The sequence below is a fragment of the Gambusia affinis genome, linkage group LG05 (genome assembly GCF_019740435.1).
Source record: "Gambusia affinis linkage group LG05, SWU_Gaff_1.0, whole genome shotgun sequence".
In the NCBI taxonomy this organism is placed as follows: Eukaryota; Metazoa; Chordata; class Actinopteri; order Cyprinodontiformes; family Poeciliidae; genus Gambusia; species Gambusia affinis.
Genome location: NC_057872.1, coordinates 14299983 through 14422066, shown reverse-complemented (window position 1 = coordinate 14422066; position 122084 = coordinate 14299983). Strand labels below are relative to the sequence as shown.

Genomic DNA, 122084 nt, shown 5'->3' with positions numbered 1-122084 from the left:
AGTACAGCATATTATACCGCACATCATGTCTAAACGGTAAAAAAAAAATAAAAAAAAAATTAAATAAATTAAACTTTTGGAATGGCCCAGACAAAGTCTGAAAGTGGATTGAGGTACTACCTTAAGCAGGTTTCATTCCCTCCAATGTCGACTAACAAAAATCTTTTGCAAAGTAAAATAGGCAAAATTCATCCAGAGTGATGTAAACACAAATGGTAGATGGCATCTGTCAGTTTCAAGGGGAATGCTTTTTTGCATCAGACTGTTTTGAATAACTTTCCCCCGTAAAATGAAATCATTTGAAAACTGCAGCTTGTATTTAGCCAGGTTTACTTTGTTTTATTAATACAATTTATCTGATAATCTAAAACATTTAAGTATAGCAAAAAGCAAAAAAATAAAAAAATAAAAAGCCAAAAGGAAAAAAAAATCTGTAAAGAGACGAAGACTTTTTCACAACCCTATAAGATGTTGGGACTTGGGAAAAGTTTTAGAGTTTTCGTTGTATGTTCCGCTCCAGCTTTGCCAACCCCTGATGGTAAAACCAGGAAGAAAAGAGAACACACTCAACAACAGTCCTCTGTTGGAATGCGCCGCTGCTCGCTTTGGAGGGAGAGTGTGAAGTTATGGCTTTAACATGGCCGATACAGGTCCTTTTTTAACTTCGTGCATCATTTTCTACCTCTCGATCGGTGCCGCGATTTTCCAGATTTTCGAGGAGCCAAACTGGAAAGCGGCTAGAGACAAATATATTGAGCAGAAGGAAAACATCTTGAGGAGTAACAACGTCACAAAGGAAACCCTAGATGAGATACTGAAGGTTTGGAGCTCATTTTTTAAAAGTACTTGTAGGAAAAAGTTCGTTATGACTTTTGATATCATGAACGTATATAAATGTTACTAGAAATGTGGTGCATTAAAGTACAAAAAATTTAATAATAAAAACTACAATTTCTCTGCTTTACAGTACATCCAGTTACGTTTGAGTCGGGATTTATTTATTTATTATTGCTCTAAAAAGACACAGTATACTTAACTTAACTGCAAACAATTAGAGGTATAAGTTTCCTTTTATCATTCCCTAATTATACGAGTTAGTAACAGTGAAAGACTGGCTGAAAGAGCAGACGCTCTGACCACACGCCGCTACACGTCTGAAAGTTTCCACAAGGTGTGTTCACCTGTGGGGAATGCTGAAACGTAATGTGTTTACATCGTTCCAAATACGGGTAAAACACTAGCAGGAGCTATGTTTAATACATGTTTATTTGATTTGTTTTTTGGATATTACATTCCTGTGTTTTTCCCTTCAGATAGCGTCTGAGGCCGCCGGCCAAGGTGTGGCTATTACGGGGGACAATCACCGCAACACGTGGGACTGGGGCAATTCTGTTATCTTTGCTGCCACCATCGTAACTACTATAGGTATTACATCCATCCTGTAATCTGTAACTAAACTAGCCGGTTGTTATCCTTCATAATGAATCAATGTCTTTCATTGCTTCTAGTGTTATCCAAAGTACAGGATTTGTTATAAGCAAGCAGCTAACATTTTATTTATTGATATTAGCTTAATCATTTGTGATAACTTTCCCTTTTGGAAAACTCAATCTGGAAATTTTAACTAATAGGACACTAGTCCTAACCTAGCGTCTATCTACTTATCAGTAGTTTTATTGATGATTTGCTAACTTTACAACTGTCTTACCTCTGGTCAACTTTAATTTTTCTTTCATCTGAAGGTTATGGTAATGTTGCTCCCAAGACCAAAGCTGGTCGTGTGTTTTGTATCCTGTACGGCCTGTGTGGGATCCCTCTCTGCCTGGTGTGGATAAGCACACTGGGTTCTTTCTTTGGAGACCGAGCTAAACGACTGTCTGGGATTCTGATAGAAAAGGGTGTTTCAGTGGTAAGAGTTTCAATTGGATTTAAATCTGGACTTTGATTGAACCATTCTCATGCTTTGATCTCAATCATTCCATTGTAGCTCTGGTAGGCAAATCTCAGTCCCAATCTCAAGTTTTTTACAGCCTCAAACGGCACTCTGTGCTTTGTTTGCCAGGACTGCCCATGTTTTGCTCCATTCTTTTTTTCTATTAACTTTATCCAAATTCTTTCCACTTGCTGAAGAAAAGCATGCACACAACATGAGGTTGCCATTGCCCAGGTTTTCCTTCGGGGGTGGTGTGCTCATGTTGATCTGCAATACATGTTCAGTTAGGCCTAAAAGTTGTATTTTGGATTCATCTGTTAGTTTGGAGTTTACCATTTTAAGTCAATGAAAGTTATTTGAAGCACAAGGTGGTTTTGTCATGACTTCAATTCGTACATTTAGCAAAAGAAAAAATAAAAGAAATGAAAATCACTATTTTCTCTGAAATTGATGATTTCCATGTTTTTCTGCTGTACCGATGTCTTTGGCTTTGCGCTTCACTAACAGTCGTCCTTACCTGAACTGTTTCTGTTGCTCCTCCAAATTTATGGACCTCTTGACTTCTCTTATTATTACTCTACTTGTCCAGATAGTCAATTCAGGTGGAAGACCGTGTCTTGGTCGATTCAGGGTTCATACCATTTTCTTTCCATTTTCATATGATGAATTGGATAGTCCTTTATGCGTTGTTTAAAGTTTAAACTGTAGTTTTGTAACATTGCTTTAAACTCCAGAACCTTCTCCCAATCTGTCTGCTGTGTTCCTCAGCATTTCTCTGATATTCTCTGACAAACAGTTAATATAATGTAATATATTTGCACGCACCTAATTGGGACTCTATTTACTTGTTGACTTCTGAAGGCAAGTTCACAGGATTTTAATTTGTGTCACCAGAAATGCACACCACGCCTTTCAAAATTTAATTTCTAATATAATTTGAACACCATGCTTTATTATACATACATTTCTTCCCTTGCCTTTGACAGAAAAAGGTCCAGCTGACATGCACGGCCTTATTCCTCCTATGGGGTTTGCTGGTGCACTTGGTGATCCCTCCGCTTGTTTTCATGTACGTGGAAGGATGGAGCTATCTAGAAGGGATTTACTTCTCCTTCATCACACTTACAACAGTTGGCTTTGGAGATTATGTGGCAGGTGAGACTTTTCACTTGGTAAGGGTGGCGGTAGGAATATGAAATTTGAAATGAACTGCACACACCTGAGAATTATTTCACTCATTGCAGGTGTAAATCCTGATATCGAATACCCACGACTCTACAGGATAATGGCAGAGTTATGGATGTACATGGGACTGGCCTGGCTGTCATTGTTCTTTAGCTGGAACGTCCACATGGTTGTGGAAGCTCACAAAGTGTTGAGGAGGAAACGACAGCATAGGCACAGGAACAGACCCTTGTACATGGAGCCAGACCCTGAGCAACAACAGAAGCAACAAAAAGACGAGAGGCCGACTGTCGTTGACATCTTCAACTTCCTTTCTGAGAAGGACGAAGACTACAGCACGGTCATCAAAGAGATCGGAATTAATGCAAGGAGGAAGAAACCGCAGCCAATCCAGAACATAAACCGCTCAAAGAGCTGCAGTGACATTTTGGCCAACTCCATCCATAAATTGGAGCACTCACCGCGGCACAAGAGACACATCAGTTTAAGTGAGGTGTTTGCAAATGCAATGGTGGACGGAAGCAAACAAGAGGAAGAGGAAAACATCAAGGAATCCACATCAGAAGCGTGTGAAATAACAGACCGTGAGGAAAATAGAAATGATGGTTCCTCTGAATCAGTAAATGATGGGATCACCTTCACAGCACCAGACAGAGATGCTGCAGAAGAAGAGAAAGTGCAGCATCCTGGTGTTGGGGAGACTCGATTTACAATATCTAAGGTGGCAGAAAATAGTGTTTGTACAGATGAAAAGGGATGATACATGCTCCTTGGAGAAACAGAAACAATATTTTCAGTTGTATTTGATGGTGAGCTCAGAAATAATGATGGGACGTTTGACTCTTTTCAGAGAGCTGGCTCGTGTGTCTCCCAAAAGATTTCTTTTTTTTTTTTTTTTTTGTCTGTAGCCTCCTATTTTAGCTTAAACTTGGCAAATCAGAATATTTTATGTTTAAGTCTTTTTGCATTCAATGTTTAGATGGTTAGAAAAACATCTTAAAAACTGGCTTAAATAATCAATGTCGACATTGATTATATGCAAGAATGAATGGATTTCAAGATTGTTTAATACATTTCTTATTTGGTAATGCTATTTTGTGGTTTTTATTTCTGTATTTATTATGTGCTTTAACATCACCTTGTCACCGAGACCAGAAGGAAATTAGTTAGCAACTATTATCTCATGTATTGTAAATGTTCATTACTACGCATTGTGCCATTTTTAAAAATAAACTTGAACTTATGTTGGACTTTTGTTGCCAAATTTCATATAGTTGTTGTTTTGTATACTGAGGTTTACTGAGCAATATTTTAATTAAACTTTTGATTTTTATTTAACACAAAAAATGAACAAAGCAAACAAATTTACTAAAAAGAACCATTATAACAATTTATTGTATTATATCTTTAAAATGAAAAGGAAAAGGTGTTGGGAAGAGCCATGATGGCTAGTAAATGGTAACTGGCCTATACTTTATCCAGCCCAGAGGATTTGATAAAGTGCTATTTAAAATATATTGCTTAAAAGAAGAGACATAACCGGGCCCTGATAAGAGCCTTTTCAGTAAATGTGCTTTCTTTGTTGATTTTGGTAGGTATGAAAACAATAAATGATTATAAAATTGTGAAGTTTTGTTGAAAAGTGATACGCAAAGTTTTATTGATTGATTGATTGAAAGTCTACATTTTCAGACTACATAAAAACCCTGGTGTTTATATAACTGCTGCTATTTATTGTGGGAAAATCCACAATAAATACAATGCTTCCAATTCTTGCTTTTAAAATTCACTGGCATTGCGTTATAGAATGTTTCCATGTTGAGTGTGGGTAAACAAAATAGCAGAACTGTATTTGTCATTGATATCTGCCTATTGTGCAAAACCCTCACACTATTTTAAGTCTAACTAATCCTAGATTTTTGACTGCTGCAATAAAAGTAGGATATTTGCGCCAAATAACACATCGTTTTTACATGCGTAGCAGGTCTATGTGTAAATCCCAGAAGGAAAAGTTGTGATAATGTTATTCTGTTTTCTCATGACCTTCTTCTATGACAAACCAAAATAGTATTATTGTTCAAGGGAGATAAGCAAATTGTGTTTTGGGATAAATAGTTGGCAGTTTATTTCAAAGTGCAGTACAGGGCTTTGTGAAAGATTGTCCCAATGAGCAGCTTTCCCTCGTAGGGTGCAGCAACGGTGGAGCCCATCAGCTCATGACCATCGTCTCCATACTCCAAGGTTACCACTGGCTGATCTGAGACAATGTTCTTGATCTTGATGATCTACAGAAAAGGCTGTCAGTTATTTTATAACCAAAAATCAAGTATGAATTGTAGAAGAAGAAAAGAAACTGTAAAAAAAAAAAGGATAGACCTCTGAGCCAGGAGGATCTTTAGGATCAAAATTGGACAATTTAGTGGCATCTGGATGACAGCCCAGCCAGACGTCACCTGTCATGTGGTCCACCTCAATATTATCACAAAGTGTTCCAACTGGAACGGACTGTTCAAAAAACACACAGTACAAGAGACGTGATCACTATGCCCTGTCAGATCAGAGCATGTGAAACTTTTCAGATGGAAAAGCAAAGAATAAGAAAAGTGACAGAATATAAAATAACATCACATAAAATAATGTCATAGTAATGCACAGTTTTTTTTGGGAGAAATTCATGTACAACATTAAGCTCTTCGGAGCAGAGTCCAATGATCAGGAACAGTTTGAAATACTGACAATGTATCAAAAGGCAGAACCATCTTTGTCACTTCCAAGATTAAGAAACATGAAAACACACACCTTAATGTACACCAACTGTTCTCCATCTAATCGCTCAAAAACATCCACCTCATGGTCCAGGATATCAGAAACATAAATATACCTATTGGAGGAAAAAAACAAAAAAAACGGTATTGTCTAATACTTCCATCACTTTTAAAACCGTAACATTATTTACATTGTTTTCTTAAAGTAAGAACTTCCATCTACTGGGATATTTTAGGGCATTCCTTCAGCTGAAAAGCTTCATGAAGTTGCTAATTTCATTGTGCTGCATGAGTGGCACATGCCTGCAGTTCCTAACATACATTGGTGTTCGCACATTTTTGACAATAGCAGAGTTTTGGACTTAATAAGCCTATGGCTCTGGAAAAGGAGACCTGACCATGTACTGAGTGAATATACTGTACTGTACATGTACACATTTTTCAGAACAATCTTGTGTAAGAAGTGAATTTTCTCAGTCACTGAATTTTGGATTCTCCCTTGATGTAAGCCATGATCTTCAATTTACCAGAGATAAATTCTAGACATATGTTTGGCATCTTATAATATGTGTGTATTAAAAGCACATGCTATTAAAGCTTCACTTTCTATAAAAAATTACTATGACAAATTAACTTTTTTACTATGTAGCATATTGAGATGCACCTCTAAATTGCAAGATTCATCCTGCAAATTGTCATTAACAATAAAATGGGCTGAAAATAACCGTTTGTCTGGAGATATATTTATCCCATTTCCAGACTGAATGCCACCAGCTGCCTCCCTCACTTCCTCAGGGCTGTAGTACACAATGTTACACCAGGGCATACTCAGGATGACAGTTAGCAGATGAAGTGCAGAACTAAAATAACGATCATTTGTCGCATAGAAATGTTCTGGTCCAACGGCGACAATGTCGTTCAAACTGAAACAAATACAAGCAGTAATAAGATGGATATTCAAACATGTAAAGCATTTTTGCTAAAGGTAAACCAGGAGGATTTATTGTACAGTAAATACCTGATCAGTAAAGGATGTGCAACAGTCTTTAAGTGCACAAGTGTGTCCTCCCCAACAAAGCGGAAGATCTCTACCTGGCTTTTTTGCTGAGGATGATTGACAACGAACAGATATATAGAGTCATCTGTAAAATAAATAGTTATCTGTCATTAGACTCATTGTGATTTTTGCTGCTAAACCTATGTATTTGGCATTATGTTTTGCTCTTTGACAATCTGTTAGAAGTTTATTTTCTACTTTAACATAGTTCCAGTCAGTTGTCATGTAAGGTGGTCTGTACAGCAAGGAGCTTGTTAGAGGTGCAATAGGGGTAAGGGATATAATCCAAATATTGGAGTGTGTGTGTGAATACAATTGAATTTGTTTGCTTAATTTTGAGCCCAGAATCCATTCTCTCCTTCACCAGGTCGAACTCAATTTTGTAACAAGTCATTGTGGTTTTGGCCCTCCCTACTTCATCCATTGTCCCATAAAGAGAGCATTTTATACCCATAAACTTAACCATAGCATAGGATGTAAATTTTCTTTGAAGTTAAGTATTTTTCATGTATTATTGGAATAAATTATCACATAAATTCTAAAATTTTACTTGTCACTGTGAGAAAGCTAAGAATATTTTAGAATCCTCTTTGGACTCTTTTTCACGTTGAACTCACTAATCTTAGCCCCAAATTCACTTTGCAGTAAAGAGTTAAAACTTGTTTACCTATACTTAAAATTATTGACTTAGATGTCTAAACTAATGAAAAGCATTATAGATGTGCTGAATTCTATATTCTTCATTAAACCAAGTTTTGTTGAGAAAATAAAAAAAAAAAACATTTTCAAGAAATGCTGATCTATTTATGCGTTTTTAAATTACTGACTGCAATTACTACATTTCTAAAGGCTTTTTTTTATAATACATTAATAAGGTTATAACATTCTACATTGCCAAAATGTCATTATATTATGGACTGAAAAAAACATTTTATTTTCAAAAAGGTTACATGGGTTACATTTAATGTAACCAAATATATTCCATTATTGGCAGGGGATTTTGTTTACAGCCATCACTAATTTATTAGTTGCATTGGTTGACTTCGGAAACAAATGAGAAAACAATTCCATGTTATATTTCGAAACTGGAATGTGTTCTACCTGCTTCATCCGTGTATACACTAATCCCATGCGGGTTGAAAGAGCTGAGGTCCAGTTCTCCTTTGATTTGCAGTTCCACTGGGGTCGGTTTCGGGTGCAACAGATCCAGAACGTACATTTTTCCTGGTTCATTGGAGAACGCAGGCAATCCAAGGTAATCATGCAGCCCCTACATGGATAACAGTGACTGTTAAGAGATTTTTCTTGACAGTCGATGAGTTATTTTTACAGGAAGTTACTACAAGGCTCCTTTTTTTTTTTGGTAACTTTTGATTATTTTTCAAATTTATTGTGTTACATGAAAGTCATCCCCCGCCAGAGAGCATTCTCATTATATTACACACTTGAGCAATAAACATTATTCAAATCACAGATTTTTAAGAAATCAAACTAGATTAACTACTAGATGTTCAGTGATTAAAAAACATACTGTGCTCAAAAAGGCCAGTCCATCTTTAAGGATAGTGATATCCTCTGCTCCATAGTCTGAAAAAAAGGTTTATGGTGAAACTTATTACTTTTCGTTCTTTAAGACTGTTGTCTTGTTGACACTTGACCTACTTTCAAATGCTTGGACTTCAGACTTTCTTGGTGCTCTTATATGTTACAAAAAGAGCTGAATTAAGTTGATGCTTAAAAAAAGTAAATAGAAAAGAGAGAGAGATCTGTGTACTTAAAATAGTAGACACTTCTACGTGAAGAATGCATACCTATATAGGGTAAATAACGACACTTGAGGTGCTTGACAGGCATTTCTCTGGAGGCGAGACTCAGCCTCCTACAGAAAAACAACTAAAGTCAACAAAATCAGCTTGAAACGTTTGTACGTTTTAAGCTTAGATGGCCCTCAATTTTGAATATAGTTTTAAATAATAATAACACTTCAAACGTTAGACTGTTCAGGCATCAACTATCGGCAATTAAAAATATAAATATTGCCAGCCCTGTATCTGCATTTCATCATTGGTCGACAAAAGCTTATATTACTTACTGTATTTTAAGAAACGCGTGGCCGAAAAAAGCCGCCACAGCGGCAACAGCAGCAGCGATTAGTGTTTTCTTCAGAGCAGCCATGTTTGACTGAACTTCCGAAGTGCGTTTACACGCCTCCAACAAAGTCGGCGCCAAGTAGCAACACTTAATAGTAATTGGAATGCTTTGGGGATAGAAAATAATCCAAACACAATATTCTCAACACTTATCTTTAATGCAACTATATTTTTCTGAATTTATATCAGATTTAATTAGGGAGAGTGCCTTATAAAAGATTTAAGTCATTTTAGTAGGACTGTGAAAGGTTTCACATAAATCAAACCCACAAGAAGTGAGTAAAAAAACAATAAAAGGTATTACGTTCAAGAACATGTCTGTTTCTAAGAATATTATATAAAAAAGTAAAATTATTCTTTTATTTTCCTCTCCTGAATAACCCACAAATTTTAAGTGGGGGGCTTGAAAATAAAAAAAAACAAAAAAAAAAAAAACAGTGAAAATACCTGTGTGTTGGCTCTTGAAGAATTGACCCCAGCCTCAGTCCGTCCTTTATGAATCTTACTCTAGATGGGCTTTACTTCAAAATCCTCTGTTTGTCCTTCTTTGTGTATGTTTCTCTTTCACACTTTTCCTTCCTCTTACCTTTCCAATAATATACTATTATACTGCACTCTACGAACAGTCAGCTTCTATACTTTGGGGTCTTCAACCTTTAAAATCAAAAGAGCCACTTTTGCTCCGAGTCCAGCTAAATGTTACATAAACTTTGGAAAGAAATAAAAGACAAATTCTAAATTGTGATAAATATCAAGTATAGGAGATCTGTCACTTTTAAAGAAGCTCAATGTTATTTCTATCTTGATGTTTTAAAATAAAACTTTCTCCAAAAGAGGATGGATATATTTTCTTCTATGGAATATTGATATTTCAAGAAAATTGTGCAAAAAATTCACAACAAACAGGATGAAAAGATAAATGTGAAATATACTACTACTTTTAGTCATTCTGTTTAGCAAAGGATGTTATTTATATACCATGTGGCACAGCAGGCGACACTGTGTTAGCTAAACATTTTCTTTTAAGAGCTTTTTTATTTCAATTACAAAAAGTTACAGTGATTAAACCATATTAAACAATCTATAACCCACATTTTCACTTAAAAGATTATTTTAAATGAACACAAACTAATAACCTGAATCATCTACCCATGTCTTTGAAATGACTAAATTACTGCCCAACACTACAGGAAAATAAAGGACGAAAATTCACTTGTAAATATGATTTTTTTCATTTTTTTTCAGCTGTGTGGCTCAGTAAGCACCGCATTGGAGAGGTTTTCTGTCATCAGATCCTTCCAAGTATATTTTCAGAAGACTTTAGAAGAAGCAAACCCTGCAGCAGATCACCATTAAAATCATCACTGCCCTGTCTAACCACAGAGGTATGTCCTGATTTCCATTTTATTGACTAAACTTCATTATTTAACCTCTTTAATCTGTATGAGGACATCACTGTCCTCATGGAACCATTGACTAAAATGTAAATGCTTTGAGGTGTGACAGTTGAGAGGTTAATCACCTCCACCTGCCTATTTTAAATCACAACACAATGCTTTATGAAACACGGTCCCTATGAGCAGCTTGTCCCCGTAAACAGTTGCCACCGAAGAGCCACTGAGCACATTGCCATCATCTGTATACACCTGGGTCACCACGGGTTCATCTGAGAGAATGTTCTGGATGCGGATGACCTACAAGGGAAAAGAAATAAAAAATGTGCCAAGCACAATCAGGAGTAATGAATAGTTAACACCATCACCTATTTTATATCTTAGTAGACGGTTAATGTTTTTATGTTCTTCTGTTAACACAAACCTCTGAGCCTGGAGGATCTTTGGGATCAAACAGGAAAAGCTTCTTTGTATTGATGTGACAACCCAGCCAAAGGTCGCCGGTTTCAGGATCCACTTCGATGTTGTCACAAAGTGAACCCAAAGGCACAGACTGGTGAGGAAACGGTAATTAGCCTACTATGAATCCAAAGAAAACTGTGAAAAAAAAAACCAAACCACTTGAGAATAAGCATGCACCACACCCATAGTTGGGCAATACTTAAAAAAATATTTGTAATAAAGACAAAAAACATTTTCTTAGAACGCAAGTTGCCTGAATTTGTATTAGACCGCTACAAAAAAGTTTACCGAAATCTTCCATCCAGTTGATCAAATATTGCTGAATATTTATATTTTAAAAATGCCATTATAAAATCTGATGAAAAAGTAATCATAAATTAACTTCAATTTAAAAAGCATAGCAAAGAAGCACAGCAAGTTTGCATGCCTGAGTATTTCTACCTTTATTGGTGTCAGTGTGTTGTCTTTTTTCTTCTCCAATACATTCACACTGTGGTTAAATATGTTTGCCACATATATGTACCTATATGGAAGAGGAATTTTCACAACCATGAAGGAATACACACACACAAAAGGAAACGGCCACCATGTTGCATACCCCTGGTAAGAATACTCACCTTTGGTCTGGAGACATATTGATGCCATTAGCAAAGTGATAGCCATCAGAGACTACTTTCACTTCCTTCGGACTGTAGAACACTACATTGGTCCAAGGCATAAGCAAAAAAATCTCCAGTGTTTTCAGGAGATAGTTAGAGAAGTAGTGATCGTTGGTGGCATAAAAACTCTCTACCCCTACTGCAACAACATCATTCACACTGCAAAGAACAAAAATAGTCTCAAATAAAAAAATACAATCATTTTTAAGACCGATTCCACATTGTAGTAAATTTCAGGTAATAAAAATTGTTCACCTGTGCAGTAGCTCGTGCTTTATGGTTTTAAGATGCACTAGGGAAGAACCATCTGCCACATATTTGAAGATCTCAATTTGGCTTTCAAACTGAGGATGATTAACAACGAACAAATAGATCGTATCATCTGACAAAGAAACAAAAAAGGAAAGCAACACTTTAGGAACTTCACAAACTATGCTTTAGGAATGCAAGTGAGAACATTGATGCACAAATACTTGAAATAAAAAAAAGTGCCCATCAATTTAATGTTATTTTGATTTTCATATGTAGACTCAAACTATTACATAGAAAAGATTCTCATCAGCCGATTTCATACTAGTCTGGTAAAAACCAACCCCTTGTACTACGCTGTGTTTTATACAGAGGGTCTAGACTCTCGACTGTTGAGAGACGATTGCTTCACAAAAACGATTTTACCCAATTGCTAACATTTCCCCGTGGTATAGGCTATGCACCAGTTTGACACCATGGAGATTAGTAGAAATTGCCTGCAATGTAAACAACCATTCTCCACTGCGAAAAGAAAAGGGCTGATCTGAACGAGGTGGCTGTTAATCCAACATCTGGAATCATGGCCAACACGGACTGAACGGCTTTATTCACTTCTTCAACTGCAATTGCTAAAACTACAGGCATACTACAATTCCACAGCAGTAAAGAAAACTTCTTCCATTTGCTGACTGGCCCACTATAAAAAAAAGAAAAAGAAAAAAAAAAAAATACCGGAAACAATCCAAGTCAAAGGGAGAAAATCCAGGGACGACAATCGAGTCACCTGGCTGCGTCATAAAAAAATAATCTTGTAGAATTTTGAGTAGACTGCCCAATAAAAGCAATTAGTTTATGAATGTTGTTTGTCTGGCTTTTCTGACCACAAATAACCAAGCAGACGAATATGCCTTTGTTGTTAAGCAAGTGAAAAGTGGAGGAGCCATCATTCAGTCAGCAGAAAGTGACTCAACAGCATTTCTTTTAGCACTTCATTGCCACTAAGAAACTACAACTAAAAGTTGTTGTCAAAAACAGCAGATGTAGGTCTGAACCAATGTTTTAAAGAACACCTCAATCTGTATATGAACCCAAAACACAAATACAAAAGCACTTATCAGAGGTGATGGGTTATTACAACTTCACCGATATTTTTGCATGTTTCCTAATATTGTTCAGGCCTATACTATAAAAGCACAACCTGGCATATACTTAGCAGAAACAGACAAGAGGAAGCTTAACACTAGCTGCACATCCTCAATTCCATAAACCAAAAGTAGCATTGTACCACTTGGATCTGTGTATACACTGATGCCATGCGGGTTGAATGACTCCAAATCAAAGTTCCTTGGCATACGCAGCTCCACCGGTTTCAGATTAGGATCTTTGAGATCAAGGGTGTAGATTTTTCCAGGCTCATCCGAGGATGGGAGTCCAGGAAATTTGAGGCCCTGTAAATATTTTAAAAGAAATAATTTAATCATAAAATAATCAAGCAATAAATTCTGATTATCGATAATAAATCCGACAATAATGAATGTCAACAGATTTAAAATTAAATATGATCCTATGTTTGAGTTTGGTGAACGTTTGCTTTATTATACATGGATAAAGACTTGGCTGAGTTACAAAATAAACACCCACAGCGCTGATAAAGGCAAGGCCATCTCCAATAAAGGTTATGTCCTCCGAGCCATGTTCTGCAGGAGAAAATAATGAATCACTACTTTAATATTTTTCAAACATTGTTTTGGCTGCATTTTTGGTTGTTTCATCGCTTGCCTATGTTTTTGAGCGCAACGCAGTTGGGCAGATGTTTGTTGCCCACCTCCCTGAAAATGAGGTGCCTTTTGCTGTTGAATTTAAGCACAAAGTTACACTGCATGTAGCAAACAGTTTGAATAAAGACAAAGCAGTGAAGCCAGCTGACTTCCACCTTACCTAATATTGAGAACCCTTTCTCCGAGCAGCACCGAAAGTGCTGCTATAGCAATCGAAATGACTGCAAATTGTCCCATTTTCACAGCGAGACTACAAACTTTTCACACAGTGTTTTAATCTTTATGGGTTCTGTCGCGTGAGACGCATCACAACGGGCGGGGTCAATGCTGCTTTCAATAATATAGGACAAATGACAACTGTTTCTTCTTGGTAAAGACAGAGGTAGCTGCGCTGTTCTCAAATTTTGGGAGGATCCTAACAAAATCCTGGTAAAGATTATTTTATCGCTGAAATCTTCAACAGGAAGGCTGTTTACAAAGAATGCAACATCAATGGAAAGTCCAGTGGAAAGAAAAGGTGCAACCCATTGCAGAATGGGTGCAACAGGGATAATCATAATGTTAAAAGAATTGTGCAGTAAAGCCCATTACAGTGTTTGCAGAAGCTACAAGGCATCCTGTTTTAATAACCATGCTATTGCTGTGCTTTATAAGCCAGAACAGAATCTCAGCCGTATTGTCAGAAACATGAGACACCAGACCTAAAAAAAAACTAAACCAACCTGGGATTCTTAAACACCTCCACAGAACCAACAGCTGACTCCATGCATGCCAATGCCCAGTTAAGTGCATAATCTATACAGAACAAAGACATGCCTGTCAGCAGGCCGTTATTCTGTTTTTGTCTCATTTTTACTGGTCTAATAAAACTCAAGTTCTCTGATCAAATTTAGAATTTTACATAAAAACATTTCTATATACCTTTGTGTGTGCAATGAATCCACGAGTTTCACTTTCGAACTACTGAGACTAGGTGATATTGTATGATTCTATTGAGGCAAAGTCTGTAAAATATGCAAAGCAAAGTTCATTTTAAACTAAAATTAACTTCGTGCCCTACACCAAATCTACTCACAGTTGACGCAAACCATTTATGGAATGGTACAGTCAATAACGTAGTGCCTGTAAAGCCCTGTTTAAATTGTTTATTTTTGAAGTTGTTTTTCCGTAGGTGATGACTCCTCCCAACATAAAACAAAAAAGTTACAAAATTGTCTATGTAATCAAAATCATGTGTAAGAGACTTCATAAAAAACAAACATGGACACTTACATACACATACAGAAGTGAAAGTAACATAAAGTTGGCAAACTATTGACCCTGTGAAACTCAGCATTGGGTGCATGCAACCTGACAGTAACTGTAGAATATCTACAAAAATGTCCAATTAAAGAATGATAAGCATCTAACAACTTCAAAACACTAACAACTCCTGCACATTACATCGTGTGCAACCGGCGAGCACTGATAGGTGGGACACACCAGATTTCCCCGATTCCCCGTTTGTGTGAAGTCACGTAAAGGTTTCACAGTGTAATACAGCAGGATCCCCATCAAACAGTTTCAAGCAAGACTGTATATTTGGAACATACAAAATAAATTTTATTATCCATTCTCTTTATGTCTACATCTTATTAGAATTTCTAGACAATGGCATTGTCAAGTAACACACCCAAATTAATGTCTAACAAACCCGACAGGTGCAACAATGCGGTTCTGTCAAGTCCAGGTGTCAAAATAGAACTGAACATGAAAAGTAATTTAAATCTTCTTTGTTATTGTCAACATAAAAAGAGGGTGGGGGGTTTGGGGAGGGGGGGGTTTCCATGGCCCTGGCTTGCAGAGAGAGCTAGGCAGGGCATGGCCATGAGCACACGTTTAACACAGGTGAGGAAGTGGTTTCAGGGCTGGGTCCCGGTGGCTGCAGGGACTTGTGTGGCCAGAGTGTTTGGGGCAGAGATGACGGGCGATCCAGCAATGTTAGCCAGCGGCTGTGAGGAGGACATGGAGGTGATGCCTGAAAGGAAAAACAGGGTTATTACTCATTTGCGAAAGCTCGTCTCGTTCAGGAGAAAGTGTGGTGCAGCAGCGGGTCCAAAGTGACTCACCAGCCATCATACTCGAGGAGCTGACTGGAGTGGAGCTGGCAGCCATGCCCCCAGGAGTGGCCCCCCTTCCCTGATCTTTGACGATGGGATCTGAGAATATAATACACCAGATGGTTTAGAAAACATCTTGCCAGCATTCCCAAATGTTCATGTAAAAATTCCATCGTATACCTGACCATTTCACCCACATTTATGTATAAGTGCGAATAATCTCTATAAAATTGTCTTCATATCACAACTTCTCATACCAGAGACAGATAGAAAAGAAGGACGCAAGGAAGAAAGTATAGGCAAGATGGTAAGCATGATGTAAGGTCATAAGGAAGGAAAGAGAGCTCAAGAAAGAACAGAAGGAGAGGAAGGACACAAGGTCACAAAAAATGTAAAAGGAGTTGCAAATAAAGAGGGGTGGAGGCACTCCAGTGAAGAAAGGAAGACGTGTGAAAAGTGAAAGATGCACAGAGGTAAACGTGGTAAAGGTCATGTCACCTTAAAGAGGCAATTAAAAACAAGGATGGCAGAACAAAATTAAAAACAGAAGAAATACTGTTAGAGACTAGAAATAAAGGAAGGAAGAACAAAGAATTAAAAGGACAAAAAGAAGGAAGCAGATGGGATGGGTGTTAAGGGCTACATATAAACTCCACAATGTTAACAAAAATTAGGAACAAGGGAAGAAGCAATCATACAGAAGTAGGGATGATCCATGGCCTCTCTGGCTGTGAGGCGAGCTTGATGGTCGTAGCGCAGCAATTTGTCCAAGAAGTCTAGAGCCTCTGTGCTGACTAGGTGTTGGTTCTCACTGTGCACAAACCTCTCCCATCTTTTGCGGGAATGTCTACAGATAAACGAGAAGAAAGGGAGACAAATTAGCTGGTCAAGTCGAGGCCAAACAATCTGTCAAACCGGTAAAAACCAAAACAGTTGACTCAATGACTCACCTTCCCAGGATGTCATTGAACCGTGGATCCAATTCAATGTTGTACTTGTCAATATAGTCATACAAGTCCTCTGTGCCAAGTACTTTTGCAATCCGCACAAGCTGTAAGTTCAAACATTTCTCAATTAAAAAGGTGAGCTTAAGTATTCCAGATTCAAAACAATCATTCAAAAATGAAATGGTACAAGAGCGTTTGAAAAAAAAAACAAAAAAAAAAACGTGTAATAAAACTTAAAAGAGGCCTCCATAAGACTAAATACATAAGCATTCTGAATTACTTTTACTACAAAACCTGAAAACACTAAACTGCTTGCTTATAAGTTGGAAATGGGGTAAAATAATTACAATTTTACTAGAACAAGACCCAGAAACTGACTGGAACTGGTATATTTTCAAACAAAGTGGGTCAATATGAGCTTTGAAATCTCAAAAATCCTCTTGGCTCTGTAATTATTGTGCATCCCTAAACAACAGCGAGAGCGCAGTTGCAGCTACTAATGCTAATTAATAGCCAATTAGATCATTTCAAATGTTAGCTCTGCCATCATTACCCATTTTAAAATGGTACAACTGTTTTACAGCAACCATGTCCTCACTGTGTGATATCACATGAATAATAATTATTCATTGCGGGAACTATTTTGAGCCATCTTAACTACAAATTTTAAGCAGAAATCTGATTAGGAAAACCCTTGGTAGGGTTTGGATTACAAGTTTTACAAAAATTTTTAAATGTGCCACAAAACTGACTGGTGCATCCCTATGTTATTGCTGCTGGTCTTGCAGGGGAAAAGAAATAAGGTGGGGAATAATATGCAGAATATGGTAAGATTACTGGATTTTTTTTCTCTTTAAATTGTAGATAAACTTAACAGTTATTACTGAGGAGAGCATTAACCTGTCACTTATGAGAAATCTTATCTTACATTTAACAAAAAGTCTCAAAGGGCTGTGAGGCCAGGGTGTGGCTCTGCAAGACTAAAAGATGTTGTGCAATATGTGGGGGGAAGAAAAAGGCAAAAAAAACCCAAAAAAAAAACCCACTGAACTTGTTTGGCTACCAGGATAAGAACTGAATTAAGTATTGGTCAGTATGAGATTCTTATGGTATGATAACTAGGAGTAAAAATACCACTGTTACATCCTATCACTGTATTTATACATTTAAAACAGAAAAAAAAGAGAAAAACACATGAAACAACTTTATCCAAAGTCAAATAAGCTACTTTTCCTCCACCTGGTAATATACGAATGGTGTATATCATATTTAGTTGTCATTTGGGACATGCACATGAGAAAAAGAATTGATTAAACACTTCCTCAATCTAGTACAACAGCTGGTGTTAACCAGTAAGACGGTCAGGTCAAGTAAGCAGCCCAAAGCCAAGGGCGTGCTCCAGTGGCGTAGAGGTTAGCGCGCCCCACGTTTGGAGGCCTTCAGTCCTCGACGCGGCCGTCGCGGGTTCGATTCCCGGACCCGACGACCTTGGCCGCATGTCTTCCCCCCTCTCCTTCCCGCTTTCCTGTCAGCCTACTATGAAAAAAAGGGACACTAGAGCCCACAAAAAAGACCCCCTGGTGGGGAAAAGAAAAAAAAAAAATTTCAGAAAAAAAAGTTTAGCTGCCTTCTTTCAGCTAGCAGACCAGCAGTTGCGCCGATTTGTTGCGTTCAGCAACAAATGGGGGATCTGCAGCGTGGCTCTTTACAGGAGGAGGAAAACTCGAAGATAGCACTTTTTCTGGAATCTCACTGAACAGACTTTAAACCGCAGAATTGAATGGCCGACTTTTATTTTTTAAACCCACTTTCGCACCGCTTTCTAGTCTATGCTCAGACAACAAATTAACTCTTGGCAAGACACTACCTGGTCATAATTGTCATGACCGTGAAAGAACGGCTCCTTCCTGAAGATCATGCTGGCAAGCATGCAACCCAGGCTCCACATGTCCAAGCTGTAGTCATACATCTAGAAAAAAAGCACGAATAAGTAAAAATCTTTAACTGGTGTCTTGGCTTTCTTAAAAACTCCTAAGAAAAATAAATCTCCTGTCGTGACACAAGTTCTTGGTGGCCTTTAAACTCACCTGGTAATCTACCAGCAGTTCGGGACCTTTGAAGTACCTGGATGCCACTCTCACGTTGTACTCTTGGTTTGGGTGGTAAAACTCTGCCAGGCCCCAATCGATTAGACGGAGCTATGACAAGTTTAGTACATTTTAATTAGTACAATGAATCAGCATCACAGATGGCGAGAAAGATATGTATATAAACCAACCTAAGTTACCTTTCTGTGTTCATGATCGATCATTACATTATGGGGTTTGACATCCCTATGCATAATACCCATGGAGTGGCAGTAATCCAGAGCCTTCAACGAAAAACATTAGCAATTTTTATATTTAACTAAAGCCGAAATACTGAAACAGTGCTAGATTTAAGGCAACTTCTTACCTTTAAGATTTCATACATGTAGAACCGTATGTCAAAGTCTGACAGAGTCTGATACAATTGCTGAAATAAATAAATAAATAAATAAATTAAGCGGCTGAAAAAGTAAAAGAAGAAAAAAAAAAAAAGAGAGAAAAAATGTTCTTACCTTGAAATCTGTGTTGTTCACATGTTCAAAGACCAGAGCTGGGGTTCGTGACTAAACGGAGAAAAACAAAAAACAAGGAGTCAATGTTTATTAAAAAAAAAAAAAAGTTATATAAATATATTCTATCTAAACATTTTACACAACAACATGGAGACCAAACATACCACAGGATCCTTGACAATATCTAAGAGTGAGATGATATTTGGGCCACCCCTCAGATTCTCCAGGATCTTTATTTCTCTCTTGATTTTCTTTTTCTTAACAGGCTGAAAAACAGAAAGAGAGTCCAGTGAATCTCCTGAAATGTCCGATCACAAAGCAATATGAACCACGTTTGCAAAAATAATCATCAGCATACCTTCAGTATTTTAACCACCACCTTTTCGTTGTTTGTGATGTTTATGGCTTCAAATACTTCACTGTATTTGCCTCTTCCTAGTTTTCTGACGAGCTGATAGTCGTCTTGATTTCTGGAAAAAAAGAGAAAAGTTTGAGCATATATTCAGAAAAGTTGATGAGCACAAAGCTTCAACATTAACAAAGTTAGACTGATGTCTTGCTGTTAATTTTTATATGACCCATCACAGAGTTGACGTGAAGCTGTCTTTTAAGAGAGTTACAAAATCAATATTGTAATACAAACCCATTTTCATCTTCCTAAGTTATTGTAAATACTTCACACAGCAGCTCCGCAACAAAACAGACAGCCTCTCTCCTACCTGCCGTAGCTCACTTGATAATCATGGTTGAGCTTTAAAACTGTGAGCTGCTACATGAAGTTTAAACTTCTGCTAACAAGCCAAGTGAGTCCAAAAAGGAGAATCTGAAACCCTATCTGGGGGACAAGGCGAGTGTTTTTCTGAGGTATTTTTCCAATCAGAAAGACAGGCAGGAAGAGCAGATGAATTCCTGGGAGCTCTGATAACGCTGCAGCTCTGAGAGCAACTTAAAAATGTCAGGAATGCTTCTGCATCTGCAACAGTGAGGAAGCGAACAACTTAACCTGTGTGTTTAAATATTAGTAACTTACAGGTAAACTCATTACAGTGCTGTGTCGGCCTGACTTCACCAAGAAAAAAAGTCTACTGCGGGTATTTATTAAACCAGGAAAATGTTCACCAGAAAACTGTTCAGTGGGCTAAGTAGCATAAAGCCCAACATGCTGTCCTCCATTACTACTCTGTTTAGTAGTAAAGGAATTAGCAGCTAATAATAGAACCAGAAAATGTTAATAAACAGAGGATCCATAATAGTTAGAACTAATGACAACTAAACCTACCTGTTGTAGTTGTTCACTAATGACGTTATGGTGTAAAATTACTACTAAAAAAGGTTACATTGGTCTGGGCCAAATACATGTGCACACTTTAACAAATAATCTATTTTAGACCAATATCTGTGTCCTTCTGTGTCAGCAGCAAAATTAAACCATGCAGATATGCGCATTGAAAATAATACATAAAAATCCAAGGTTAAAACTTTTAAAAATAGTATAAAGACTTTATGGTGTCTACTGTTGCTTTACAGCGTAGGAGCACTTTTAAGTTACATACAGTTTTTCTACATGCAAGATAAATTCCCTCCTACGTTTTGGCTATGTCCTAATCAGGACAATAACATTTTTGTTATGTTGTAATTTATGTTTTTTCTCATTATTAGAACAAACACTTTGCCTTAAAAAAAAGAGAAATGGTACAGAATGTGAAGTTTTAGTATCATCATCCCCTACACTTAATATTGTTGAGAAGAATCAATATTGCCTGCTGTAAAGACTTTATTTTCCTGCTTCTTGCAGCTGGTGCAGCTCTGAGATCAGTCAGTTAGACTGTAAAACACTCACACAGCTTGCTTTTTAAAACTGTTTTTAGGACCTCTGTTTGCAGATGTACCGAAATAAATTATGCAATTTCTACATTTAAATTGTCTCCCTGCGTTGCAATGCTGTACATTAAATGCATATTAAAAAGGACAGAGTCAAACGCTTTCTGAATGAGAAATTCATATTGAATTCTGGTCGTTTTACAGCACAAATTTAAAATTGGCTCTAATTCCAGACCTGATACTTGTCTGGTGAAAAAACCCTATTCAAGTTATTTAAATAGCTATTTTTGCAATACTGATGAAGAACAACAAAGCCTGAATGGCTTCCACTTTCCTTACCCCCACTCAACAACATGGGACTCATAGTCCCAGTACTCCCGAGGTCTCTGTGTGTTTACATCAGGGTAAACTCGAGAGCGGCTTGGAACAGGGCCAGACATATTCTGTACGGGATCTTTTCTAAATGTCCTATAAAAGACAGACACAAGCAAAATACAACAAATTAAACAAATCAAGAATAACAAGGGCATGGATTAATGATACTGGCATAACATATTCAATTTACTGGCAACTAGTTATAATATTTAAATCAGTAAACACCCATGTAAATATAAGTATATAAACATTTATAGAACAATACCTGGGAGGTTTCCTCCAGGATTAATTGTTGACAGGCAAAGTGAATAAGATTTGCTGAGATGCCTTTGTTGTAAGAAAGCTAAACAGACAAGGAAAAATTAAGATCTGCTGTTAGAGTTGCTTGTTATACTGTGCAATCATTAAGCTTTTTAACTTGATCTGTGGTCTGTATCTTGAGATAAGCTTTAAATTGATAAAGAACGACTTTTTTTCCCCTCATTATACAATGGACGTCTACAATAACCTTCAAAAATAAACTGTTTAAAACAAAATGAGCACAAGAAATAATAATTCTCATAAGCTAAGCAATTGGTGCATGGTGTGTTTGCATACGATGGCGTATGAAATGGAGAAACCTGGATGTTAAATGGGGCATCCAACCAGTCTAATCGGGAGGCACAGGACTCAGTATAGTCATCACTGGGGGCTACAACGACTACCTCCTGTTGGAAAACGGGGGTAGAAAGTAGGTTGATTAAAATCAATAAAGTCAATTAGGCAAACATGAGCAAAGTATGTGAACAAGCGCACGCCAACGAATGAAGCTGAAGCTAATATGGTTTGTATCCACACAATAGTGTCACAAAAAATAAATACATCAATTAATTAGTTTAGAAACTTGCATTAAAGCAAATAATTGGCTTGATAATTTTATTTAAAAGATGAAAGCAGTCAAACCCCAATGCGGCCTATTGCCTGGTTGAGTGCTAACAGCTAGCTAGCAGTAGAACCGGGAAGCTGACAGGGATGCTAACTAGTTAGCGTTAGCTCGTCAACTGCAGAGTGAAAAGCCGGTTGGAAAGTCACAGCCAGTTCCCGGTCACATAGCAGTGTAATATCGTGATGGAATCAACATTCAGCTTTCAAATAGCCAACTCAACGCCTGCTAGGTCATTATTTATGCCAGGCTTTACAGCGGGCTTCGAAAATGGGCACATTTTCCTAACCTAAAAAGTGCTAAGCTAGCAGGCTAAGGGAGTGAATAGACTGCTTTCTAGCGAGGCAACTGGCTGACAACGCCTTGATAAAACAGCCCATGAACACCGTAATCGAGAGGCACAACGACCACCACGGATAAGATACCCCTTCCCGGCTTTTCAATCCGTCTAATAAGATCAACGTGGGTTATAAAACAGCAAGGATTTGTGATTAAATAACATGATTACCTCTCAGCGTTGTTGGGACGTCAATATGGCGATGCTCGAGATCAAGAGCTTAATGCGAAAGGTATTTCCAGCAGGGGGCGCTCATTCTTTTCTGTTTTCCACGGAGAGCTTTTCGCTTCTTCTGCCACCAACAGGTCTGTCTGGTTGAAAGACAAACTTTGATCTACACGTGTCTGGGAGTGGACTTAATCTGAGATGTGACGTTTTATCAAGAGAGACATAAGCACCATTTCCTAATCACAACTCATGGTTCAGTCCACAGTCAACGCGATGTCCTCTACAATTATTGCAACCAAAGTTGGAGAACGTGATTATTACATTTAATATTACAATAGGCTATGTATAATGTGGGTAAAGTGGGAGCACACAGAGTGCATTGATTATGTGTTCATATCCTGTTCAGTGTTCCACATTGTGCCACGGATGGTAAAATCAATAGTATTAATTTTATTTTATTAAGATTTTATTGAATAGATACAAAATTTAAATCATGTTTTTCTTTTTTTGCAAAAAGAAATCTGAAAAAAGTATTTATTTTAAAAAGTGAGTCCCTGTAACCAATAATTGTCAATTATGGCTATACAATCTTAGACTAATTTAGGTCTTGACTGATTGGGTCGTTCTAACAGAACAACAGCTTTGCTTTATTTTTTCAGAACCATACTATCGTAGCTCTGGCTTCATAAATAGAGTTGTTGTTTTGTTGAAAGGTGAACATCTGTGCCCATCTCTATTTTTTTGCAGCCTGTAAGACATTTTTGCTTTCAGGAATGCAGGAATCTTTTATCTCCAGATTACCTGTGCTTCCCTGTCTAAAGAACAGGCAGTGTAGCATCTTCACAACATGACGGTGCCACCACCATGTATCACTATGGAATTGTGTGTTCAGGACATTAAGACCTGCTGTCAAAAAATGTTACCTTGAATTCTGTGTCCATGTAGCTTAATAGAGGAAAATTGGAAAACTTAGAAAAAACTTGAATCCAAATTGAAAATAACAGTAAGCATATGAAAACGGTGATATTATGTATCTATTTTTTAGCATGTGAGAGCTCTGTGTAGAGCTGCAAGGCTCTTACATGGTACTACAGCAGCTGGGTGAGTCAGTGCACTTTTGATGCTAGAGCAGAATGGATGTGGGCCTTTCTGTTGCAGTGGGCAAAGCTTCTAAAGAACTGGTTTATGATCTAAGGTATGGTGATACATTACAGATAGAATTACTGATCAGCATTAATTTTTTGTACCTACTTTATCTATGCAGTCCTCCATGAGACTTCTTTTTCATCTATTATTGGTTGAGATATGACAGTTTGGAATTACAATTGAACCTAGCATACATGGTTTAGATTGTGGCAGCTGGAATTCCCAAAGAGAATCCTTTGCAAAAGAGCTTGCAGGCTCCACACTTAAATCTCTGTCCAATATTTAAATCCGGGTTCTTCTTATTAAATATGTACTATTACTGTTTTATGAGGGTACAGTAAGTCAGAATGAAGGAAACAAGTCAGTTGTTTGTTTTCTTTTAAAAGGCCTGGATTTTAAAACATTGTTCTATGAGTAAAATTAAACAAAAAGCAATAACTTGAATTGTTGTTTTCATTACGAGTTTTGATGAAAAAAAGAACATTTACTAAAACATGCATCTAGAGTCAATATTTTGTATGAAGAAATAATCTAGATATTATAGTTACATGTTGCAGTCTCAGCTTTTTTTTTTATTAAAAAATGTTTGTTTTCTTTAAATTGAAAATAAATTTGTACTTTTTAAGCTCTGTTTATTTTTTAAAGTATGTGATGATATATGCTGTCTTCTTTGCTATTTTTCTTCAGTTTTAGGGAAGAAAGCTATACATTTCAAATTATAATATTTAGTTATCATTAAAGACACAGAATTTCATTTTTGAAACTGCTGCTCTCCTAAAGGACCTTTGTTAATTTAAAACAAGACCACTTTTTATCAGTCCACATAAATGGGAAAAAAATCAACAACTCTGGTCTGATGTTTTATTTCAAAGCTGACTTCGGTCAAAGAAAAGGTCAAAGGACAATCTCTAAAGTAACCAGTCACCTGTAATTAGCATATATTAGAGGGTAAGACCCATCTCATCTCGGAATCTGTGTATTATGAACTGTTGTTTTCATGTTGAAAGGGAATGAATAGGCCCTTGTGAACTTATCAGAATGTAATTGTTGCTCTCTTGCACAGAAATGACGCAGTGTTCAACACACAGATGGAGTCTTTGAGTACAAGACTTAATCTGATCCATCTGGTCAGAATGTGTAATTAACTTTAGTACAGCCTTGATGTGGGAGTGCATAAAAAGCCCTACACGCATTCTTATCCAACAGAAGACAGAGTTGGGGAAACCACAAAAAGATGAAGTGGTAAGATGTTTGTAGATTTTTTTTTTCTTTAGTTGAGATACATTTTAATTCACATTTTAATTCTTAATTTCATAGAAATGAAATGAAAGCAAATTTTGCTCTCTTTCAGCTTCCTGTTTTGTTTGCTGCTGTTGGTGCCATTAGCAGTCATGGGAGAACAAGGCCAAAAAAATGGTACACAACATGGACATAATATTTGTTTTTTCAAAACCAATTTGTAGTGAAAAGTGTTTGAAACCACTAAACCAGGTGCAGCTAATTATATATTTTTTTCTTCTTTTTCCCTCCAAGCTCAAAGACGACATGTGTTGATCTTTCTAAATGGTGATGATTGTTATCACTATTTCCTTCTTTCTAACTCCTGATATTTGTGGAATAATGCATGTTTTAAACAACTGTGCAATTTTATATTCTTACAGAGGCATTTGGAGCAACTACTGAAAGAGCCACACCAGCCAAAGTCACAGGTTGGTGCATCACAAACAAAATAAATCCAGGTCTTTATTGGTCATCTCATTAGATCCCTAAACTTACTTTTGGTTCCCTATCAGAACATTGAAAAAGAAACAAACAAATGGGAAGAGAAACTTACACCAGGTCATTTTGGAGATTTTATGTTAATCTTTACCTTTTTCTCATGTCTACAGCAAAGAGAAACCCTGATAAACCATTAAGATACCAAGACTCCAATGGTACGCAAAATTAGTTGAATATTAGGAGAGTGCAAATGTATTTATTAACAATTTAAAATGGATCTTAATTTTAATAGAAACCAACTTTAATTTGCAGATTTGTCTGAGATGCAATCAGTGGAGAGTTTTGTCACCTCTGTATATCCAGGTACATTAAATATGTTTGTTATATGTAGAAGTTATATTTACTTTCACAAAAATAAAGACAATTTCCTCATAATATTTCAGGACCTGATCAAAGTGGAAGTGAAAGCAAAGGTTGAGTTTTAAATTTATTTGAATCACTAAGACTTCAGAGTTATGTGGCCCTGCAAAAGTACTCATATCCTTACAACATTTGTCACAATTTTGTAGTATTGCAAATACAAAAGTATTTTTTTTAATTCTGATTTTATTTGACAGATCAACATTAAGTATTTTTTAATAACAAATTAGATTGGAATAGATAGATTAGTTACATTTGGTTTTACAAACAGAAATCTGAAAAGTTGACTGTGTTTTAGTATTCACGCCACCAGGCTCAATACTTTGTGGAACCAATTTTTGCTGCAGTTACACCTGAAAGTCATTTGGGCAATGTTTAACATTTTTGTCTATTCTGCTTTGTAAAATTATCTTAAAATCAGTCAAATTAGATGGAGGGCATCATTGGATTCTATACCAGATCTGGCCTTTGACTTAGCCATTCCAGCCGGAGCTCGGTTGTAGTTCTGGCTGTATTTCTAGGCTTTACATTCTGCTGTAAGTAACAAGTTTTGCAGCCTCTTAGAGGCTTTCTTTCAGGATTGCCTTGTTTTCTGCTTCATTCATCTTATGATCAAATCTGACCAGCTTTCCATTCTGAGGAACGTATTTACACAGTGTGAGACTGCCACCACCATGTTTTATGGAGGGGATAAAGTATTTCCACTTGTGCAGTGTATCTCTGCAGCCACTGCAGTTTTACCCTGGGCCTCTTGGCTGCTTCTGACTAATGCTGAGGAAGACAGCCATGTATTTTGGTGGATTTGATGTTGTGACATACCCTTTCCAATTCTGAAAGATGGATTTAGCAATGCTCTGTGAGTTATTTAAAGCTTGTGGTATTATTTTATAACTTAATCATGCACTAAATGACCCCACAGCAGACAGGAATTTGTGTTCCTGTCTGCTGTGGGAAAGAAGTGTAAAATTTTCTTTACATAACATTTTACACTGTGGGTGTAAGTGTAAGTGAGGGTGCTGAATAAAACTCATTTCAAACTTCTCAGATTAAAGTTTTGTAGTGAATCCTACTCCTTTCACAGTTATGTAGTTATTTGTGTTGGAATACCTAATAAAACTCTAATAAAAAGCAATGACATTTGTAGTTGTGACATGACAAAATGTTGAAAGGGTATGACTAACTTTGTAAGGGACTTTATATGTTGATTCAATGCCATATGAAGAAAGATATTTTCTTACAGAAACATCTAAAGGCAGCTATGAAGTTGTGGATCCCAAAGCTGGCGCAGACTCGCCATCAAGGAGAAAAACACAAACAGGCACAGACAAGACGCAGCAGCTGCATAAAACCAGCAGGCATGTTCAGGGTAGGAGTCAGGAGCAGATCATCGGTCAAGGCAAGCAACAGGGAAGCGACGGACAGACTGATCCGGACAGTGAAGAGGGAACAATGGTGAGGTCTGGCAGAGCCATGCAAAGCACAAATGTCCAAATCCAGGGGGAGAGGGTGGATGCAGATAAAAGCACGGAGACATCTTGGGAAAGCGCAGAGGTCAACAATGGGAAACTGGCTGTGGTGCACAACAGTAAAGGTAAGAACAGCTGTCGTGTCACGCGTGAGCCACTCAAAGATTCTCAAAAGTAAAAAAAGGGGATCACTTCAAAGATGTTCAAACATTTAATTTTCCGACAGAAACCAGAGAATACATCATGTCTGAAACTTATCCCTTTGGTAAGAACGCATTTTCCTTCCTCAAGTGAGGAATGCAGCTGCTGATTGTGGAAGCATCAGCCATTAAGAAAGGTGTTTTATTGCTTTGTTTTTTACTTTTACTCACAGATCCCAGTAGACTGTCTGCTCCAGTCAAGTCTAGACCAAGGTTTGTTTTTTTTGCATTTTTAAATGATGCTCATCATTTTCTCAACTCTCTCAAGTTTCTTTTTACAATGGACGTGTTTTAGTATCATGTGTGTACATGCAGTTCATCTGTTGTAAGTCAATGCACCTATTTTCCATGTTTTTTTTGTCTAGAGCTACTTTCTCGGACTGAGTCAGGAGCCACCATGTATTGACTCATTCACAGCAGACAGGATGCTTCAAAATACAGCTGTCTGTACACTGGGAATTTTTTATACCTCCAAATAGAAGCATTGTGTCCATTTTTTTATATTCTGATCATGTGAAGACATAGAAGAAAAATAAAAAATATTTTGATTGAACCTTATGTTTGATGTAAAGCAATGATAGGCTGCTTGCAATGAAAGCTGATGTAAGAAAAATATAATCAAATAAACAAAATAATACCAGTTTTATTGAGTCTGACCAGAATTTTTCTGAAGTTAAACAATGATTGCAAAGATGGGCTTTACTGTATTTTATTATATACAAAAGAATTTACAAACACAACATCTACTGAATTCCATGCTCCACTCTACATTCTCAATGAGCACAACATAAATTAACTACAGAAACAACATTCAGATACTCTACACCATTTTTCATTAGATTTATGCTAAATTATGAGTTGCAAAGCAAGATTTATACAGAGGATTTTTTGGCATAGTTCTTTTATATATTTTACAGTAAGTCACATATATGAAGTGAAGAATTTGAACATTTTCCACAACATGTCATTTCCTAAAGTGTCGAAGTTCATTGTAGATATCTGACTGCACTCCATGTAATTCCTTAAAAGTAAAAGAAACTTAAGTTAACTATCCACAATTCACAATAAAACACATTTGAAAATATTTAAATAAATGAAATAAATCATAGAAATATAAAGTCATTTACATAGTAAGAATTATTATATGTATCAGTTTTTATACTTTTATAAAAATAATAAGTATTTTATCATTTCAAAGCTTACTATTTTACCTGGTATGGAGATTCTGTGTCTTCTGGGGTCATCTTCTTCGAGGCAGATAAGGGCAGATTTCTTCTACCTGTTAAAGGAAAATATTTAGCATAGGTAAGACAAACACACAAAATTCACCACAAATATCAACAAATAGCAGAAATGCACAGGGTCACCATCGTGAGACTCCCGTTCCCTTCTTCTCCTGTGATGACTTGCGAAGCAGAACACGGAGATGATGAGGAACACGGTTAAGATAATGTCAGAGGCAATGATGCCAATCACAGAGCCCATGTTTATCAGGTAGCAGGTGCCACAGTCTGTGAGAAAATGTTTAAAAAAATATTTTAAATGAAGCAAAATGTCATGTTATATATTATCTAAAGCAAATGGTTGAAGAGATCTACCTTGCTGTCCTTCCTCTGACCCTGTAACACATTACGGTAGTAAAGCTTTAGAGTCTTCATATGTCTAGACTGTTGTTGTTAGGGAGCGTGAATGTGACTCACCGAACATGGAGCCCACAATACAGAGAGCGTCGGGCATCTTCTCAGTTGAGGGGGAAATGAGAATCCGAACACCAGCTGTTGTTTTGATCTTTGCCAAAAGGCTGCTAAGTGGTGTCCATACATAAGATGCTGGAGAGTCAGAAGGGTTTCAGGGTGGAGATTTGTCGGCAGTGTGCTAGAGCCTGTTAAAGGAGGAGCACAAAGTGGGAGTCCACTGACAAAAGAGGAAGTTGGTCTTTCTGTTTTGCCTTTTTTCTGTTACGTGTCATATCTATGGCACCTGTAGTCGCTTGAATATAAAGTGTCAATTTCATCTCCTGCTTTCAAGCCATGATGCACCTCATATTGCAATTTTAATGGAATGATGCAAACGACACAGCAGTAACCAGCAGCATCAGGTCACTCTCACGCCCAGAGTTTCTGCTGAAATACAAGCGATCACATCTTCAAACGGAGAGTTTCCTGAGACTGTGTGGTTTAGCGCAAGCGGCTGGAGTCTAGTCTGTAGGCCCTCGACCACAGCTTTATCTGTAACAACACTGTCCTGTCAGCAAAATGAAAGTGAACTTTGTGTTCATTGGTTTTATGTTTTGTTTTCCCTAAATCTTAAAAAGTGTTCACAGCTTACAGTTCAACTGGTGATTAACAGTGAGGGTTCCCTGTCACCGTAGTTAATAAAGTGAAGCTGAGTAATTTTGCCTGAATTTCTATTTCTCTGGGTCATATTTGTTACAAACCAGGTCAGTGGTATTACCTACATAATGGTGTACCTCATTGATGTCGAACCCAAGCACCCACCATTTTAGTTTTTTTCTCATAGAGTGGTTTAAGGTGCTACATGTGAAAAACACCTGTTTTTGGTTCATAATTAAATGCTGTATTTGTCACACTGAACCTTCTCAAATGATTCACACACCTGCGCCTGTTCATAACTATTGCTGCATCAAACTGCGGTACAATTAATTAGTAAATCTGTGTTAGGCCAACACAAAGTAGCACATAGTGGTGAAGTACAAAGAAATGCATATAGTTTTCAAAGTTTTTATTTACATTTCATTTGATTTTCTTTGTAAATAATAAATTGCTTTTGTATTTCTGCCCGGTCTTGCCAAAGAAAATTGTTCTACCACACTACATCTTTCACCATAGAGATGACCCGATTTGTGACGTTCACAGCGAGGGGTTTTCCTGAGAGAATGTCCAACCTGAACTATGCAACCCTGTATTGTTGGCCTCTTGGCTGCTTATTGGATTAATGCTGTCCTAGGTCAGTTTATCATTCAGATGAAGTGGTATTTCTTGCTAGGTAGTGCAGATGTCTCGCCTCTATAGTCGAGGGACTGAGCAACACACAACACATCAGTAAATAAAAGCAAATAAATTACATCATGAGTAGTTAAAATCATGTCGTTTTTGACCTAAGCATGCTTTTTTTCCCCACAACTTTATCTCTGTTAATGTGGACGATGGGAAGGGCTATAAACTCTTTGGTTTATAATTAAGTTTATGGATTGATCTCTATTAAGGAAACCACACTCAAAATTGCTGTTAAGTACTTCTGGAGTAAATATATCACCACTTCCAAGAACCCAAATGTGAAGACTTGGAAGTTCACTTGTCCAAGATAAGGTTCCTTTCACAATCTTTTAATTAAAGCTCAACGCCTTTTTACTGTCCCTGTCGAGAAAGAGAGAGAGAGAGAGAGAGAGAGAGAGAGAGAAGTATTCTGCAAACTAAACCTATCAACAAAGAGTTGGACCTGGGGAATGTAACACATTGTGTTGATTTTTTCCAAAGTTAGACAAAGAATCTGAGCGATAAGGTCTGAGTCTCCGGCATATAAATTTTTTTTTTTTTTTCATTTAATTTTACTAAAGAATGAAGCAACTGGGCAGACAATGAAGAAACAGATCAGCCAGATAATACAGAGATATAAAACTGATCTTGGTCAGCATGTTTTCCGGGATGACTCAAGCAGCAGTTTCACTGCAGGGTTAGATCAACAAAGCAGCAAGACATTTGCTCATATCTGATCCAGTCTCCAAAACAGCTCACAGCGCTCAAAGACCATTCTTAACCACAATGATGGATCAGATAAAAAGAGAATAGAAGGTAAAAAGCATTACACTGGACCTGTGCAAACACAAACACAGTGTTATTAACCAAACAGAAATAATAAGACAAACACCAAAAAAATAACCCAGATTAAATGGATGTGTTGTGAAGTGCAAAATAAAACAAACACATATAGCTAAATTTCAATTCTTTAATTTTCCCTCCAGTGAACTTGTTTTTGTCCTTCAGGAAAGAAATATTTCATAAATGGTCAAAAAAAGACACTTCCCATTGATTTATTCAAATAAAATAAGTAAACATTTAACACACATAGGCTTCAGAAATTTATTTAGAAGAAAGTTAAAACAGTACATTAGATGATATATAAATTAGTAAAGAAATCATTTGACAGTGCATAATCAAGAGAAGGTTCAAAGACAATCTTGTTTATAAAATCCCATAAATCATTTCCAGCCTTTTGTCCAGTCTCATCTATACCAAAAGCAAACTGCAGAGGGCGCTGTTAAATTGTTCTAGCCAATATTTAATGTGCACATTAAAATGAATACTATTTATTTTATCTTTAAACAGCAATGGGCCTAAATGATCAATTAAAGTTAAATTGAAAGGTGATTAAAATAGGGATCTGGCAAATTCTACAAGACATCATGAAAGTTTGACTACCTTTTAAAATAGAGTTCTCAATGATTGTGAGGATGCTTGGTTAAATAATTTAAAAAGTACTCCATTAAATCAAAATGAACATTTACTGCAAGAGATTTAGATTTTCAATCATTGCCACAAGTAGATTTACTCAGTCAAGAATACAAAAAACACAATTCTTAAAAAACATTAAAAAATACAATTTTGACACCAAGTATTTTTTTGCAAATTACTGGTGCCCCTTTTTACAGTTTGATCAGATAGTATTTACTGGCTGTTTTCCTGTTGTACTGAAATGATGTGACACTGACAGCAATTTCTCTTACCTACTCTTCAAAATGGGACAGTCAATAGAAAACACCATTCAAATGTTTTTGAAAGCCAGAGTAATTAGTTAAATGGATTCGACAAGATTCAAGAAAATAGCTGCTCACCAGAACTTGCTCATAGAGTAATTATAAAAAAAATATTAACAAGTAGACTGTAACAAACGAGGCTTGATGACCTTTACTTGCCAAACGCACACATGGAGGAAGAAGAAATGAGGGAGGGTGATAAAAAGGTATTTTTAAGCTAGCTGTTAGAAAACAGCAGCAGGATTATGCCGATAGAAAATTATGATCTTGTTTCAAGGCTTTTTCTGCACATATTTACCAGGAATATCAATAATTGTGGAGGATGCTGTAAAAATACCTGTCTGAAAAAAATTGTAAAGCAAGCCACCTCTTTAGGATAGTGATTAATAAAAGATTTTTATTTTATGTTCTTCACGTTGGCCCGAACATTCATATAAACCTTGTCAGCTGTGAAGAAATGAGAGAAGAGAGAAACAACACACCAAATTAAAATAGGGCTTGAAAAACATAAAAAAAGAGCCAGATACATGCAGTTGAAACCAGAGGTTTACATACACCAAATAAAAAGACACATTCACATCTTTTTTCACTGTCTGAAGTTATATCTTACCAAACACCTCTTGCTTTAGGTCAGTTTGAATGACCAAAGTTAATTCTATGTGTTAATTGCTGCAATAATCACAAGAAAAGCATATATATGTCAAAGGTTTATTTTTTAATGTCTTCGAAATCAGAAGTATACATACAGAATTTCAACCATTGTGTCTCGACAATGGGGGAAAGACAAGACGATGTCATGTCTTTGGAATGTTATGATAGGTTAACTGACATAAGTTAGCCAATCATAAGTTAACTTATGTCACTGGGGAAACACTTGTTGATGCATTTTAAGACCACACCATTTTAAGATCTTGCCTGAAGCTGGTAGGATGATGTTGTTACACACAGTGAAACTTGTCCTTTACAGAACATTTTTCTGTAAACTGTAATTTACAAATGCGTGCAGAGGCAAAGACCTTCATTTCTGGAGACATATCCTGTGGCCTGATTAAACTAAAGTGAGACTGGGCAGAATGGCCATCATTTCTCTTGGAGGAAAAAGTCCTATTAAGCCTGGAAACTCCTTCTGAACTGTGAGGAATAGCAGAGGCAACATCCTGTCCGGAGCTATTTGCTGCAGGAGGAACAAGTGCACTTATGTGCACATTATGTGAAAGTATTGAAGCAACATTGAAAGATTTTAGCCAGGGAAATACAAATAAACAATGATCCTATACAGATGCATAGTGGTTACAAGGTGGATTAATGTTTTGTTTGTGGTCCTGATCTTAATCCTGTATAAGTTTGTGGGTAGATCTTAGGAGTGTGCACAGACGTGGCCTCCAAATCTGACTGTAGCTAATGTTATTGTGGCATTTAGCAAAAATAAATAATTTTTGTAATTGTAACTGTCTTAAAACAAGAGTAGTTTGGCCTGATTTAACTTCAGACAGAAAAAACAGTGTGTGTGTGTCCTTTGCTTCTGAACCTCTGGGTTCAATTGTAATTTAATTATTTCCAGTATTAGATCTGGAAAAACAAATATCTATAGCTTCCTCTCAAAGCCTTACCGTTATCTATTTTCTGACGACGGAAACTGGCACATCGGTAGGTGACGACCACAATAATAAGAGTCAGCAACAAATCTGCAGCGATGATGCCTGCTATTGTCCCTGGCTCAATTCTGTAGCAAGACACGTTGCTTTCTGGCAAGTGGAGACGAACAGAAAAGGTGACAGAAGAAGGAGTAGGTTTCTAGACAACTGACACAATAAGAGACACACCAATGGAAAATATGATGCAGCTGTGCAGCTGTTTGTTTTTTTTTTTTTTTTTTCTTTTGCAGGTTGTGAGTGTACAAAAATGAATTTGATTTCAGGGCTGTGTTCATCTTCTATGTGATGTACATACCTGCTAGGGCCACAGTCAGACCTAACACAAAGAAAACAAAGAAACAAGACCAGAATTGAAATATATCACTGGTGAAATATTAGTGCTTCTGTGAAATTTCCATTTAACTGAGTGTTGGTGGTTACATTTCCTGTCTCAGACCACCTAAATGTGAGGAGTTGCAAAGTGCAAAGCAAGAAATGACACTTACTGCACAGAAGAAACAGCAGAGCGGTGAAGTTGTCAGCCATTGCTTTTTGAGTCAGTTCGAGTTTGTTAAATCTGAAAAGCAAAACACAGAGACACATATCTCAGAGGAAAGAAATGAATTCAGTGCACATTCACAAATTGTACCGTTCGGTTTCATCGTATTTGACGGTAGCATTATAGATGAATGCTGTACATAGTGTGATTAGGTGATCTCAAACTTGAACAAAGAAAGATGAAAGGAGATCAAAAAGTAAGTAGAAGACAAAAATCCAAACTTTTACAGCATATTTCTAAATAATCACCACCATTTAGCCTTAAAGCAGATTACATACTTGGAACTAAATATTAAATGTAAGCTTATATAACAACAGCTGTTGAAAATAGATGAGTATTTTGGATCAACACAACTTTAGATGGTTTTAGAATAATAAAACAAGAAAAGTTGTGGAAGAGATAGTCAGTGTAAGAGACTAGCTCCACATACCTTCTCTGGTTGGCTTCATGTGCCTTGTGCAATCCAAAAGATGATGTGAGAATAGCGTTTACCACAGAGAGACGACGTCTGACTTCCTCTAGTGGGCTGAAACGCTGCCTGTTTATTTTTGTGTAAACAACACAAGTCATCAACACGCTGGTTGATTCTTTTATTTGGCACTTTATTTGTGGGCATGACACATTAGCTAAATTTAAAAACACACACAAATACCTTTATTATTTCTGACAGTGGCTGTCGTTACACATTTCTTGCGAACTACATGAACAGCTAATAACAGATTTGCTATGGGAAGGTGACAAAGTGTGTAGGCGTCTTAAAGGTCATCACTTTGTTCCAATCTAGTGATCAACTGTTAAAAATCCGACATCATTATTATTAAGCTGATGATGAATTATGTTCGTCACACACCTGTCTATGCTTCAAGATTTATTCTGTCATTTTATTTTACAGAATTTTTTTTTTTTTGTATTTTGATTCTTCAGTGCAAGAAATACATAAAACACATTAATTATAATAAGCATCTGCCTGATATTGTGCCATGTAAACTAAGTTTCATTAGCTAAATGAAAAAAAAAATGATTTTTATGTTTTAGTAGATTAGTGTGTTGAAATACACATGTGATTTTGCTTAAGCCCTCCGTGGAAAATTAGTACATCAAAGCATTTATAAATTATGCAAAATTCTTGATTAAAGCTTAAAGGGTTTTCATATTCTTGTCTGGGAGTCCCTGATGTTGTTATACTCCGTAATCTGTATCTTGAGCATTTAGATATAGTTTAAATGTATCCTGACATTAAAGCCTTGGGAAACCCCACATGTGATTGCTTTTAGCTCAGATTTCTTTCTGTTGGAGGACAAAAACTAAGCTAGAACAGTAACAGACAATCTCATCCACTTTTTTAATCGATCAGTATCTTTTGATCATCAGTGTGAAATGCAGAACTGAAATCTAATGGTATACAGTCACATTCAGTTAGAATGTGCACTCTGGTGAGACTCACTTGCCAGATTCTAACTATTTTTCGACAATAACTTATAGACAGACAGATGTTAAACGCATTTTTCACTAGGCCCAGATTCCTCTGTAAAAATACATTTTATCAGTCTGATGTAATATTTTGATCGTAAATGTTGTGCTTTCATAAACTGCAAATAGAAAAATCATGAAAATTACCATCAAAATGGAGGATTCTTTTCAGTTTGTGTGCAGTTAATTCAGATATTTGCTTCACTTAGTGAACTGAATTACAGACATTAATGAATTTATAGATATTCTAATTCATTGAAAATGACTGTATATGTGTTTGTATTTGTGTGTCCTATTTTGGACTGGAAATGGATTTAGTCAGCATCAGCCTAAATTTGTACAACACCCTAATCAGAATTTCAGTTGAAGGTCTGATTCATTATCGTCTAAAGTGTGTCATACCATCCATGTGGCCAGCAGGGGGCTCCAAGTAGACCAAATGTTTAAATGACAGCCCTTGAGGCAGGAAGTACAATCTTTGCCTCCCCACTTGCAGTGAGGAGGCTCAACTCCATGAAGCATGGTGCTTTAATTCAGTAGCACCGTAACCTGGCATTCATTCATCCCTCCGTCCATCCATCCATCCATCTGTCCATCCATCCATCCATCCATCCATCCATCCATCCATCCATCCATCCATCCATCCATCCATCCATCCATCCATCCAGACAGTAAACTTGAAAGTCTGAGGTTTTCGAAGAGAGACTCTCTTCTCCAGTACTGTACATTGATAACCATCCCATGAAAACCTTAGCCAGGATGTGAGATAAGCTGCATTCCAGGAATAGTCAAGATTGCTGACACACCTCTGATTTTGATTATAAAAGGGACCTTTAAAACATTGATCTCATTTACATTTTCTGTTGTGTGTCTTACTCCTGCTGTCCTGATGTTTCTACCCCCCCCCCCCCCCCGAAATAACTTGATCTTGTAAATGTAGTCCTGCTCTACAAGGACAATGCTGAAACAGTTTTGCATATAAATCAAAGAAGAACTGATGTACCTAATTTGTTTCCCCATACCCGGTTTCTTAGAACACTGGTTCTTGAAAGAACAAATCAATTTATATAAAAAAAAACTTGAAAACACATTGCCTTACAACTGAACTCAAGTATGATTTTTCAGTTAAGTTATTTTCACCCGAGAAAGTCTGAAAAACAGATATTTTGTGAACTTATAGGCAAACGGAAGCAAGGTCATTTTTCTATATATTTTGATATCAAAAGCCTGGATTGGTTAACATATAAATATATTGTAGCTTTCTTATGTGTTACATTGATAAATTAGAATATTCTATCATTTTCTTTTAAATACATTTTGAGTGCAAAAGAAATATTATTATTATTATTATTATTATTATTATTATTATTATTATTATTATTATTATTATTATTATTATTATTATTATTATTATTATTATTATTAACACACAAGTAAAGTTATATTTGACTACTCATTGTCATTGCATATTATCTATGTAATTCATTGTTCAATCACTCATTAAAATGTCAAATGAATGAGACGGAACAAAAAGTATTCAGTAATCAGCGAAAATGGAGCCGAGATTAAAAAAGACATTTTTTTTTTTTTTTTTCAATATTTTATCCTTCCATAGTTACATTACATTCTGCACATTTAAGAAGCTTGTGTCTTTCGGCTGATATCAGCAGTGCAGTGCTGGTTCAAAGAATGATTTTTGCTCGTTAGGACAGTAGAGGGAGCTGTTGTACAGCCTACAGATTGAACAGTTCAGAGGGCACGGCAAACTCCCAATGGAGTTTCTGCTCTGATGTATTTCAAATAAAATTGATTGCTTCAGTAATGGAGATTTTAAGAACAAAAGGGAGAGAGGCACAGGGGTAGCCATATAGCTGTAATGGTTTGGTTTAGGGTAAGGATCAGCTTTGGGCTATGAAAATTAATTTTAAAAATAAATGGCAGTCAATGCAAAGTCCTTGTGAAGATGGGTGAGTGTATAGAGTTATTGTTAAGTTATGTTTTTTGGGACAAGTTAGTCATCTGGTTAAAAGACAAGAGACAAGACATGAGGCTTTAATGTTTTCTTTGAAGTGTTACAGAATTTTCTTTTACAGTGTCATCTCAGCAGCTCAGGGAATCTGGAAGAAGTTCAGTTTTCAGCAAAACACAATTAAATGTTGTCCTATAAATTTTAAAAATATATTAGATTGAGTTAATCCTTTTTTGTATATCTTATTAAGAGAGAACTTAGACGCCAGCAGCTTGTGGTCCCTGAGGTTTTAGTGGGTGCCCTAAAATAATGAGGTCATGGATCTCAGTGAAGAGTGCCAGTATAAATGAAGGTCAAATAAAAAAAAAATAATATTGTCTTTTGGATGAATTTATGTTTTGCCCACAAAAGTAATTAAATTTTCCAACCAGTTTCATTGTGAGGAATTTTAGTTTGTTGGCTTTTTGTGTACATAACCAATATGCAATCATGTTGAAATGAAGAGGTCACAAATACAAATCTAAACATTCGACCTTAAGCAAGTGTAACAACAGCAAGCTTCATGCCCATGCCCTGTGTTTTCTTCTTTATTTACGTTGTTTTTGTCACTGGCGTTACAAATAGTTTAGCATCTGTTACACTTTGGGTCTGTTGATAGAGAGGAAGACACTTCTAGAAATATCAAGTCTATGACTAACGTTTCTGAAAAGACTAATGGAAATACTGTTTTGGAAGAACTATACTTGTATGAAAAGACCTTGCAAGTCCTTGATGACAACGTGTCTAGCCACAAATCTGTTTTGAAGTGCATGTTTGAAAGAATGTTGTATGTGTTAGGAAAAACTTTCAAATATTATTAATTATTTCTTTCAAATAATTAATAATAAAATAAAATAATCTTTTAAAAACGGCAGTACTGTTTTTAATGTCAGTTTCCCGTTATCCCAGACTTTCTGTATTACTGTAATTCACACAGCTGATCGCCCATCAAGAAGTTAACTTCTCTATAACTGTGCAACGTCGCGTTTCTCCTCACTCTTCTCGCCTGGCTGAGGATGCGGGGGTGTGCTGGGTTTCCCAGGGGGCGGGGCTTCGAGGCGGGGACAACGCCGTGCTTACAAGCGGCAGGGTTTGTAAGTCAACAAACCAGACTCACTTCTTCAGCCTGCCTGTACGGATCTGTGTACAAATCCCGTTTCTGAAAAGACTGCTGGCCGAGTGGACGAACCGACGAGAAAGGGACACAGAGCACAACCGTTTCTGACATGCACTTTGATAAATGTAAGTATTAATCCTTTGATTGATTGTTAGATTTAGTATATATCAATAGGTTTGTCGGTTTGTCGTTGATGCTTTTCTGGTTAATGTGCTTACTCTTGAAAATTAGTTGTGGGACAGATGTAATGTAATTGTATGAAGTGTTTGTTTTTATATTTTTCCCTAAAATATACAGTACATCAGCCTCATCAGATTATCAAACTATCTTTACCTTGTAATGTTGGCTGCAAAATCTAACAAGACAACATTTACAAATGCGTCTTATTATTGTTCTTAGTCACACTTTCCTCAAGGTGTCTCATCTAGTATTTTACCTTGAAATGTCACCCAGTGTGCCTTTCCAGTGCAATGACATCACTATCTGGGTGAATCCAAGAGTCCAGACTTCATTTTGGGGAACCCCTGATGCATCTCCACCCTTGCTTGTATGTTTTCATTTCCTCTTTTGATTAATACCAAAGAGGCAAGTTGTGTGACATGACAGAGACAGCCTGCTTTGCCTAAGCTTCTTTGTTCATCAGTTTTTTTTTTTTTTTTTTGCCTGGGCAATCACTTTACATGTATTTTGTTGCGTGTGGCTGGCCCAAGAGCAAAAACCCACAAAATGAGGAAACTGGTGATGCACTGCCTCTTTCTTGTCTCTGAGGATCGAGTAAAAGAGAAAGGTCGTCGGAATCCCCAGCCCTCCCACGCTCGTGACTCACTGTCCAGGGGTTTCCACAGGGCACGATTTGAATTTAGCACAAACTCGAGTTCAGAGTATTTAGTCTGGCACCAGCTATTAAAAACCTTCCCCTTATTTCCTGTTTTTGTAACTGTGAAGCACTGAGCAACTTCCACATCTGACGAAAGTCCTTTTAATTAATGCACCTTCTCTGTCTGTTGTGTGCCAGCCTTGTATCATCACTGAAAAGGCCAAAGGTTGAATTTAGCTGTGAAGATCAAATGAGTCAGCATTAAGTAACTTGTAGTAACACCTCCTGAACCTGAAAACGAAACCCTGTGTGATTGATCTGTTTTGACTGATGTCATTTCGGATCAAAACGACCTTTTATCAGGTGTTTCAGGGGCACAAAATAGGACACAAGATACTGGCTCTATTTTATTATTATTTTTTTACATCAGAGTACATTTGCAAGGGGAAGTGAAATAGTTGTTTTTGAGAAGAGACAAGGCGGGGCAAAGTGAAACCAAAATAATACCTCTTTGCATGTTGTTTTTCTATGTTTGCCACAGACAATATCACTATGGTATCAATCATGGGCTTGAAGACAATGCCTGTGCCTCACATAAATGTAGATGCAACAGAAAACACAAGGCAAACTACATGCGTTTCTAAGTGACGCGCCTCTGACACACTAAAGGCAGGAAGATGTGGTTTGCGTAATGGAGCGGGACAGAAAGGTGTCACAGAAAATGAGTGCTGGCAATCCCATGCTGAAGGTTTTCTGATGAATCTCTCTCACTCTCTGTCTTTCGCTCCGTTTTATTTGTACAGCTGCCCGCAAAAGATATTTGTTCCTAATGGAGGAGGTTTTTTCGAGTCTGAGCTTTTGTTCTTGGGTTCCACAGACAGGGTGGAAATAGGGCCTTCGTTTTATCTTTCACGTGTAGCGGGGGAAGCTTTTGAGGAAACAAACCTGTGTGGTCGCTTGTTGTCGGCTGGAAACAGCAGATTTCTATTATGCGGTGTTGTTTTCTTTTCTGTTTTCACGCTTTTCCTTTACCTGTTGAGTGGAAATGAGACTCAGAAGAGGAAACGTGCACATCAAATAAAAGAGCAGATGTTTGGGTGCCGAGCAAGAGGAGAAGAAAAAGAAAATCCCTCCACGGAGAAACCAAGTTCAGAATCTCAGAAAAGATCTTTGAAGTGTTTAAAGTTTAAATAGATAATATATTCAGTGTAAGCTAAAATAAAACCAAGAAGATTAAATTAAAAACAAAACACTAAAGGAAAGTCCAACTTCAGCTATTTATGTTACTTCCAATCTTTTTTAACAATTTTTGCCTTTTAAAATGGCATTAAATCTCTCCGTATTTGTCTCCATCAGTAGATATTTTTGTTGTCTTTTTCATATTAAATTTAGTAGACATTATTAGTAAACTGCTTACTGCATTCGCTTACTGTGTTACTCAACAGAAAACACAAAAGTCTTATGCATGTAATCTAAATGTTTTTACATTTTATTTTCAAAACAACTGCAATAGAAATCAATGGTCTCAAACTTGGAAACATTTTTATCTTCCATTTTTGAATTTCTGGGGAATCAAGATATTTATATTTGATGTCCTTTATGGATGTTGAAAGTTATTTTATATGACCTTTTGAGGCTAATGTAATTAAGAGTCAGTAAACAAAAATAGCATCTTATCTCTAAATTGTGTGATCAGGTTATTTGTTCCTTGATAAAGTATACACAAAAGGCAGGCAGATCAAGTAATAACACAACACAAGTGATAAACCCAAACAAAGAAAAAACAAAAAACTTTTGTCGTCAAGTCCTCAATCAAATTATTTTTTTCAAAAGTGCTCGTAGGCAGACTCCTGTATTATTTTTACACCTTTATCTGTGGGAACAGATTTAGTGTCACTGATTATAACCTCCATGGAAAAGTAGAGCTGGAACAAGTCCTATTTTAAAAACCTCCTTTTCACTTTGCTGCTGGAAAGTGTGTGGTGTCATCAAACAAATGTCTGCTGCACTCTCTAAAGCTGTCTGAAAAAGGGCTTTCAACAGCTAGTTAAATTTAAAAATGAAAAAAATGTTTAAATAAAAAACACAAATAGGGAAAAAAAAATGTTTCCATCAAAAATGTAATAGGCTGAAAAAAGATGAAGCAAAGCTCCTTCGTGTTTCATTCTAAAAATGGGCAAACAAAATCAAGTTTTTCAAGAAATTTACAAGAAACTTGTGCAAAACATTTCAATCCAAGCAGTTATTGCTTAAACTAATTAACTGGATGTTTAAAAGGCAAAAGTAAGTCTGAATATTAGAACATTTCAGGCAGATGAAAATAAAGTAAAGAAGAACCCCTTCTTGACCTGCCAAGCATCAGCTGAAGCATTTGAAGACCAAAAATTGTAGCAGAAATTATTTGAAGAACAAAAGTCTGAGTATAAAGTAGAGCAAAGTTCATTAAGTTGTAGAGCTGGACTTTAAAGGCAACCAAAAAAACAACAAAAAAACAAAAGAGAAATTAATCTGGTAAAGTGAGAGAACTGAAGAATCATTCAGAGACCTTTTAACATCCATCATGTTGATTAAGGGTTTGAGGAACAGAGATACTATTTGATCTCTTATAGGGGTTAAAATGTGGACACAGCAGCAAGTTAAACGCTGTTATGAGCTTCATGAAAAACCGGATGTAATTTTTACTCTAAGATCAATGAGGACTTTAGTTGTTGCTTCGTTAATTTGTTCATTTATTAATTAATTAAGTTATATTTGCTTATTTCTGTCATTTTCGTAATGGCTGAAATAAATGCATAAAATAAAAAAATAGAAGGAAATGACCTGGAAGGCATTTTCTTGTTTAAAGGGTTTTTAATTCAAATTACTTTTACATTGTTATATGAAAGTCACATTTTGTAAAAAAAAAAAAAAAAAAAAAAAAAAAAAAAAAGAAAGAAAGAAAAAAAGTGGATTTTTCTATGTTTTTATGTGTAACTTATTGATGTAAGATGTGGCAGAAGAAAGAATATATTTACAAAACGTATTGAATGTAGGAGCTACACTGAGCACTAGATGATGTCCTTATCTTCTTCTTTGTGCAGGAAGAAGCAGTATTTGATCAAAAATTTAATGAAATATAAACAGTGATCCTATAAAAGCAGAGGGAAATATTAAAAAGCTTAAATATCTGGTAATTCTATTTTATCTATTGACCCTTTACACAGTGAATATTGCTTCTGTTTGAAAATAAATGGAGGCAGTTAGCCTTCAAAGATTACAAGGTTTTTCAGTGGTTTGAATACTAGCTACATTCATTTTTATTGGAACTTTGCATAAAACAAAGTTCACTGTTTTATATTCAGATTAAATTGTTCATATTTGAATAGTGAAAGTAGAGAAAAGACTGGATAAGTGCTGACATGACTCACAAAACATGAAGAAGAAGTCTCTAAAAAGGAAGAATCTACAGAATGGGAATGATTTTAATGTTCACATGCAAAATTAATCCTATGATTCATCTTAATGGTAGATGAGTAACATTTTAATGCAGAACGATCCGCAAAATGATTCTGCTTTTCAGAGTTCCAAACAGTTTGCCTGATGGCAGCAATTAAAATTTCTCAAGTGAGTAGTATGAGAAGTCATACTGAGGCCTTTCCCTCCAGCAGCTTTGAAACATGTCCTGTTCAGATGGAGGATCACGTGGCCCCTCTCGGCTCCCTCGCTACCCGCTGCAGGGCCCTCTTTGTCAGTCAGATGGCAGCTGCTGTGAGATGGAGTACTTCTTCTGCACACTCTCAAACACTCTTCTGTCTAATGTTGTGAGGATGTGATGGAGTGAGTTACAGGTTACAGTTTAATTTCAACATCTGCTGCTGCCTCTCAGTTTGGTAGTTGTTCGTGTGACATGAAGAAATTTGCATAGAGGGAAGAAACATTATCCATCTGATGAGATCACGCCTATACAAACCTTTTTAAACAGCAAATCCTCTCACGTTTGGATAGTTTGATGTTTTTGCAGTATATCACATTCCTCTTTTTATCTGAGTTTGCCTTAATAGAAATCAATTAGTAACTTGGTATTAAACTTCTTAGATCAGGTCAGAAAAATTAAAAATTTAATTGCATCTGGTTTTACTCTTATTTTTCAGCACCAAAAGAGAAGGCGTGTTGCACCCAGCTCACAGTAAAGAAACTTTTGGAGCAGAAGAGAAAACGCGAGACATCAGCCGTGCTTCCCCCCTGCTCTGCTGCCAGTACAAGTCCAATTCCTCCGACTACTATTGCAGTAAGTCCACATACTGATTTAGTCAACGTCTCACCTAATACTTTGTCACTTGTGTTTGTTTAGTGATCATATACTGTTTTTCTGTTGCATCTGTTAGGAGCTGACTACACCAGAGACGTTTACATTTACAGGTAAGGGTGAAACATCTATCGCCAAAAGGGACATATTTTATACACTGTTGTGAAATAATAATGTTCAAATAAACAGAAATAAAAATATCAAAGCCTTTCTCATATGTTGCGTGAAATATGTTCTGTATAGTTCAAAAGGACAACAAAGAAATCTGATATAGGAAAAAATTTAAATGCTGCCACAATATGGGTGCATAATTATGAAGATACTTAAAATAATACTTAGTTAAAGCATCATTTTGATTATATATCAACATATAGTATTTGCATTTGCCTGCCAAGTTGGTACAGACATATTCTTCCAAAAGGTTTTTGGACAGTTTAGTCACACCTGGATGGGGTTTTTCGTAAGAAAAACTTTTGTCTTGCAGTACTTCTTCTTAGTTGAGATAAAAGGAGATTAGAGGAGACGGCTGTCACATGTAAACCTCTGTTAGCTCTTGCTGAACATCCTTGCACCTCCTTGATTGTTACTGTTGTCATCTTTCCAGCTACCTTGACCATTGTGTCCCGTCTTTTAATTGGCGCTTTCAAAGTATAGTATTATGACTGGTTTCATAATTTTTTTAGTGCTGTTTACCAGACTGAGCACTTCTTACGCAGAGATCCTTTTGATAATTTGTAAGCTCTCTTCAGATTTCAAAATGTCAGGAAAATCCTACTAGGTCAGCTGAACGTAAATGAAGGTTACAATTCTGTAGAATTGATAGCAAGCATAACCTCAAGAAGACAGGATGCTGAAAGTGAATCAAAAGGTACTTTAACAAAAGTTTAGTTCAAGGTTGTTTTTTTTTGTTTGTTTTTTTCCCTATGACTAATTTCTTTGTAGGTCAGTTTCTTTAAATAATATATTGCAAGTTAAAGGTAAGAACAGCTTGGGGAGATTTATTTTTAACAAAATAGAACCTTACAGGTCTTTTGCACATTTTATAGCCACTGCATTCAGAGGTGGTTCTTCCATGAATGTCGCTCTGGCTGAGCCCTTCCCTTATTTGGAAATTTTTAGAAAAAGGCAGAATAAAAAGTCATAATAAGATGTTGACTGGTGTTTTCCATTCTAGGTGGAGCAATAAGCTACTCTGACATGGCAGTGAGCTATCATTCTTGCGCCCCATCCCATGAATCCACTCACAGTTACTACAGCAGTGACCCAGGACCCAGTTATGATTCATCCTACCTTCAGATGCAACCTGAATACAGCACACAGCAGCAAGTCTCAATTTTTGGAGACTCAATATCTATGCCATATGTAAGAGAAATAGTCTGTGTGGTACATCTTTGAATTTGTAGCATTTCTAAGCCCATAAACCTGTAGTGGCTTACAATTGACTTTGGTTTTCAGGACTGCTCTATGGCGGTTCCAGAACCCAGTGTGGCTCCATCTTGGTCCCATCTGAGTCTGAGTGATAACACACAGCATATTTATAGCTCTTCAATGGATACTTTAAAACTGGAGGAAGCTAGGATGCTGCTCAGTGGGATGGACTACAGCAGAGCCACTTGTCAGGACGAAGATGGTGACACGTGAGTTATTATATTTATAAACTTTATTAACTACGTAAGAAAGCCAATGTCTCTTTTTATAAGGGTGACCTGGCTAAGAGGTCGGCCCTTTTAATAAGTGCCTATTTGCATCATGCTAAGAATAGGTCATAGATGGTAAGTCAAACAGCACACAGAACTACTCCTATCAAATATAATATACCCCCAATATTGTTTTATTGATTGTAAAGAGTGAAACATTGTTTCATTATTTAAAAACATTTTTGATAACTTTTATAAGGGATTTCTGCATTTTTTCCTCAGAATTTGGATGTGGTTTTATTTTAATAATTATTATTTTTTATTTCTGAGCCTGAAATATTGATATGTCAGGGTTAGGCATATCAACAAACAAGAAAATAAATAAAACAGTGACAATCTCTACATCTCAAAGAAATTTTTCTCTAAGAAAATTTGAAAGATTGTGACACACTCAGTGTTTCTCCTTTGACATCATGCATATTTTTTAATATATTTTTATAGGCTGATTTTTACTGCACAGAGCTTTGGGATTTTATGTCTGTGAGAAGCGCTTCATAAACAAGCTGTTTACTAACTTACTATTTGTGAAATTATAAAGAGATTAGAAAGAGTTAAGAAGTCCAGAGACAACACAGTGGTGGTGTCAATCAAATGTTTTATTTTTCATGCTACTCTTTATATACCTAATTGATATCTCAGTGTTTTTTTTGATATACTTTAAACAAAGAATGTGCACCTACCTAAAGTCTGGTTTGTCTTGAAAATGAAAGACTGTTTAAAGAAAGGGGAGGCTCAGAGATTGGAGCTAAAACAGACTTACAGACCGAAAAATTGGGAAACACTGAGTTGTATAAGTACGATGCACAACATGAGTTTGGCTGAAAAATAAGACTGAGAAAGCTCTACCACGTCTATCATGACTGAACTGTTGATTTGGAGATGATTGTAAACAAATGACTTACTACTATCGAGTTTTGTTTTTGGTAGTGAGCTGAAAGTGAAAACCAAATTTGGAACATGGTAATTTTCTGAATGATTAAAAAGAAAGTCTGAGTCATTGTTTTATGCTAGAGTCAGATAAGATGAAAAAAAACAAAACAAAAAAAAAAAAACATCTTCAGCAGAGAAAAGCAATGACATGGAATAGCTGTGGGGATGACCACAGTTACACAATATTATTTACAAGTGACTCATCATTTGTTTTTCTTGAACAGTATCCTGCACATCTACACAGCCAAAGGACTCCGGGAGTACGCCTTTGCTGCTGCAGAGAGGCTGAGGGAAGTGGGGAGGCTGGATGCCAAGGAACACAAGGGAAAGGTATGAAATAAAACGGGAATATAAATGCACTAAGCAAAACAAATGATTTCTCGTGGCGTTGTTTAAGAAATATAATTGAACGATTGCATCCTAAATGTGTTTTTGCAGACTGCCTTACTGGTGGCAGTGACGGCCAACCAGCCAGAGATTGTACAGGATCTTCTGTTGTTGGGAGCGGACATAAACGCCTGTGACTTTAAAGGTCAAACTGCTCTTCATTTGGCTGCCCACTATGGATTCCCAGCAGTTCTCCAGGTAAAGAAACAACAACACTGGTTTAGTTTTTTCATCATACCCAAAAAAAGTTACAAAAGGGATTTTTTTTTCTTTTTAACAATTCTCACCAGCGATTTCTATTTTTCTGCAGGCAATTCTGTCAGGTAGACCAAATCTCAACCTGGAAGCTCGCAACTTTGAAGGTAATTTAATGTCTTACATTTTTTTATGGAAACAAGCAAACATTGTTGTTTTATAGCCCACAAACAATGACATGATGTCTTTAGCTTGTATTTTGAAAGCCATATGTCATTTTATTTTGTTGCGTTAGGTATGACGCCTCTACACTGTGCAGCCATTTCTCACAGTGTCACCATAAAAGCTTCTTCAGCTGCACCGGCAGACGTTAGTCTTCAGGCCAAAGCTGAGGAGAAGCTGTCGTGTGTACGGATGCTTTTCCATGCAGGGGCCTCCCTTCTCAGCCAGGTACTTTAGCTCAGCAGAGCCACAGTTTTATTACAGTACTAATGTCAAACCATGAACTTTGAGTGAGAATGTACAAGGGGAAGTGCCAAGTTTCATTTAACCAACTTGATGACATAGTTTGGCCACCCTCTCTCTCTACTCTCTCTTTTGTTTTGTCTCTCTGCTTTGATTTCAAATGCCGTTGTTGAAGTGGTGGTTTCATAATTCTTTCCCTCACTTCCCGTTGTCAAATTCCAGGAAATCAAAAGTAACAAGACGGTGCTTCACTTGGCTGTGAAGGAGGGGAACATTAAGCTGGTGGACTACCTGCTGGGGAGTCGCCTCCAAAACATGAAAGACTTTGTTAATATGAAAGTGAGTCCCACACTGACCTGAAAGTCAGAACTGTATTCTCGGTTTGATTCCGCGCACGTGTTCACTGTACGCTGTACATGAAAAATGCGCTGACTTAACTTTTCAAGTCATAACATCTTAACACGTTTGCGGCAGGCCCATGGTCACACGGCTTTACACATGGCGGCGGGTCTTCATGGCAACCAAAACCAGGAGAAGATCCTGCAGCTGCTGCTGGACCGAGGAGCCGATCCCAGCATCCGCAACCTGGAGAACGACCAGCCAGCTCACCTGCTGCAGAGTGGCCCGCAAGGAGAACGGGTAAGCTGCCAATCATTTCTCACTGTTAGCCCCAGTGAATATCTTAGCTACTGCTGATTACTGTCTTTTTGTCTTTATTTGGTATAAGTCCAAATTAGTTTGTTGTGGAGGCTGAATTCTTGTAAAAAAAAAAACCAACAAAATGGAATGAGGTTTAAGTTAACATTATTTTATTACCTTTTACACTGTTTGACTTTTCAGCTACTGTTTGTATTCAAAGTGATAAAAGGTTAAAGGCTGATACAATACTTCATCCACATTAGATGTGGAGACATTTTTCAGACTTGAGCTGCTTCATGATGGTAGAAGTTTACTTTGGTCTTGGACATTAACTTAAACCTCTGAATTTATGCTAAATTAATATTCCAATAGAGTTATCAACAGCTGTTAAAGAAGAGCCTCATGCAGAACGATTCTTTTAAACACTGCTGCTTTTTGCTCTAAGGTAAACTAATCTAATCTTATCCTTTCTGTTTCACAGCTCAAATTCATGTTGAAAAGACGAAGCAGTTCTCGTTCTGGCAGGACCAGGAACAACTTAGATCACTTGTAATCCCGATTTGCTGGGATGAAACGTCTTCAAGGTGACTCCTCTGTTGATAAGGGGAGAAACTGTTCAGTTTAATTTGGGAGTCTTTGACCTACATGTTGATTAAAAAAAGTTTGATTATTTTAGATTTTTTTCAGATAAATTATGCCTGTGACTTATTGCCCAAAAAGGTAGAATATTTTTAAAATATTGGATTTCATTACCAGTCTATTAGGTAAATTTATTTTACAAATTCTCAAAATCTAAACAAACGAGAAATTTGGGTTATCTTCAAAATAATGTGACACAAACACAATATTAGATGACAAAAACATAAGGTAATGGATTGTGTATTCTGCTTCTCTGAAGCCTGGAGTACTTATTTCTTTGATAGGTCTATCTCCCAATTCAAAGTTGATTTCTGTGAAATCGTGAGTAAAAACTCTGGGACCATGTCCCTGAAACCTCTCTGACTTCTCTGGTTAAAACCCCTCACTGATACGATATCATAATGATACTCGGAGCAGCGGTTTTGCGATCAATCAGCACGTCTCTTCTTCTGTTAAGAACGATTGATTTTCAAACAAAAACCTATTCAATGGTTTGTTTTCTGTATTGTCCGTTGTGTTGTGTGTGACACTGGATGCATTTTTTTTTTTCATTATGGAAAAAGAAACTTTACTGTGTAAAACTTAAGAAACTATGACAAAGAATGTTTTTTTTTTCTCAAGGAGACATCAGACGAGTCAGCGCGATGACAAACTGATTCACTGTACATTTTACTTATGAGTCACAAGTAAAAGTAGAATAGCACTGTTTCCATAAGATTGTTTTTATGGTTGAGGGCAGGCTTTGAACAGTCCCATTTACATTTAGCGCGACAGATATGAGCAGGGTGGAAAATACACCATCCCACTGTAAGAGCTTTGTGAGGCAGCAATTTACACTTGTAGTGAAAGATTATTTATTTTTCAAGATCTCTTTTTACCCACCTACCTGTACCGATATGATGATGAGGATGAAACCTTGTAGCATGTCTAATGACAATCATTAAGTCTGTCACTCGTGTGTCATCTTTGACATTTCTCTATAGCACAAAGAAAATAATTAATCTTACTGCATGATTAACTCCATTTCAAGCAGCTCCTGACTAAGATTACTGTAAAACTATTTCAGTGACATATGAGGTAATATGAGTTTCAACAATAGGCAATATTCATTTAAAATTTGCCTAATTAGGTCTGGAAAAAAAAAAGGTCATTTGAATTTTTTTACTGCCTTAATCTGATTTTTTTTAAGCTGTTTTAACATCTAAGGCATTACAGAATGACTATGATTGTTATGCTTTGTGTTTCTATTTATTGTATTATTAAGCTATTTTCTCCATTTTCTCCCATGAAATGATCGTGGAAGACAAAATAACAAACATGTCAGAAAATCTTTTGTTGCTTTTGACCAACATGTGCAGTACTTACAGTGATGCAAACTGGACAAATGTATGATTTGTAATCATGCTGCCAATTTTATTACTCAACACAAATAAAATATATTTAAGACAAATCACATTTTCTTCATGTGTTCTGTTAAGCAGACTCTTGTGGATGGGATCATTTTTATGAGAAAATTTTTACCTAAGGTAACCATAAGTATAGGGATCAAATTAAGATGCATTGGATGACCCGGTTTATTGAAAATCCGGATGTCAGATATATTCTATATTTTTGCCAAAAACACATTACAAGAAAACATTGCTTTTGTCAGCAGGGGTCCTGTGACGGCACTCTTCCTTCGTAGGCATGTGCTACATTTTCTATACAGCTGGAGGAGGAACTGCAACAGAGAAAGAAATATGAGACAGGATGACAGTGAAAGAGCTCTTACTGTTGCATTTAAGCACAAAGTGGCTGTAAGCAGTCCAGCTCAGACAAAGTAACTCACCTTCTGTTTTTGGTATCTGGGTACCAGACGTGCTGGAGCTGGTATAAGAGGCAAATATGAAAATAAACACTTAATTATACATCATATGTATTTAATTTAATTTAACCCTTTCACGCATAGAGGTCACTACAATAGATAGAGGTTTAAAAAGAGCAAAGAAACACATTTGGGTTGGACTCTATACACTGCCGCCTATTGGTCAATTAGTTCAACTTCAATCTGACTTGGCTGGCAGTCAGACAGAAATTCTAAGTGACTAGCAAATACTTTGCTACACCTTTACTTTGCCATACTTTATCAACATGAAAAGTATTGACAACAACTATGAACTATTAATGAGTGGGGGTTTAAACAATTTGTTAAATGCGTTAACTTTCAATTTTATGTTGGTAGGAAATTTCACCTAATAATTTTCCCATAAAAGAGGACATCATGGCTCACTGCCTGTTTGTACTGTGTTTGTATTGTACTGGAAAATATTTGCACAGCAAGAGCATATTGTGTGTATTAGATCCTTCATTTTCAATATTTTTTGAAGATGAATTTAACGTCGCAACCCTTCATGTGCAATATCTGAGTGTGTGCACATATTGACTCACACACGTGTGGGTGGAAATGTGGGTGCTTGCCTGTGCGGTTACTTCTTAGTATTTACAGACATGCGTTTGTTGCTTTTCTGTTTGTTGCTTCAACATTAATCCACCAAGGACTATAGATCTAAATTAGCTTGATGTACAATCTGGCATGTCTATGGTGAAAAGCAATATTTCAAATAATAAATCAGCAAGGTTTCTTTTATTTATTATTATTATTATTATTATTATTATTATTATTATTATTATTATTATTATTATTATTATTATTATTATTATTATTATTATTATTATTATTATTTAATCCAGAGAACAATGTTTTTGTTGTTCTTTGGGAAATATTTGTCGTGGTCTGAAGTTGTGTTTCTTTTCATCATGCAGACCAGTATTACAAAATGGTAAAATGTGGTATTTTGGTGTATTATTTCAATGGTAATAGTTTTACTTTCCTCCCAAAGGCCTAAAATATGACTGCTATTGATCGCTCTAATTTTTCTTTAGACATGAATGTGTGCATGGTTGTTTGTCCTGTGTATCTCTGTGTTGCCCCCTGATGGACTGGTACCTTGCCTCCCATCCAATGGTTGCTATAGATATTGTAGGTTAGAGATAAGTTGGGGCTTGTGAAAAAAATAGTCAATGAGTAGATGAATGGATTTCACTCGGTGTAGAATATTCATAATTTTATATTTTTAAAGAAATATATTTTTCCTGTCAGTGAAAAGGTCTGATCAACATGTTTTAGGAAATGAGCTGCATATTTATTATGCAGGGCTTAAGTTGACTGAAACGACAGAGAAATGAAAAGTTCAGTGAGGTTATCATAATTCATGCTTGAAAGGGTTAAATTAGTTATTCTAAAACATACTTGTATACTGTGAAAACTGTGGCAACAACTTTGTCTTGAATTTGTCAAAGTGTGCACATTTTGAGAATTACCAGATCTAAAACGAGTTGGAGCCACAGGGTTCTGATTTATGGTGCTTAAAAGTTTGTAAACGCTTTAGAGATTTTATTTTTAAATGATTTGATTTGAAGAATTCGGTTTCACCTAGTTACTAGGAACAGACTCTGTCTCAATAAAATTAATTCATTTAATAAAAGAACATTTGCACTTTCGCCTTGTTAGAAGTATGAGTTTAATTCTGAGTGGCACAACTTTAAGAGTTTTTCCTTTTTGCATTAAAAGGAAAACATAGCTGCCTTGCTCTTATTCAGAACATTTTGTCAAGAAATCTTCAGTAGTTTCCATTTTTCCAGTTTTAGTTTCTTTACAACATTTCTGTCAGTCTGATGTCAGAAACCTGACTTTCCTAAACATTGCCTCAGTTCTATTTTTTGCACCTCACAAACTCAAGTCTGGTTATTCTTCCTTAGGAGTTTACCGGTTTAATTTAGGACTTTATTGTTTTCTGAGGGGAACAGTCCCAGTGAAGTGAAACATGCCTAAGTAAGTGACTTTTTCAACCATGTTTCATAGCTGGAATTTTTGTGCTGAAATGCAATATTCATTTCTTCATAAAAAGTCACTTCTCATTTCATCCAACTACATAATGCTTAGTTATAAATTTACGGTATCTTACAGTCCTTGGTGACATTTTTCACGTGCGGTAATCTCATAGTGATGTTTGTTGGTTGGTAAGTTCTCAGAAGGGTAACAATAGGCCTATTGTGAAGTCCCGAAGGAATTAATTTTACCTTTAGCTTAATTACGACAGGGTATTAACACAAGCAGTTACTGTAAAACAAAACCAAAACAAAAGAAAAAAGAAAAGAAAACGTAACAATATAATATGATATAATATAATATAATATAATATAATATAATATAATATAATATAATATAATATAATATAATATAATATAGTCACTTTCTTAAAATAGTGGCTTAAGTGATTTTTTAAATCTAAATCTTCTAAATTTGACAAAAAGTGGAAGTGAATTCTTTTCTTTTTTTTCTTTCTATAAAATAACAGCAGTATTTTATTTATATATAAGGGCTTCAAGCCTTTATATATATATAAAATCATTTCATACTACACCTTTTTGTCACTTGTAAAACCGGCTTTTATTATATTTCTGAAAATGTGATTATACTGTATCTTAGGCTTATAAAAACAGAAACCTTAAGAGTTTCCAAACTTTTAAGCACCATGACCGTAGACCAAAATGCCAAGTCCTTGTCCTCCTGAAACAGCAGCTCTTGTCTTTATTCCCATCTTGCCATTCAAGCAACATGCGATTAGCTGAGAGTAGATTTCCCACATTCACTACCAACACACAAGGAGGGTCTCTGCTTGAATGCATACATTTAAACAAATGCCTTTCAGGCCAAGCACTGAGATGGAAGGGTTAAGAAAGCATTAAAAAATGTTTTTTTTTTTTTTTTTCCTCTAATGGTTGTTTATGAACTCACTGATGTGATGGAAGTGAATTTTTGGAGAAAGCACTTATATTCAAGTGGCATCCAGGAAGGGAGAGGGTAAAATTGAAAAAAATCTTTTTAAGTTGTTTCAAGAACAGATTTTTTTTCACTGCATAGATTCTGTAGTCAGTTCAACATCATTCATACGACATGCACGGGCAGATCATTCGCTAAATCTAACTTAATTCTTACTTGGATGAGGATTTAAAGCATTTTGTGAATTTTTTGCCTGTTTGAGGAATGATAGATAAGTTACAGAAGTTTGATCTTTTATATATTTACTAAAGTCTCAGTATTACTGGCATATTTGAAAAAAATAAATAAATAAATAAACTTACTCAGGGCTATTAAAATGCCAGAGACAAACATAACGACAGCAAGGATGACCCCTGTAGTCCTCAGTGTCTCATAATCTGCAGGGGATAAAATAACAAATGACTTAAACAAGTAAAGATATTAATGTTAAAAATACAATGCAAAGGATTGGATGAATACATCTACCAAAAACATTTAGGTCCAATATACCACCATGAATCATGTTCATGATTCATGATGATAAACCTTTCCATTGTAGCTCTGGATGTAAGCTTATGATGATTGTCTTGCTAGAAGGTGAATCTTTACCAAATTCTCAAATTATTTGTAGATGTTTAACTGTTTTCTTCAAGAACTGCCTTTAACACAGAAGCCAAAAAAATCTGCTTTGTTGTCATTTGAGCACATCGTGTCCTTGTAGGTCTTTCCTGCTCTGTATTGATGCTCTTTTTCCCTGTTGCTTTTATGCAGATGACCATATCTTATCTTAGGTTTGTGTATTATTTACATTGAGATTGTGTAAAAGCTGGAGTATTTTTTTAAACTGCTGCATGTCTTCCCGCCTGGTGTGTTCCTGTGTCTTCATGGTGCTTTTTGTTCACTGATGTTCTATGACAAACCTCCAGTCTTGCTTACGGGCTTCACATTTCTATTATACCTTCCTTTCTTTTGGTCTGTTATGTAAAATACATGAAGTTTGTGACTATCATGTGACAAAATGTAAAAGAGTGGCATATGTTTGCATGTGCTGCAATCGGATAAAATCTTACCATAGTGAAAGTCACTTTGGTCTGGAAACACTGATTCTGTAAAAGAAAGACTCTCGTCATTTACAGATCCAGAACTGCTCATTTCAGCAGAGCAGTTTAAGGTTGTGTTGAAATTGAGCGGGGTCTTCTGTTCCTATGTCTGCAGACTTGGCTTCAACACATTTGGGAGCTTTTTTCTTGCCCTACACAGAACGGCACTCAATGCAGCATCTTTGCTCAGCAGAAAAAAAAAGAAAAAAAAGAAAAAGGGGCGGGGGGTTTCAAGCCAGCAGCAGCAGCAGAGACAAGAATATGGGAAAGGAGGGGGTAAGAGCTTCAACAGAATCAAGCAGTTATGTAATATTCAACAAGATCTATTATTACTAACGATTTCTTTTGCTGCCAGAATTCATAAACACAAAAGTGTTAGAGGCTGGAGATGCTGAAAATAGTATGTTTTTATTGAGCTCTCAGTCCCAAGTGGTTGAATTGGTATTTTATATGTAACACCACAGCTCTCCTACAGCTGTGAAACTATTCTGATTTTGCAGAAGTGCTAAAAACTGACCTTCTCAGTTTGGTAGTTTACTCAGGAACTTCCCTCATTGTGACACTGATCCATGCATCATTACTTTAATAAGCTTCCATCACTTTTGTAATGATCAAATATAAAGACAGGGATGAAACAAACTAAAATTACATTTTTTTTTCTTCTCCTTTAGTTCCAAAATATTTTTCTGAGTTCTAAATGATAAAGACAGAAGTAAAGAGAACAAACCCGCGGTGGCCATGGCTGCGATGCAAAGATGCTGAAGAGCTCTGTCTCCTTCTGGAAATTTAGCAAGTTGCTGGGTTGCAGTTACAGCCTGGATAGGGATGGAGAAACTGGGCAGTGCAGCAGGCAGAACATCTTACTGTGACTGCATTGTACAAGCTCAGCAGGCGTCCCTCTGGTGGTGATAATGAAAAACTGCATCCATCCTTCGCATCTACTGGTGCAATCGAGGGGCAATCCCAATAGTGATGAAGCACACAGGCTGCAGATTAAAGGAGACGGTTGCCCAGCCCGAAAAAAAAAATAATAATAAAAAAAGGGATATAACAAAGAGACAATATCAAACTACTTCAGTGGACTGTAAAGTCTTATTTTGTGAGCATTTTTAATTCATGGAAAAAATAGACTACAAAACATATTTTGTTTTGAGAAAATCTAAATATTTTTACCTATTTTCCAGCTATTAATGTCCAGAGAGATGAGTTTGCATTCAGTGAATGTAGCCCTTCCCACGTTCTCTGTAGCAGTGTTGGGGGAATACACCCGAATGCGGTATTTCCTCTTACAGAAGCTACCACCACACTAGAGTGTAAAGCTGCCATTTAGCAGCTTGAAAACCAAAGAAGGGTGCAATGTAGTTCTTAAAGAAATTTTTTTCTGAATGCTGCATAATGCAGTGAACCCTCCCACACTGCTGGTAGTTACAACTGCATGTGTAACTGAACAGTGTGCAGTGTCAGCAGAAACATGAGCGCTGCATACCAGATGGCCACACAACCAGTGTTCTACAACCATCCTGGTAAAAAGAACAACTATTTAGGATGAAATAAATCAAAGCAAACTTTTTTTTTCTCAAACATTTGCTTTATTATCTAGCATCTGTTTGAAAATCAGAAAGATAAAAATGAAAGTCTACTACTCCTACTGTATAAAGATAAAACATCATCTAGTGACAGTTATCGATGATAAAAACATAAAAAAGGAGGGAAAAAGAAAGAAACAACTGGATTATGTCATTTAAAAAGGCTCAACGCTGTCCTCTTCAAAGGATTGTTCTCTGCCGTCTTCGCGGTATTTGCTGCCATCTAGTGGCGGCAGTAGGCAAACTGCAGACGCAAAGACGTCAACTGAGTTTCATTTCTCATTTAAATCATCTGATTCATTGATGTTTTAGAGACATTTACCATTTTTTCTGTAGCCTCAGTTAAGCTGAAAAAAAAGTTTTTAGTCATTTAAGCAGTATAGTTTAGTATTATGTGTAATGTTACATATATGTCAGGTCATAACAGTAAACATTGAAGAAAAATTAAAATATACCTTTCTGGACAGCTGATTCAACTTCAGGATTCCTGGGCCTAAGGGAAATTCAGATAGGTGTTTATGTAAAAAAAAAATTGTACATTTGTACTTATTTATAATATGAAAACAAAAGCATATCTTTGTCTTATTTTGTGTAATTCACCTTGGCTTGTCACTCTTTGAACAGGTACACTTCCGAGCTGTTAAAAAAAAAAAAAAACGTGGGTACAATATTCAATATTCAATATTGCATAACATTTAAATTTACAGGGCTGTTATGAAACTTTGCCATTGCACCACCGTTTATGAAAAGAACTAGATAAAATTAAGTATTAAAGAACTCAGGATGTTCTGGGCAGCAAGTCTGGGATGCATCCCAGCTTTATGCTTTCTCACTGTATTTATTTTTTATTATTATTTTAGAATACCCTCTGACCTCTACTCCTGGAAACCAACTCATTTAAATAAACCATACCAATTCTGATATGAGGAGTTGCCAAAAATACAGACAAACATATACCAGAAGAATGTTACTGACATTTTTGGTTGGAGCGCAATGTTCTATTTGTGTGAACGAGTATGCACAGACTTTCCCCATCCAGTATAATGGATTTTTTTTTACCATTTGTGGTTTAGAAAATAACAATAAATTCAAATAGAATAGCTTTAATTTAATGGGAACTATCCCATCATGTGATCCTGAAATCCTGACAGCAAATGGAAAAAAATTAAAAAATGTGTCCTTTGAAACCTGGATGATTTCTGCACATCCAGTTCACAGTGAGAGGTCATCAGCTTTTGATAACCAAAGGAAACACTAGCACTGACGCAAAATCAAAAGTCGAAAAGTAAATCTAAAATACAACTTAAAGTTATTAATGGGAAAATCATGAAGACCAAGAGGGGGCACCATTGATGCAAGAACCACCACTGCTGCAAGCAAAAAGGAAATGAGGAAGGAAAATTTTAATTCAAATATGATTCAAACTGCCATTTTGTTTTGTTCAATTTAAATATTTAGATAGAAATAAGTGTATATTTTAATTCTGTTTTATGTTTCCCTTCCTTTACTTGCCCCTGGCCCATGTAATCCGATGACACACTGTCTAAAAAGCTCTTTAAATGAAAATGAGATCAAACAGACTTTCTTCAATTTAACAGGAAATCATATAGAAAATAAATCAAGCTTTAGCACCCTGACAGATGAATCTTAAACAGCTATTTTGAGTCAGGAATAAGATTAAAGTAGCATCCGTTTACCGACAAAAAGGCATAAGCGTCGCATTGTTTCTTCCATTGAGCTGTTACACATATGTAAATCTCATTAAAGCTTAGAATAATACCAAAAAAGATATTAACATAAAGATGTATTGGTTTTGATTAACATTTAAAGACAGATTAAATTAGTAGTTGATTAGATTAGTATTTGATGTTTCTTAGGCAGCTGTAGGTACCTACTGAAATTTTATTCTACCTTCCCAAAGTTTTCATAAGCCGGCTTTCTCTAAGAAATGTTTGAAACTCACTTTAGTCCCTGTAAACACAGAGGACGTGCTGCAGAGAGGTTGAGTCTGACTAAATTATTTATTGCTTAGTTATGGTCTCACATCTCTAGCTGGCAGAAGCAGCAGAATGAGCTGGCAGGTTGGAGCAGGTATTTTGAGACGACGCTATGAGTAAAAGAGAAGGGCAAGCTAACATGGCCGAAATGCTGCGACTGGCTGATACGTTCCAACACACACTTTCCAAGAAGTGTGTGTGAATCCCTGAGCCCAGAAAAAGAGTCTGCATGCTTTGTAGCATAATTTCAGTTTGATGTTTTATATCTGTTGCAAACTTGTATACTTACTGACGATGAGGAAAATGCCCAGCAGGAACAGAGCGATAGCAAAAACCAGGCCGCCGATTCTCAGAGATTCATAATCTGAAATAAAAAAAAAAGATAAAAAAAAAAAAAGAGAAATGTTGGAGAGATGCTTGCAAAGCTGAAAGGAGACATGCAGAAGTTTTTCTCCTAAGGACATAAAAAATAGACATCTTGAGGCATTTTCTAAGGCTTCGGAATAAAATTTTAATTGAAAAGCACTGCAGAGGTAATTTGCTGTCTCATAATGGTTTTGTTGGGATTTACAGTGCTCCCCAAAGAAAATCATGCACGCTGCAGACAGCACATCTGTAAACAAATTTCAAGGCTGGTGTCAAGTCTTGACTTTAAAAACAGTTGCAATCTCGTTTAGTTTGTTTTGCAACAGTTCTCTGGAAGAAGAGCAGAAAAACTTTCCCACGCATGCAAAGCAACCGATAGTGAAAACCCTGCAAAAACATATCCTTCTCAAAACAACCTTAAAAATGTATAAGTAAAATAAACTGCCATTAGACCCAGTACTTATAATCAATATTGAAGAAATATTGATTTAAAACTATCTTGTACACATTGGTGCACTAAGATTTTGTGTTTTTGCAGTGGATAACTTCTGCTTAGGGATGTGCAAGGCATGCTTTGGAAAATAAATAAAAAATTCTGATCCTAGGGTCACATTACAGTGGTCAATAAAACTGAACTTGGAAAATAATCAAAATGTAAAAAGAAAAAAATAAGTATTTAAATGGATTTTTTTTGTTATCTACTCTGTGATTTTGAGCATGTTTGATTTGTGACCTTTAGAAAAATAAGTGTCATCGCGCTTCTGCATGTCACAGGAGAAACGAGGGAAAATGCAAAAGAAAGTTGAGCAAATTTTGCAATTATCTTGGCACATTTCTGTGGTTACCTTACAGCTAGGCTGATAAACTGTTACGGGATGTGATGCTCTTAAAAGATCAAGGAGAGGAGGAACAAGGATCAGAACGTTCTCAGATGCTTAGCTGCAACTAAGAAACACTTTGCATATTTGCAATAACTCCATTGTGTAACAAAGAATAACAACAAAGTAGAAGATTAGCTCCACAATGCGGTCAAAACTGCTCACAGACTTCATGTTCCTCTAAGTAACAAGTACCAAAGTGAGAACATGAATACATTTCACACACACATCTTGTAAGGTGGCCTTCAAGACAACAAAAATATCTAAAAAAGGCATGTAGATTTACCTTTAGAACTAAATGCATTTAGTCATTCTCCACCACATAACTCTTTAAATTTGCAAACAGTTCAAATTTAGCCCCACCAAGAAATGCAGAATGAAAACACATCCAATGGCTGGCTGAGAAAAAAATCAAAGGTGCTACGGCTGATGACTGGACTGAAATTCCTTCAAGCTTATCAGGAGCTAACAGAAATCTTTACATGCATTTACTAACATGTCTGGAGCTCATCAGATACAGAGAGCAAAGGTTTACATAGTTTTAAAGACCACTGTGGTCAATAAAAACAAATCAACAGAATTATTTTAACTGGTCTTCCATATCTAGCTTTTGGAAAATTCAACAATATGAAGGTGTTTAAAACATTAGTTTAGGCCAAACTTTTTAGGCATTATTCTACAGTTTATTCATCATCTGTTATTTGTTGACATCATCAGCTAGCAATTTTCAAAACATTTTTCCATTTGTAGATGAATCTTGTGTTATTCATTTCCAATATTCTTTCCAGTAGAGTATGAATCCAGACTGATAAATGTTCTTATTGAGAAAAACAAAATGTAAACAACGTTTAGGCACTGTAGCTCACGCAACTGACTGATTTTTATTTTATTTTAATTTTTTTTTGTCTAACCTCAAGCATAAGCAGAAGGTAAAATGCTGGACCATTAAAACAGCTGAGATTTTCTTGTGCAGTGTGTACTGTGGCTGTTTTTATATTAAAATCATCAGACAGGATGTTAAGTGCTTCTTTTGGCTCTGCTGCAAAAACTTGCGCCAAAAGGTGAAAGTTTTCCATCACCTCTGGAAAAACGAGACCACGATGCACACTCATCTCGACTTCCCAGATGTTTCCTGAGCAGAGGGGTCGACTGTTAAAAGGAGAACCTTTGCGTGCTCAGCACTCACCATAATGAAAAGCGCTGTCGAAGTCTGGAAGGAAAGAAGACCAGAAGACAGAGGGGTAATGAATGAGAGGCAGATGTAACCAGTGACGCACTTCAGACTCTTCTCATGAGACGACAGATTTGCAGTTGTTTCAGTCCTTCAGTTGCTCACACTCCTGATTTAAATGGCAGCAAATTGTTAAGAATTGTACCATTTTATGCTTTTTCTTAAAATGTCCTCACCTTTGTCATCGTCTGCTGCTGAGACTGTAAAAGAGAACAGGACATATCAGGTGGAGGTTTAAGTACCTGTCAGCAAACTGCAGACGTGACAATAGCTCAGTACGCTTCACAAGGTACACCCCATAAAATTAATAGTGGCTTTCTTTCACAAAATTCTGTAGTTGTTCTAGGGATTTATGAGACAGATCAATGCAAAGTAGAGCATAATTCTGAACTATAAAACATTTTGTTGTGCAGTTCTGTTCACTCTGCGCAACTAAACTCCTAAACATGTTCAAGGGCAACAAACATTCTCCAAAGATAATCTAATTACTAACAATATCCAATTACAGCATAATGACCCAACCAATAGGACAAAGGATACTCTGGAGGAGATGCGGAAATCCACAATTCAGAGAGGTTTTGTGGATGTGATAACAGTTAGTAGTCCACCTCACAAATGTGGCCTTTACGGAAGAGGGCTGGACAGCATCAGGAAGATATATAATTGCAATTTGATTGCTGAAGGTTCAGCTAACAGGAAAGCAATTGTTCAAAGAAGGCCGTCACATGCCTCAAATCAAGTGTGGGAGAAAGCAAACATGTGAAAGAATCAATGCAAACATTACGTAAGGCTGAAAACTAAAACACAATGTATAATGCTGAACTCTCTGCACCGACCAGTAAACATGGTGCTGGCAGCATTATGATGCACCTGCTTTACTTCAGGAGGGCAAAGGAAGCTGGTAAACAAAGAAAGGAAGATGGTAGGAGCTAAATAAACAGTAAGACTTGAGGGAATTGTGAGAATATAATGGTTTAGCTAAAGTCGACTTATGTGCCAAAACTGCCTGGTAGATGTTTAGACCTAAATGCCACACTTTTCATACTTTTATATTAAAATAAAACCACGTGTTATTTTTCTTCCACTTAACAATTAAGAACTCCATTGACAGTTGGTGCACAACATAACATTCCAATAATAACACTCTTTTATTGTAGTTGTAGTATGATAAAAAAATGTGACAAGAGTATGGAAAACGCTACTCAGCACTGTATGTGTTTTCTTTTTCACATTACTGACTGAAGTTATTACAAAACAATCAACTCTTCAAACAGTCATCCATTAAAAAGGGGATCAGCATATAGCAACATTTGTAAAATTCTAATAAGATTGGTTTACCTCAAATATTTTTTTTGTTTTATTGCCCTGTTGTTTGTACTAGTTTCTCTTTGCCTAGCCTCCTCCTGGAAAACAAGACTTGCCTGGAGCCCAAATTATGAAATGTTGACAAAAATGAACTTAACTTGTTAAATCCCAGTTCTTACCTTACGTTTAGTGGCCTAACAGGAAACATGCACGGTTACTTAGCAACCAACTTAGGTTTATGGCAGACATAAAGCAGACGTGTGAACGCTAGCATGTAGACAAGAGCCAGATGGAAGAAGAGCTGGACAGATGTCAGATGTTTAGACCATCTGACATTTTACAAGATCAGTTAATACAAAGTTGTTATAACTAATATCATTAGACATTGTAAATCATATTAAAACTAAGTCCTGGGGTACAATTGGATATAGTATACTAAAAAGCTTATCAACAATTAATTTATCTGCACCGAAATAAATTTTTATATTAGAGTAGATTGCACTGATTTACATGCATTTTATAAAAAAGAAACAAAACACTGCAATCTGTTTACTGAAGAGGAAATTGTCCTGAAATTACCTCCGACCTCATTCTTAGACTAAATAAATCTAAACTGTTGGTATTTTTCTCTGAGGTGAAAAACATGTTTTGCTTCTCGACAGGCTTTAAAAAGTGACCTGCAGTCAGACACGAGACTGAGTCAAAAAATAAAGAATAAAATACTCAGTGCAGGCAAATCTGCTTAGCATCAAACCCTGCTGATGGTATGTGGAGCGCCTAGGGAAACCAGTCAGAGACCAAGATTTGTATTTGTAACAATGGAAAACCAGGCAGCACTGGATGATTGATTATTCAAACTGCAGAAACAAAACCCTTCTCTGGGAGAAAACCACAGGCGTAAAACAAAATCTCCAGACAAATAAAAAAACAAACTGAAAAGAGGGATGAAAAATGATTTACTGCAATTCAAACAAGTGGTGCTGTTCACAAAAAGCCAGCCGACGAAACAACATGAGGGAGTAAAGGCCATGCAATTTCAGGGAGGGGCCACTCTAATGCAGGAAACTCACCTACCACCTCCCTGCCAAACGCTGACCCTGTCATACACACACATCAGGAACTTAAAACACAACTACAGCAATGTGCTGCCGAATAACACGCTTGCACATTTGGGTTCGTAAGGGTCCGAACGCCAAAGCAATTATTGAAAATTCATTCTCACCGAGTGCAGGAGCCAGCCAAGAGCTGAACGCCACCACAAATACAAGATCCATTGTACCTGTTTGAATGAAAATAGAGGAACAAGTCAGGATTAAGGAGTCAGGTGAGGTTTATTTTATGTAGAGTTAGCTGATATTCTCTAGACAGCTAAGCAATGGCATGTTGCTCATAAGTTAGGTTTTCACCAAAGGCAGAATGCTGTGTATACACATATTTTATTAGTTTATATTTGAATTTCATACAGTCGGAAGAGGAAGGAAGAGGACATATAGTGTTCAAACCTTTTTTCATCCCCTGTGCTCTGATGCCCCTAAATGAATCCAAATAAAATCCCCTTCATAAGTGACCCAATTAGTAAGAAGAGTCTACTTGTTGGCAAAATAATCTTAGTATAAGATTAGACTAATATTAGTATAATCTTAGTACTAATCTTAGTAGTACTTAGTATAATCTTATAATCTTAGTATGAGATTATGCTAAGATTAGTATAATCTTAGCATAATCTCATACTAAGGTTAGTACTAACTGAACTTAACAGTTCAGTTAAGTTAGATCTTAACTGAAGTGTGTTCAGTTAAGATCTCAGTGATTTGTAGGATAACATCAGTGGTCAAATAGCATCATAAGACCAAGGAACACAGCAGGCAAGTCAGGAACACGATTGTGCATAAAAATCAGGGATAGGTTATAAAATAATACCCCAAACACTGAAAAGCTCATGAGACACTGTTCTATCCATTATCCAGCACAACATGGCACAACTGCAAATTAGGGCTGCATGATATGAGGAAAACGATGTACTTGTGACACGGTTGCTGAAAACTGCTTGAGAAATAATTGACACCAATTTGACCTTTAAAAAAGAGGAAAGCCATTGTTAAGAGAAATCTATAAGAAGTCCTGTTAACAGTTTGTCACAAGCCAAATGCGAGACGCAGTGCACTGATAAATAAGGCGCTCCAGTCAGATGAAACCAAAATTGATTTTTTTGACCTACAAGCAGAACATTTTGTGACGGAACACTAACGCTACACATCACCCTGGTCACACTATCCCTACATTGAAACATGATGGTGGCATCATCATGCCGTGGGTGATGGTTTTCTTAACAGGGAAAGGGAAGCTTTTTAAAGCTCCAGGGAAGATGGTTGGTACTAAATACAGGCAAGTCCTGAAAGAAAACCTGTCAGAGGCTTCACCCTCCAACAGGAGCATGACCCTAAACATACATGCAGAGCTAGTCTTAGATGATTTCAATCAATACATACTCACGTGTTGAAATGGGCAGGTAAAGGTTCAGATGTATTAACAGTTTACCTATGCTCTCCATCAAATCTAAATGAGTTTCCATCTCTGCATGTGCAAAGCTGACTTTGCGGGTGTAACTGCACCAAAATGTGGTTTCATGGATCTTTTTCTTGTTTTTGTTTTTTTCATTCTTCTTTTTTACACTCATTAAATACTTTTAGCTGTTTTATTGCATACTAGTAACATACATTAAAGTTTGTGGCTATAATGTGACTAAGAGTGTGAAATCATTTGTAATACAGCCACTGTAATGCCAAATTTGACATTACAAATGACATTACATTTCACTGGATCTTTGTGACATTCTCAGGGTTGAATCACTCAGAGGTATAATGTTACACAACATAAAATCATATCCTTATGAAGACTAAAGTACACTCAGTTATATGAGTAAACCTCACCTTTTCAATGTTTTAATTCCTGACAAGAACATAATGCTCCATCTTTGTAGACACAACATAGGAGGATCTATGCCTTCATAATTTGTTTTCCAGGCTATGAGTAGGAGAAGAGGATCTATTTTTGGCCCTGCATCTCAGAACATCTTCTTGGCAGCAGAGGGGTGCAACGAAAAGAGGTGTAAAGTTGCACTCGATATTTGGTTAGTGGGTTTCGCAGGGTCATCATCATGAGTGGGGGTAACGGGGGTGCTGTTTTTCAATCTATATATTATCTAGAACATTCCTCTGGGATTCTCTTACACCCTTAAGATTACAAGGAACCAGACAACCTCTTGCAATTGGACACACGAGCTGAAGAAGTTGTTCTCTTTTAGGAGATCACGCCGACTGTGATTTTGCCTGCTCCTCAGACCGATTATGCCAGTATGGTCCCGAGTCGTGGCAACACAAATGTAACACAGGTAGATATAACTTAGCTGTGTGGTTGAGCCATGAAATTAAACATTTTGCATTGGCGAGATCAAAGTGGAGCCAATGCTTCCCTCCTTGGCCCTGAGCACTGCTGCGGATTCATACACAACCAACGCGGGGGTGTGAACATCGTTCTGTAGTCAGAGAGAAAAATGAACGCTTCAAAGCCCCGGGAACAGGATTAAGTACAAAGACCTGCCAATCAGGTTTAATCAAACAAACACACAGCGAGCTATTCGAACAAGAGGCAATCCAATAATCTTGTTTGTTAGCCCTCTGAGTTATATAAAAGGAAATAATGGGGAGACAGTAAAAAAAACCAAAACATATAAAGCAGCACTTTAAGTGAAATGAACTGGATTATAATAAACTGGAGTTTACACAGTCATTTAACAGGTTAAAAAAATATATAGTTTGGTTCAGATTGGTTTTGTTAACACATCAGTTTTAAGTTATTTACAAGTATGACCTTAGTGAATACCAAAATTTTCAAGTACTAACCTAAGAGATCGATTGTTTTTTTGTTTTTCACAAAAGCATTCAAGAAAAAAAGAAAAACTATACATCTTTTCCATTGGTACATTATAGTTTGTTGATGGATTTAGGTTTGGACTTTAAAGTCACCTAAAGTTGAAATTTGAAGAGGGGATGTCTCTCAGCATCCCAAATTGTGAAATCCAACATGACTGCTGGAAATTTATCTAAAGTAATAACCTCTTCTATCTACTCATCTTATGGTTTCTTTCTCTTGACATCTTAATTTCAAAAGAAATTAAGATGTCAATTAGACTACATGCCACTAGTTATGTGATTAGAACATTGTTCATTTGGATCATTCCAAGAAACTCAAGCAAAATAACTTCAACCGAGAGTTTGAGGATTTTGGCATCGTAATAGTAGGATAAATGATGTGTGTTTTGTTTTGCTCCTGCGTGAATAATCAATATTTTTCGAAATGTTCTAAATCTGTTCTGGTCTGAGTTAAACAATGAACCTCATTGTTTAACTCAGACCATCATACAGATTTTTACTATTTCCTGACCAATAGTTGCTTTGGATAGCTTTAACCACTGACCCAGTTTATCTGATTTCCACAGTCAAAATCCCAAGAGGGAAAATCTAAAGTTTGATACTCACATTTTCTTTGAGTTCTATCAAATGCAACCCAAGCATCACCCTTGATATTGAGAACCTAAAGTATTAACCTAAGATAAATATAACAATGGCATATTTTTGTTGGCAACTTATTCTGTCAGGCCTACTACCAGCAAGTCTAGATCTGCTGTCAATCAACTGGCAACAAGCTGGGCTGTCCAGTGAAGAACAGCTGAATAGTGTAGAAGAAACATGACCTACAATTGTTTTGACGGTCTTTGGACTTGTGCTTGTCTTGTTATTTGAATTTAAATTAAGTTACGCTACACTGAATTAATCTCAGAAGTTGTAGCTCAGATCCAGGAATGATGTAAGACCTGAGGATAGCACATTCTACTTATAAGTAGAAAAAAACAGTTGCAATACTAATGATGCATTGTCTTTGCACTTGAAAGTTGATTTTCTCGAGTTTCTAGCTGAAACAAGAATGACCCTGAAGTCAGAACTGTAGACGGAAAAGTCCAAGCTTGCAGAAAAATTTATTACCAAAATATAGCAAATCTCACTGTCTCCAACAAACAAGAAAAGTTCTCAAATCAGATATCACATCACGCCCAGCTGGGCTTTTTAAGACAACTTGAATGTATCAAAAATTATATTAGCAGAAAAACCCTGTAAAAATGCTAATTTCTTTATGTTTCAAAAACAAATGGAACATGTAAGAAAGACTATCCTACAGCACCGAGCCACTTATTAATGAAATAAAGGATATATAATTCTAGAAAAGTACCCAGATCCAGCTCCAGAGGAATTTAGGTGTGGCAAGGGGGCAATGGCTTATCTTGGGGGCACAGTAAACAGAACCTTAAATACATAAACATATGTTTCTGTAACCTTTGAAATAAAAAAAAACAAAACATGTTTATTAATACAAAAGCAATGACAATGACATGTAGAAAAGGCTGAGAAATTATGCTAAGATTCACATAAACATTAGCTCAATACATTGCTGAAATCTAAAAATGTTTTCAATCTCTTTTATTTAAATGCAAAATCAATCTGCCCGAGGAAGAGTAGGCTAGTTCAAAATAGTCAAGTAAGAGTAAAAATCATAGGAAAGTAAAACTATTCACATAAGAGTTTTTTTCTCCTCTGTTTTTCAAAAATTTACTCAAGTAAAAGTAACCAGAAATAAATACCGACCTCTGAACACAGAAAACGAATTAGGTTATTCTGGTTAACAAGCTTGATGTCCTGGCATAACTAATCGTTATTTAGCATGCAGCATTAGAACTTACTCCGCTAACTTATTAAACCAGTGCAAAATTGGCTTTGCCTTTTGCTGGCTTGTTGCCATGACGTTTACACACACAGATGTGCAGCTTTGCACAGCGGCAGGTTTCCAAACCGAGCTAGGAGAAATACAAAGTCTGTAGCTGTTTTATTCTTTGAATAATTGCCACATGATCTTGCTGTAATTCGAAAGTTATTGTATTGCTCTTTTAGCTGTAATCATTTTGACTTACAACTCTCAAAATTTAACCAACCCTCCTGCAATAAAAATATTTTGTTTCACGAGTTTAATCTTCTCTTAACATCACTCATGCCCCAGCTTTGTGCTAAAAATATCAATAAATAATAATAATAATATATATATATATATATATATATATATATATATATATATATATATATATATATATATATATATATATATATATATATATATATATATATATATATATATATATATATATATATATATAAAAAAACAATAAATAAAAATAAATAAAAAAATCTCTGGAACCTGAATCCATCACTTAAATTTAGACCATTTTCCTGCCTGTTTTCAGACCGTGAAGAGTAGCCCTCTTTTTCTGGTTTGCGTCGTTGTTATCGCTTATTACCGCGATACTTTGCGTGAGAAGAAGTCTCCCCCAGCACCTTCGAAAGTAAACTAAAGTTGCGGTGTGGAAGCATGAGGACAAGTTCCATTAAAGTTGAGAAATTACTGTTCTTGACATAAAAGTTCTGCAAAATATGGGAAAATATAACTTTAGACCTAAAATCACACAGGAAATTGCGAACAGATGTATCAAACACGAGCATGTGTACTTGTAACCGAATCAGATATCTCGTAGTAGTTAGACAGGGTTATATTTACACAGAGGAGGTTTTTCTAGTTGAGGGATGGAAGTTGTGACCTGGTGATTTAAGAAAACAAACAAACAAACAAAAACCCCTCAATACTAGGATATCTCATAAGGCTGCTGTTATGGAAAGGGTTTGTTTTTAATTTTTCTTGTTAGCCTATAGCAGAATCAATTGGACTGCAAGTTAAATGCAAAAGACTCAGTTAAAATTTTCATGAATCTGTTCCATAAAATCCACTTACCGCACACCGGCCGCTTGTAACTGTAAGATCCTCAGTAAATCAAACTTCCCAAGAAAGTTTCCCACTCAGTTGTTGCTTGAGCCAAGATAACCAAATATAGGCCTATACAAAAACTAGCTAATGAAAAATAAATAATGGACTAACTTAAAATTAATGGCTCTGTTGCATGCTACATATGTAAGTCTGGGCTCTTCTGCACAACTTAGTCCAGATCTGCTCTGTCTTGGATTTTTGTCTCAGGAATGAAGTAGAGGAGGGGGCGGGGTGCCACTGAAGTTACTCCCAAAAATTACCCTGAGCTGCCCTGCACTGTTGAACAACATAACCACAGCTACATACCACTGTGTTCCTGTGCTGTATATGTATTTTTATTTGCTGGAAAACAAAACTTTGTTGCCTGCAGAGATATTAAAATATAACATCATAATGAGCTGTGATCGTTCTCTCTGCTCCCTATAGGCAAATTTAAGAGACCTTAAGCAGAGTAGAACAGTAAGCATGTTGTACTGTGGAGTAATTTACTGGCTCTGGGGGAGAAGCTTGGTGCTGTGAAGCCAAAGCATAAACAGAGAAGTGCTTTCAGGGCCATAGCAGTCTGTCACAGGGGCAGTATAAAAACAGTCCTCATAAGGTTGCTTTAGCAAACAACCTAAAAAAAATAGAAAAGAAAAACTGATAGATTCCTTTCCAAGTGAGCAAAAACAATGCTGATCCAAACTGGAAACAGACCCTTGCCTCATTATGGTTGGTCAGCAGAACATCCCATAGTTGGTATTTATTTCCACATTCCCTCTTTCTACAAGGACCTTGTGTTTTATTATTTGTTGGTGATGAAATTTCTCTTTCCTGATATGCCAACTGCAGCAGAGGCCACTGACAAAAAAATGCATTTGCAAAGTATTCAGACTCCTTGGACTTCTTTAAATTCCACCACTGTACAACCATGAACCTCCACCACAATTTATATGTGCATAAAGCACTTAACCACATAAATTTTATTGGTCACATTAAGATTTTTTGACTTTGTCAGAAACCTTGGAATTACCAAAATAAAGCCAAAACATCCAGCTTCCTTCTAAATAGAGAATCAGTGACAGTCATCAGAATGACCCCTGGGGTTACAAGATTCATTGTGAGAAGAATTGTGAAATCAAGACATGCTTTTTGATCATGCCACTGCCACTAAAAAGGTTAGAATTGCAATAACAAACCTAGAAGGACAAAAAGTCAGAAGGATTGATTTTTGAAGAGGAATACTGGTCTCTGTATATTGATGTTCTTCTTCTTGCTGGATTACACAGATCCAGCATCGAGACCACTGAATACCTCTGGGACGCATCATCTGGTAGAAGAATTTTCAGAGTAGCAATGTCACTTTAGACCATTTGAATCATCTCAAGAATCCTCAGATTTGAAAAAGTTTTCTCCTGTAAGGGATGATTGTGAGATGGGTGCAGCTTCAGGTGCTCAGTCCAAGGTAACCAATAGCAATATGCCCTTCATTCATGTATTTATATTATTTCACTACAAATAAAAGAAAGTTGTTGCTTTTTCTTAAAGACATCAAGAAGTCAATTCCTACTCTAACACCATAGACGTTACTCTGCAAATTAGGCAACGCCAAACACCATGGATGGTGACAGAAAGCTAACACTATAGGAAAGTTAATTTGGATTTTATCTGACAGACCAACACTGTTGTGCATGCATTAGGAGTGGGAAAATTCTAAAGATTTTCTCAGATACATGTACAAATAAATAAGTGTGCTATGAATTTCTTTTCTCTGCCTCTGTGTCAACACATCATAGAAATACATTGCTCTCACCGTTGTTCCCAGAGTGTCCCCTATGATAGAATTTGATGGTGTGATAAGGAACCGCAGAGACAGAGTATGTTAGTAATTTAGGATTTTACAGGAAGTGGTGGGGGTTGTGCTTGTGTGTGGCTGCAATCACAACTGCAAGCATTTTGGGGGATGTTTCTACCAGCAGTGAACCAACCTACACTTCTGCCCAGTCTCCTGTACAAAATAGCTCAAAACCAGTCAACTGGTCTGCAGAGCTTCTAAGAGCAAACATTTTCAAGTCTTACTCACAGTTGGATTTAGGTCTGGACTTTTGACTGGGCAATTCATAAACATGAATATGATTTCACCCAAATTTTTCAGCTGTACTCGTGGGTGGATGTTTAAGATTTTTGTCCTGATGGAGGATGAACCATTGCTCTGGTTGAGTCTTTTTGCAGCCAATAGCAAGTCTTCTTCCAACATTTCCCTGTATTTAATGTCATCCTCCGTCTATCTTCTCCAGTCATGTTTAGAAAATCATCCCCATAGCATGATGTTGCTGTCATTATGGAAATGGTGGGTTCAGGGTGATATGGAGTGTTGGCCGTTACTGATCAAGTAATTTCTTAAGCCAATTGGTTATGCCTTTATATTATTTTAGGAATATAAACAAATTGATTGCAAATACAAACCAAAGTTTCCAGATTTTTAGACAAAAATGAAAAGCTTCTCTCATTTTCTTTCTATTTCATACATTCATTAATTTGCTAGTCTTGGTCTTAATGTAACAACATTTGAAAAGGGTTACAGGGTGTGATTGCTTTTTCAAAGCACAATGTCATCTGTGTGTTTGTATACAACATGTTTTAAATACAAGAGACAAATAACTTGGGTACAAAGTGTAATCAGGTATATATTTATTCAGTTTTCCGGTAGGATTACACATTTGCAAAAGATTGGGAAAGTATCAAATCAAGCATAGTATTTCTTTTTTTTTTCTTCCACTAGATGGCGATGTTGCACAAGAGTAAGCCATTTGGTTCAATAACAGCAAAGAGAACAATAGAGAACCAAATCCCCAGGAAACCACAAAAACTGCAATGACAATCAGGAGGAAGCGGCGAAGTATGGCAATCAAGGCTGCAAACAAAGAAACCTCTCTTCTTCCTGTATAACAGAGAAAAACACACACATATACGTCACACTGTACAACTATTTTATTCATTCACATTTTTCCACAGGAAATGGGTTCATAATTTACCTGTGTACCAGTGGCCTCTATCGACAGACGCAGCTTCTCTACAGGCCACTGCAGCGGAAAAGAAAATTGCAGTCAAAGTGGCATTGGAGGAAGGGATTTTATTTCCACTCAAGCACAGCAGAGACTACAAGCATTTCTTCTGAGAATTGAATTCTCCCGTGCACATATGTAAGAGCAAGCACTTCTTCTTTGGGTTATTTTCTTGTGTTTCTCAAGGTGAAATAACTAAAGAAGAGGAAGCAGGGGGGGGGGGGGGACTCCAAAGGTCTAACTTGAGGCTAAGACACTAAACTAAAGACAAGTTCTCAAATTAATATTGCACCCAGATGAGTCTTAAGTGTCCTTGGATGACAAGCAGAGATTGGATTGCAAGCTTGGTAGCTTTTGATGGCCATGCCTGTCAGCCTCACCTGCTTTTTAATCAGTAATTACCATAGGGGATTCTCTAGCATTTCTTAATTAAATTGAGCCAAATGCAATTAAAAACCACACTCTCATTCCTTTAAAAGGGGCTCTGTGGAGTCCTTGTTTAGTTCATGCTGTTAAGAGAGTAAGCGGTTGAATAGTTGTAGCAACGTCCCTTCTCTAACCGATCTCTGCTTGATTATTTCACCATTCAAATTAAGTTGAAAGTTTGGATAATAGAGCGGAAAAATTGCATCGTACACCTTAACTAAAGAGGTTAAAGACAATGAACGAGACGGAAAAGCTATTTTGTTCAAAGCACTAAAGCCAGCGTGAGAAGCACTGTGATATAAACATGTAACATGTTGCCACTTGTAAATGTATTTCCTTCATTGAACTTTTTTCTTTTGAATTTTCTCATGTGACAGCCTCAAGTTCTCGAAGGTGTTTTATTGATGGACTAACAGAAGGCAGCACATCATTATGAAGTGGACATACAAATAAAAACTGAAAAGTATGAGTGCATTTGTTTTTAGTAACCCTTCCAAATACTTCGAAGCATTGCTTTTCACAGCTGTTGCAGAATATCTTTACCTGCTTTTCAGTTATGCTTTGAAACTTTGCATTCACTTGTGCTGTTTCATGTCATAAAATCCCAATGAAATAATAGTGGCAACAGTAAAAATATCTTTTAGCAAGGCGCTGTCTGAAAGGACTGCAGATATTACAACATTTATGCCACAAAATGCTGCAGAATGATTAAAATACTCACCACCTAGAGAAGTCTTCAGCGCTCCAAGACCCAATCACAGCTGAGAAATCACTTGTAATTTTCCCATCTGCTGTCTTCATGTCATCTTTGGAGTTATTGTTGTAGTTGCCGCAGGCACCGCAAATTTCACCAGATAGGTTACCATCAACAGTGACAGTGACCTTCTGTGACACAGAATATATAACCTCCACACCTGAGGGCCTCTTAATAACCACACTCCTGTTTGAGATTTGGACTGATAACTCATTTGTCACTTTGCTGGGCAGGGACACCTTTCGGCCATTTATCTGGAGAATATAATGAATAGGAAATAAGAGGAAAAGATGTTAATAAAAAAAGCTCCCCAAAAGTCTAAATTGTTTCTGCTTTAAAAGGTTCATGGTTTAAACTCCTCACCCAGGTTACATGCTCACTGTTTACTACCACAGTAGTGTCCTTAAAGAACACATACAAAGTGGCAACAGCGAGAGGCGCGTTCTTTCCGCAAAGCCTCACATCCACAACCACACGGAACCATTGATTACTGTTCTGATTACAAAGAGATGCCAAGTCAAAAGCCCCTTGTGCTCCTATTTTTCCAGACATGCCATCAAAGGATGACAGCTCGCCAGCTGGACTGATATTGCATTGGCCCTGTATGACATGACAACCTCTGACCCCATCTCTCACGTCACAGACCTCTCCATTGGTACAGAGCAGCTTTTCACATGTTACCAGCCCAGAGGCCTGGCACTCACATTTGGAGCTGCAGTTTAGGTCCACTACAGTTTGACCCACCTGAAACACAGTCAAGGATAGTAAGATCCCAATTCAACGGTCAGCTCTGGCACAAAAATAAAATATATTTTATTTTCTTGTCCACCAAATCTGGTAGACAAGTCATTTCTTCTCCACCAGATTTAGCAGATGTTAAATTTCTCTCAAAGTTTACCGTCAGGTATTTGTTGTTGTGCACACACCCACAGTTGTCAAGTGGAACACATTGAATGCCATCAGAAACAAAGCCTGCATCACACTGGCATCCTTCAAAACAGCTTTCAGAGCAAGTGACTTGTTGAAGGAAGCTGGCGCATGTCCCTTTGCAGGTGTCCGCACACACTTCATAGTGACTGTGTGGAGGGCAGGAAAGAGCTGCAATAAAACAAAATGTGCTTATTAATAACATATTGTAGGTAGCTTGGACAGGCAGGTAAAATGCTACTGTGTGACCTACGGCAGAAGGAGGTGCTTCTCCATGGCTGGATTTGAATTCCTGCACCCTGGCAGGCCAGTGCATAGGCCTGTATGCCGTCGCACAACGTATCCTTGTTGCCATCAGTTGCACAGACATCGAACACACAATTAGACACATATGAGGCAGGATCAACTTTACTGTGGCAGGCTTTGAAAGGCCCGTTAGGCGCACTGATTATGCCACAGGAGTCTGGTTTTCCATACAAAGCTGCCTTCGCTGGATCACATGAAGGACATTGGCCTCCACAGCCACCGCACACGTATCCAGGAAGGTCCACCACCCACGCCTTCCCAAAGTCAGTGACATCATTAATTAGTTTCCCACCAGGAAGCATAAAATCATCACCCCCTTTGTTGTTGTAGTTGCCGCATAGACCACACATCCTATCTTGGTATGTAGAAGGAACGACCACCTCAACATAGTACACAGTGTCGTAGAGGACTTTGAGCCCAAACGCTGTTCGGATTACTATATTGCGACCTTCTTGAGTGACCGTCAGACTCCCTTCTTCCAGTGAAAGAGGCAGGTTGAGCAATTCATCATTCACCTGTACACATAAGTTAGAGAAAACATTGTGATCACTGTGAAGATTGTGCTGAAAAGGCTAAAGTCCTGCCCACATAAACATTTTATATTTTTAAAAGATAAGTTTTCTGCTACGCTTGCAAATCCTGTCCAAAAGCAAACTTAAAAACCCCAAAAAAGCTTAAACAAAACAAAGATTTTTGAACATATTTACTCTGTTTTTCTGTACAGGAAATCACAATAACATGTTTGGATTTTAAATATTGTTTCTGAATTAATTTAAAATTGATTTTTTTGCCCAAATATATCTTGGGCAAAAGACATGCTCCTGAACTTTTTTCTTCTGAGTTTTGGTATCATCAAAGTTGTATTTTTTCAACAACATACATGGTATTGTAACACTTTCCCTTGGAATCTCAGAGAAAATTTGTATAGATTTTTACAAAACCAGAGAAAACGTATCTTTAATAGCAAGCTAACAAATGTACAGGAAAAAAGGCTCAAACTCACAATGACTTTCCATGGCAGGCGCTGTTGAATGTATATCACATAACCATAGACTGTCACTGCAACTGAATTGGTTACAGCCACTTTTCCATTGCCATACTTCTCGTTGCCCTGGGTAACAGTAAATGGTGTGAGCTGACCTTTGTCATCATCGCAAACTTTCGCCAGCACATAGATGCAGGTACCCTGGAAGTCAAACCTCCGACCATCAAAGGAAGTGTAATGAGGGTCACCGGAAGCCACACACTTTGCTTCACCCTCGGGATGGCATCCTTTCACACCATTTAGGAGCTTACAGACTTCTCCTTTACGGCACTTCTCCTCTTGGCAGGTTACAGCCCCATTCTCTCCGCAGGTGCATTTCGCCATGCACTTGTCTTCAGGGTAAAACACTTCCCCTTTCTTGTAGTACTGACCATTAGAAGAGCATCCACACTCTCTCACTGGCACACAAGTTTCCCCGCTTAGCAGATAGCCTTGGTCACACTCACAGGCTTCTGCACAGCGCCTGTGGCAGGTGGCGAAAGAGGTTAAGCTAGCACAGGTGGTTGGGCAACCCGCGGCACATAGGGTGTAGTGGCTGTTAGCAGGGCACTTCATTGCTGCAGGACAGAAGAAAAACACCCAGAATAAAAGTGACATACATACTTAAAACTATGCTTAAAGTAGATGCGTCATATTTTATGAGCCAGAGCATGTAAAAGTCTTGAAAGTATGAAACACATGCAAAACACAATAACTTTTTCCATTGTTTTGGCTACCTTGTGCTAACTTGCGTTCTCCCAGGTTACTTCAAATATTTCTCAACTTCAGTCATGGAAATTAATATAATTATGGTGAGCTACAAGCCTCTACAAAAGTGGATAGGAAGTGTTGTAAAAAATAATTAAATATACCCTTAAGTAGATAAAGAAAAAACACGACTTACGGCAGAACACATTTGTTCTCCAGGAGTAGATTGTGATTCCTCTGCTCTGACATTCAGACACATACACTTCCACTGCATCACAAACGGAGCCTTGATGACCATGGTACTGACAAACATCATAAACACAGTCCTCCATGTAAGGAGTGGGGTCCACATGACTGTGACACTCTCTGAAGGGCCCTGCCTTATCAGCAATAATGCCACAGTACTTGGTAGCTTGATAGACTTTCTTCTGCGAGTCTGAACAGGCCTGGCACCAAGGCCCTTGGCAGACAGATGAGCAGCCAGGTGTGAGGCCCACCTGCCAGCTCTCCCCCAGCCTGGTCCCATCGGGGGCGGTCTGTCCATTAGGCATGGCCAGGTCATCCGGAGCTTTGCCGTTATAGTTGCCACACAGACCGCAAACCATGCCCTGGTAGGTGCTGGGCAGAGAGATGGTCACTGTGCTTTTCCAGTCAAAGCTCACGGTGATACCAGCCACTGTCTCCAATACAGCTGTACGGCCACTTTGAAACACAGTCAGCTCATTATTGTAATCCAGAGGCAGCAAAGCAAGCTGCCCATTCAGCTGTAGAGCAGAGAATGGGGGTGGGGGGTATTTTTAGGAGATTATACATTTAATAATTCTGCACACCTCGCTGATCTATTCTAATGTGCAGTTAAATCTTAGTTTAATTAAGACTGTCTGGATTAAATTTTTAATATGTGATTAAATATATATACAGTAGAGCATGAGGGATGAGGAAATTAGCACAGATACAAAGGAAATTATCATCCACTCATTCGAATCAGATGGGTTTTTATTTTCAGTGAAATGACTGCGAGCTGTGTCCTAATTCTTATCCCTTCACAAATGTGCAGAAAAGCAGATTACTCCTATTGCTATTAATACAACATCCACATGCTTTATTATTCATACCACTTCATCAATACTCACCAAGACCTTGTAGGGGTACTCTTTGCTGATGATGAGAGTGGTGCCATGAATGGAAATCTTGACAGTCTTGGTGTAGGACACTGCCTTGCTTCCCCGGTTGTCATTCTGCACAGTCACATTAAAGGGCACCAGCCCAGCGTTCTGGGAGCACAGTCCAGCCAGCTGATACTCGCATGTGCCCTGGAAGTCATACTTGCGCCCATCAAAGGTACGATAGTGCGGGTCACCTGAGGCTGTACACAGGCCGTAGCTAATGGGCCTGCAGGCACGCTCTCCATCAATTACGGTGCATTTCTCATTGGAAGAGCAGGAGGCATCACGGCACGTTACCATGCCCAGAGTTGTGTCACACGTACACAGGCGACCACAAGTCTCATCAGCCCAGAACTGCTGGCCTGGCTTGAAATAGCGTCCCTGATATGAGCATCCGCATGTTTTAGCAGGTACACACACACCAGCGCTGAGAACATAACCCGTGTCACACACACAGGCCTCCACACACGTGCCACTGCACATCTGCTTTTCCTCAGGGAACGGGCAGGACGGCTGACAGGGGCTGGCACATTCTTCATAGTGGCTGTACCTTTGACAGTTCATGGCTGGATGTAAATAAAATGTCCCAAAGACAGAAAGAAGGATGAGAAGATGCTAAATATTTAACTACAATCTATAGCAGAAAAATGTTTAAACTTACGACAGCCAAACGTCTGTCTCCAGTTCTTGATTATTATTCCATCTTCTCGACACTGTTGATTATAGGAGTCTAGTGCCTGGCACAGCATCTTTTTGTCTCCTTTATTTAAACACATGTCATACACACAGCTGTTCATGAAGGCCTGAGGGTCTAATTTCCCATTACATTTCTGGAACACATTATTTGTCTTTGCTGTTAGGGCCCCACAGAAAGCCTGAGTTTGGTAGAGTTTCTTGTCGTTATCGTCACAGGTAGGGCAGTTTTTCTCACATGTATCCCAGCAGGGATTATCCTTGTCTTGATCAGGTGTTTGCCAACTCTTTCCCCACTCAATCACTGAAGAGACAGCTTGGCCAGTAGGGTTCTGGAGCTCATCTCCACTGTTGCCATTGAAGTTGCCACACAGGCCACAGACTCTGCCATAATAGCTGCTGGGAAGCTTGATGACGACGTACCAGTTCCAGTCATAGGTGACAACTAGACCAAAATCTGTCTGTAGCTCAGCAGTATTCCCTCTCTGAAACACTGTCACTTCTCCATCACCCAGGTGAACAGGAAGATTCACCAGCTCACCATCCACCTGAAAAGAAAATATCAGAACAATACTCACACCACTCACAGAGAAACTTGGCAGGTGAATCAGTCAGAAGGTTAAAATCTCACCGTAATTTGACCAACTTGGTTTTTTCGAATTGTTATGGTATGTCCGTACACAAGCACATCAACCTCCCTGACATAAGAAACTGCTGTGTTGCCTCGGTTGTCGTTCCTTTCGTTTACAGAGAATGGAACAAGACCATCTAGAGCCCCACAGGTTTTGGAGATAACATATTTGCAGGTTCCTTGGAAGTCAAAGTTGTACCCATCAAAAGTGTGGTAGTGTGGGTCACCCCAGGCCCAGCAGGTGCCAGTGAACTTGGGGACACACAGAGCCTCGCCCTTCTCAACACGACATTCTTCTTGGACACGGCAATTAGCATCTTTGCAGGGATCTGAAAGAGACAATTAAATTATTCCAGGGGTCTGAATAAATTTGTAATAACCAATTCAAAATCTATTTTTAAAATAAAGTATTATTGTTAATTTATTTCCCACTTCACCACATTACTTGATATCAGTAAATATGTTGTAGTGTTTGCATCTTACTTGTGTTGTGGCATGCCCGAATTCCGTTCTTGACCATGCATTTAGTGTCTTTAGGACATGAATATTTTTCACAGACAAGGCCTTTTGCTGGATTACAGGTGCACTTTGTGTTACAGTCCTCTTCATATCTGATTTCACCAGGCTGGTAAATAATAAAAAAAGAAAATAATGGGTTTAAATCCCTTCAAGGGCAAATTAAAACAAGTTTCAAATTAGACTAAACTTTTTTGCAGATTACATCTTAATGTTAATAAATAAAATCCTGCCCCTTTGTGTGAAACAAATGGACCTCATATATCAGCTCATTTTTATAACTATAGTCTTATGCAGGTTTACTGAAAGAGTTGCTGAACTGTACTTTGTATGTTTTTCCGTTTTCATAGCAGCCACATTCAGTTTCGTTGACACACGTCTGTCCGTTGAAGAGGAAGCCAGTGTCACATTCACAGCCTTCTGTACAACCAGTGGGGCACTCAACAATTTCCGTGAGGCCAGGACAGGAAGCAGAGCAGCTCTCAGCACACATTTCATAGTGACTGTTGGAAAAGCATTTCATGGCTAAAGAAGAAAAACAGCTAAAATTAAAAAACATGTGAGAAAAATATAGATTTTTTATGTAGGACCCAATAATATGACAATAAGAAAACCTACGGCAGAAGGATGGAGTTCTCCACTCTTTGACATCCACTCCTGCCAAGTGACAGTTATAAGCATAGGCTGCTACGCTGTCACAAAGCACATTTCCTTCTCCGTTGGAGGCACACAAATCAAACACACAGTCATCAAAGTACAGCTGTGGGTCAATTTTACTGTGGCAGGCTACAAAAGGTCCATTGGCTGCTGCAATGATACCACAGTAAGCGGGCTTTGAAAACACAGCTTTGAGAGCTGCATCACAGTTTGGGCATTTATCCCCCTCACAGCCATTTTCACACACTACATTGGGAATAGCGATTTTCCATGATGTTCCAAACATGTTGACGTCATTGGTGACTTGATGGTTGGACATCTGGAAGTCATCGTTTTTGTCTCCGTTGAAGTTGCCGCATAGCCCGCAGACTTTATTACGGTAATTACCCGGTACTGTCACTGTCACATGGTAGACCAGATCATATGTGACCACCAGTTCAAAATCTGTTGCAATGACATAATTTCTGCCCTCCTGATAAACCTTAACTGCTCCATTGTTAAGATTGACAGGAAGGTTGTTAAACTCTCCATTTATCTGAAATACACAGGATTTATATGACATAAATACTGCAGAAACAAATGTACACATTCAAATAATACTAAAAAAATATCATCACTTACCAATACTCCCAGCATTTTGTTTCTCATTATGAGAGTGAATCCATAGACCTCCATTGCAACCAGCCTGGTGACAGAAACTTTTTTCTTTCCCCTCATTTGGTCCCACTGCACATTCTCCACCTGAACTGAAAAGGCCTTGAGGAGGGTCCCCTCCACGCCACAACTTTTAGACAGAGTATACGTGCAGGTGCCTTGGAAATCAAATTTCCTCCCATCAAATGAAAGGTAGTGGGGATCACCAGAAGCTCGGCAAACACCCTTGCCAACTGGGTGACATTTATGAACTCCATTCTCTATGTTACACTTCTCATTAGGGCCACATGAGATGTTTTTGCACTCAACCTGAGTGAAAAACACACATAAAACAGTGTTTGCAGATCCAGCAAGGTAAATTAACTGTGCCTTGATAAAGATTTCAACTTTTGAAATTGTTTTGCCTTTTGTTACGTTAGAACCACAAACGTCAATAAGTTTAATAAATCAAAACATCACAAATATGTGATAGACCAACACAAATAATATCCATCCATCCATTATCTCACATGCTTATCCCTAGTGGGGTCATGAAGGGTCCCGGTGCCTATCTCCAGCGGTTATTGGGACAGGTCACCAGTCCATCACAGGGAAACACAGAGACAAACACACCCACATGCGCACCCCCACCCACACCTAAGGAGAACTTAGAACATATTCCCTTTAGAAGTCTCTTAATTATGTGTTCCAATGAATTCAGTATGAATCCAGATATTTAGTGAAGGCCTCAATGGATTGCTAGAGAACATTACAGAACAAACTGCATCAGTTATTTAGATTATTCAACCATCAGATTGGTGCAAAGTGCTATTATGCCCTTTAATTTAATCCCATTTGGCGTTCATTACAAAACCTGAAAATGAATGTTCACAGATAATCTCAATCCAATCTGAATGAGTTTGCTCTATCAGGCAAAGAAGAATGCATACAAGTTTGAATCTCTGGATGTGTAAAGCTGGTAGCTACATGAACAAAAATATTTGCAGCTGCAATTGCAGCAAAACATGGTTCTACAAGTGATTGACTCAAGATGTCTTTTTACATTATCTTGATATCATACAATATAGTTTGTGGTTCTTGATAAGTTACAAAAGTATATATTAATAATTTTGCAAGGGACAGGATATTTACTGTCATTCATTACCTCTCCATCTTGTGTGCATTTGCACTCGAGCTGACACTGTCCATTTTGGTAAAACACCTCGCCTACTTTGTAGTACCGGTTGTTGTGGACGCATCCACACTGTGAGAAGGGGACACAGAGATTTCCACTGAGGATGTAATCTTCATCACAGGCACAACCTTCTTGACAGACATCCTCACAGCCCTGAGGAGGGGCAAGACTGCCACACGTTGCAGGACATGCAGTTGCACAGATTTCATAGTGGCTGTTACTGGGACATTGCACAGCTACAAGCAAAGGACAGAAGGCAAAAAAATATATACATATATTTATGATTTGCTATTGTCATTACAAAATAAGTGCAAAGAAAAATATGCAATTATTATTTCTACTGTTGACGCATTTCTTACCACAGAACTGAGTGGTCCTCCAGCTGTGAACCTTAGCCCCTACTTTTTGGCAGGCAGATGTGTATGATGTAATAGCCTGACAGAGTATATCCTTCCTGCCTTTATACAGGCACACATCATAGACACAGTCCTCAAAGTACTCAGCTGGATCCACCTTCGCATGACACTCTCGGAATGGCCCTTTAGGGTCTCTGATTATCCCACAAAAATCGTTCTTCTCATACAGAATCTTGGCTGCAATGTCACAAGTGGGACATACCCCTTTACAGCCTTGCACACAGCCTGGGATTTCGGCCACTCTCCAGCTTGAACCAAATTCTGCTGGCTTGACAGGATTTTTTCCATCCTTAGGGATGAGATCATCTTGGGGTTTGCCATTGTAGTTGCCACAAAGACCACACACAGCCCCCATGTAGTTGCTCGGCAACGTAACAAATGCAGCACTGTGCCAGTCAAAAGAGACTTTTAGGCCAAAATCAGTGGTGACAACAGCATTCCATCCACTTTTATGCACAGATATCTGCCCATCTTTGAGGTCAATGGGAAGGTTAACTAGCTCGTTATTTACCTAAAGGAGAGAAAGTTTAGTTGCACTCTTGTGCAGTAAAGAAAAAATCAAGATAGAATCAAAATATAATTTTTATAGATATCTTACCAAAATCAAGTCTTTGTGTGTATTTGTTATGACAATGCTGGTAGAGTAGACATTGATTTGTACTAACTTAGTATAGGAAACCACCTTACTGCCTCTGTGTTCATTTTGCACCAGCACTTCAAAGGGAACCAACTCTGGGTCTTTTGAGCACAGTGCAGCAAGTTGGTACACACATGTGCCCTGAAAATCAAACCGCTCATTATCAAAGGTCAAATAATGGGGATCACCAGTGGCATGGCAGGTACTCTGGGACAATGCGTGACATCTTCTTATCCCGTTCACCAATTTGCATTGCTGCCCTGGTCCACAGCCCTTATCCTGGCACTCTACACGCCTGCTTCCAGGAACACATTTACACCATCGCTTGCATTTCTGGTCAGCCCAGAATTCTTCCCCAGCAGGAATGTAGTGACCCTCATAGGTGCAGCCACACTTTGCAGCAGGCACACACTTGTCTCCACTTAGAACAAAGCCATCATTACAGGTGCAAGTCTGCACACAAGGGCGTTTGCATTTAGAGGGTGCAGTTGGGTCAGAACAAGTAGCTGGACAGGCGTTTCCACAGAACTCATAGTGACTGTTTGCTGGACATTTGGCAGCTGTGTGGAGAAAAAGCAGAGTACACTTTATTAGATTCATTTAAATAATGGATTGTGGATATTCAAATAGACTTTGTCTTTTACTTTGCATTAAGGCACTTACGGCATTTTGCCATCTTCCTCCAATCTTGAACCTGGATTCCAGCATCCTGACAGGCTTCGGTGTAGGCCTCAAGAGCTTTGCAAAAGAATTGAAGAAGACCACCTCCCATGCATAAATCAAATTTACAGTTTTCCAGGTAAGCTTGTGGGTCTATGACTGGATGACACTTGCTAAATGGACCATTTTGTTTTTCAATGAGTCCACAATACAAGTTACTCCCATACTTATTCATCAAGGAACTGCTACAGGTGCCACATCCACCTACGCAATCATCTATGCACTTAGGATCAGGCTCCAATCCGGGAACCTTCCAGCTGCTCCCAAAGGCCACAACCCCACCTGCCTGGGTGCCAGAGGGTGTGGAGAAATCATCAGCGGGGTTGCCGTTAAAATTACCACAGAGTCCACAGGTTTTACCAGTAAAGCTGCTGGACAGATTGACCACAAGATTATGATCCCAGTCATAACGGACAGAAAGGCCAAAGTCAGTCTCTATAACTGCAGAGCGGCCACTTTGAAACAGATTCAGTTTGCCGTTGCTCAAGACTATAGGTAAGGACCACAAACTGTCGTTAATCTGCAAAATAGAAAAATACAAATTATGTTAATTTAACAAAACATAGCTGACACATTATAATATAGATTAAAAAGTGTAAAAAAGCCCTTACCCTTACACGACCGTTTTCAGACCGAACCACTGCGACAGTGATATCATAGACTTTAACAATGACCAGACCAGTGTATGACACTTTGTGGCTTCCTCTGTTCTCATTCTGGGCAAGGACTTCAAAGGTTGGGAGTTTGCTGTTACTTTCACAGTTTTTAGCAATAACATATGTGCAGGTACCCATGAAGTCAAAACGTCGTCCATCAAAGGTACGATAATGAGGATCTCCCATGGCCCAGCAGGTACCGAGCTGTGGTTTCACTGAATTGGCCACACAGGATGGAAACCCACCACTCATTTCACAGACCTCATTGGGACTGCAAGTAATGCTACTGCATGATAAAGACCCTACAGAAAAAAAAAAAAAAAAACGTTTACAATTATTCATTTGATGTGTTTGAGAAAAAAGGATTTCTGGTCAGCTTTAGTTTGTGCAACTTACCTGAATTCCCTTCCTCTATACAGTGTCCTACAGAACCATAACCATTCATTTGACTGACTCCAATGCTGTAGAGCCCAAAGCTAGAACCAGAGCTGGACACAGTCTGGATACTGTTGCCAGAGATTTGTTTGTAGGACATCTCTGCCCATGAAAAGTCTGTCCCAGCAACCTTTTTCCATTGTACGTCTTGTGGTAGATTTTTGTTGTCCAATTGAAGACTGGCTGTGGCACTGGTTTTTGCCACAATAAGGGCTTTGTTGTCAAAACTGTCAAGAGCTTCTAATGAATAAGAAGAGCAGAAGCGGTCTGTGGGCAGGATTGTCATAAAAAACGGATCATATATTTTGAACAAACTATAATGAACGCCGTTAAAAAGCATCAGAACCTGGATGCCATGATCAGACTGAATAAAGAGTGTTTCAGGGTTCATTAATTGGATCTCCTTCACCTGGCCTCTGGAGAGACTAAAGGCAGTCTTGCCTTTACCACCGGTAACGCTGACTTGGGTGGTTTGGGAGGCCTGGAGATAAACAGAGTCATAGTTCTTCTGGAAGCTCAGAGCAGATAAAATGAAGCTGGTTCCCCAACTGTTCACTGGTAAAAGCTGCTCATAAACATGGTTGCATTTGGAGAAACGAAGGAAGCAAGTGTGTCCTGAGAACACAGCAACAGGACGCTGGGAAGAAACCTGACTACCAGACAGGTCAAATTTGCTCTGAAGCTGAACACTCTCATATGGCTCAAGATCTATAACCAACTTATTGCCTTTGTTGAAGACACGTCCCTGAAAGGTGATTGATGCTTCAGGGAATATCTCCACCTGGTTTTTGTCTTTGCCATTTGTCACAGCAAACTCTTTGCTAGTGCCATAGGGACCACTGGGAGGAGTGACGATGAAATACTCTTTCCCCCATGCAGTAGTTGGATATATGACAGAGGTGTCAGCTGTGAAGAGCTTGGTGTTAAAGGAGGTTATAGACACATCCGCTGAAGCTTCAACCTGAACAGTTTTGAAGGACTTTTCACTGTTGTACATCTCGACACCAGCAGGGACACTGACAGTAACCCTTTCCCCAGCTTTAAGGGTTTTTTCCTCTTTGAACTTCAAGAGAGGCACCTGTACGGTCACTTTGGTGTTGGCTTGAACAGCTGTAATATACAACTGAAAACTAGGACTGACATAGCCTGGTGAATAATTCTCCATAAATGATACGATAAACTCCCTTCCTGTCCAGAGAGCATGAGCTGGACCTGAGTGATACGGGATGAAAATGGGTGAAAAAATGGAGAAACACTTTAATGTCAAAGCTTTTTCAAGTTGCTTCAGAAAACAATGAGCTATACACAACTGAGTTTCACAGGATTTTGTGTGTAAAAAATAAGTGATAAAAGCATTAGGAAATTAATGAGACTATTGGCACCATAGTGATCAAAAGATTCACAAAGAGGCAATTATGTATGAAAAAATAAATAAATAAATAAATAAAAAAATAAAAAAAAATTATATATTGCATATATATGCAATATATAAAAAGGCAAAAAATATATAAATATGTATATGTTTATCAAATAGTACAAAGAAACCTTATACTAATTGAAAAAACAAAGATATGGCTGCTGAAAAGGGATCACAATTTTAGGAGAAATGAATGGTCGCTTTTTCTGAAATAGGCTGATATATTTTAAAGAACCATTAGTTCATTGATTACTTCTAAGCACCACTCAATAAGCAAACAGTCTAAAAAACTATGTCATGTGCAATCAAAACTTTGCTGAATTACACTCTAACTTCAGCCAAACAAATTAAATTAATATTAGTAATAGAAACTAGCAAAAACTAGTTGTACTTACAACTCAATAAAGCCCCCACAACACAAAACAGCACAAGGATCCCCATGGCTGAAAAAGAAAAAAATGGTTTTAGTTTAAAAAGGATCCAACAGTTATATTATCTAAGTTACACAAATGCTGCTTGATCCAGGATGTGCTCACCTGTTGATTAGTTATGTGTGAGCAACGTTTTTACTGCTCCATCCGTTTTTTATAATGATGGACAAGAAAAAAAAAAGAAAAGAAAAACACGTGAGCCAGTCAGAAAATATATGCTTCTCTTTAATAATAACCTTCCTCTTAAACAAATAGAGCCAAAACTTGGCAATGACTTTTAGGTCCTGTTGCATGCTGACATGGGTGTGAACATTTCTAGGAATAATAATTTGTACTTGGGGTGTAATGCAACTTAGAAATAGGGTGAGAATTTCAGATATCCAGGAAGGACTCAGAGTAGAGCCGCTGCTCCTTCAGGCCAAGAGAAGCCAGTTGAGGTGGCTCTGGCATCTGATTAGGTCCCTCCTGGACGCCTTTCTGGTGAGGTGTTCTGGGCACGACCCACCAGGAGGAGGCCCCGGGGAAGACCCAGGACATGCTGGAAGGACTGTGTCTCTCGGCTGGCTTGGAAGTGCCTTAAGATTCCCCTGGAGAGAACAAGTGGCTGGGGAGAAGGAAGTCTAGGAGTTGCTACTTAGGCTGCTACCCCCACGACCTGACCCCGAATAAGCGAAAGAAGATAGATGGATGGATGGATGGATGGATGGATGGATAAATAAATGCATATACATACACAAATTCACATGCATGATACACACAGCACAGTAGAATACAGACAGTAATGTTAGCTAGCTTGGTTAGCTAGCTAGTTTCAAGAAACATGCTCTTTCTATCCTCCCCCCCAACTTCCTCCGCCTCCCCCCCCCCCCCACACACACACACACACACATAATAGACATTAACATTGTTCCAACATTGCTGTTGTAAAATTGCTGTTGTCATTTTGTTTTAAAAATGTTCTACAAATGGTCACAAATGTTCTACAAATTGTTCTAAAAATGCTTAAAAAGTACAAAATTTAAATATTTCAAACATGGAACAATTCTTGTGTGAAATAAAACACAGCAGAAAGTATTATACAAAACATTATTTTGAATCAAAATGACAAAAATACAAAAATAGCATAAAAACACATCGACTCAAACACGGGTCCAAAAAGACCCACTCATGGAAGACTGTATAGTCAATACATCATGCATCAGAGGGTTAAGAAAACAAAAACAAAGGTATTGCAGTGGTATAGTTAAAGTATTGATGCAAATCTGATTAAGATACCAGTGTATGACCCTAAACCTGAGAGTCTTGTGTTTTTCTTTCATATTTGCCCAAGTGATGTCAGCAATGAAACAAACACAGCATGTGTCCACAAAAGTGTGTTTAATGTGAAGATACTGGTATTGCCATATATTCAAAATTAAGTACTGAGACTAAAGACTCCAATGCTCTCTACCCCCCAGAATCCGTTTTGCATGTAACTTCCTTTGTTCAACCACCTTAAAAGTCATTGAGATCAAGATCTCATTTGCACGAGGAACCTGGGGAGGAAACCTGCAGGACACATCAATCACTTCTAATATAGATATAATAACTAAAAAACTATAAATGTGAGAGAGTGCCAGTGTCCACAGATGAGAATGAAAATTTTATTAGATTTGGTATTGCACAAACACTTCCAAAATACTTTTTTGCACTTAGCATTGTGATTAGGTACTTGTTAATTAAATACATAAGTAGCGTATTTACAGATTTTCTCAGTTGCTTTCTCAAATCATTTGTGACATTTGCAAAACACTTCGGATTCATCTGGGAGAAAATTATCAATTCAGGACAGATTTTGAAAAAAAAAAGTCTAGTGCAAATGTTTTGAACTATGCTTGACATATTATGACAACTGGTTTTGCATGTTAAAATTCTTATGACAAACCTAAATATTGTGGAGGTCAAGAAATTCAACAGAGACCCGCATATTACATTTTGATCAACAGTAGGCCTGTCACAATTGCAAATTTTCTTGGACAATAAATTGTCTCATAAATTATTGTCATAAACAATTACATTGTTGCTTTGGGACCATTTTCAGTAATATAATGGTAATGGGAGAATAATGCAAGAACAAAGTGTCTCAAAGTGTCTCAAAATTGACCTTCAAAAAAGAAAAACTGAGACCATAAAGCACCAGACTTTTGCCATCCAGTTTTTGGTAGAAAGAGAGAAAAAAAGAGAAAGAAATAACTTATGAAAATTATTGAGCTTGTTTTAATTTATCATATGATTAATTGACTTATTGTTTATTGTAGCAGGCCAAGACATAAACAATGAAAAATGTGTGAAAAAGCAGAAAATTGTACACTTGCATTATGGACCCAAGCATTTGCAACTTGCTCAAAGAAGTCATAAGCTACCCTTTTGATATGCACAATTTACATGAGGATTTGAAGATTGAACAAGCTGTAATAAAATGCTGTAATCAAAGACAAGTCATATTGTTTGCTTTTGAATCCTCAAATTACACCATCTGATCATGTTCATGTTTGGTGTTTTAAGTTCTTTTCTTTTATGCTTGTCAAATATGTCTTGTGTCAAGCTTGCAAAAGGGGCGGATAATCCCACGAAACGGATGCATCGTGGATTAAACCAACATCTTGTCCGGTGGTGGCAGAACCAATAGGGGTGGATTCCCTATTGGCTTTAGTGTGCCACCCAGAGAATAAAAACTTGTCAAATAGGCTGACATAAAAAATTACAGAAAGTAAATATGACTTAGCGCTCAAAAGTTTGCATTACTGTGTCTTTAAAATAAGGATTAAAAACTCAAATATTTAATTGCCGTTCATACAGTCGAGGGCAGGGCAGATGGCCTGTTTTGCTGGGATTGGATAAAGGCGTGCCCTCAACACAGTTTTTCTTAGGAATGATCCTGCTTTAAAACCTACATGACCTTCAATGCTCCTTTTAGCTTTTATTCAGTAAAAGGAGCACAAAAAATTGTCATTTACTGTATTCAAACGGGTCCTGTGCAATATGTATTATAGCAGACATGCCACTTTGAAAAGTTCACATGAACCTATTTATAACTCCTCATTGTCCAAATACTAATTAGTGAGACTATAGATACACTGTTCTACATTACTGCCCAGTGTTAAAAAATGATTGATTGACTTGAGCGGAGCAAAATAAAGTAATTAAAGTTTCCTCACAGATCATTCAATTTGCTTAAATAACAGAGGATGCTTGAACTAAAATGACACCAATCTCCACCTCTGTCGTAGCCTTTCTCCCAAGACACACCATTATTTCTCTGATTCCATTTTACAAGTTACAGAGAGTAACTCTGATCTTCCTGTCATGTGAGAAAATGTTAGCAACAAAAAATAAGCAAACGCATCTCCAAGACTGGCCTGTCATCAACACTTTGTATGTGCTCATGTTTCACTTGGAGCTAACTTGACTCTTAATTGAGTTACCTGATTGACATCACCTGTTTAGAAAACAAAAACCATTTACTTCACAGACCCCAGTAGGTTTTTCAGTGTTTCTGTCTTCTATTCAGGGTTTGTTAAACCTGTTTTTTGAAACAAAGTTCCAGGTTGGAGGTTTTCTTTCAGCAGGACGACAACACTAAACATACAGCCAGGGGCCCGTTTCAGAAAGCGGGGTGCCATTTCACAAATCACAGTAGCAATTACCCTGAATCAAGTGACTACTGCGACATGGCAGGCCCATGGCATAGAAAACACAGATCTGACTGACAGTTTTCTGTCCAAACACAACGTAAAACCCACCCACCAAACATTACAATCATAATCTCAACCTCTATTGAAACTCATGTTAAAAGTGCTAGACAGATTAATAGTGAGACTTGATAAACCAATGACTATTAAGTGTTGATTATGTCATCTTTAACAGATTCTAGACATTTCAGAATACATTACTTGATAAAATTAGTCCAAAGACAGGATATCTTATTAAAAGGTTCAAGTTTTTACTTTTCTACCACACAATGATCTATTTTGATAGATTTCCTATAAATACTTTCTTGAACCCCATAGAATATGCTGTGAAAAGCAACTCCAATTCAAAGCAGGCATTCCATTAAAAACAACCAACCAACCAAACAACACAAACAAAAAGCTGAATTAAAGCTTACTATTTGCCATTTTCAAGCAAGCTGTAAATACCAATAATCTTTAAATACTCCCATTACAACATCCTTTTGTAATTCAATACAGTGAGCCAGTGTACACTGTTTTCCTTTCTTAAGGGACATCATGGAGTGAGATAATAAACGAGGCTCGCGAGCCAGTCTGCTATCTTCTAACTCTGCAGACATGTGGTGCCTTGGGCTCTAGATCTACACATATCAGCTGACTCAAATGGTGGCACCAGCATTTCTGTGTGTGAACTTCAAGCTAACATTCCTCACTCATCTGGGGAAAAACAATAACGCTCTGCTTGCTTTAAAATATTCTGTCCAAGGGCACAAGTACTGATACCCGTCTTTTCTGTTGGGAATGGGCTTTGATTTGAAAATTATATACAGTTTCATTCAGTAAATTAGAATATACTACGTCTCAATGAATCTTGTATGTCAGATTAAAACTACCTTTTGAAAATAGAGGTCCATATTTCATGTCCATGCTCCATATTTCAAGTGGAGTATTAAGGCAAAAGCTGTAATGCTCTGATTGTGAAAGCGAATCTGTTGGGCCTCACAAGACAACAATTTTAAGTGCCATGCTGCTGGACACATGAAAAGCAAGCAAAAAAGAACAAATGGAATGCTTCTGCTGTTAGGAATCTTTAGAGGTTCATTGAAACTTTGATTACACATTTATTCACACAGAGTCTCTGTCTTGAGGAAATATCAGACTCTGCTGTCATGTGGAAACAGAATGGACAAATCTGTTTTCTAGGACTCGCGTTTATCCAGCAGTGCTCAAGTGCTAAAAAGCTTCCCATCATCTGTCTACACTGAAATTCCCATGAAGACTAGAAGGTGTGGTGTCACACACCTCTTCCACAGTAAACACTGGCAGATTGTGGGGGATGAGAGAAGTGGGGGAGTTGCTGTTTGTTCAGTTTAGTGATTATTACACTGCTGCTAACTAAAGATAGCAGAACTATTCTTTTTAATCAACAGCTAAGCTGCACAGTGTGAGAAGTTTACCCATTTACAAACAGAAATGTATTAAAATTCATAAAACATTTTCAAATTCATGTATTACTTTTTTTGAACATAATGTCAGTGCAAACAGAGATTGTAAAAACGTCCAGTACCAGGAAGTAGTCAGTCAAATGAGAACAGTTATGCACGACTGACAAGACAAAGACCAAGTAAAACCCCAGAGGACGATGTGCTTGAATCCAGCAGAGCACAGCACAGTAGTGAACAACCTTTGAGGAGCGCATAGAGATATCCAAGTAGGTGGCTACTGGACAGCTTAATTAGATGAAATAAGCAGTAAGTGTAAGACATTACAAGGGTTGTAGTGAACATTGATTCCTAAAATATTCATGACTAAAACATGACCAGTTTATAAGGAGTTCATCCCAAAATATATTTATAGAGGCAGCATCTTGAATGGAGCTAAATACAGGAGTAATCATTGCAGAAAATGTGTAAAGGACTTGAGACTGCGGAAGGGTTCACATTCCAGTAAGAAGACAGTAGACTTACAGGTAGAACTACAATGAAAAAAAACATAAGAGTAAATTTATGTGTTACACCCAGCTCAATGAAAATCTGCAGCAAGACTTTAAAAAAGATGTTTACAAAGACCCTTTATCCAATCAGGTTTTACCTTTCAATGTGCATTCGGGTTACAAAGTGCAGATTACACCCTTTCCAGGTTGGTGACAGAACTCAAGATGCCATTTGTGGAGCACTGCTAAAACTGACCTCAGTAAACAGACAGAAGGAAGAGGTGGAGGCAACAGGCGTTGTCAAACAGAGCAGCCAGTAATCCATCAAAGTCAGATTCAACACAGCCCCAAAGGAACGGGCAGCAAAGAACATCTGGGACACAGCAAAGCTATTTTTATTTGAACTGACTGCTTTGGCCACAAGTTAAGGTGGCTGCCTGTCAAACTTGGAATTATGAGACACAGATGAGCTAGCGTCTTGTCATGAGTTTAATTAGCTTAGAAATGTCCAAGACATATCTGTTCTGGCTTGATGAAATAAAAACTACTGAACAAAACCCCCTTTTATCTACTGTCTGACTAAACTTAGCTTTTTACTAGATAACAATGACTTCTGTCTGTCTTGCCAGATCATAAGTTTTGTCTCTGATGAGTATTGTGAAGCTTTCACTGCTAAATTAGCATCCGAAAACTTTGTGGGGTTTTAAAAGTAATTGTCATAATTTCATTATGCTGACAGTAAGTGAACTCAAATCATTAATTCCATTCTTTTTTTTATTTTATTTTTTTATTTTTTTGCTTTTGGTAGAGGTACTTGAACAAAATATTTTTGTGTGTAATGTGATGTTTAAGTATTTTCAAATATAATTTGTATTGTAAATGTAGATCAACATTTTAGTTGTCCATATTGAAATTTATTTGCATTGTAATCCACAATTGTACAGTCTCTAAAACTGCTATATCTTGCTCCTCGATTAGATCAGCAATTTATTTTTTCTACTCAAGAGGCACTCTACAGATGAGCCTACAGAGCTCTTCTGACTCTGAGAATATAAAATTGACGTATGTGAAGAATGAGAAGTGAAGGTGAAGAGGGCAAAACGCCATCTTTCCTCCTGAAGTCCAAAGGTCGCGTTGCAAAAATGTGTAGATACTTAAACTGACACTTTGTTGATGGCCCTTCTGATTTTGTCTTGTAGTCACACCAGTCATAAATTATAATAAATCGGTTGTACCAGAAATAGAGTTCAGTTATCCTTGTTGATCATTTCCCCTACTTTTCCACATTTGCATCCGAGATAAGGCTAAAGTTTTCAGAGAAAAGACAAGAGGATCAAAATTCTATAATTTTGGATACATTTCTACACCATTATTAATGTTACAAGGTCAAATGAAGGGAGACACTAAGAATTAGAGAAAATATAGGACAATCATTAGATTGAACATTGTCATAAACTTTAGCTGTGATTTACTGCCTTTCAACTAGTTCTCTGGGTTTATTCATTGTTGTTTAAGTAAATGTTTGTTGTGAAATTGTGTGTAATTTTCTTTTGGGCCAATTTGTTTGTATTTGGATCACTTGGCTTTGCGTTTTCTTCAGTGTTTTTGTTTTTATTTTTCTTTCACACCTTTTACGCACATGTTTTTACTTTACACATAAAAATGCATATATAATTGTCATCAATTAATGTCATCATCAATTTGTATCTTGAGTTACAATCCTTAACACAACTCTAACATAAACGTATGAGAAAAAACTTATAGAAATACTTTAATTGTCATCATTTGGAGATAACTTAACACATCACAAATAAATCTTAACGGAATCACTTATATGGTAAGAGACAAATCAGAAGAAACATTTACCTTTATTATCCAAAGCAGCACAATGTTATAAGTTCATGTCATGGTGGATGATTCAACATCTTTTATGTATATGAATGAACCATGCGGCCTTAAATAATAATAATAAAAAAATTATAAAAGAACCATGAAACAATTAAATTCACATATTATTTTTGACAGAGTATGTGTCCATGTCAGGGGTCTCAAACTCCTGTCCTCGAAGGCCGCTATCCTGCAGTTTTAAATCTGTAGGTTGGAATAAAGAATATTACTAAAAAGTTTACCCAGAGGCGACATTACCAACTCATGTATTATGAAGTTATTTTTCAAAAGAATAGGCTCAATAAAATAATTACTGGAATGCATTTACTAAAGAGATAAAATGTTACATGATAAAGAATCTCTATTAAACATATTAGACATGTTTAATTTAATTTAGGTATTTTCTGGATACTTCCATCAATCCTCTGGCAGTTTCTTCAAGTTTCATACTTAAATCCAGACGACTCCAGAAATATCTGCTCCAAATTCAAAGGAAAATATTTCCACTTTTAAACTGATTAACTGAAAACTAGGCATATGTGACAGAAATTTTAACCAGGAAGATATGTAGGAATACCAATTAAACTATTGTGAATTTTAAAATCTACAACATACAGAACAGCTCTGCTCATCCTGAAGCTCCCTCAATACCACATTAAATGTACATGTTAAAGGTTACCTGGATCACACACAGAGGCTTTTTCATAGCACACGTTTATATCACAGAAAAGTCTAGTTCTGAATAAATATCAGTGGATCTTCCTCAGGTTGTGTTTTTTTTTTCCGCTGTTGGTTGGAAATAAATTCTTTTGACTGAAGGCTCTGGGTGTTTATCCATTCATTTTCCTGATGCACAGTGGAGGTTTTTTGGCAGAATGGCAGGTTCCCACAACTCAATTTACCCGGGAGAATAATTCATACACACAATATACAGTAGGGCACCTATGCTGGGGGAGGAATAAATTGTGTTGAAGGGTTCTGAAGTCATTACACAGGATGCTTGAATTTTTCAAAAAGAGAGAGAATGCATTTCATTGACGTGAATGTAGGTTTCATGCTTTGAATCTGCTTTGCTGCTATCAAAACAGTCCATACATTCAATTTCTTGTAAGAGCAATTGTGTGAAGTGGCACAGTTACAATAACTATGGAATTCACAAGCCCTTCAATCAAATTCAGCATGCTGAGATTCGTCTGAAAAACATTTTGATGGCTTGGATTCAGAGCAGCAACACGCTTCTCAGCAAACATTGTGATATGTGATTTGTCCTCACCAAATGCCATTGACAGCTTTGTTGAGATGGAGATGGTATTGTCTACACATGCTGGAGAAAGGAGACAGTTTTTAAATCCATGGACAAGTTTTATTATCTGAGGTGAAACAGCAGGGACTAGAGGCAGATGTGTAGTTGAAGCGACAGACAGCTTTGCAGAAATACATCCGTCACCTGGGAAAGAAAGACAGTTAAACTTTGCAAAGGTTAGGGTTGACCAGTGATGCATTAGTACCATCTAGTGGCCCAATTGCACCTGAAAGGTTACAACATCAATACTGAGTCCCAGCAGGCCATCTATTATGCGCTAAGCACACCAAAACAAGCACAACATTCAACACCTACAGACAAATGTCTGATTTGTATGCATATATCTCCCTCCTCTGTTTCCTCATTTTTCTAATCTCACTATGATGAAACGTTATCAGCTTGCAAAGGCATCTGCAGTCACTTCATATTTCATTTGATGTGCAATGATGCTGAACTCCAAATAGTACAGCTACAATTGTAGGGGATATTAATTTAATTCACCCGAGCAGCAGAACAGGGGAGCCTATTAATGCTCTCAGCAAAATCCTGGACTCCTCCAGGCATAACGTGGGGCCTTGCTGGGGTAAGCAGACAGCTGGATAATCTGCCACGAGGGCGAGACAGTGCACACCGGAGACAGCCGCAAAGATTCAGGTCACTGGCACAGCTCTTGTAAAAGCGTGAGAGGTCCACCTTTCCATGACAGTGTGTGAATGGTCCATTACCCCACTCCCCAATAATCTTTCAGCAAGCCACTGGTTCAGAGAAGGAGGCTGGGCACTTGGTTACATATCGTCTTCCGAAGACACTCTTTCACAGTCTTTGAGCTGTTTCCAAGAGGTGAAAAATGCTCTTGACTGTGAAACCTCTCTGTGCTTAATGGCTTCAGGTCAACAGTAGGTGTACAGTTCAGGTTAGCACTCAGAACATGAGTTAAATTAGCATATTTTCTGAAGAGTTCTCTGCTTAGTATCAGAGCCCTTTCAGAAACTTTATTTATAGCTAAAATCAGCATGAGAGAGAGTGTAGCTCCTGATAGAAAGCTGTCACTGGTCAGATAAAGCATAAACCTTTTGCTACTAAGGTGAATCAAAAGTTAAACCTGGCATTAGCAAAATATAAATAAATACAATAAAATAGAAGTATGTTCAACTTTGTAATTGCACAGGAAGTGCTGATTGGGCAAGACTCAATGCAGCTCATTTAAGGGAAGGACAGAACGTCCAGTTGCCCTCCTAAAACTTTGCTTCATTTGATCTATGAGCTAAACTTGGTTCAAATCATGTGACTTCCTTTCAGTGTCCTGTGACATTTGATTTTTAAAAAATTGTTTTATATTTTTAGATAAAAACACTCATTTTAAAATGTACATCTATGTCTTTATGCTTTACTTGCTCCACTACATTAACACCAACATGTAAATAAATGCTTTATTTATATTAAACATGTAAATAAAGCGCTACACAAATACATACCTTTTTGCATTTAATTCAATCATGATCCTCCACCTTAACTGGCTAGAGTAGTAAAGTTCTTTGAAAAGCCAGAAATAAGTCCAGCTTCAAGTATTGAAGTTTTTTTTTTGTTGTTGTTTGGTTATGATGATAATGAGGGATGGTGTATTTAATTAATCTTCTAACATATTTTTTCTTATCATTAGTTTTTTGAAAGGGGAAAAAAAACATATGAAGAAAAACCAACACAACATTTAACAGCATTCCTGACTAATCCTGTAAAGTAAATTGAATTTAAGTATTTTTGTAGAGTCCCTTAGTTTTGCTTTTTAGACATCCTTGGGTGTACCAATAACTGTGGAGGCTGCTGTTTTCAAACTAATATATGTTGATAGAGACGGCAAGCAGACATGCATAAATGCCTGATACGGGATTAACGCAGCACTATTTTTCAGAGCCACAAGAAATAAAATAAGAGTGTGTCCAGTTGGTGTTTGGGTCACCAACAGCACATCCTTCATGAGCCCAGATGGATGTTTGCTGCACCAATACTTGACACTGTGTGTGCAGTCACACTATCACAAAAGGGCACAGGTGCAATCATCCAGGATGAACCCTAGAGCTGCAAAGGCACATCTGCCCACAAGCTATGGGGTTTAGGGGTCGGGGGACTTGAAATGAATGGAGCCTCACAGGTGGCAGAGCAGGCTGTGCCACAGGAACCATAATGGCTATTCAGTGGGCAGGAAACGACTGATCGGAGAGAGGGAGAATGATCAACATTAGAGGGAAACTGCTCACATAAGCTTCTAAAATTGCTACACTGCACACAATTGGTATGTGTAGCAGAAGCTGCAGGGCTCTCAAGTGCAAAGCAAGAAAGGAAGTTATCTCTCTTTTTTTTCCCCACAAATGTCTTTATTTTTAACAAAACAATCAGAGGGTCTATGCAAAAAAAAAAAAAAAGAAAAGGTCAAAAAGAATAAGCTGAAAATTTAGAAAATGTAGTGTCTGTCTGTCTGTCTGAAAACTACTCTCTTACCTTCCCCTCTTTCTCCACCACCATGGGAGGAGATTCTCGCTTTAACCTTGCAATCTCTGGTTTGTATTCCACACAGATGTTTTTGTAAATAATACCAACCACCTGGTTATGGCGTTCCATGTAATGCTTCCCTCCTTGTATCTTATACCCTGCAGTGAGATGCTGGATTATTTCTGTGGCCTTTTTGCTCAGCCTGCACCTGGGATTTTTTTGTCTAATGTGGTGGATCTTTGCTTCTATTAGTCTTATGCTCAATAACTGCTCCTGTGCTGCCATGATGAGTGTTTTTATGATGTCATTCAGTCTGCTCCTCTCTAGCCATTATTATGTAATGCTTCCTTCAATATTGTTTAGTCTCCAGCAGATTGGTGCTGCATCTGTAGTGACGTGGGCACTATACCAATCTGTCAAAAGAGAGCTGAGTCAAAAGACGGAACTCTCGATTTACCGGTCAATAGAGGCTCCATCCCTGATATACGTTCTTGAGCTTTGGGCAGTGACAGAAAAAAATGGGATTGCAGTTACAAGTGGCTAAAACAAGTTTTTTTCTTCTGCAGTGTGTCTGGGTTCCCCCATACAGATAGGTTGAGAAGGTCAGACATCTTGAAGGAACTCAGAGTAGAGTTGCTGCTTCTCTGCATTACGAGGAGCTAGTTGAAGTGGGCGGAGCATCTGGTTTGGATGTCTCCTGGACGCCTCCCCGTTGAGGTGTTTTGAGCACCAGAAGGAGACCCAGAGGAAGACCCAAGACCTGCTGCAAATACTATTTATGTCAAGACAGACAGATTATGTCAAACTGCTGCACCTGTGTTCCAGATAAGTGGAAAAAATTTATTGATTTTTGGATGGATGGATATTTCCTAAGATTTAAGTATGAAAACATAAACAAAGGTTATCAACAAAGCCATGTCTCTGAATTTCAGTCATCGATAAACGTTTGATTGTATGAAACTTGACTGTTGCTAATTTAATGCTCTACATGTTCAGCTCCTCATGTGAATTTCACTTCCTGTTTTGCTTCTGGTTTCATTGGTTATATCTGTTTTTTGTGTATTTGTCATCATCCAGTTTCAATCAAATGAACAATCCTTCAGATTAAACTTTAATAGATTTAAGACTAATTAAATGTATCTTTGGTACTGATAAATCACTGATTCATTAAAACTTCATTACGTGGCCGTTGTCTTGTTTTTATCTGACTGAGCAAAAGGTTTTATTAATGATTTTTCAGTTTAGCTGGCTTTTCAAAAGTTGAAGAACAGCATTTGTATCCTTCCTTATATTTGTGCCCTGACACAGTTCTGTCTCATGACTTTTTAGGCCATTCTTTCCACCCAATGGCTTAATTTTATAGTGTCAAACACATCCACCACGAGTGCCGATAAAGACTTTTGTGTGTCTTTATGACCAATGGATTTTTCTGGGCTCAGTTACATTGCCATCAGGTTTTGAAAGTATTAAAGGGACTGATAGAAAAAAGTAGGCAGCCCCAAAATTCAACTGTCATAAAAAACTATCCGGGACTATTGTAAGGCCTTCCGGAAATTTAAAACCTTTAACTCAGATAAATAACAACAACAAAAAAAACCTATAAAAAAATTCAGTTCTAGCAAACACATTTTTTAAATTTTTTAATTGGTTTCCTCAAGATACTACATATAAGAAGATACATTCTCTGTCTTTTGACTATTGAAATTGTTTAATATGTTGTGATGAAACTAAATGTACTTTTCAAACTCTGCTAGGAGTATTTGAAAACCAGAATAAATGGACCAACTCAGGAAAGCGGATAATTTGTCTGCTAATCAGAATGTCACAGGGTTCTGTACCACCTTCTCTGTCCTCAGGCTAAAGGCTGAACCACTTCACAGACATGATGAGTTAGAGTATATATGTTAAGCAAAGAGAACTTCACAGCCTCTGTGAGACTATATATTTTAAGAAGTGGTGCACAAACGAGTGTGTAAATGTCTAAATGTGGCTTATATGGAGTTAGAGCTCTCTGAGTGGATGACTACAAGGGAGAAAAAGGCATTTAAATATACTTTTATTTGAAAGTGTAATTTTACATGGTAAAAAATAAAAATAAAATAAAATTCTAACAAGACATCTTTACTTAATAGGTTGTGCTAAGTTTCAAGAGACCTTTAAAATTTTAAGAAACAATTGACTTTACTGTAACTTAAAGTCACGTACAGCAGACGGTGCTGTTCCTCCACTTTCTCCACTACATTGTGGCAGCAACAATAACCTTCAATGTTAGCAGGTCATACATTTTCACTAATTTTCACTAACAAATGTCTAACGCCTCAAAGAACAGTCGTACCTACACTGAGATTAAATTACATATTGATTTATCTTCTTTACTTTCATTGAATTTGCTGGATTTTTATTTGGGATGCCAGAGTTAAGGGGACTTAATATAACTTCACACCACACTTTTCAGATTTTACATCATAAAATATTTTGTCAGAATGGGAGATTTTTTTCACCTCCTAACAATATTCTGTACTGGTATTGTCAATTTGTTCATTTATCTTGGTGTGCAAAATAAAAAGCATCAAACATGAAGTCAAATCAGAAACATTTCCCTTGAAGCAAAAATTGTATTTAAATGTATTTTTTTCTGAAATTCTTTTGTGACTTGACCTGGAGTTTTTGTGTGTGTGATGCACAATGTGAGATTTCATAAGCAATTTGAATGTTTTAAACCAAAACTGGTTGCCTATTTGACATTTGACATCATGTAATAAAACTATATTAATAAAGACAATGCAGCTTAATAGATGTTGATGTTTGGTTGTTTAATTATACCCAGTGGAGCCATATCAAGACAAACTATAAAGCATAAATCCTATTTCATTGTAGATGTGTTGAAAATCATCATATTTCAGTGTTTTAGTGTGTTTCAGGTTTTTCACACTGAAAACCACCAAACCAACTATAGAGCATAACATCTAGGCAACTGTCTTCAAATTTTTTTATAATGCTTAGTGTGAAATTGCTCTATGTTTTATTACGCTGATAAAATACCAATAAACTTGAGATTCTGCGCCTCACTCTTTTTCCCATCCCAAATCCAGCTCTGTTTTCTGAATTACATTCTCCAAATGACACCGTTGTGACACATTTCCATCAGACATTCCTGGTTTTTTATGAGGACTTCATCAAGCTGCCTTTGTATGAAACATTCTGTTTACCTGCCATTTTAAATGATGCAGTGTCTTTTGCTGTTTCAACTCCGCTGACTGCTTAACACACACTGCACAATTTCAATCAGAAGTTTACATGCACTCATCACCTTCATGAACATCACTGTTTTTATGATGCATTTGAGATGTTCTTCTTCCAGAGTGGATTATTACACAACATAAAACTTCAATGATTTATTTATTGGGTTTTTTTTTAAAACAAGTTTAAATTTACTTGTTTAAAAAACAAGTAAATTTGTTTACTTGTTGAACGGCTTTCTGTTACCTGTGTGACCTGGGCATTTAAGAATAGGTAAAATACAGTTTATATATATTTCCATGCCTTTACAGAAGGCCATTAAGGAACTCTAATCTTAGCCTGCTTTCATTCCAAATCCAGATTGGATCTGTATTTTAGAATCAATGTCCTGTGGGGACAACCAATTCTATCACAGTTCCTACAGTGTCACACAAACTGTCTGTGTAAGATAATAATAAAATGTTCTTGTGATGTTCAAGAACAACCTAAAAATCTTAAAAGCTCGATCCGATATTGAACTGGAAACTGGTGCAACAGTCAACGTCCACACCAAAGTGAATGTAACATCAAAATGTATTTACAGTCATTTCTGAAACTTCAAATCAAGCTGTAACTACCGAGAAGGCAAATGTCTTCGCAGTTAAATCTTATGGTCAGAAGAAACAGAAATTGACCTATTTAACTACATTAACAAGAAATGTGTTAGAAGGAGTCTACATAAAACCAACTGTAAAGTATGGTGGTGGTAGCATCATACTTAGGGTCTATTTCTTTGCTGGTGCTACTGGCGAAATGCAAAACATGGCTAGAGAATGCTTCTAAGCTGTTTAACTTTACGTCAAATGGACACTTCTTGTACTGTCTCATCATTTTGCCCCGGCAACAGAAACCAATTTAAAGAGTCATTCTGATTTTTATTTATTTATTTAATTTATTTATTCTTGTAAAAAGGGATCTGGAAGTCTAATTCATAAAAATAGCTTGCAAGTTTGTTAAAACACAGAAAGGCATGTGATATTGAAAATGTCTGTCTGTTCTAACCAGCAATAGAGAGACTCATATATATATATATATATATATATATATATATATATATATATATATATATGAATAATAAAAGATAAATACATATATATATATATATATATGTATATATATATATATATATATATATATATATATATATATATATATATATATATATATATATATATATATATATATATATATATATATATATTTATGTAATGTATTTATCTTTTATTATTCATATATATATATATATATATATATATATATATATATATATATATATATATATATGAATAATAAAAGATAAATACATTGTGGTCATTCTCAGAATCAGAAGTCTTGCCTTTGGACACCTTTGAGCTAGACAGTTGAAATTGAGACACAGTTGAGTGTTCCAGCAGGATAAACACACCTTAAAACTAGTTTTGGAATGAAAGCGCCCTGACCACAACAACGTTTAAAATTTGCCGACCTTGTAGAAAAGCTAGCTCCATACAAGGGGATTGAGCAAGTCAAGTGATCTCTAGTATTTCTCATAAGTGAAGCACTGAAACATCAATCTAGAATGACGCCAAAAGCTTTTTGATGTGCATGAAAAACACATGGTTTCTAAACAAGTCAATAAAAGATGCTTATCAAAATATTAGTGTGTGTGTGGGATGGAGTGAGGGGCTGTATTATGTCGATAAAGACAGCAGTCAAGCACCCAATTTTTATTTTTATTATAGATAATTTAAGTGGAGTGTTGCACAATCTGCCCAGAAATGTATCAGCTGGGAAAGCAAACATGAGATATCTCTTATAATGTTCTCTTCAATAAAGTTTTTGTTGTTGTTGATTCTTCCTGTCTACACTGCAGTTTAAAATGTCCTACTCTTTCACTAAATGAAATATTCTTGCTGGTGTCATTGATCAAAATGTAAGTACAGTTTTCCTGTAAGAGAAACACAATTAAAGTGTGCAAAGGGACTTCCACATAGCCAAGTTTAATAAAATTGGCTGTGAAAACAAGAATCTCATAATTCTCGCAACTGACTTGGTGAGAAAGAAAGAAAAAAAAAATTCATTAAATGCCAAGAGATAAATGAGATTTTGGATAGAGGAGATACCTGCAGGCAGCGGCAGTTGGCTTCTGAATTATATGCAAACAGTTTATGGTACCAGAAGTGATAGAAAAAATGCTCCAAGTATATTAGATAGGTTGAAATATACATATACTTTCAGTGGTTTGTGACATGTTTATTAAATTCTCAATGGAAAGTACTATTAGAAATGGATGCATTATTGGCTAAATTTGACAAGCATTACAGCCATGACTACCCTCTGGAAAACAAGCAGATTTCAGATATGCAAACAGATGCGATGCAAAATCATTTTATTTAAAAACAAGAGGAAGTAAAGAGAAAAAAAAAAATCTTTGCAGATCCATGTAACTGCAAGAATAACACAATTTGACATATAAAATAGGGCCATTTATTCAGCAACATTTATTCTGTGTTTATTTGTCACCTGATCTGGCTGAACCTGTTATGCTTACTTTTTGTCTCAGAGCCTTAGGTGTCGTTGAGGGCGCAGCCGTATCCCTCAAGGTGACAGGGAGGCTCATGAAGCACTGAGGGATCTGCAGAGCTGTTCTGTTGCTCATAGCATCCCTCAGCGCACGCTCTCGCCCCAATCTATAGCCAGCAGTGAGTCAATGTGTAAGTGTTACACAACTGTTTTACTGAAAGACTGAGCAAATAAGCAACCCAGGATTACATAAAGGCAGAAGACTTTCTGACTAATCATTTGTAACAGGTATCGGTGATTCATGTGTTCGTTTTGCAAAGATTTTAATGAGTCATCTTATTGGGAGTTCATGAAATTACTTTGTCACTTGTTTTGCTCAACTTTGACACCTAACAATTAGGCCTGAACTGGGTCAGAACATACTTTAAATATGATGTCTAGCAAAAGTTTTTGACCCCTTAACTGGTTTACACATTCTAATGTATTAGAGTTGTATTTGAAACGTAATCAATTGCAAATTTATTGACGAAATCTGACTTGATGTTGTGTTTTTATTGTTGATTCTATGTTGCGTTGTGTTTTTGTGTTTGATTTGATGTAAAGCACTTTGAAATGCCTTGCCGCTGAAATGTGCTATACAAATAAAATTTGATTGATTGATTGATAATGTTACAACCACAAATTTTAATGTACACTCTCTGGCCCATAAAAAAAAAAAGTTGTCGCCTGGATTTAACAACTGGATGGCCAATTATCTTTCAGCTGACAAGTAGGTATTTAAACCTAACAGCTGCAAAAAGCAGCTTCCTCAACACCTATGATGAAAGACACATCCCGTGGTTATGGAAAAGATGTTGGTCTGTCTAAGAAGGTCTGAAACATTGACTCGTACCAAACTGAAAAAGCGTATAAGGAGTGTGGAGAAACAACAAAAATTGGGTTAAGAACACTATTAAAAACGGGAAGGAAAGTGGGGAATCCATCAAAAGACTCTGACTGTGATTGGTGATCCAGTAAGAAAACCACCAGACAGGGAAGTTATGTGGGCAGCGCAATAGAAGAATGACTTTTTTTTCTTTTTTGATGGCCTGGACATATTCCAAGATAACAATACTGGGATTCACTGGGCTCAAATTGTGAAAGAGTGGTTCAGGGAGCATTATTTTCACACATGAATTGGCCACCAACGAGTTTGGATTTTGACAATCTTTGCGATGTGCTTGAAATGACTTTACTCAGTTGTTTGGACTTTCTATTCATCCATGATATATTTATATGAGAAATTAATGCATCACTGGATGAAAACAAGTCATGTAACGTTGCAGAAGCTTATTATTGTATACGCCAAAACAAACTAGTGCATTGTTATGAAGTGGAATGAAGATAAGGAATGGGTGCCAGGGTGTTTTGACAAACACACACACAAAAAAAGAAAAACCTAATAGTATGCATTGAATTTATTTCATCAGAATACAACTGCAAGCTACACCTCGTGCATTCCATTTAGGGAAAAAAGTAAAGCTGATACCAAAAATATATTTTGGTCTCGGCTAATCAAAGCATGTTTTTCTATATCTATTACGTGTCCTCCACAAGACTCTCAAACTGTGAATTGGATTTCCTTTGGCTTTTTATTAACAGTACCTATCTTCTTGTCACACAGAAAAATGGCCTAATTGGTGTTGCTCAAAGCTATTGTCATGTCAACAGAATTTTCCACCTGAGCTGTGGACCTCTGCAGCCCCTAAAGAAATATCAGGTGGTCTCTTATCTCCTCATATATTTAAGACTTGTGAAGTTGTTGTTGCACAGCAATATATTAATGGAAGTCATAATTAAAGAAACTGAATACAAATGCACTTTGTCAGATTTTCCTTCTTTCCTTCAGATTTTCCTTCTTTCTTCTTTGTTCTTTTTTTTTTCTTAAAAGCTACATATGTTTCCTCCCACTGCACATATGTGCTGCCACATTGAAGTTTGGGGTTGCAATGTGACAAAACATGCACATATTCCAAGATATGTGCATGTTTATATATTAACGTTTTTACAAGCATTCTAAACGCAGTTATAATATTGTTAAAATACTGTGAATTTAAATTAAACAGCTAAATAATACAAGTTATTTTGCCTTTATCTGCAGAGGTTAAAAACATTATTGGAAATATATATTTTAAGTTGTTTGTTGTCAGTTAAAAAGAAATTATGTTAAATCTGCACAAGTTGCACATTTCTTTCAGACTAAGAAAAAATTTGCATTTCTGTCAAATTAGGCCGACTATAAGTGAAGTGACAGCAACCTCTTTTTCCGTAACAGAGGGGGTCACATGTCAAAAGGCGGAAAGGAAGTTGGGCAGGAATAGCTCAGTGATGCATGAATTTAAATATGTTATAATTTAAGTAACACTCAAGCCACAGAGAAAATCTGCAACTCTTCCTGAAACCACTCGTGTAAAAAAAAAAAAAAAAAGGTCCGGAAAAAGCTTCAGAGATTTCTACTTATTGTGATGTACTGGGATGCCCTCTGACCATTTTGTCTGGCATATTTTTTGTTACATTTGGACACCTTGAGTGGGTACAAGTGCACCCTGTTGTGTCCCAGTCACACGGTACAGCTGACAGTGCTCATTAGAATGGAAGCTCTCATGAATTTCATGGTGAACACCAATGCAAATGCAACCACGCAGAGCTTGGCTCACACACACCAGCACTGTGGAGAAAAAGGAAGGCAAATCCAGCGTTCTTTGCATTTCAGCATAAAAAGGAGCTGTCATATGTGTGACTTGAGCATGAGGGATCATTATTCGGAAGGCTAAAAGGAAGAGAAGTCTTTTAAACAATTACAATAGAAAATCTACATATGTGTATACACTCTTGAGTGAAGATATGAAAACATTGGACTCCCTCCATTTTTTTTTTCACTATAGCTCGCATTTCTTTTTATACAGAGGAGCTGGCAATTTATTGTGGATCATACCAGGAAAAATTTACATATGGAGCCCATATGGGAAGCAGGTGGGTTAAATTATGGGCCTGTGAGAGGATTGTCTGGACATAAAATAGTTGCCCCATAGTAATTGCCAATATAAGTGTAATTCACTTTGGGGAAACAGTGGAACTCATCTCCTTCAAGTGATGAGTTGAAGGAGATTTTGGTAGATTGAACCATTTCTTTTAATTTCTGAAAATCTAGCCATGATCTATGTAGGGTGTCACAATAGTTTTATTGGAATAAGTTGAAATTTTTCAACCCAAGTGGAACCTGTAAAACCCCCATGTTATCTCTCCAGGGTTTTGACGTTAACAATAGAGTTGGGGGTTTGGGGTCTCTGTTAAATAAATTCTTAAGATATCTTTAATAATATATTTAAAAAGAAATCAGGCTCATTTGTTCATTAAGATGATGACTACTCTGACACATACATTATATTACCAGAAGAACTTGGTCACCTGTCTTTAAACAAGCATAACCCGTGTGTTATGATATCTAATTCGTAATTCAAAAGCTTTAAAACGACTGGAACACCCTTTTACAGCTTCACCTATTTAGGGAGGCTTTCAACAAAGATTTAAAGCTTGTTTATGGGAACATTTGAACATTTCTGCAGGAGAGCGTTTATGCGGTCAGATACTTCTGCTTTGACAGGAAGGCTAAGATCGCCACTCTAATTTCTCTCAAGGAGCTTTTTAGATGCAAAGATAACATTTTTGAACTTTCCTCTCAAATTCTGATGATGCATTTAATCCTCCAAAATGTGTTTGTAAGCTTCAGACTTAAGAGTTCCTTTGTCTGGAACTGCATAGTCAAAGTCAACCCCTGAACAAACCAAAAACAATAACCCTCCTCCCAACAAATTTTACACTTGGGAAGAACTAGTGTGAAAAGTAATGTTCTCCTAGCAACAGCCAAACCCTGACTCATCCAATGGATTATCAGACAGCAGAGGGTGATTTGTCTCTAGATAACAATACTTCACAGCTCTTGTGTCTATTGTCAACAGGCTTTGCAGCATTTCACCTGACAGTGGCTGGAATCCCAACCGTCAACATCAGTGATTTGGATGAGTGATCCAGAACTTTCTGACAATATGATGTAGGTTGACCACATAGCTTTGACCACAATACCTCAGTCCTGATGAATGTCCACCACCAGCCAGCAAAATTTAACTAATAATAACTATATTATTGAATTATGTCTTAATTCTTAGAAATATAGCACTGCTTTTTAAAATATGTAAATAAGAAATCACTCAAAAGAATTAATATGTTGATTATTTCCATGTATTGATATGTATTTAATCAATATAATATATTTATCGACCAATGGACAGTGCTAGAGAGTGGCAAATTCATTTTCAAGATTTCTGTCCATGACGTAGACTCAGAAAATTCATCGTTAACTCAAGTACAGAATTCCTGCAGCAGAAACTGTTCAAATTTGATGTGGCTTGTTAATTCTGTGACAGAAGGCAGATGTTTCTAAGGTTTGAAAATCTCTAAATTAAGTACTATTCACCCTTTTCCTGTGATCAGTAAAGTTTTTAAGAGTAGAGCTACTTTCTCTTTGATTGGGAACTTTTGAAAGGGAGATTCCAAAGAAAGAGGATTTAAAGAAGCTTCTCAGTTTTGTGAGTTACTTAAAAATTCTGAAGAAAAATCTAATTCAGGCAGAGTTAAAAAAAAATAAAATAAAATTTTGTCTGTTTTGTGCAAATCAACTACTGTAAACTATTGTCCATATACGTATAAGGAAACCAGGAAAAAAACAAAACAAAAACTTTTTTGGAAACAAAAGATTTTGCAGCGATATATGTTTTAAACTAGAGTCAAGATTTTCACCACGATTGCTGTGTCTTTTTATATTAGATTTACAAAGGTGGTTTCAGTTATGAAAATACAGATACCAACAGTGCATAGCTGAGTATTTCAGAAAAGTCAAGCTAACTATTGTAAATACAACTATTATCTAAGGAATGCTTTGGAATCAGATGTTTTTTAGTACCACAAGGATATGTACCACAAATATGAGTACTTATCAATGTACTGTGACGTAGCAATGATAAGCACAACAGCCATAAATGTGAGCTTGTTAAAGCAAATTGATCTAGCACCTTGAAAAACGTCTGAAAGAAAAATGTTTTGAGAATGAACCAGGGACAAGAGGTAGTGATCACATTTTGCACCCTTCCTCCATTGTAGATCAAAGATCCTTAAACGTTTCAGATAATCACACATTTTTGACGATTTAACAAAAAACAAGAAAAAAAAATCCACTTTTCAGAGAAAGACTTTATTTGTCAGGGAACATGTTTTCAAACAAACAAAAACCTATGTAATCATTCCACGAAGCAATAATGAATTAACAGCAATTAACCACATGTTTCGGAAAGATGACTCAAATTCACAAGACTCTGACAGATCAGTATAATCAAGAAATCACTTGACCAAAACCTGTTTGACAACATCAAGTAGACTGCAGGATCTCTAAAACCAGATTGTGCTCTGTTCTAAAGAAAGTCAATAAAAGTTACTGGCATCTGGAAAGGGTTGAAGACCATATTAAACTTTGAGACTCTAGTAGGCCAATGATGTTTAAAAGAAACACAGAGACCCATCTCACAACTATTAAAAACTATCTTGATGATCCCCAAGCCTTCTGGAAAGTAATTCACAGGATTTAAAAGGCAATAGCAAAACTTTTTTGAAATTGTGCATTCATTACACCTGATGTAAAACTATCACAGCATTTAAGAAAAAGACCATCACACCGACAGAAAAGAGTGTGGGTGGACAGTCTTGGGACTCGTTGCTGGTCGATGATCTGGATGACCTGCTGTAATTAATAGAGCCGCAAATTCTGCTATCTTGTAAACAAAGCTGAAGAAAAATGTCCAAGTGTCAGTTCATGTGCACACTTAAGTTATTCAACAAAATAATGATCCAAACCACATCAGTGAGCACAGTGATGCTCAAAAAGCCTTGAACAGTTGGCAAAGAGGAGTAGGATGCAATTCCCCCAAAGATATTAAAGATTTCTTATCAGGTTTCACAAAGTTTAATGGCAGTTGTTCACTCAAGGGTGACACAACCTTTTAGTATGTTTACTGAGGAATTAGTTTTCACAAAGGGGCATGTTGGTTTTTTTATAGCTTTTTCACCTTAATTATTAAAATCATCATTTCAAAACCTTTTTCCATGATCATTTTTTCTAATGATCCTTATTATAACTAACTACAATTAGAAACATGAATTAATCTTTCTTTTGGTTTGTTTTTTGCTCTACATTTTGTACTTTCCAGCAGGTTTCATATGTTGAGTAAGCATGTTAGATTTTGAGGTTGCGGTTGGGGGAAAAAAAATTGACTTTCTTGCTTGAAATTCTGACATGAGAATAGCTGTTATGTTTTTTTTTCTTTCTCGCACCATCTCTACAACGACATTAAACTTTGAAATATTAGCTGTTTACAAGACTAAGAATGTTTTCACCTTTCTGTTATTGCTTTAAAGACATAACACAACAAATTGAGAAAGTCCAAATCATATTCTACTGTTCTGAAATGCCCTTCAGTAAGGTCATGCTTAAAAGGACTTGCAAGGTGGTACTTGTTTTTAGAAAAGTCTGAGGTTTGTGTCCACTCTAAGAAAAGCGTTTCTCTCTTGTGTGCTTTAAAAGGAGATGGGGATAACCTAATAGCCCGAGAAAGGTTATTCTCATTAAATTAACTGTAGCTAAGGTGGTCAGACGCACAGGCCTGCACCTGATCCATTTTATTTCATAATTCAATTGGAAATAATCCCAGTTGCAATTGCAGAAAATATATCCATATGTGCAAACAAAAACAGCATAAACAGAATGAGTTGATCTGATTGCAGATGACTGTCTAAATGCAAACGACACTCTCCGTTTAACACAATAATTGTACATTTATTTGCAGAAACCAGCAACAGAGTTTCACAATAAGCCCTCTAAGCATAGCAAGTTAACTTGTAAAGCAGATAAGGGCGGAGGGGTGGTGTCACATTTCAAAAGCTCAGTAGCCAATCATAAAATGTTTTCTCAAAGTCAGTACACCTGGTCAAAGGAGAGCTTGCATACTGGTAGTCTCGAAGACTGTAAGGAACTCTGCGAGAGAAGGAACATCAAACCAAGCCAGCAGTGTGCTATAGCAGCTCTGAACAACAACAGCTCATTTAAATGTAAGTAAACACTTCAGCCAAGAGTTTTATCAAAAGGGTTTATCTATAGTTTTATACCTTCTATCTTCCATGTAGTCTCGAGATTGTTTTTTGTTTATATGTGTGGAATGTAATGAGGAAAAGTTCCAACTGAATTGTCAGTGATGTCAAACTGGGTGCTGGTGTAGTCATGCAGATGATTTTATAGAAAACTCAGTATTAATTGCAACTGACATGAACTGTGTGCAGTTCTTTAAATCGACTCTGCATATGATGTATAGCCTTTGGTAAAATAACACCTCTCTGCGTGGATAGAAGTCCAGGAGGAATACAAGTGAAGTGAGGACTAACTGCTGCAAAACTGGTCTGGCTTATCCATTACCTGGGTGTTTGTGCAAAGTGTGACCTTTGGATCTGGGGGTAATTAAAGCTCTGCACCTGCAAAGAAAATTCTCCTTTGCAGAGCACAGCTGGAGCGGCGGTATTAACATTTAGTAGGCGATCTCTCAAAAGCCAGCTGTCACAGAGTACACACACCTATTTATATATAGGTTCTTGTTTAAGAACATTTGCACGCAGTTGAATACACTGAAAGATTAAGAAGAAGTGAGGAGGGGAAAGTTGGCAGTGAATGCCCTGTTTGCACACCTGTGTTATGAGCCTGTCAGTCAGCCCAGAGACCAATATGGGGCTGTCAAGTTATTAGAATCACCGTCATCAAGAAGAACTGCAAGATCTGACTTTTTAAAAAGGAAGCCAGTGTTTAGGTCTTTGCATTTGTGGATTTATGTATATAAATATATATTTCCTCATTTTTGGATGAGCAAATGTTTTGTTTCTAAGAAATTCGCTTGAAAGTAGTCAAGAGGTTTGATGAGAATAAGCAGAGGTATTTTCCACAGGAAAAAAAAAAACAATCCAAAAAATCAATCAGAGGGTAAATTTCAGCTCTAAATGAGGTGGCAGTAAAGTCCCTATTGTAGGTGACAAAAGGTTTTTCTTGTCTGCCTGACTTAGCCCACTCAGCAATAAGAGAGTATATCCTGTTTAAGAACTTTGCTTGTGAGTCATCAGAGCAACAAGCAAGCAGCGGTGAGTGAGGGTGTTGATTCTCTGGGCTCAAATGGGGAACTAAATCTAACAGAGAAACTTCGTTTTTATAAGCAGAAAACGCTTTTTTCTTTGCTCCAGATCTGTCTTGTACTTTTAAGGGTAGGTTATTTGAAACTGGCATAACATAATGATGCAGGAAATCTACAGATGCTCTCCTTTCTGTTTGGTCATGTCTGTATTTTTCTCTGTCTGTGTGCTTTTCACACGTTTCTGTGTTTATCAGATGTCTCTCTTAAGCAATATCAACTGAAATCGACAGGGTTATTCAGAAGACAAATACTACTCACTTTTTGCACCTCATTTCACACTTCCTGTGTGTGCGTGCGTGTGTGTGTGTGTGTGTGTTTGTAATTGTCATGACATCTAATCCGTCCTCTACACACTCCAGTGTACACATGTCATTTTTTTTAATCTTCATTACAGTTTGGCAGATGCATTGCTTCTTATATTTACAGAAAAGAAATAAAACTTTGTTGTTGCTTTGATGTGGCTGGATTTTGAGATAAAGGAGGGCTTTATTTTGCAAACCCTCACTGTAACTGGAACCAGTCAGTTGTTGTGGTTAACGGAATGAAGAATAGCTTTGTTCTCATCAGATAGAGCAAGAAAAGGAAAATCGGTACGTGACTGTAGTCCAGTATGTCTTTTTTTTTTGTTTGTGTTGCATTTTTGAGCTTAGTCAAGGTTGGAGATGCCTACATTGTGCAGAAATGTAGAATTCTTTTAATTTATTGGCTTTATAAGTATATACTTTTTTATTATCACACTCATTCAACTGAAGTAGGGGAGAGAGGATACAGGAAAGGCGTCACTGGCTCATTGTTATAGGCACACATTCATATCCTCTTAGTTATTACACTACTTGCATTGGCCTGGTAGACTAAAAACTCACTCACAAACCCTATAGTTCCTCAGCTGCCTGACTAGCTTGGTGTAATGTACAGCACTGGCTGAACCATGGTAAGTCTGTAAATTGCTTTAAGATTCCCATTGCAAGTTTTCTTGTCACTTTGTTTGCAGCTGCAATTGTTCTGGTGGAGTCTGTTATAGAAGGAATGCATTTGCATTAAGTCTGGTTTGGTAAACCAGCACTGGGAGTTTGCACAATTCTTGTGAACCAGAAGCATCCACTTCTTAGAAAGCTGAACGGCAATGAGTAACGGATTAGGTTGCTTCTTTTGCCTTCCATCTACACTCATGATTGTTTTTGCTCCTTATTTTTGGAGCTAATTTACAGCTTTGATACTTTCCCACTAATCCTCTTCTCTCATCTCGTTCTCCATTTTTAAGTCACATTTGCTGTCCTGTGAACCCTCTTGAATGCTGTAATGCTGATCTGTTCAGACAGTTGTGATTGATATTGCCAGTACCAGCCCTGTCCTTCACTCTGTGCTTGTTATCTATGCAAGCAGATAAGCAAGAAATGTCTTGTAAGCCTGCTGAAGTGACATGTGGTTGAACCCTGTGTGAACTTTTGGTTAGATTAGATTATGTTTTGGCTTAAAATCAACCTTTCCTAGTAGAATTTAAGTGTGTTTCCTCTCTAATTCTACCAGATTGGTGTGGGAGTCTGTAATAATCCAATATTAATGAATGGACCAAACCCTGTCTATTCCTGTCTTGCAGTGAAGAACAATAGTTTCATGATTTGTTGATTTCTTCATTTATTGTTTATAGTCCTCCGGTCGGAAGGCAGCTGGCATGTCTGCTTTATGAGCGTGCTGCCTGTTATTATATGTCGCAAATTGGGTTTTGGTATGAAAGAGCAAATTCGAACGTACAAGAATATATTACCCAATTTGAGGAATAATACAGGCGTCAGGAGCCATTTGGATGTGGAGGCAGTGGACTGGGTTGATAAATATTTGCAAATTGGATCAGCTTATTATTTCACCCAAAGCGACTCTGAAAAGCAAATTGGATACAGAAGGGGCTTTTATTTGCAGCTTCTTAGGTTGGTTGCGCTTGGAGATTTACTCCAGCTATTCAAGGGGCCTAAGCAGCCCACATACAGCACTCCTTCTCCAATCAGCCACGGCTGTGTGATTAACATCTTCCTCTCAATATAATCAAGCAAAACAGTTCTTGATGCCGTGTATCTATTTTTAGTAGGAAAATTATCCTGACAATTGGTTTCTACCAGAGTACCCTGCATTGTGAACGCTACGCATGGCCAATACAAGCTTGTGAAGGTGTGATAATATTCAGTAAAAATATTGGTTTCAATGTATCTATGCATCATAAAAATCTGAATTGTTCAATCTAATCTAATTGATTTAATTTAAAACTGATAAACATAATTTCTGCTCCTGCTTAACTTAATTTTAATTCTGATACAGTTAAAAGTCAAAATTTTTCTATGATACACAAATGTGTAGAATAAACATTTTCTTTTTGAACTTTAAATACATCATGCCTAAATATTTTTACATTCTGCTGGTTGCAGTGCAACTAGGATTAAGTTGTTATTTGCTGGTTAGACTGTTAAGTAGTTGGCCTACAGTCATCTGCTTCACTTTTACAACTAACTGGTTTTATAGTGGTGTCTTAAAAGTGAGAATATTTAGAAATATACTTAAGTTAATTACTCTGCTTAACAGTTAAGGTAAACATACTCTGTTGTTTTTATTTATACCACAGCAAATGTTCAAACATGTGGCAAAAAGGCTACATTAATGAATTTTAACTGTAAAATTTAACTTTGATATTCCAGTACTAAATTTGCTTTGGTGAAGGCTGATGGCTACATCATGTTAGAATATCCAGAATCCACTGGCATAATTTCCACAACTATAAGACCTAGAAAACCGCAAGCAAATAAATCATCCATCCATCCATCCATTTTCTGTTCACCCTTGTCCCTAATGGGGTCAGGAGGGTTGCTGGTGCCAATCTCCAGCTACGTTCCAGGCGAGAGGTGGGGTTCACCCTGGACAGGTCGCCAGTCTGTGGGAATAAATCATTTCTGTTGAAATTGTTGCAATCCTTTTAGGATAATCAGTGATGCTCCTTTGTTTCTGACTCATGACTGGCCAGATGTTTGCAACAAGAAATATTTCCAAATAGCTGATTTTGTCCCTCTTATCAAAAACAGGGAAAAGTGTTGGGGTCTTTTTTGAGACAGAATCCCTTTGAATCCAAGGGGTTAGCAAACCATGGCCTTTTCAAACTAGTGGATGCTAGTCTTCTAGTTGACACATCAATGTTACGCATATTCATAATGACGGAACATTGCAATGTTTATAGTCATTATATCATTGGAAATTCCAAAACGCTGAAACCTTAGCCTCTTTATTTATTTGTTTGTGGCAGCTGAGAGTCACTTCCTCTTGTTTGGCAGTCTTAGTAGGTGCCTTGGGATTTTCTCTCGTCTCTCACTCCAGTCGTTTCCTCATGGTAATTAACAGCTGAGGAAACAAGGGCACAATGTTAATGGTGGTCAATGATGAGGTGCCTGTAGTTCAACATGTGGCACAACGCTCAACAGGAGTATTCACTCTTTGTTCTTGTATCACCAGACATGAGCCAATGATCTTGGTTCCTGAGAAGGAGCCTGTTTCAGTACCTAAATGAGAACAAGGAAGTGTCATTCTGGACATAAACTGGAGGAGAGGTCATTCTCATGATTTTCCCATTTTAAAAATACCAACATGCATATTGTGTTGAAAATAGCCAGAGCTTTTGTTCTGCCAGTGGTGAACATCTGTGCTTTGCATCTATGCACTTGTAATAGGAAAGTGCAGAATGGCATGTTGTCAGGCATTTTGCCATGAGGAAGTTGAGAGATTCATTTTCCATTAGGAAAAAAAACAACACATACTCACGCACAAAAATGACTAGGAGAATACATTTTAAATATCAAAAGGATTAAAGCAAATTTCTAGATATTTTTAGTTGCCAGGATGGAAAAGAAAAGAAAATGCTTATTTAATTAGTTATTTTACATCTTTCTGGAAACATTATGCAACAGGTATGGCACCATAGCTTTGCAAGAGAGGTGGAAATGTTGAGCAGGCACTTGCTACCAGCTTACACTTGAAAAAAAGCTTTTTGTAATGTGCTTTTCTTTTTCTGCTGATCATAGTGGGAAATTTTTCTGTGTGACCCTCTTAACCATCCTACATCTCAGATTGCAATCTATATTTTGCATGTGCACTTTTTAAACCAGCAGCACAAGGTCTGGATTTCTCAGAATTTGTATTTTCTTTGCTAACACGCAATGTTGCAATGCTCGAATCTCAAAAGTACCAGCGGGAGTCCCAATAATACTTTCTGCTTTCCAACACCCCCCCATCTCTACACAAGGACCCCAAGATTTCACTCACATCAGTGACTGCATATTAATAGCAGATATATTTAACTTGGTGTGTGTTTCTTTTTTTTTTCTTTCTTTTTCTTGTTCCTCTCTACAGCATTTGAAGATGATGCGATTTCTGTTCCTCTGTGTACTGCTACTGCTGCCAGCTGCCACCGGTATGTTCTCATCTATGATACGCTTTCAGTTGATAAACATCTAATCGGGGCTCAGGCATCCATGTGCCAGGCTGCCTTCTTCAACTGCCTGCATGCGTTAGCTGTCTTGTGTTGTGTGCAACAAGGATACCACATGCACCCGCTGCCTGATTTCGCAACAGTCTAAAAAGGAGCACACAATGACAGAACTTGTTCACCTCAACAGCAAATGAACAAGACAGAAAGAAAAACATGAAAATTAAATTGGCAACAGTCCATGTTTTGTTTTCTTGTAGAGGGAATAAGGTAGAAAAAGTTGCTAATCAGTCAATGTGCTGAAAGACATGTACCAAAGTACATGATGTATACTTATGTTCTACATTGCAAAATTGTGTGCGTCTCTTGCCACGTTCCAACCACAAATTTATGTGCCACTTATTGAGACTTTATTTGGTAAATTTAGTTGAGGAATGCATAGTGGTATTTTTGGTTTCTTTGATAAGATTTGAGAACTTTTAGTACTCAGTCTTTTTTACACTCGGGCCCCTAAATAGGACCCGGGGGACCCAGTTGCTTTGCACCTTCCTTGTATATTTACCAAGACAAGGCCGCCTACATGAGTTGATAATGCAGGCAAGGAGAAGCAGCCGAGCAGCTCGTAGTAACTCTGGAAGAGCTGCAAATATCCACAGCTCCAGCAAGCTATTGATTGGTCAGCTATTTGTCATGCAGACAAAAACGAAAAGTCACACACAAACCATGTGACATGCCAAACATGAAGACTGTACTTTTGACAGATTGACCAAAAAGTAGCTTTTTGATGTACATGCTGAATATGAACTGTTATGGAGAACTAATGCTGCATGTAAATTTGAACATGCTACTTCCAAGGTTAAAAAAAATAGAGCACCTGCTTATGTATAAAATGAGACCAAATCTAGGCTCACGTTTCAGCTTTGTTTGGAGACAGTGGACGGTTGGTTTCCTAGGTTGTTGGAAATAAGTTCCAGGACTATAAACACTGCTGCAAAACCCTGCACGTTAAATGTTTTTAAAAAAAACTGCTTGGATTTACAATTCTTACCCCTCTTTTGTTTTGCAGTGCTTTCAGAAGACTTAGAGGGATCAGCTGATGGTATGAATTGCACATCTCACTCAGGAAAACAGAACAAAACATAAAATGGATTTTAAGGTTACCAAGTAAATAGCAACTGTTTCTTAGATCGCAGCAGTTAAGTGATTAAAATGTTGGTGTTTTTTTTGTGACATAAACGTTTACTTGAGATCACACCCAACTTCAACAAATACTACTACCTCATTGATGTGTTTTGATAATAATGACCTGTTATTCAAAGTGAACTGATAATTTTCTGTAATTGCTGGATTACATTAGCTCATACTCCAAGTATAATAAAATAAAAGACAATTTCTTTCACCACATTTATGTAATTTAGCCCGTGTCAGCCCCCTCCAAAGGCTGACTTAAAATCAAATGTATTTTCATGGCTTTTCTCCTATGTGTCAGACTTTAGTTGGAAATAAAAAAGCTCCCACTGCACAAGGACATTATAGTCCCAAAAAGATGAGAGCAAGAGGAGTGGATACCATGGAGACGATTTGTTGGATGTGCAGCAATAAAATGGCTTGCAGAAAGAAGTCCAATGTTTCCCAACCCTGGCGCTCAAGACGCACTGCACTACGCGTTTTTAGACGTTTCCCTGTTTTAACACATCTGATTCAGTTGACTGCAGTTGAGCAAAAGCCTGTTAATCAGCCATCGGGTGTGCAGGGAGTGTACCTTGAGCACTGGGGTTGAAAAACTCTTAATGAAACCAAATGCAGATATAGAGCCTTGCAAAACTATCCACACCCTACTTTTTGCACTTTTACACATATTGGTGTTCATGATGCAGTTTATTTTCTAGTGTTTTATGAGATTGAGTATTATATAGTGGTATAAGAACAATGTGTACTACAGAACAAACATATTTTTTTTTTTTCTTTCAAGTTATGTGCTACTTCAGAAAGTAATTCGCATCACTGTATTTTATCTAAAGGTATAATAGATTAGCCTGTTTTTGTTAGTTTTGCTATATAAAATCTCTATGAAAAATATTGAATTGACTGGTAGTGACGAGACAAAATGAAAAAATTAAGAGGTACAAATATATCTGAAGTGCACTTTCCATGCAACACAATTCAATAATCTTTAGAAAGGCAGCATTTATTTTGATGATTTTTATGTACTTTGTTCAGAGCTTAAAATGACAATGTTGAGTTGAATTTCAAGTTTTGAATTATCGCAGTTGTCAATTAAATTAAAGATGACAAATTAATGTTTATTGTATTCCACTGAAATTTTTCAATTGTCTTTTGAAGTCACAGAAAAGCTTCCTGCGCTGTTATTTGCCAGTGTTTTTGTTCTTGTTTCGACTTCAGGAAAGCTTGGTTGATTTTGTTAAAAAAAAAAAAAAAAAAAAAGAAGAAGAAAGAAAGAAATTCTTAACAGAGTGAGCAAGAGTAAAGAGGTAGGCTCACCAAGCAGTCTGTTTTTTAAAAACAGAGGGTAATTTTCCAGGGCTTTTCATCCTCATCCATCTCCACATTCTGACTTGCTTAAACCCAAGTGAAAAACAGGTGCTGCATAATTCTGTGTGATGACTCTCATGTACAACTCTAGCCTCCCTTTTTAATTGAATTCCTCATTTAGAGTTTTGTTATTTACTCCCAAGTTGAGTCATTTAAAAATATGCTCTGCTTGTTCTCTACTTACGGTGGTATTTCTTCTCTCTTTTAATTCTTTACAGATTCAGATGATGAAGATTTTGTTATGAGAAAGCGTGAGTTTTTCTTTTTTCTTTTTCATCCACTCTTCACCAACAGCAGTTTTGATTCTTGAGTTGTGCCACTTCCTCTGACCACAATCGCTGCAATGGCAGCTGCTCACAGGAGAGTATGTGAAGGTTATGGCCTCTAATTACTGTCAGTATTGTGTGTAGGCTGTTCCAGTCCACTGAGATGTGCAGAGGGTCTGTGGCCCCTGTTGGCGTTTACCCCTTCTAACCATTAAGCCCTGAATGGAATCAATTAGCTCTCCAGAGAGGCCCTGTAGATCTTGCTGAAAGGCCAATGAGCATGCTGATATCTCTGCCGCCCTGTCGGTCACCTAATCAACATTGGCATTCTCATTCTCACCGCACATCTCCCTGTCACTCCTCATCCAGGCTTTGATGGGCATTTGATAGAATTACAGACTGTTAGACCAGGGCTGCAGTCTGTCTGCCTGCTCTTGTAAGGGCAGCATTTCTACAAATGATTGCGACTCATCACCGGAGCCTGAAGCTTTTTTCTATCTATAGGATATATATATATATAAGTGCATAAGCTCAGAACAAAAATCTATGAATCTAAATGTTTTAAAAGTTCAAATTAGTAAAGTAATGGCTTCAGAAAACCATAGGTTGTTGATGTACACTTGAGAGGAAGTAGATATATATAATGAAAACTGTAACTGCGCTTTTGTTTTGTGCCACTTAGATATTCCCCATGTTGAAGGCTCCCAAGCTGAAAATGAAGGTACAAAAGAAAATCCAAGTAAGTATAATGCATTTTTTTTCACAGTATTGATATAAGGTTTCTTCATACCTACAGTATGAACAATTGAAATACTAGACAAACTTAGAACTTTATACCAATCTAAATAAAGAGGAAAACTGAATGATTTGGGAGTCATACAAAGCCATTTCTCATTCAATTAAATATATGCATTAATTGATTATTATTGTATTCCACTGTTAATATTTTAATTTTAAACTTTAAAATTGTTTTGCACAAAGCTGGGACAGAGGCCAAAAAAAAAAACTGTGATAGCAAGTGTTAAGAATGAAAAATAGCTGTAGCAGCATGTATGCAATTTAATAGTTAAACTGGTAACAATCAAGATTCCAAGCTGTAAAGCTCTTTGAGAAGGTAAAATGGATAGAGATTCACCCATTGCCAAAACATGGTCAGGCATTTCACCAACCAGAAATATGTTTGTCTTGGATCTTGGAAATAAACCAAAAGAACAATGATCTGCTCCAAAAACGCCAGATGATTGGGCAATGTTCAAACGAGGAATGCTTCACTAAACATGGCCGTCTCCAATATTGAATATCTGTCAGTTACCTTTGGCCCTCTATCGATACCAGAGTAAAAATAATTGAAGTATTATAAAATCAACAAATTTTGAAAGATGGATGATCATCTTTTTTTTTTTTTGGAAAAAAAAAATTGTTTATTATTTTTTTTCTTTTTAACTAAACAGGTACTTGATAAGATTATCTTACATACCATAGGTTACTAATTTTTTTTTTTTTTGATTTTGGATGTTATTTTTGCCTACATAAAACTGACTGAAATTATATTTTTCCTTGTATATCACTCAAAGAATTGGTGTCCCCCGCCTGGATCCTATTATAAAACTTTGTGGCGGTGCACTTTGAATTTAAGATTTTTATTTTCTGTGAGACATTGTACCATCTTTTAGTTCAACAAATATATTTTTTGCCATGTTTCTTTGTGAGTAAAATGAAAGTTTGAAATTGTCTGGGTTTTATTAAAATTTTAACACAATGCTTCCCAAGTGTTTTAAAAAGGACATGATTATTGTGCTGATCTTCAAACATGTTTATTTATTGCTATTTTTTTGTTCTCAGGTCAAATGACTCTGATCGTCATATCTGTTGTGGTTGCAGTAGTGGCTCTGTCAATCATAGCAGTAGCTGGTAAGCATTCTGTTTTTGTTAAGAGTGAAACATGAACTTTATGTGCCCAGGGCTGACAGATGTACTGCATTTCAGCACTTGGCAGGGATTCTTGTGTGTCTTGTAAAGCTGTTACCTCCTAAGCAAATATGAATTTTCCTCTTATGGAGTTGTGACCTTAATTTTTTTTTTCTTTTCTGCATGCAGCTGTAATGTTGATGAAGAGACAAAAGCTGAAACAGCAGCAAGGGTAAGATCAAATTACTTGGTTTATTCAAATGATTGAATTACAGGTTTGTGTGTTAGTTGTTTTGGGGCGGACTTTGTGCTAAGTCAGATTCAGAGTCACAGAACCAGTCTGTTGGGTAACAGTCCTGCTTCTGCTTTTACTTT

The 122084-nt window shown here is 37.1% G+C and overlaps 10 protein-coding genes across 17 annotated transcripts in view; 4 read left to right on the top strand and 6 right to left on the bottom strand.

Annotated features, from left to right (window-relative positions):
- Positions 1-513: 513 nt before the first annotated feature.
- LOC122831393 (potassium channel subfamily K member 5-like) lies at positions 514-4368 on the top strand. Its single transcript, XM_044117525.1, has 5 exons — positions 514-820; positions 1314-1425; positions 1743-1909; positions 2920-3088; positions 3178-4368. Exons 1-5 carry the CDS (start codon positions 638-640, stop codon positions 3876-3878), a joined length of 1332 nt encoding a protein of 443 aa, XP_043973460.1. The 5' UTR covers positions 514-637; the 3' UTR covers positions 3879-4368.
- A 126-nt stretch (positions 4369-4494) lies between these two features.
- Positions 4495-10101, bottom strand: LOC122831396 (serum paraoxonase/arylesterase 2-like). The gene is made up of 9 exons (XM_044117528.1): positions 9033-10101; positions 8752-8819; positions 8472-8527; positions 8042-8210; positions 6902-7025; positions 6609-6806; positions 5918-5999; positions 5495-5623; positions 4495-5403 (listed from the first exon to the last, which is right to left on the bottom strand). Exons 1-9 carry the CDS (start codon positions 9113-9115, stop codon positions 5242-5244), a joined length of 1071 nt encoding a protein of 356 aa, XP_043973463.1. The 5' UTR covers positions 9116-10101; the 3' UTR covers positions 4495-5241.
- A 197-nt stretch (positions 10102-10298) lies between these two features.
- LOC122831397 (serum paraoxonase/arylesterase 2-like) lies at positions 10299-13946 on the bottom strand. The gene is made up of 9 exons (XM_044117529.1): positions 13793-13946; positions 13634-13704; positions 13496-13551; positions 13140-13302; positions 11861-11987; positions 11564-11764; positions 11388-11469; positions 10909-11037; positions 10299-10784 (listed from the first exon to the last, which is right to left on the bottom strand). The coding sequence occupies exons 1-9, from the start codon at positions 13867-13869 to the stop codon at positions 10623-10625; spliced, it is 1068 nt and encodes a 355-aa protein (XP_043973464.1). The 5' UTR covers positions 13870-13946; the 3' UTR covers positions 10299-10622.
- An 816-nt stretch (positions 13947-14762) lies between these two features.
- Positions 14763-23038, bottom strand: LOC122831394 (casein kinase II subunit alpha). 2 transcript variants are annotated; one of them, XM_044117526.1, is made up of 15 exons: positions 22904-23038; positions 22094-22180; positions 21739-21816; positions 21438-21566; positions 19636-19747; positions 19442-19543; positions 19278-19328; positions 19133-19192; positions 18966-19049; positions 18766-18876; positions 18546-18647; positions 16682-16782; positions 16430-16578; positions 15741-15830; positions 14763-15649 (listed from the first exon to the last, which is right to left on the bottom strand). In XM_044117526.1, the coding sequence occupies exons 4-15, from the start codon at positions 21536-21538 to the stop codon at positions 15534-15536; spliced, it is 1179 nt and encodes a 392-aa protein (XP_043973461.1). In that variant the 5' UTR covers positions 21539-21566; positions 21739-21816; positions 22094-22180; positions 22904-23038; the 3' UTR covers positions 14763-15533. The 2 variants fall into 2 exon arrangements, with proteins under 2 accessions (XP_043973461.1, XP_043973462.1); XM_044117527.1 differs by having other exon boundaries at positions 22071-22180; positions 22904-23029.
- Positions 23039-23130: 92 nt separating this feature from the next.
- LOC122831398 lies at positions 23131-28487 on the top strand. The gene is made up of 12 exons (XM_044117531.1): positions 23131-23210; positions 25110-25288; positions 25398-25462; positions 25580-25612; positions 25708-25755; positions 25936-25980; positions 26078-26128; positions 26209-26238; positions 27426-27776; positions 27878-27916; positions 28025-28064; positions 28217-28487. The coding sequence occupies exons 2-12, from the start codon at positions 25281-25283 to the stop codon at positions 28233-28235; spliced, it is 729 nt and encodes a 242-aa protein (XP_043973466.1). The 5' UTR covers positions 23131-23210; positions 25110-25280; the 3' UTR covers positions 28236-28487.
- A 33-nt stretch (positions 28488-28520) lies between these two features.
- LOC122831100 lies at positions 28521-35319 on the bottom strand. The gene is made up of 10 exons (XM_044117044.1): positions 35249-35319; positions 34766-34836; positions 34576-34596; positions 34236-34370; positions 33041-33072; positions 29552-29699; positions 29450-29470; positions 29219-29362; positions 29063-29130; positions 28521-28872 (listed from the first exon to the last, which is right to left on the bottom strand). Exons 2-10 carry the CDS (start codon positions 34803-34805, stop codon positions 28816-28818), a joined length of 666 nt encoding a protein of 221 aa, XP_043972979.1. The 5' UTR covers positions 34806-34836; positions 35249-35319; the 3' UTR covers positions 28521-28815.
- Positions 35320-39404: 4085 nt separating this feature from the next.
- Positions 39405-49398, top strand: LOC122831392 (NF-kappa-B inhibitor delta). Its single transcript, XM_044117524.1, has 12 exons — positions 39405-39538; positions 44361-44497; positions 44595-44628; positions 45690-45877; positions 45971-46152; positions 47367-47472; positions 47581-47727; positions 47840-47891; positions 48020-48174; positions 48412-48528; positions 48664-48828; positions 49310-49398. Exons 1-12 carry the CDS (start codon positions 39523-39525, stop codon positions 49379-49381), a joined length of 1371 nt encoding a protein of 456 aa, XP_043973459.1. The 5' UTR covers positions 39405-39522; the 3' UTR covers positions 49382-49398.
- An 867-nt stretch (positions 49399-50265) lies between these two features.
- On the bottom strand, positions 50266-69924 carry LOC122831399 (FXYD domain-containing ion transport regulator 6-like). Of its 5 annotated transcripts, XM_044117535.1 has the most exons (10): positions 69683-69922; positions 64014-64070; positions 63862-63888; positions 61663-61686; positions 61442-61465; positions 59301-59375; positions 57615-57651; positions 57470-57507; positions 57337-57361; positions 57000-57258 (listed from the first exon to the last, which is right to left on the bottom strand). In XM_044117535.1, the coding sequence occupies exons 2-9, from the start codon at positions 64063-64065 to the stop codon at positions 57357-57359; spliced, it is 282 nt and encodes a 93-aa protein (XP_043973470.1). In that variant the 5' UTR covers positions 64066-64070; positions 69683-69922; the 3' UTR covers positions 57000-57258; positions 57337-57356. The 5 variants fall into 5 exon arrangements, with proteins under 5 accessions (XP_043973468.1, XP_043973467.1, XP_043973469.1 ...); XM_044117536.1 differs by lacking the exon at positions 63862-63888 and having other exon boundaries at positions 69683-69924; XM_044117533.1 differs by lacking the exons at positions 57470-57507; positions 57615-57651; positions 59301-59375; ... (3 more) ...; positions 64014-64070; positions 69683-69922 and adding exons at positions 50266-51187; positions 51296-51333; positions 54652-54726; ... (1 more) ...; positions 56156-56206; positions 56293-56414 and having other exon boundaries at positions 56602-57258; positions 57337-57365.
- Positions 69925-72368: 2444 nt separating this feature from the next.
- LOC122831391 (IgGFc-binding protein) lies at positions 72369-87231 on the bottom strand. 2 transcript variants are annotated; one of them, XM_044117521.1, is made up of 23 exons: positions 87213-87231; positions 87072-87119; positions 85221-86471; positions 84780-85126; positions 84112-84688; positions 83410-84008; positions 82755-83322; positions 82366-82631; positions 81189-81530; positions 80529-81102; positions 80236-80435; positions 79878-80019; positions 79395-79723; positions 78732-79311; positions 78038-78636; positions 77101-77668; positions 76176-76774; positions 75120-75687; positions 74838-75037; positions 74303-74683; positions 73907-74193; positions 72730-72777; positions 72369-72635 (listed from the first exon to the last, which is right to left on the bottom strand). In XM_044117521.1, exons 2-22 carry the CDS (start codon positions 87115-87117, stop codon positions 72768-72770), a joined length of 9033 nt encoding a protein of 3010 aa, XP_043973456.1. In that variant the 5' UTR covers positions 87118-87119; positions 87213-87231; the 3' UTR covers positions 72369-72635; positions 72730-72767. The 2 variants fall into 2 exon arrangements, with proteins under 2 accessions (XP_043973456.1, XP_043973458.1); XM_044117523.1 differs by lacking the exon at positions 87213-87231 and having other exon boundaries at positions 87072-87123.
- Positions 87232-111249: 24018 nt separating this feature from the next.
- si:dkey-262k9.2 overlaps positions 111250-122084 on the top strand; it is a 15618-nt gene continuing 4783 nt past the window's right edge. Inside the window, exons 1-7 of one of the 2 annotated variants that reach the window (XM_044117520.1) lie at positions 111250-111402; positions 116907-116967; positions 118049-118081; positions 119754-119786; positions 120484-120540; positions 121644-121712; positions 121899-121941. In XM_044117520.1, coding sequence (XP_043973455.1) covers positions 116916-116967; positions 118049-118081; positions 119754-119786; positions 120484-120540; positions 121644-121712; positions 121899-121941 — 287 coding nt within the window. In that variant the 5' untranslated portion in view covers positions 111250-111402; positions 116907-116915. Of the gene's footprint in view, positions 111403-113335; positions 113455-116906; positions 116968-118048; positions 118082-119753; positions 119787-120483; positions 120541-121643; positions 121713-121898; positions 121942-122084 lie in introns of those variants that run through there. The other variant, XM_044117519.1, reaches the window with a different exon arrangement.

Excerpts from the sequence above, each read along its gene's own strand:
- LOC122831394 (XM_044117526.1), bottom strand. The coding sequence starts at position 21,538 with ATGTCTGGCCCTGTTCCAAGCCGCTCTCGAGTTTACCCTGATGTAAAC. Across the intron at positions 19,193-19,277 it reads TGAACAACACAGATTTCAAG|CAATTGTATCAGACTCTGTC; the intron begins GTAAGAACATTT and ends TATTTATTTCAG. Across the intron at positions 18,877-18,965 it reads TCGATCATGAACACAGAAAG|CTCCGTCTAATCGATTGGGG; the intron begins GTAACTTAGGTT and ends AACTTGTCATAG.
- LOC122831393 (XM_044117525.1), top strand. The coding sequence starts at position 638 with ATGGCCGATACAGGTCCTTTTTTAACTTCGTGCATCATTTTCTACCTC. Across the intron at positions 1,910-2,919 it reads TAGAAAAGGGTGTTTCAGTG|AAAAAGGTCCAGCTGACATG; the intron begins GTAAGAGTTTCA and ends TGCCTTTGACAG. Across the intron at positions 3,089-3,177 it reads CTTTGGAGATTATGTGGCAG|GTGTAAATCCTGATATCGAA; the intron begins GTGAGACTTTTC and ends CACTCATTGCAG.
- LOC122831391 (XM_044117521.1), bottom strand. The coding sequence starts at position 87,117 with ATGGGGATCCTTGTGCTGTTTTGTGTTGTGGGGGCTTTATTGAGTT. Across the intron at positions 86,472-87,071 it reads TGTGGGGGCTTTATTGAGTT|GTCCAGCTCATGCTCTCTGG; the intron begins GTAAGTACAACT and ends CGTATCACTCAG. Across the intron at positions 80,436-80,528 it reads GAGAACTCCATCCTTCTGCC|CCATGAAATGCTTTTCCAAC; the intron begins GTAGGTTTTCTT and ends TTTCTTCTTTAG.
- LOC122831100 (XM_044117044.1), bottom strand. The coding sequence starts at position 34,805 with ATGGCTGACAACTTCACCGCTCTGCTGTTTCTTCTGTGCA. Across the intron at positions 34,371-34,575 it reads TCTGACTGTGGCCCTAGCAG|AAAGCAACGTGTCTTGCTAC; the intron begins GTATGTACATCA and ends TCCACTTGCCAG. Across the intron at positions 29,131-29,218 it reads GGAACGGGAGTCTCACGATG|GTAGAAGAAATCTGCCCTTA; the intron begins GTGACCCTGTGC and ends TTCCTTTAACAG.
- LOC122831399 (XM_044117532.1), bottom strand. The coding sequence starts at position 56,353 with ATGCAGTTTTTCATTATCACCACCAGAGGGACGCCTGCTGAGCTTGTA. Across the intron at positions 56,207-56,292 it reads GCTTGTACAATGCAGTCACA|AAGGAGACAGAGCTCTTCAG; the intron begins GTAAGATGTTCT and ends CTAAATTTCCAG. Across the intron at positions 51,334-54,651 it reads TGGCATTTTAATAGCCCTGA|CTCCAGCACGTCTGGTACCC; the intron begins GTAAGTTTATTT and ends CTCTTATACCAG.
- LOC122831396 (XM_044117528.1), bottom strand. The coding sequence starts at position 9,115 with ATGGCTGCTCTGAAGAAAACACTAATCGCTGCTGCTGTTGCCGCTGTG. Across the intron at positions 8,211-8,471 it reads GACTGGCCTTTTTGAGCACA|GGGCTGCATGATTACCTTGG; the intron begins GTATGTTTTTTA and ends TTATCCATGTAG. Across the intron at positions 7,026-8,041 it reads TGTATACACGGATGAAGCAG|ATGACTCTATATATCTGTTC; the intron begins GTAGAACACATT and ends TTTATTTTACAG.
- LOC122831397 (XM_044117529.1), bottom strand. The coding sequence starts at position 13,869 with ATGGGACAATTTGCAGTCATTTCGATTGCTATAGCAGCACTTTCGGTG. Across the intron at positions 11,470-11,563 it reads AATATGTCTCCAGACCAAAG|GTACATATATGTGGCAAACA; the intron begins GTGAGTATTCTT and ends TCTTCCATATAG. Across the intron at positions 11,038-11,387 it reads ACACACTGACACCAATAAAG|TCTGTGCCTTTGGGTTCACT; the intron begins GTAGAAATACTC and ends TTTCCTCACCAG.
- LOC122831392 (XM_044117524.1), top strand. Across the intron at positions 46,153-47,366 it reads CAGGACGAAGATGGTGACAC|TATCCTGCACATCTACACAG; the intron begins GTGAGTTATTAT and ends TTTCTTGAACAG. Across the intron at positions 47,728-47,839 it reads GATTCCCAGCAGTTCTCCAG|GCAATTCTGTCAGGTAGACC; the intron begins GTAAAGAAACAA and ends ATTTTTCTGCAG.
- LOC122831398 (XM_044117531.1), top strand. Across the intron at positions 25,981-26,077 it reads AAGATACCAAGACTCCAATG|ATTTGTCTGAGATGCAATCA; the intron begins GTACGCAAAATT and ends TTTAATTTGCAG. Across the intron at positions 27,917-28,024 it reads GTCTGAAACTTATCCCTTTG|ATCCCAGTAGACTGTCTGCT; the intron begins GTAAGAACGCAT and ends TTTTACTCACAG.